A 110,278-nucleotide genomic window follows, 5' to 3' on the forward strand; every position below is an offset into this window, starting at 1 on the left:
AATGATGCACTTCTCAGAACATATCCCATCATTAAGCAACACATGACCATGTGTACACACACACACACACACACACACACACACATACCCCTCACAAAGAATTATCACAGGAGTACTGACTTGGTGAGAATGATAGTGATTCTGGTACTAAAATCTTCAAACAGTGAAGAGTTGAATTATTTCAATCAGGATGTTGAAGGCCATCAGTGGTTTAATCTGATAAATTCTTATAGATATATTTTATTTAAACCTGTATTCTCATGTTTTATATTGCTAACATAGGATTTCTTTTTAAAATTTTTTTTAGTTGTGGAAGGACACAATACCTTTTATTTATTTATTTATTTATTTATTTATTTATTTATTGTGGTGCTAAGGATCCAATCCAGTGCCTCACACATGCTAGCCAAGCAATCTACCACTGAGCCATACCACAGCACTACTTGCTTCTCTCTGACCTCTCAAATTACACATGGTAACTGCTTTCCTTTACGGGAAATGCCCATCTGTCTGTATTATAAATCCAATACATGCCAGGTTTCCTAGTCTGAATGATTGTGCTTTAAAATTTGTCACAGATAGATCACTCTATTTCAAATAGATAAATCTACATTAATGCTACAGTGATGCTTTGCCACATCAATTGATATACTCAAAATGTTCAAAATCTGATGCTTATAGTTTAAGATAACAATAAATAGGGGTTAAGACTGAACAAATTGAAAATAATAAGATTACCTGTAACATATTACATATGTACCAAGTTCCATAACATGAACGCTCTGGAGTCAGGCTACTAGGGGTTGAATCACAGCACTCAACTCATAGAGTTATTATGAGGATAACACATGTACTAAATAAAATACATATAAGCATTTTAAAGACTACCTAGCATATATAAGCACTAGGTTAAAGTTAGATATCGTTATTCTATTATTGTTCTTTATATATAATTCCTATGGAATTACTTTATAACTGTACTTGATTTTTCCTACTTAGAAAATGTTCATTATATCCATGTTAAGATCCAATGGTGGGACTGGGGTTGTAGTTCAGGGGTAGAGCGATTGCTTCACAGGTGTAAGGCACTGGGTTCAATTCTCAGTACCACATATAAATAAATAAAATAAACATTCATCAACAACTAAAAAAAATTTTTTTAAAGGATCCAATGGTAAGGAGACTTCTTGTTAAACACAGAGCTCTGAACACATGTTTTTCTTCACTTACTCTACATGCCTCATTAAAATGTCAGATGAACCCCAATATTATGATGAATAAAATAAATTTTAAAATGATTTTTTTGGGGGGTGCTGGGGATGGAACCCAGGGCCTTGTGCTTACAAGGCAAGCACTCTACCGACTGAGCTATCTCCCCAACCCCTTAAAATGATTCTTAAGGGAAAAAAAGATATAAACCTAAAAAGACAAAGCAAATAGGGAAAGAGATCCCTGATAAAGGAGGACATCAACAAACCTTAAGAATGTAGAAATCAGGGGCTGGGGAGATAAGTCGGTAGAGTGCTTGCCTTGTAAGCACAAGGCCCTGGGTTCCATCCCCAGCACCCAAAAAAAAAAAAAAAATGTAGAAATCATAGGAATGAGTGATAACTGACATATCAAAGTTGACTTACCTAAGCTTTTGGAAGAAGGCACCAGCCAGAAGTAAACCTATTCGTGTCACTGAACCCTGGAAAGGCTCTTAAACTGGAGCTGCCATACCTTTGAAAGCAGAGGGGAAGTGAGACTGAAAATAATTTTTTTGTAAATTTTTTTGAAGAGCAATGAGATTCTTTCTCCTCCATATTCTCTGCTCCATTCCATGCTGCTCAAACTCAGCAGAAAAGAGATGGTTTTCTTTTTGGAGAGGTTGACTCAGAGCTCCTCTAAACACCAGAGCTGAGGGATAGGGATAGGAATGGCCTACTACACTGAAAATAAGAATTAAGTGACATTGCGCATACTGAAGTATGAGACAAACCTTCTCACCTTCATTCCCAAATCCAAATTTTAGAATGCTGGGTTCCTCTCAAGAGATTGGAAACTTCCTCTTAGGGAATGTTATCATTTGGGTAAGTGTTCCCTAAAGGTCTGTATGTTAAAGGCTTAATTACCAAGGTGGTATTCTTGGGAAGCAGTGGAAGTTTTAAGAGGGGGGCCCTAGTAGGAAGTCTTTGGGTCTCTAGGGGCTTACCTTTGAAGAAGATAGTGGAACCTTCCTGACTTTTGCTTCCTGGCTATGAGGTAAGTGATTTTTTTTCTCCACCATGTACTCTCCCGATATACTGCCTCACCATAGACCCAAAAGCAAGGAGGCCAATCAGATTGGAACCACCAAAACTGCAAGCCAAAATAAACTTTTTTCCTCTGTGAGCTGATTATCTCAGGTATTTGTTGTAGTAACAAAAAGCTGAACAGTGGAAAATCAGCCAATCCAAGGTAAAAGGCCTCTAAATATGGATGTTTGGGGTCCTGTCTTAAGAATCTGGCTTGTCAACTACCTGTCTTACAGTAAAGGTCAACAGCTGACAAGCCCTGTTCATACCAAGATAGACTCTAGTCAACTTTTTACCACCTTGTTCTTAAATGTGGGTAAAGAGTCAAGGATCTCTACAAATTGGAGAAACCCCCTTACTTGAAATATCAGCTTAAGATGAACAAACAAAAAGAAGAGGGAGGAGGAGAATAAAGAGAGGAAAAAACCAATTCATCTACTCTTCTCAGGAAACTGCTGGAGGGAAGTACTCCACCCAAGTAAGAGTATAAATCAAGAAACAGAAAACATGATCTGGTAAATAGGTGCTCCAGCAAAGGAGAAAAGATATATTCCCTAGATGAAGGGAGATTTCCAGATTATGTCTTTAGCAGGCTGGAGAGCAACCAATCTATCCAGCACTGGAGGATGGAAGGCTCCAGAGGAGATATCTCCAAGAAAGAAAAATGGAAATGATGGATTGCCTGATCTTTTTGTTTGAAACTTATAAACAAAATTTGCAATTGTGGTGGGACATATAGAGGTGAAATGCTGATAGGCATAAAGAAAACTAAGTAACCTAAGAAAGAAGGAATTATAAACTCCAGGGAAAACAAATATTTCTAGACTATCTGTTTAAGAAGTATTTGATGAACCTCCTTGGAGGATTATACTTCTCGTCCTACTGATGTCAGACTTGGCATTGTGAATTATGTTGTCCCGCAATATCAAGGCAGAATTGATATCACTTACAGGCAGAAAGAAGGTTTAAGAGCCAGTTCATGATTCCCTGGCTCTGCCCCAGCCATAGACTGGCACTGTTCAGATAGGGACTGCTCTGGGGTTTGAGTCCTGAGTGAAGCCATCATAGCACAGAAATGCAGTTGACCAACTGATGAATATGTGACAGGGATGAGAAGGAAATCTTTATTGTTATAAGCCCAAACAAGTGTTTTTGTCAGCTTTTTCACTGCTGTGACCAAAAACCACAGAATGATGTAAAGAAGGAAAAGTTTATTTGGGGCTCACAGTTTCAGAGGTCTCCATCTGTAGACAGCCAACTCCATTGCTCTAGGCCTGAAGTGTGGCAGAACATCATGGTGGAAAGGTGTGGCGGAGGAAAACAGTTCAGGAAGTGACAATCAAGTAGCAGAGAGAGAGAGAGAGAGAGAGAGAGAGAGAGAGAGAGCACTCTTGCTTACCAGGGAAAAAATATAAACCCAAAGGCAAAACCCTAGTGACCCACCTCCTCCATCCACACCTACCTACCTACAGTAACTGCCCAACTGATCCATTCAAGTGGATTAATGCACTGATTAAAGTTCTTATAACTCAATCGCTTCACCTCTAAAATTTTTTTGCATTGTCTCACACATGAGCTTTGGGGGATATCTCATATCTAAACCATAACAACAAGAAAAGAACTTTGGGATTTCTGTAATCATCTGTTAATGTATGATTAACTTCTGACAAAACATGAAATGGTCAATATTTATGTAATAGTCATTAAAATATGTAAGATAGGGCTGGGGATGTAGCTCAGTGGTGGAACGCTTCCCTAGCAGGCATGAGGCCCTGGGCTTAATCCCCAAAACCATAAATAAATAAATAAATAAATAAATAAACAAACTCAAGAGTGTGCTATAAAAATATTGGGAAATTCATAGAGGATGTAAAATGGCTAAAACTATAAAACTAAGACATGGCAGTATTGTGCTATTTAAAAATTTAGAATTAAATAGAATAATTTTCCTTTGGAAAGCAGGAATCAATGAAGACAGGTTATTGTTATGTAGTTTGTATTTATTTGACTCTTAAGCCACATACATAATCACTTTAAAAAAAATAAAAATCGCCATCTCTTTTGAGAAGAAAAACAAGTGTGAGGAGGAGGTTATAGTATTATAGTTTTTAATTTAGCCAATTTAATAGGCTGCTAATCATCCCACATTAAGATTAAAAGTAGGACTAATTCTTGATTACTACTCTAGAAGTATCTTTCACAAGATAATTGAATAAATCAAAGCACTAAAAGCTGTAGTTTTTCATTCTGCTCTCACATACTCTGCTTCTATTTCACAACAGAAATGTGAATATTGCTTTCCTAGTATTTTGACTCAGCTATCTCCCTTCCCTGCCCTCGCTGTGGTATTATTTATAGTGCACTGTTTATATGAAGTTACGTGTCACTTACTTGAATTGAAAAATGAAATGGAGGGAGGAAAGATGGTAGAATGTAACAAACATCATTACCCTATGTACATGTATGATTAAAAAAAGAGAAAAGAAAAATGACCTATGTGAATATGGAGTTATTTAATGAAAGGCTATTTTGTACATTCAAAAATAATTGTTTTTTAAAATACTCTAACACTAGAGAAAAAAAAAGGTATTTTCCTCAGGAACCTGAAAGTGATTAAAATATATTTGTTATGTATAGATATGATATAGATGTCACCTATAATTTATAAATAAAAGTTGTGCTTAATGGGCTTTTATCACTTTCGGTTTTTTTCTTTTTCTTTTTCTTTTTGTCAGGGGAGAGAGTGGTACCAGGGATCTAACCCAGGGGCGCTTTATCACTGAGCTACATCCTTAACCCTTTTTATTTTTTATTTTGAGACAAGGTCTCTAAGTTGCTGAGGGTCTCACTAAGTTGCTGAGGCTAATTTCAAACTTATGAACCTTTCAAATTTCTGGGATTACAGATGTGTGCCACTGTGTCCAACTGGTATTTTTTTATATTACCTATACCATCTCTAAAAAGAAAGATTTGGGCAAGCAAAAGTAAATTAGTCTAACTACTGTATAAAGTGTAAAGAAGAACCATAGCAGGCTCTCCATGCACTTTGGATTTCCTTTTTGCCGAGAATGTTCTGTAGCACAGGCTTTCTATTTGTAAATTCTTTTAACTTTTATCATGGGAGGATTTTATTTTGTCTTCAAATCTGAAGGGTAATTTTGCTGGGTATAAGATTCTTGGTTGGCAACCATGTTCTTTCAGAGTTTCAAATATGTTCTAGGCCCTTCTAGTTTTCAGGGTCTGAACTGAGAAATCTGCTGATATCCATATTGGTTTTCCCCTATATGTAATCTGATGCTTTTCTCTCGGAGCCTTCAAAATTCTATCTTTATTTTGTATGTTAGACATTTTCATTATAATGTGCCTTGGTGTGGATCTGTCGTAATTTTGTGCATTTGGTGTTCTGTAAGCCTCTTGTAGCTGATTTCCCATTTCATTCTTCAGGTTTGGGAAATTTTCTGATATTATTTCACTGAATATGTTGTTCATTCCTTTGGTTTGTATCTCTGTGCTTTCCTCGATCCTGATAATTCTTAAATTTGGTCTTTTCATGATGTCCCATAGTTCTTGGAGGTTCTGTTCATGATTTCTTACCATCTTCTCTGTTTGGTCAACTTTATTTTCAAGATTAAATACTGGCCGCCTTTCTCCGCTGGCACTGGCGCAGCTGCCAGCTCCTCCATGCCGGCCATGGCGTTCACATTCGCGGCCTTCTGCTACATGCTGGCGCTGCTGCTTACCGCCGTGCTCATCTTCTTCGCCATCTGGCACATTATAGCATTTGATGAGCTGAAGACTGATTACAAGAATCCTATAGACCAGTGTAATACCCTGAATCCTCTTGTACTTCCAGAGTACCTCATCCATGCTTTCTTCTGTGTCATGGTTTCTTTGTGCAGCAGAGTGGCTTACACTGGGTCTCAATATGCCCCTCTTGGCATATCCTATTTGGAGGTACATGAGCAGACCAGTGATGAGTGGACTGGGACTCTATGACCCTACAACCATCATGAATGCAGATATTTTAGCATACTGTCAGAAAGAAGGATGGTGCAAGTTAGCTTTTTACCTTCTAGCATTTTTTTACTACCTGTATGGCATAATCTGTGTTTTGGTGAGCTCTTAGAACAACACACAGAAGAATTGGTGCAGTTAAGTGCATGCAACAGCCACCAAATGAGGGGATTCTATCCAGCAAGATCCTGTTTCCAAGAGTAGCCTATGGAATCTGATCAGTTACTTTAAAATAACTCCTTATTTTTTAAATGTTTCCACATTTTTTGCTTATGGAAAGACTGTTTTCATATGTTATACTTGGATAAAGAATTTAAATGGAATTATGTATAAATTAATATAAAATGATTACCTTTGGTGTTGACAGGTTTGAACTTGCACTCCTTAAGGAACAGCCATAATCCTCCAAATGATTGCATTAATTACTGTCCTTAGTCCATTGGAAGCTTTTGTTTATAGGAGCTTGTAGGGCCCATTTTGGTTTTATTGAAATGCCATCTAATTATAAATTAGCTATAGATATCAGGTGCTTCTGATGAATTGAAAATATGTATCTAACCTGTGGGAAACTTTATAGGTTTCCTCATTTATCATGTAGATGATTATATATGGATACATTTACAAAAATAAGAAGAGTGGGATTTTTTTTTCCCTTCAACTTATATTATCCCTGTATATTGCAATGAAAGATTTTCCATATCTCCATCAGAGTAATAGACTCGCTTTAATTCTTAAGCATAAGTGAATGTGATATAAAAATATATACTGAATTACTTGTGAAGAATGCATTTAAAACTATTTTAAATGTGTTTTTATTTGTAAGACATTACTTATTAAGAAATTGTTTATATTATGCTCTGCTTTAATCTGGTGGTAAAGGTATTCTTAAGAATTTGCAAGTACTTATAGATTTTCAAAACTGAATGAGAGAGAAAATTGTATAAACATCCTGCTGTTCCTTTAGTGCAATATAATAAAACTCTGAAATTAAGACTCAAAAAAAAAAAAAGATTACTTTGTCTTCATTGTCTGAGGTTCTGTCTTCCAAGTGATTTAGTCTGTTGATGTTGCTTTCCATTGATTATTTTATTTGGTTTATTGTTTCCTTTATTTCAAGGATTTCAAGGATTTTTTTTTTTTTTTTGAGAATCTCTATCTCTTTGTTGAAACGCTCTTTTGCTGCCTGCAGTTGCTCTTTGAACTGCTTATTGGAGTGATCATTCATTGCCTGCATTTGCTCTCATATCTCATCCTTTGCTTCACGAATCATTTTAATTCTGTATATTCTGAACTCCTTTTCTGACATTTCTTCTACCATGCTGTCACTGGATTCTAGTAATATAGGATCTAGGTTTGTTTGGATCCTTTTCTTCCCTTGTTTTTTCATGTTGTTCACATAACTTCCCCTCTTAGCACTGCAGATCTGGGGTATTGCAGTTTCCCCCCTATAGACTTATAGTGACCCTATAGGTTTCTAAAACGTCTTCTTTAGGGGGGAGATCAATATTAGCAGTACCCAGTACAGACAATATGCAGCCCTAAACCAAATAGCCCCTATGAAGATGTTAACAATATTGTCATAATCAACAGAATGAGTTCAATTATTATCTACAGTATAACAAATAAGGTCTGCGGTTTCTACTAGAGGACAAAGAGGATGGGGAGGGGTGTAGGATATAACAATTAATGGGATAAGAAAAGAGTATATAGAAGTTCTAGATTGTAGAAAGAGTGAAAGTGTAATCAAAAGAAGTTGGTTGTTAGCATGAGAAAAGGAGAAAGAGACTCTGAGGAAACAGGTAAACAAAAGGAAAATAGAGCAAGAAAAGTAAAGAAATAAAAACTTAAATTTTTTCAAAAATGAGAAAAAAAACAAGGAAAAAAAAATCTACACTACAACAGTCTTATAGTGTTCAAACCTCCCAGTCTTCAGTAGTCTGATGCATGAGAGGTACCTGACAGTGAACTTCCAGTCTCCAGCAGGGGTCTCAAAATGGGATTTGCCCCACCTAAAGATGGGAGCTACCCCTTCCAGTATAATCCAAGATGGCCATTCTGGCTTCTGAATGTGTTGGCAAATGGGGAGCTGCAGCTCAGGGTGTGGGCGTGGTCAGCCAGGGTCCTGGAGGCAGGGTGTGATCTGTCTGATTCAGAGGTCCTGCAAGTCCTGGCTGTTGTCTCAAAATGGCGGCAGCCCTGTGTAACCAAACCTGCAGATACTGTGACAGTGGACTTCCAGGCAACAGCAGGCAGTTGGCAATCCACTGGTGGTCTGCGGTCAGTCTGCTGGCTACCAGTGGACAACTGGCAGGTGGACCTCGGATGGTGGGTGATGGATAGGTGATGGGCAGGCAAGAGGCAGGCAAATGGAGGATGATAGGCTCCAGTCAGTAAACTTTGGATTTCTTTTATGGTCCTTTGTGACCTAAACTTTCCTATCCTTGTCTCAAACATCCCTCTTATCAGCACTAATTCATTCAGTCATTCAGCAGATACTTATTCTGAGTTTCCAGTGTAGCAGGTCTATTACTAAACTGCTAACTGTTCCCTGAACACATGATGTTGTCTCTCACTTCTTAGACTTTGCAATGGGGTTTTCTGATTGAAATACTGTAATTCTTATTCCTGTACCCTCCCCTAAGGCCAACACAAGGGGGAGAGGAAGCTTTATCATATCCCTAAAAGTTATACCCTACCACAACCTTTGTATTCCTCTTTATGTTAGGAGCCCCATAAGAGTAGAAACCTGGTGGTTTACTTACTGGAATGTCACTACTGTGCCAGATTTATTGTTTGCATTCAAGTGTTTATTAAATGAACAGACCCCAATGTAACTGTCTGTTCATTTGTCTGTCTTTTCTCAACATGATGTATGCCCCTTGATGCATGGGTCTGTGGTTTATTCAACTTTGTTTCTTTTAGCATTTAGCTCTTACATAAAACCTAGCACACAAAAATGTGTTTAATAAATTAATTTTGTCAGTATTACCATTAATCTTTAAGATATGTAACACTGAGAAATACACAGAAAGTATCCCGAAGACAGAGACATGAGGTGCTGAAGGTTGTCGCTGTTTCACTTAAATAGGAAAAATACATATGAAAGACACTATAAGTGTCAAATGACCTACTGAGCTCTATGCTTTCACTACCCTTAACTTAGAAATAAAATGGAAATAATTCTTAAAGAATTAAATAATCAGCTAAAATTTTAACAATAACAATAAAAGGTGAATTTCCTATTCATTAAATTGGTTTGTATAGGTAAGTACTATATAAGTTTCTTGATTCATGACATGTTTCTAACCTGAATTTACTCTCCACTAAAAATAAACCAGGATTGGGGATGGGGTTGTGGTTCAGTGGTAGAGTGCTTGCTTAGCACATGTGAGGCACCAGGAGCAAGCCTCGGCAGCACATAAAATTAATTAATTAATTAAATAAAGGTGTTGTGTCTGTCTACCACTAAAAATATTTTAAGAAAATAAACCAGGATCAACATACAAAAATCAGTTGTATTTCTTAACAGTAATAATGAACAGCCCAAGAGATTAGGAAAACAGTTTCACTTATAATAATGTCAAAAAGAATTAAATATTTATGAGTAAATTTAGCCAAAGAAGTATAAGACATGTACACTTAAAACTACAAAACATGGTTAAAAGAATGTAAAAACACATAACATTCATGGACTGGAAGACATGATATGGTTAAGATGACGATACTTCCAAAATTGATCCATAGAGTCAATGCAAATTCTATCAAAATTCCAATTTTTTTTTTTTACACAATGGATGACTGATTCTAAAATTCATATGGAAAATCAAGGGACCCAAAATAACCAAAATAATATTGAAAAAGAACAAAGTTTATGGATTTGCATTTCCTACTTCAAAATTTACCGCAAAGCTACAGTTATCAAGACAAGGTGGGGGACAGAAAGAGAGAATGAGACAGTATTACCCTATGTATATGTATGTACATGAATGGTGTGAATCTACATTATGCACAACCATAGAAATGAAAAGTTGTACTCCATTTGTATGCAATGAATCAAAATGTTGTCTGTAAAAATAAAAAAGATTTTAATAAAATAAAAAAAGAAAGTGAAACCCAGAGAAAGAAAATATTTGTGAATCATATATCTGTAAAGAGAATTGTATCTAGAATATATAAATAATTATTAAACACAAGGTATGGTGGTGCACACCTATAATCCCAGTGACTTGGGAGGCTGATGCAGGAGGATCACAGGTTGAGATCACAAGATTGAGGCCAGTTTGAGCAACTTAGGGAGACCCTCAGCAACTTAGCAAGACAAGCTCAAACTTAAAAATAAAAAAAACTGAGGACATAGTTCAGAGGTAAAGTGCCCCTGGGATTAATTCCCAGTAACCCCCTAAAACAAACAAACAAAACTTTTAACAGTGCAAAAATGAAAAGACAAATTGCTCAATTTAAAATGAGTAAAGGCACTTCAGCTTTCTTTATGCCCATTTCATATTGTTGCCTGTGTTGTAATTCAACACATGGTGCTGGATATTTACATGCAAAAGCATACCATTTCTGATGTATAAAATTGTAAATATCTTATAAAGAGTTCAATTGTAAACAAACTATTGTGACTGTTTAAAAAATCTATAAAATGAGTAAAGGATTTGAAAAGACATTTCTTCAATGATACACAAATGACCATAATAATAATGTTAGTTATTAGGAAAAAATTAACTTAAAATACAATAATGTGCTCTAGCATCACTATAATTTTAAAAAGACAGGCAATAACAGGTATCGGTAAGGATGTAGAAAAGCTGGAACCCCCTCATACATTGTTGTCAGGAGAGTAAATTAGTGCAGCTGCTATGGAAAAGAGTTTGGTTTGGCAGTCCCCCTAAAAGTTACACATACAGTTACCACATGACTCAGAAATTCCACTCCTACTGTATTACTAAGAGAATTGAAAACTTGTTCACATAAAAGCTTGTACATAAATGTTCATAGCATGCTACATGCTATAGTGTTGTTATTGGTAATAACCGAAAAGTAGAAATAATTCAAATTTTCAGCAGTTCATGAAATGGATAAAATGTGGCTTATACATGGCTTATACATGGAGTATTATTTAACCATAAAAAAGAATGAAATACTGTTACATGAACTTTAAAAACATGCTGAGTGAAGAAGCCAGACACATTTGTTTGAAATGCTAAAAAAGGCAAATCTGTAGAGACAGAAAGTAGATTATCGATTGTTAGGGATGAGAGAAGAGGAAATCAGGAGATTGTTAATAAGCACAGAGTTTCTTTTCAGAGTTATAAAAATGTTCTGATATTAGTATGTATTACACAATATAGTGAATATACTAAAAACTACCTTATTGTACACCTTAAGATGGTAAATTTTGTGCAAGGTCCTAGATTCAGCCCCCAGCATCTCACACATATATACGCACACACACACAGAATGGTAAATTATATATATACACACACACACACACATATATATACACACACACATATATATACACATATATATATAATTGTATATAGGGTTGTTATTTCTGAACTCTATCTGCAAAATAAAAGCAGGAAAATGCCTATAAGTTAAAAAATCTATAGAACTTCCCATCTGTGGTTTATAGATGCCATTTTGTGATGTTTTCAGAAAATAAGTTACTTGAGCTACCTGCTAATCCTTTGGGAAGAGGCCCACATTCTTTCCCATATGAGAACTACAGTCCAGGTTACTAGCCCTGTTCCTGAAGAGTCCAGGTTTGCTCTGGTCTGGTCAATTAAACTCACATAATTGGGTCCTTACATCTAACTTCCTTTCTCATGGGAGATAGACAATTTTCTAATAAATCTTACTAAGAGGATCTCAGTACCACTGAAGTTAACTTTCAGGAAAAGTGTATGCTAGTATTCTTTCTTTCTGATTTATTTGTTCACAATCCACTAGAATACTTCTGATTGTAGGTTCTATTACCCTCATGGTCTCGGCTTTCTCTTAGATTACTTGATCATGGGTGTTTTGATCTAAATACAGGCAAAATATTTCTTAACATTGGAAGATACTTTCAAAATAGGGGGAATGAGCTCCCCTCTGAATACATATGAAGGAGAGGCCACCATGGTAATATCAAATTTAATTCTAATATACTTCTTATATATAGTAGCTAAGAATAGCAAATGCCAAATGAAGACTGACTTTGCTATTCATCTGATCACATACCTATATTTTTTGGCACATGCCAAAAAAATTATTTATTGTTTTACCATTTCCTGGCTGGGGGTGGGGATAGAGTTTAAAATATTTTTGTGATTACCAAATGGAAACAATTCTCTTTTAAGAAGTTTTCTAGTTACAGTTCAGTAGCTCACAAATGTAACTAGGAAGAAGAAAAGGAACAACCAAAAACTGATGGTCAAAAACCCAGTAAAAAACATATTTTTTCATTTATGAATCAAATTATCATAAAGCAAGACTTAGGCCTATAAAAACAGATTCAGCAAGTTGTTTTTGATGTTTCGTTTTGTTTTGTTTTGTTGGCAGCAGGGATTGAATCCAGGGGTGCTGAACCAGTGAGCCACATCTCCAGCCCTTTTTATATTTTATTTAGAGACAGTTTCTTGGTAAGTTGCTTAGGACCTTGTAAATTACTGAGGCTGGCTTTGAACTTGCAATACTCCCACCTCAGCCTCCCAAGCTGCTAGGATTAGCTACTGTCCCTGGCTAGATTCAAGTCTTTAAAATATTTTAGCAAGAGCAGAATTCACATGAAGTTTCCCTGAGAATACTGTTGTTTCTACTGTTGATAATATATTTGACTAAAACTGTGAAAATCAATTTGTTTAGAAAATGTTTTATGATATAGAGTAAGCAACTACATGTATGCCAAAGCTATCCTATTTTGTGAACCAATTCTATTGAAAACCAACTTGTGATTTCATCTTAAATATATATGATGCTTTGGTTTTATAGTGCTTTCATATTTTTGATAAAACAACAGATCATTTGCCATATAGTAATTAAAAATAACAATTTCCCTCTCAATTTATTAAATAACAATAAGTTGCACTATTTTTTAAATGTAAAAGAGTGATTTGTAGTTTTTGTTGTTGTTTTAAAGAAAGGCTGTTTGGTGTTTTAGGAATCATCATCATTTATTGTACTCTACTAATAAAATTATCACCTGGATCATCCCAGTCATCTAACTTGGCACTTGGAACTAAGAAAATATCCAATGAAACAGATGGACTTAGCCCTGGTCCTGGAATGGAATAATTCCGATGCTGCCCAGCTCCCCAGGTAACAGGAATTTCAAAAGGAGATTGCAACCTTAGTACAGAAATACTTTGCCCTGTTTCCATTTTCCCATCTAGAGAATACAATGCTAGAAAATAATAAAACTAATACTTATAAATAATCAAAATTGTGACTCGGTAAAGTTCAGCTAACTCTTCATTCTTACTGAGTAGGTTAGCAAAATGCCACTGCAGGTCACAAAAATAACATTAATTCAGCTTCTCAAGGCAGGTGGATAAATGTTGGTTTGTAATCATGAATGAAAATCTTTTCTCCACAGGGTTTTCAGCAGAAAAATTCAGGGATATTTTAGTAGAGAGGAAAATTAAGCAAAATGATTAAGGTAGTGTTTTATAAAAATGAATTGTCAGGCTGGGGATATAGCTTATTGGTAGAGAGCTTGCCTTACATGCACAAGGCCCTGGTTTCTATCCCCAGCACCACAAGAAAAAAATATGAATTCTGACAATTTTGACTACAATTAAACATTTATTTTGATACACTATTCATGGCTCTTCACTAGTAAAATCACTTAGGTCCTTATTGCTTTCTTTGGTTTACGCTGGACTATTGGAATTTATCCAGAACTGCTGTTTCTTATAATTCTCTATTGAATGACTTCACAATTTCCATTTAATTTAGGATTGTTTTTCATGTAATCTCAAATTAATTAGTAAGAAAGGAATTAGTATAAAAAGTGGGGTGTATATTTTTGAATGGCAAATTCAGTACTAACTAGATATAACCAAAAGTTGAAGTTAAAATGTATTCAAAGTAAAATGTATTCTCTCCAAATATTTTTGAAAACCTTTTGCTTGTTTATGGAATGCTTTCAAATAAACTTTTCTTTCCTGTTCTGTTCTCTCCTGCCTCCAGTCATCTGTCTTCTGAGAGCTATTTCAATCCTGGATTACTATGGAGAGTAAAGGGTAAGTAAGCACATGATTATACTTTGTTGTTGATAATGGCGGGGCAGGCATAAAAGTGGGTCTTTTAGAAATACAACACCTCAGGCTGGGGCATAAGTCAGTGGTATAGCATTTACCTAGCATGTCCTAGGTCCTGGGTTTGATCCCCAAAACTATCTCCCCCCAATAAATAAAAATAAGATACCTCAGATCAAATAAAGTGAATTCTAACAAAATTTACTTCTTTGAACTTGAAAAATTATACTGTTTTATATATACTATAATAAGCTTGAAATATATGAAGTTTCCAAAAATTTCCTATTTCCAACTTTACTTACACAAGTATTAATTAATAAATGGGAGTTTTAAATGTCTAATAATTCTAATTATATATTTTTATAAAGATTTAGTTATCTACTTTTTTCTGTGGTGAACGGTTTTATCCTTGGCATAAAGGATGTTGCTGCTCATTATAACAAAGTCTGTGAGATTGTTTTTTCTCTTAAACAACTGTAAAGATACTCAATAGAACTGTGTGCTATTGGGTGCTATACTGCTTGCCTGTAATCCCCAGCTACTTGGAAAGTTGAATCAAGAGGATCACAAGTTCAAGGCCAGCCTCGGCAACTTGGAAAGACCCTGTTTCCAAATATAACATAAAAAGGGCTGGGCTGTTGCTCAGTGGTAGGTACAGTGCCCCCTGGGTTAAATTCCCAGTACTGCAAATAAACAAATAAATAACCAGTAGTACATAATACCTAAGACTAATTCTAATTCAGTATCTTTGGGTGCAAGTTATACTACTAGCATTTCAAATAGTGATAATTTGGCTGACTCACAGTGGAACTTCCTAGAAGGAAAAATATGACAAAAACTATGCAAAAACCAACATTGTAATGTCAAGGTTTTCTGAAATTTTTCCTTACAATTTCCCTGTTCTAATTACCTCTATGTTGGGATCATGTTAGGTTCAACATTAAGGTCACTTTAGTAAACATCAGTATTTGGTGCCTTATATGCTGTGAACTCTAAGAGTAAGGAATATAAGCAGTAACCCCTGGTGTAGGTAATACAAGGTGCATTGTTTGTAGAAAATTTAAAAACAATAAAATCCATGTAATCAGTTTTTATTAGCAGTAGCAAGGACAATAATAAAATACTACTCCTTATTGGACAAAGACCTCTACTATCCTATCTTGGTAAACTATTGCCAATTTAGGCTCAAAAATACTACTTGACCTGGGCTGGGGTTGTGGCCTAGCATGTGTGAGCCCTGGGTTCAATCCTCAGCACCATGTACAGATAAATAAAATAAAGGAATTGTGTTCATCTATAACTATAACTATATATATAAATATATACATATATATATAAAACATAACCAATGTATTTAAGATATTTATTGCAGTAGGATCTCATTTTCACCTTTATGTTCAATTTTTTTAAGTGTTCTCCAATGTCTTTTTTTTCTTTTATTTATTTATTTATTTTTTGCGGTGCTGGGGATTAGAACCTTGCAAGCACTCTACCAACTGAGCTATATCCCCAGCCCTTATTTATTTTTTATTGTAAACAAATGGGGTACAATTTCTCTGTTTGTACATGAAGTAGAGGCATACCATTTGTGTAATTATACATTTAGATAGGGTAATGGTGTTTGATTCATTCTGTTATTTTTTATGTTCAATTTTTAAAAATATAAATGTAGGGAGCGTGTAATCAGTATTAATGGAGGCAGCCTACAACCTAACTTGAAATATAAATACATATAATGAATATTTTTTTTAAATTCCAACAAGTCAAGAGAGGAATTATGGACATGAATGACTTTCTAATTGAACCTTCAGTTACTGCCTGAGAAGTAACTGAAAGATCAAGACAAGCCATATTTGCATTTAATGTCTGGAAATTAGTGTTGTCCACAGAACTGAACCCCCACTAAGGATCTGACTCCATTATAATTCATCCTAAGACTTAATATAAGACCTTTATTTTTTCATATAAGGTATCTAATTTCAAACAAGCACCCATAACTTTATAGACCTTAAATAATGTAAATAAGACAATACTAGTGCTAGTATAGGTCATGTGTATTTGTGCTGATTCTTTGGATATTGAAAGTTCATGAAGTTGTGAATAATTGAGGGCAACCCCCCAAAAAAGGACCCCAAAACAGCATTAACAGAAGTAATTAATATTTAAGTACGAAGGCAGGATGGGAGTGTAGTTCAGTGGTAGAATGCTTGCTTAGCCCCATCACTGCAAAACAAAAAAGAAAAGCTCCATGCAGTGGCACATGCCTGTAATCCCAGCAACTGAGGAGGCCGAGGCAGGAGGATTGCAAGTTGAAGGCCAGCTTCAGCAAACTAGCAAAACCCTCAGCAACTTAGCCAGACCCTGCCTCAAAATAAAAAGTAAAAAGGGCTGGGGTATCCTTATGCTAAAATGCCCCTAGGTTCAATACTTAGTACAAAAAAAGAAAAAAAAAATACAAAAGCATTTTCATCAATATTTTCGCCACTTATTGTTTTCATCCTTACAGAATTCTCCAACTCTGTTATCTTTAACTGTCTAGTTAGGGAAGGAACTAATATTTTACAGAGGCAGATATTTTTCCTTTCCAATGCTGTTACAAGTAGAGAATAAAAACATAATGAACCAAAAAAGAAAAGCACAAACATTTTATATACATGCAAAAAGACAAACACAATGACAAAATGTTTAAACTGGGGGCTGAGGAGATAGCTCAGTCAGTAGAGTGCTTTCATTGCAAGAACAAGTCCCTGGGTTCAATCCCCAGCACCGCAAAAAACAAACAAACAAAAAATGTTTAAACTAATGTGAAAAAGTGAATTAAAATCTGTTAGTAGTATACATTTGTGCATACATATTGTTTTATTTATTTTTAAATATTTGCAATAGTGGGAATTGAAACCAGGCACTGTGCCACTGAGCTACACCCCAAAAGCCCTTTTTATTTTGAGACAGGGTCATGCTAAATTGCTGAGACTGTCCTTGAACTTGTGATCCTACTGTCTCTACCTCCTGAGTTGCTGAGATTACTGGTGTGTACCACAGTACCCAGTTATTATTAGTATATTAAAAAAATTTATTTGCCCCAAGGGAGGTACATTATTTTTTGTTTATGTGTATATGAAATCTGTCATAGTATAAAAGAGATATATGTTTAACCAAAAGCAGGGGGGAAAAATCATATCTTTGTTACTTAACAGTCAAATTTACACGTGCATTATCAAGTCACTGGTGGTGTGATATAACTTTTCTTGCTTTGTTAGTGAGAAAAGGTGTTTTTATTTTCATAGTTAAAACAAATATGTGCTAATTTCTTGGGCAAGCAGGATTCTCATATCAAAATATATTCTTATATAATGAATTATTTATTAAGGCATTGTACATTAATCTTACAAGGAATTTATGATTAGAACTTTCATTAATATACATACTAATAAATATATAATTGCTATGCTTTGTTGAAGGTACTGACCTTTTGCCATAAGGCTGAATATATATATATATATATATAATTATTATTATATATATTATACAAAAGGAAGACTAGTTGAAAACCCTGGTAAAAATAAAATTTCCAAGTTAATTGTAAATTAGTTGTTTGAAACTGAGCAGTTTTTCACTGGGCCAGTGTTATAAACTGTTCAGTTTCTAGGTAAGTCCACAGAAATCTACTTAACCCATAATTTAAATGAATTTTAGAGATAAAGAAACTATTCAGAGGTTTGTTTTGTCTCTCTTTTCCTGTAGGAACAGGGATTTAGCAATTGGACAAGGAACTCCAGTCTGTAGAGCTAGCAACTAGAAAAAGGAAGAAAGCCTTAGTGGGTACAGAGTGACAGTTTGTCTTGGAAGAGATGGTCAGGTCACCACAAACGGAGTAAAGTTCAAAAAAGTTTGTAGCAGCATCAGATAAGGAAAAATGGAGAAGTGGGTAGGCACCTGTTAAAGTCAGGATGGTTTTACTGCTGTCCCCAAATATTAATTAATCTAAGAAACTCAACTTTGGTTTACAAGTAAAAATTTGGAAAAGAAACAAAATAATACCTCAGAGGTCACTAGAATGGAATGTTGACTATAATGAAAAAATATGATGAAAAAGAACTGGTGGATAAATTTTTCGTTGACCAAAAAGGCTGCAAGGGAAATTGCAGGAAAAATTTCATTTACATATTTATACTCCCAATGTTGTTTGGATTGACTGTTTGAAAATCCTGATGAGGTAGACTGTAAAGTCTCAGGCTGAAACCCAACAGATAATTAGCTAAAGATCCTTTCACTACATTTCAGGCATTCCAGAACAGCCTCCATGTGACTAGCTATGTCACAATCAGTGTTCTTTTCCTGGGAAGTGTTGAAATAAATGCTTTTATGTTATTCTATCATTGTTTTCTCTCCTCCACGAAACTGCATCTTTTCTCCCAATTTTGGTAGCATAAATGAAAGACATGTTAAATGCACAGGGCAGGAGAATGATGAAAATTTACATTCCATTATATTAGCAAACCAATAATATAACACTATAAACGAACAATTCCAGAAAAAGAACAGACAGCTGTTTAAAAAGTCAAGACCAGTCACTCAACTTCTGTGGGCTCTGAGAACTATAAATCTTCCTTAGTCCATAAACCTGGTAGGATGTCTTCACCCACAGACTGCATTTTGGCATAAATCTTCATCTGTGCCAAAACATATGCAGCAGGTGATGTCCTCTCTAACACAAGAAATATTTATCTGGATCCTTTAAAAACAGCAATATATTTGTATTTTACAACAAAAATAATATATTTAGAATTATTGTATTATAACATGTTTATAATATACTTTTATATTATGTAATAATATACATTTGAAGTATAACTTAGTCTATTATTAATTGTGTTCTTCAAATATGCCTGAAAAATAAAAAACAAAATATGCCTGAAAGTTTAAGCATATTTATAAGTGGTAATATTTAAATGTTATCAAGTATTGTAAAATGTGTTTATTTAATTATTGTGGAAATGTAAATTAAAACTCCCAAATATATACTATAGAAGATATATATCTCTACAGTATACAAAAATATTAAAGATTCAATCCTTCTCTTCTTCCTTTATCTGAAGGGAAGAACTAGTGAGTTTGAGCTTTACTTTTACCAAGTTAAAGAAAGGAATCTTTTTACATATCTACCATATTAAAACGTCTATTGTTAAATGACTAAGTTTTTAAGTCACTAGGTTTCCTAGAAACTTCAATGGAATCAGCAGTCATTGATCCAACTCCAACTCCAAGACTGGAGCGTCGTAAGGATAGTTCCAAGGCAGAAATCTGACGTAATTCCTTGCGACACAATTTTACAGGTGTGACACCATAAAGCTGTCCCACATTTCCAACTGGCTGAATTTGGGATGATGGTCGACTGTGAGACTTTGTAAACTGATTTTCTTCTATTTCTGTTTTATCCTCATTGCTTAACAGTTGCCCACTAGGCGGTGCTAAAGAGCTATAAATTGGAGGTAACTCTGGGGCATCTTCCCAAAGTTTCTGGGAATTTGGTTGTGTTCTTAAACTGCTTGAAGAACAGTCTACTTCTCTTTCTCTTCCACTTAATTTCATACTTTCAGTTCTGGATGCCCATTTTAATTCTTCCGAAATCACACTTGCCTCTTCTGGGTTCAGGACTCCATCTCCAGCATCATGATCTAAAAATAATCCCAAAACCAAAAATTCAGAGATCATTTCTTTCAAATCAGGTATTTAATCATAATATCTTAACCTAACTATATTGCTATCACTTACTACGCATGTAGTTTTTCAACCTTTTTGTATAATAATTTTTTTAGACACACAATGTGTATGAATTAGTCCACTTACAGATATCTTGCATGTGAATATAACTCAGAATTTTAATACATGGACAAAGCAGATAAATTATCTTCTAAGGATTTTGATATTTCCTGGAAACCTTAGAGTACTCTGGGTGTCTCCAGTGTATTTCCATGCCTGCCCTCTGCTTGGTTTGTTACTGGAAAATTTCAAATCCCAATCAAGTGAAATCACTTTGGAGAATGCTGCCTCTGCCCCATATCTCCAGGCACACTTCAGGAACTTGACATTAAATGTATAAAAAGCTGGTTTTGGTTGGTCCTCCCAACACTAGAAGGGTTCTGCTATCCAAATGTACTCTGGGGTGTGTGCCACAACTTCTACCATCGAAATGAAGATTATACCCTCTCAGCGAGGGACACCCCACTGGAATGAGTAATTAGAAGTAAGCGAAGAGACCCAGCTATCCCACTCCTTTGTTTATACCCAAAGGACTTAAAAGTAGCATTACAGTGATGCAGCCACGTCAATGTTCATAGCAGTTCAATTCACAATAGCTAAACTATGGAATCAACCTAAGAGCCCTTCAACAGATGAATGGATAAAGAAAATGTGGTACACATACACAATGGAATATTACTCTTAAAAGAATGAAATTATGGCCTTTGCTGGTAAATGGATGGAAATAGAGACTATCATGTAAGTGAAATAAGCCAATCCCAAAGAACCAAAGGCCAAATGTTCTCTCTGATATGCAGATCCAAATTCACAATAAGGGCTGGAGGTGCTAGGGAAGAATAGAGTTACTTTAAATAGAGGGGAGTGAAGGGAGGGGAAGGGATATAGGGGTAGGGAGGATAGTAGACATTATTGCCCTATGTACATATATACTACATGACCGGTGGGATTTTACATCATGTACAACCAGAAAAAGGAGAAATTATACTCCATTTATGTATGATGTATCATAGTGCATTCTACTGTCAAGCATAACTAATTAAAACCAAAAAAAAGAAGTGAAGAGATCAAAGCTTAGAAATCCTCAAATCATAACGTCTAACATCAAAGACAAAACTTGCTTAAGAGAAATCCATATAGCTACTAAACCTAATATGATGAAAAATGCCAACTTTAACATATAATACATACTAAATATGCTAATAGTACTGTGAAGACAAAGTTGCAACCCCCAAATCAAATCTGATCCCCAGATACATTTTATTTGGTCTCTAATGTTAATAATTCTTGACCCAAAATTTAAAAATTATAGTTTTATGAAAAAATATAGATTTTCAACTTTTCTACAAAAATTAGAAGAGCTAGCAATTTCTGCATAGCAACAGCAGCTGGAGAATTGCCTCTTGCCCATTTAGATGACAACTGTAAACCCTCTAACTCAATTTGACTTCCTGATTCCTATAGGCATTCTAGCTTGTAACCTTGGCCTTAAAACATTATTGATTTTTTAGGTTTTGAAATCCCTCAAAAACAAAAAAAAAACTTGAACTAATAAATGACATAGATCCTCACATGGAACTGGAGCAGATAACAAGTTGATCATTGATAGTGGCTCCCAAACTTTTTTGCACATTAGAGTTATCAGGAAGCTTTTAAAAATTCTGCTGCCCAACTCACAGTGTCTGGTGGAGAGAGGCAGGCATCTTACTTATAAAGATCATATGTGAAAGAGCAGAAATGGGCTCACTGCTGAGGTTCACTCTCATGCTCACTTGGATTCTTCATAATAGGAAGTTTCCCACTTGCAGAATTTTACAATTGAAGAAACAAACTAGGGAAAGATTAATTTGCCCAAGGTCACACAACTAGTAAAACAAGTTAAAATTCCAGGGCCCAGGGGTATAGGTTGAAGGTAGAGCACGCTAGGCAAGTGCTAGCATGCTTTGAGGCTCAGGGTTTGATTCCCAGTACCACCAAAAAAAAAAAAAAAAAAAAGACAAACGACAAAAAAAAAGAAGTTAGGATTTATTATCTTATATATAGTTTGATAGTGATTTAAAAAACAGATATAAGAATGGTTTTAAATACTTAAGTGGAAGTTGAAATATTGAGTGTTCATATAAAATTTTATCCTCAAAGTATGTCAGAACATATTAACACCTTAACAGAGGCATGACCAATAAGTGACTGAGATATTTTACTTAAAACTAATTTTTCTGCTGTTTGAAAAATTCCAAGAAAAATTCAAAGAAGATAAATATAAATCTCATAGGCAGACAACAGAAAGACTACCATTAAAATCAGTGAACTAAAAGCAGGGTACAATAGCGCATGCCTGTAGTTCCAGCTACTCTAGAGACTGAGGCAATTAGAGTAATTACTTAAGCCCACAAGTTTAAGGCCAGGTTGGACAATATAGCAAGAGTATGTCTCAAAAAAAAAAAAAAAAATACAAAAAAGATATTCTAGGAAACTCAGAATTTGAAAAATTTAAACTGCTATATATTACAATTCAAATAAACATTTAATGTTATAATATTAAAAGTAGTATCTTAGGCTATAACAAGCTATATAAAAATAGTTTCAGTTATATTAAGGATATAGCTTATGTTATATCCTATTTTTAAAAACATGATGAAAATAAAATAATTATGCTAAAATGTAGGTAGGTTTATGGATGATTTGTTTTCTGCTTTTTTCCTGTATTTTCAAAAATTCCTATAATGATAGTATATTACTTGTTGTAGCCAAAAATAGTATTTAAAATGTTTCTAGGAAGAATGGCAAATTAACTGAAATAATATGTTCAACATTATTATCAAGACTAGACATCTTGGACAAGTTGGTCATATAGGTGCATCTCCCCAAGATTATTAACTTTATTTTAGCTTTTTGTTTCCTTAAAAAACAGAATGAGAATCAAGGTTTCTCAATCTGTGTACCACCATACCATACTGCCATTTAAATAAAAAACGTCTAGTAGACTCAGTAGTATAAACACAGGCCATTTATAAGCCAGAAGTCTAATTTCAGGTATCTCAAAATTGAAAGTGGGAAGGGGTGGGGGATATAGCTCAGTTGGTAAGGACCTGGGTTCAATCCCCAGCACCAAGGGAAAAAAAAAAAATTGAAAGTGGGGGCTGGTGCTATGGCTCAGTGGTGGAGCACTTACCTAGCAAGCCTGATGCTCTGGGTTTGATCCTCAGCACCACATAAAAATAAATAAATAAAATAAAGGTATTGTGTTCATCCGTAAGTAAAAATATATATATTTTAAAAAAACTGAAAGTGGGCAAGGTGTTTTTTGTTTTGTATTAGTGCTGGGAATTGAACCCAGGGCCTTGTACATGATAAGCACCTTGTATATAACTTACCACTTAGCTATGAAGTGGGTTTTTAAAAAAAAAAGGCTAAAATGGTTTTATGTTCATTGCTTTCTCTTTCTTACTTAATATCTGTTTACTTTATTTTAAAAAGTTTTTTTCAGTACTGGAGACTGAATCCGGGGGTGCTCTACCTCTGAACTACATCCCCAGCCCCTTTTTAAAATTTTATTTTAAGACAGGGTTTTGCTAAATTGCCCAGGTGAGCCTGGAACTTGCAATCCTCCTATCTCAGTCTTCCAGGAACCTGGGATTACAGGCATGTGCACCTAGCACTTTTTCATTTTTTGCAAGTAATCTTTCAAGTAAAAGTTTCAGCTACATATTACAGGCATTGTTTTATGTAATGAGTTGTATAAATAAGCACTTCTGTACTACTACACTAAGAATCAGAAAGTTTAGTCTCCTTGGCAGAATTTGTATATTTTTATCACTTCTCTTTCCCTCTCTCCCTGTCCCTCCCTCTCTCTCTCTGTCTCTCTCTCTCTCTCTCTCTCTAGTACCAGGGACTAAACCCAGGGGTGCTAAACTATTGAAACACATTCCTAGCCCCTTTTATTTTTTATGTTGAGACAAGGTCTTGCCAAGATGCTAAAGCGGGCCTCGAACTTGTGATCCTCCTGCCTCAGCCTCCCAAACTGCTGGGATTACAGGCGTGTGCCACCACATACAGCTTGTGTCACATTTCTATTCTGAGACAAATTTTATCCTAGAATACAGGATCAAGAGTTGGAAGATGAGGGATCTTAGACTATGTTCTAATTACTGTTCTGTTCATGGGTCACTTGGCCTCTCTGTGCTTCAATTTCCTCATCAAAAAATGGGTTAATAGCTGGACTTGGTGCCACATGCCTATAATCTCCAGCAATTCAGGAGGCTGAGGTAGGAGGACCTCAAGTTGAAGCCCAGCCTCAGGAACTTAGTGAGACTCTGTCTCAAAATAAAAAATAAAAAGGGCTGTGAATGTAGCTCAGTGGTAGAGCCCCCTGGATCCCCAATCCCACGTACCACTGGAAAAAAAATTGATTGTTAGCAGATACTGGCATGGCCTAACCTGAGCTGAAGGATTAAATAAAACTATTTGTGAAAATGTCTGTACATGAGAAATATTATAAATAAAAGGTAGAATTAGACCTACCCTTCTAAAATATTACTGATTTTTAACTCTTTAAACTATGTTAATTCTGCTTCTATTACCTATTTAGCATATATCTTTGCACATAATTTTTTCACTGAACCCATCTTGTCTTTAAGCAATTTCATTTAAAGGTACAAATTAGGTATATTACTGAAAGGTTTTGTTTTAGTTTTACTTTTTAATGTTTTTATTAGTGCATTATAATTATACATAATAGTGGGGCTCATTGTGTCATACTCATATATGCCTACAACATAATTTGTCCAATTAATTCCCCAGTATTTCCCTTTCCTCTTCTCCTCTTCCTAAAAGGTTTTAAAGCCAACTTTTCATAAACCATACTTAAATTGTTAGAATACCCTCCAAAGCAAAGAGTATTTCTTTTATAAAATATAGGCATGAGGCCCTGGGTTGATCCCCAGCACTGCAAAGAGAAAAAGAAAAAGAAAAATCCCCATGAAGTGTATTTATATCTAATCCAGTTGAAATTAGAAAATTCACAAATTGTTAACATTTTTACTTACAACTTCGTTATGAAAAACTTGTACAGCTATAGAAATTAATGATTTTTAAAATACCTTATTTTATAAATATTGACTCCTCCTTCATTTTGCCGACTTACAGGTATATTTTAACCATACCAATACATATTACCTTCATTATACTTTTATTTTTGAGGAGTATTTTTGTCATGTTTGATCATTTCATTTATGAAGGTGCTAATTCTACATATCTATATATAGTTATGCAAGGAAACATCTTTGTTTCAACAATGGATTTATTATATTTTTTAATTTTCAGAGGCGAGGATATAAAAGACTTGATTTATCTTAGAAATACACACACACCCTTTCACCTTTACTTTTTGTATTATCCACTGTACACATTTTTTAATGATAATCAGAAGGCTTAATTTACTATAAAATAGGAAAATGACAACCATCTTAAATTACAGGGTTAATTTAAGGATTAAATGAATTAAGAACTACAAATACTGGCACATGACAATAAATGATTGAGGTGGCACATTCCTGTAATCCCAGTGGCTCAGGAGGCTGAGGCAGGAGGATCTCAAGTTCAAAGCCAGCCTCAAGAACTTATCAAGACCCTAAGCAACTTAGTGAGACCTTGTGTCTAAATTAAATATAAAAAGGGCTGGGGATATGGCTCAGTAGTTAAGCACCTTCAGTTCCCAGTACCAAAAAAAAAGAAAGAAAGAAAGAAAATTGCTTCCTACAGTTTTAAAAGGTATCATTTTAGTTTTAGTTTAGTTTACAGGGCCTGTGTTGGATCCCCAGCATTGCAAAGAAAAAAAGCCTATATAGTTTCGTTTATACAGGACTTTGCATTTTACATTTTCAAAATATTTTAGTCAGCTGCACTCCTCAACTATTAAGAAAAATAAGGAGTCTGTAGTGGCAATATTCAAACAGTTCTTGAAGTAAAATGAGTAGTTATTCAGGTAACATTTACTTTGTAATTGATAACTGTATTCAGAGATTCATGAATCCATTAAACTAAAATTAACCCCAGCATTTACACTACACAAGATTATTTGTAGCAACCTTTATTTGGAGTTAATATATCCCTTTGAAATAATACTTCATTTGGCCATATCATACTTCTAATTTTCAAGTGTGATCTAAATATTCTCCATGATGAATAAACCTTTAATTGCTAAAAAAAATAAATTTTAAAAATGACTGTTTCCTTAAAAAATATGTATGTGTTCTTTCATTCAGTCATTCACTTTTCATGGGGGTCTGTCTTACACATAGGTGAAACAATTAGTTTTGTGCAGAGAGACAGAGAAGTTAAATGTTTCATCCTACATAACCCAGTCACTGAAAATCAGGCATTGATTTTTCTCTAGCACTGAAAACCAATGCTAGAGAAATGGTGTTAGCATGACAAGTAACACGTCTTACGTTCTGACAATGCTAGTTGCCACTGAAATGCTTCCCGTGTCAGTTCTTTAAGTTTCTTCTTAAGATCCCTGCTGGTTTTCTTATAGAAATAAAGATCTTTTTCCAATTGCTGGATTTTATCTTCATATGTTTTGAAAGTTTCTATAATGCCTTCTCCATCTTGTTCTATAAAGCAAAAATTTGCAGTTAAACTTGGGTTTTAAATAAACAATTCAAAATTATGTTTTAACATAGCCCCACACTATCTTTGAAGGGTCACAAGTATCTTATACACATGTATCTGTTACTTGAATGGATTTGTTTTCTGCTACAATTTGGATTCTTTAGCACACAATGTTTTTCAAAAGATTGAGTCCTTAATCATTTTCTCCACCCTACAGCCACTACATGTTTATGACTCAGCCTTTTTTTTGCAGTTGCTATTAATAAGACTTATCCCTAGAACAGCAGAAGTAGGTAATTCCTATAAAAAGTTCATTTTTGGAACACTGTCCATCACCTGTATTAATATCTTAAAATTTATATCAGGAACTGTGGTCATTTGGGAAGTCATAAGCCTAGGGTTCAAAGGTCAAAGAAACATAGAGCCAGAAAAACCCACAAAAAAATAAAAAATATTAAAAGGGACTAGAGAAAGATAAAATTACAAAAGAAAACATCACAGGAAAAGAAGAAAGTAAATAGCCAGCATAAATTCTTGTTTATGTCAATATATAATTAAAGCTTCTAATTAATATTGTGAACACCTAACACTGTTCTAGAACAGGAAAATCCAGTATACTGACTTTCAGAAGATAAATACTTTTGGACCTACTCAGGAGACGTATTTATAAAATGGTTCTCCTGGTTTGCCATTATCTTTTGTTATTATCAGCTGTTTTGTAAAATTTTATTTAAGTATATTTGTATAGATCAATCTATCTTATTTTAAAAACTACTTAATGACATCATAAATTGAATCCCCAGAAAGTAGGGCTGGGATGTAGCTCAATGATAGAGCACTTGCCTAGCATGCATGAGGCCCTGGGTTCATCCCCAGCACTGCAAGAGAGAAAAAGAAAAAAAAAAAATCCCCATGAAATATATTTATATCTAATCCAGTTGAAATTAGAAAATTCACAAATTGTTAACATTTTTACTTACAACTTTGTTATGAAAAACTTGTACAGCTATAGAAATGAATGATTTTTAAAATGTTCTCATTTAATTATGGTATGAGCCTTTGGTGTAAGACCCTCATCACTTTAAAATTCTCTAAACATCACTTTTAGAGACGTAACAACAGAACTGAACTAAGGTAAGAACAGCATATTTGAATGCAATCATGGTAGGATCCTGCCTATTAACCAGTTATAGAATTAATTTAGAGGTAAGTTGCCTCAACACTTATTCAAATGTTTTCTGATTTTCTTCTTCCTTAGGTTACTTCTTCCAGATCCCTTCTGACCCATTTTCAGCTGTGGATTTGTGAGACTCAAGATCAAGCAGCCTACACTGAAGCAGTAACATTATCATCTGGCAGTGATTTTGTTGCCCTGGCAGCTGTTTGTGTACTGGCCATATCCCAGGTAACGTGAAGCCCACTTGTTGTGATAGTTTTCTTTTCTTTTTCTTTTTGTTCTTTTTTTTGTACTGGGAATTGAACCCAGAGGCACTTAGTCATTGAGCCACATTCCCTGCCCTTTTTATTTTTTATTTTGAGGTAGGTTCTCACTAAGTTGCTTAAGGCCTTGCTAAGTTGCTGAGGCTGGTCTTGAACTTGTGATCTTCCTGCCTCGGCCTCCTGAGTTGATGAGATTACAGGTGTGCATCACTGTGCCTGGCTATGATAGCTTTCTTTCTGCATCCGAGATACAGATGCTCATTGAATTGTGTCCATCAATGGTAGTCTAGTTTTGACCTAGGATATAACCTTAATACATAAAATTTTACAATCAACTGAAAAGTACAAAAAATATAACTAGGAATGTGACAGAGCCTTATCACTTTATTTGTGAAAATAATTAAAGTATCAGAGTACTATATTCCTAGGAGATAGAAAAATTTCAATTCTACACTTAAAAGCCAGAGAAAATCTCCACATTTCCACATAAAAACTAAACCAACAGCCAACAGGACTGTAGTGGTTCTTTTGTGTGTGCCCTAAAGGGGCAGGCAGAAGGGATAGCATTCAAGCACGAATAACCTCATATCAATATTAGCTATCCAAAAACATGGTAACCAAAACATGAAAAGAGCAAAAATTTGTGTAGGTAGTAACTATTTATACATTTTGGGCTTTGAAGAGAAGTTCTGTCCCATTTTCCTTCTTTCATACTCCCCCATCATCTTTATACAACTGAGAAAAAGAGTAGTTACCTTTGAAATGACGTAATAGCAACTGCACCTTTTGCTCATGTTCCTTTTGTAGGAGGGTCAGTCTCCGGTCACACTGCAATTTCAGATGTTCCAATGCAGATTCCAACTCACGAACCATATTATCCCGTTCCAGAACCTTCATTTTAATTTCTTCATTCTGTAACTGTTGCTTACGTTCAGCTTCTCGCAAATTAACCACCTAACAAAGACATTTTTTTGACTTTTTGTGTTTGAGATAGCCTAACACAATAGATTAATCTACTTTTCTTTGATTACATAAAGATGAGCCTCTTTTTTTAAAACATATTTTTTATTTGTAGGTAGACACAGTACCTTCATTTTATGTGGTGCTGAGGATCAAACCCAGGGCCTCACATGCACTAGGCGAGCATACTACCACTGAGTCACAACCACAGCCCCAAAGATGAGCTTCTTTAATCTCCATAGTGTAAGTGCTTCGTAACATACTGGGTCCCTCAGCAACTACTTTATAACATACCCACAAAATAATCTAATAGTCTTTTAAATTTGTTGAAATTCTGAATTGGTAATACTTTCATTTTCAATATAATGTTACTCACCCCTTCAAAACTTCTTAATTCCCTACTTTAACTCCAAAATGGATGTTATAAGTGACAATTTTTAAACCATAAACACAGACATTCAGTTTCAGGTCTATATTTCATCTGTTATGTTCTTTGTTGATATGAAGTAAAAACACCTAAGACACGATGTGTCACAGAAGTTGTCAATAATCTATTGTTCCTCATCAGAAACAATACTCATTTCTACAAAGGATCAGAAAATCCACTGATCTTGGCTAGAGTATTTTGGGTAAGAACCCTTGCTTCATGGATAGCCTAGGATAGTCCTCCACCATTTTCAGCCCTCCAAACATGCAAAAATAGAATGCACTCTTATCAGTAACAATAGTTTAATATTGATTATCCAAAAAGTGATTTATGTAACATTTTCATTTTTTCATCTTTATTTCATATAATTAGAACTTATAAAAACTTCAATGTTTTATGTTCATCAACTATCTGATATTCCCATAAACTGAACAGACTGTTGAGAGCTGAGTTGTTTAGTTGTTTAACATGTCATACTATTTATTTATTTTTTATTTATTTATTTATTTTATTTATTTATTTATGCAGTTCTGGAGATTTGAACCAAGGGCCTTGTGCGTGATAGGCAAGTGCTCTACCACTGAGCTATATCCCCAGTCCTGTAATATGTATCTTTAAACGGTAAAGATATTAGAGAAATGATGTATATGGTTCTGAATGCTATGAAACATCTCTGGATCAGTAAACTGTTAAATTCATATAAAATATTTTAATTGATTTAAGCACATTCAGGTTAATAAAATCTATTTTTGTCTTTGCCACTGATGCACCACTTCATCTCCATTTCAACTCACACATTATTCGAGAAAGTACAGGTTTACCTTTCCCTATAGCAATGAAGGAATTAAAACTTGGAGAGCCCTTTATTTTTCAGGAATGATGCATAGCAACATCCAAATCTAGAACCAAGAAATAATAAGGAAGTTTGGTTTAAAACTATATCAAAGAGGCCTTCTATTGAAAGGCCCTACAACTATAAGCACCTCACAAAGGTATACTTACAATTTGGATAATCAAAAAGTTTCAGATGACAAAATTCATGACTATAAAGAGAAATCATGCTTAAATTTGTAATTACACCATCAAATCGTTAAGTCTTTCAGTCTCTTTAAAAATTCAACATAAGGGGCTGGGGAGATAGCTCAGTGGGTAGAGTGCTTGCCTTGTAAGCACAAGGCCCTGGGTTCGATCCCCAGCACCCAAAAAAAAAAAAAAAATCAACATAAATCTGAGGAGCATCTTGTCCCCTATTGATAAGATAAATACTGTTCTTCCAAAACAATACCTTATTAAAATATCTGAAAAGAATAGCTCTAATTTCAACAGGATTCAGGCAGGTTAATTTTTCTAAGACATTTGCTTCACTATGAGAGAGATTTTGGAGTGATGCTCTAAGCAAATTCTGGCGACTCTGGATACTTTCATTCTTGTATTCGATTGCAGCTTCCAAAGCTTCAATCCCTTCTTCAAGTTGGAAAAGAACATGTTCTTCCTAGATAAAATATAACAGAAATCACTCATTTAAAATGAAATACTAAAACCTGGACTTTGTCATCTAACTCAGATTTTACTATGCTATTTGAGTTTAATGGACATTACCACTCTTTTACTATATATTTTAATAAAATGTTTTGAGTTTTGTTATGCCATACAATACTATGTGTGTGTGCGTGTGTGTAAAACATATAATCATTGAGTCTTTATAATCAACCTTGCATAATAAAATGGAATTGTTTAGGTGAGTTCTGCAACATTCCAAGGTTATACAACAAATGCAAATCACCTAATCCAAGGAATAAGATGGAAGATCTTAGTCCACAGAATTAGCAGCACTGTCATCTTCCTCCACAATTCCTAAAGTGCATTTTACATGTATTGTCACTAGTGAGATCTAGAGACCCCTGCTGTCTCTCTAGACCTATTAAAATGATCTATTAAAATAATATACTGCTAGGAGAGAAATAAATATATTTAGAATAAAGTATTAAGAACTAGGAATAGTTGGGGATTAGCTCAGCGGTTCAGCACTTGCCTAGCATGTGCAAGGCCCTGAGTTCAATTCCCAGTTCTGAAAAAGAATTAGGAATCAGAGGAAAGTCTCTGGAGGGAGAACAAAAGTATGGCTTAAGAAAAGTACTAAAGATTTAAGGACATGAAACATTTCATAAGATGCCTATGAAATATTAAAAGGAAAAATCCAGGCATTAAAAATGGTGGCAGCATATATTTTTTCACATATCAGAGCTTTTCTTTGTAGGAAAAAAAAAAGATGACTCCCTCTCAAGAAAATTGTTCAGTTCTTTGAATTATCCAAATACAAGTTATTAGGGGTGGAGGGAATCCAAATTTCTGGTAGAAAATTATTTCAGTTTTGTGAGACCCAGATATGTTTCTGTATTCCTATACTTGTTGTAGAGATCAAATTCTATAAACTAAATTTCACGAGGGCAGATTGTCCCATCCATACTCGTATCCTTACTCTGAGCACAGTACCCTACCCTCATAGTTTAAACTCAGGAAGTGTCTACTGAATGACACTTAATGGAGAGGAAAAAATGTATTTTCATATATTTTGGCTTTTTTTTCCTACTCCACCTCTCAGCATCCCAAAAGAAAAAAATGTGTGTATTTCCGGTCTGTATTTTTGGAAATTCAAGAAATAGGTATGTAATAACCTAATATAGTGGGAGGTTGATAATACTTTTTTTTTTTAGTCATCAATGGACCTTTATTTTATTTATTTATATATGGTGCTGAGAATTGAACCCAGTGCCTCACACGTGCTTGGCAAGTGCTCTAATACTGCACTGCAACCCCAGCCCAGATAATACTTATTTATTTATTTATTTTTTAAATCTTCAGTTGTAGATGAACATAATGCCTTTATTTTTTTTACTTATTTTCATGTGGTGCTGAGGATCGAACCCAGTGCCTCACACGTGCTAGGCAAACACTCTACCACTGAGCTACAACCCCAGCCCGATAATACTTATTTTTAAAAGCCATTTTATAAACTCTTCCAGCAAAAAATTTCCAATATCCATTCTCTTTCTCTTGTAATCACTAACCATCAGGAATTTGATGATTTCATAACTGCTCTAAAAGGAACAAAATAATATTCACCTTTTTTAAGATGAAGAAAGAAAACTTTAAATAATGAGACATAACTTATGTACCTTTCAGAAACTATGAACTATGAGTGAATTATCCAAAGGATATATTTGACTTTTAAATTCATACTGTGATTATATTTTACCAAATACAAATGTTAAAAGCCTTTGCCTTTATACAAAGCTGAGGATAAATTAGTGCAAGTTTAGTTTCTAGTTTTGGAACTAAGTTAAGGAAATGCAGAGCTAATATAAAGTAGTATGACTACAGAAATGTGAGAGTACCACACTCCATTAAGACTGTAGCATGTAAGTGTTAATGGTTTTCTCTAACTCAGCAAAGGTGTAGGTTGGTAGGCAAGATAAATGACCATGAGAAACTGTTCTGGGATGAAAATGTACCATAACACAAACCACAAATTACTAAAGAGTTAACTTCACTTTACAAAGTACATTGCTTTTCAAACTTAAAGAACACTGAGGAGCCTGTTACAATACAAAATTCTGATTCAGTAGATCTGGGTGTGGACTGAGGATCTGCACTTCAAAGAGGCTCCCTCAGGTGACGCTGTTGCTGCTAGTCCGGGGACAAGCAACAAGGAGCTAAAGTAGTGGTCTCCAAACATTCTGGATCACACATGCCTATCAGCAGAAAACAAAACAAAAAGCTCACAAAAACTTGATAAGCACTGCATATATGTATCTTTCTCTATAAATTGAATATTCTAAGTGTAAAACATGGAATTAAATGTTTAAAAGATGAAATAAATATAATAGGTTCTTATATTTTTCTTCCCATATTCCATTTCTTAGTAGGTAACAAACAGCTCTTTACTATTAGAAAACCAGAGTTGCCAGGAGTGGTAGTGGTGCATGCCTGTAATCCCAGTTTAGGAGACTGAGGCAGGAGGATCTCAAATTCAAAGCCAGCTTTAGCAATTTAGTAAGGCCCTAAGCAACTCAGCAAGACCCTGTTTCTAAATAAAATTTTTTTTCCTTTTTTTTTTTTTTTTTTTTTTCGGTACTGGGGATTGAACCCAGGGGCCTTGTGCTTGCAAGGCAAGCACTCTACCAACTGAGCTATATCCCCAGCCCCTAAATAAAATATTTTTTATTAAAGGGCTGGGGATATGGCTCCGTGGTTAAGTGCCCCTGGGTTCAATCCCCAGTACCACAAAAAAAAAAAAAAAAAAAAAAAAAAAAAAAGGAAGAAAGAAAAAGAAAACTGGAGTTTATCCTGCCATCTGTGGCAACATGGATGGAACTAGAGGACATTAGGTGAAATAAGCCAAGGACAGAAAGATGAATACTGAATGTTCACATTCATTTGTGGAAACTGAAAAACTGATCATAAGAAATAGAACATTCAGTAACCAGTCACTATATGCTAGGAAGGGTATGTAGGATAGGGTTGATTAACAGATACCCAAATACAGTTAGATGGGGGAATTAGTTCTAATTTTCCTTAATACAGTATGATACCTAGCCTACAACAATTTATTACCCATAATTCGAAGGAAGAGATATGATATTATTTGAGGAGATGTAAATGCTAATTTTATTGATCTGATAATTGCATGGTGGATTTGTGTACTGAATTATAATACCATTCCACATAAATAAGAATAAATATATATCAAATAAAACAGAAAACTAGAGTTCATATATTCTTTTTTAAAATTTTAGTTTCTGGGGGCTGGGGAGATAGCTCAGTCGGTAGAGTGCTTGCCTTGCAAGCACAAAGCCCTGGGTTCGATCCCCAGCACCCAAAAAAAAAAAAAAAAAAAAAAATTTTAGTTTCTGAATTTCATCCAAAAAAAAGGGAAGTGATCTGTCCTTGTAACTTGTTGTTGGGTAATCCTCCATTAATACTGTGATCTATTAGTAAAGTAATACAATTAGAAAAAAAAAATTTAATTTATTGTAGAAAGAGAGAATAATTTTAAGCAAGTAGATAGCAAACCATTCCACCTAGATTTTAATGATGTCTTATGTAACTTTAGAATCTCATGTTTCTAGTTATCTGCTATTGATTATTCTATTTGGGAATATTAATCTTGATTTCAAATAGTGATGAGAGCAGAGTCAACTTCAGAGCTATACTAAGGAGAACAACCATGTGAGGGAAAGGTATACAGGAACTCACAAGACTAAGCGGAACCCCGACAATTGTGAGAGGCTCATTGTTCCCTCAAACTAATCTAGAGTGGCTGCTAATTACTTATAATGAATGGTGTTATATTTTCACCACATAGTAATAAATAGTTTTGTTATAGAGCTTCACAGGAAATAAAAGCCTCAATGTTTCTAGGTAACAGACTTCTATCCTTCTGCAAACATAATTTGCTTATTCTCTTCACTATGTCCTATTTAATAATGTTCTCTCTTATATCTCATAGTATGTGTCATGTTTTTTATAATCCAGCTCAAGATCCACCAAGACTGCCTTGATGCATCTTCTCACAAACCATCACTGCACTACTTTTCATAAATAATGTAATGAGGATAGCTTAACCACATTATCCATAACATGCTTTTTTATGTTCTTCGGAATTTAACATTTTCTTAGATTTCTACCTTGGGAGAGTTTTTCCTGTATTTATTATATTTCTATCTCTTTATGAATTTCTCAAGGGAAGCTGATACTTTTCTTGTTTCCTTCATAGGGCCTACTAGTAGTCATGAACTGGCAAAATTCCTTAAATACTTAATGTTTTGCTGCATACTTTGCTCTCATACTTTCAAATCTATGGCTCCAATTTAACAGCTTAGGAGGACAGCCGGGTTCTGTGAGCCTCTGCATAGCTACCCAAGGTAAGTTATAAAACAGGGCAGTAGAAGTAGATAATGTTCCTTCAGCTGCACTGAGCTCCCAATCAAGTTAGTCTTCAATTCCTTGCATCAATTCAGTGAAAAATAATCTAATTTCATGCTGTCCTTCCTCCTGTTTTCTTCTTCACTAGTCCCCTTAACTTCCTCTCTCTTGCCCCCAATCTAAAAACATGAAAAAAGTCAACAAAGCATGTAATTTCCAGCAACTTATATTCTTCTAATAATTTTCTCTTGCTTTGGTAATGGCAGGACATCAACAATAAATAACTGCAGAGGGCTGGTGTTGTGGCTCAGTGGTAGAGCACATGTGAGGGAACTGGGTTAGATCCTCACCACCACATAAAAATGAATACAGTATTGTGTCCATCTACAACTAAAAATACATTTAAAAAATAATTGCAGAGAAAATCCAGCCTCAAAAATTCACCTCTGTCTAATAAGTAAGGTACAGGGATCATTACCAGCTGAAATAAAGTTTTTAAAAAAGATATTAGTCTAGCCAGGTGTGGTGGCACATGCCTGTAATCCCAGCTATTTGAGAGACTGAGCCTTAGTGAGACCCTGTCTCAAAACAAAAAATTAAAAAAGGGTTGGGGATGGGCTGGGGATATAGCTCAGTTGGTAGAGTGTTTCCCTTGCAAGCACAAGGCCCTGGGTTTAAATCCCCCAGCACTGCTAAAAAAAAAAAAAAAAAAGGATTGGGGATGTAGTTGAGTAATAAAAATGCCCCTGGGTTCAATTCTCACAGTACTATTTAAAAAAAGATAATAAAATAAAATACAGACTGTGACAATTTGATAGCTAATGAATGAATCATCTTTCATATAATGTATTTTAAAAAAGGTGAGAGGAGCCATAATGTTCTCCTAAATGGAAACTACAGCAAAAGATATTTTACTAGGATTTGAATTTTGTGTGTCTATTTGTCTAGACATAGCGTGGAATATGCTCCCAAACATCAGGCCTTTCTCAACCAAGCTTCCATAGAAAAAAATTAACCTTTGTTTTTATTTTTATTTTTTAAAAATTTTTTACTGATGCATTATAATTAGATATATAATAGTGGGATTGATTACTTTTCTAATAGTGAGATTCACTGTTACGTATCTGTAAGAATTAACCCTTAATGTCCTACCATCATTTAGATTCATAGAGAGAAGGTAGGTGCACTTCTTAGAACAACTGAGAAAAGAGTCCCTCAAATTATGTTTTGTGTTCTGTGATTTTGGATGAAAAACCCCAGCTGAGAAGATCACACTCAAGGACAATACTAGTTTCCTAAAGCCTGGCAATGCCAGGAAAGGGCACATGCATGGAACGCTATGTAAGAACATCTGTCTCTTGTCAAGCATGATTTATGGTGCCAAACAGATGCCAGATGAACTTATTACAGCTGACAAAGTCTCAAGGAAGCAAAGTTTACCAGATTTATCATTTTTATGATTGTTTGACAGAGACCAAGGAAATCATCCAAGTCATTCATCATTATACAGCACCTCCAGTTCCAAACAATACTGACTTACTTCCGGTGATAGCACTCTACCATTTTTAACTTTTTCATCCACACTGTTTCTTCGACTCTGGAGCTGATCCTTTTCTTTCTGGAGGGCTTGAACTTGTTCTGAAATCTTTATTTTCTCCTCAGCTGAGCTGCTCTGGAGTTGAACACTCTTTTCACACAACTCTTGGTCCAACAAGTTCAGGCGACTTGATATTTTCAAACTATCTGTGTTTAAGGCCTAAAAGGACACAACCCACCAGATACCCCCCAAAACAGTTACTAGAAATACACACTATGTAGGAAATCCACTAAGTAGGAAAAATAGAGAAATTACTAGATGAATACATTTTTAGTTTTCCCGTTATTTTCTCCCATGGATTTTCTTTTGGAGGGTCATTTTCTAAAATCTTAAATTGAATGCCTTTTAAAAAAATGGATTTACTACCAAAAATACCTTGGCTAGGTTTTAACAGGTAGTATTTTTCTTTTTTTCATTATTTTCTAAATTGAACTTTTCTTCCTTGATCTGTTATATTGCAGAAGTTCTACAATTTCCTAGAGGTTGAGATTTGGTGTGTTTAAACATAAAATTTGTTTTTATTCTTCTTTCATTCTGATCAGAAAATATGGAGAAATCTGGTCAGATTTATGGAGATGTTCATTATAGCTTAATTCAAGAAAACTTGTAAAATATTTTTATTATAGTAATTATATGTATATACATACATATGTAAACATAGACACATATACTGCTGTCATATGGTTTATAATATATTACATAAAATTTATCATTTTAAAAAAGGAGTCCCCTGTCCCAACCTTTCACCTGTGGCCCACACCCCAGAAACAGCCTCCTTCAACCATTTTTAGCAGTTCTTCTGGTATTTATGTCCATATTTCTAAATAACATAAATTTGAGATATTGCCTACTATCTGTATATTATGGGATTTAGCACTCTTACACCTCCTCTTCTCTACTTCTTCTCCACCTTCATTTTCCCAATGTAAATTATATTAAAGCTTTGAGTTAAATCAATATTTAATTACCTCTTTATGATTTTGTGACTATCATTAACTTCATTATGAATTCATGGCTTCACAGTTGAACTAAATATTAAAATGATCATACTTCCATTTGATAAAATTTTTTGTACCTTATAACTAATTCTTCTCCAGTAAAAGCACAAAATTCCTCTCTATACTCTTTATTTGATCAAACTTATCAGGAAATCTTTTCAGACTACTCTTTTCCAGCAGCAATTTTCCTGGGGCCTCTATCCTCCTGATCTCCCCTTGGGAAGTATACTACCAGCATTTGGGGATTCAAGTAGGGATCAGGAAACGCATGTCTCAGAATTCATATGTAGACTTGCATTTATTTCCTGTTTGGAGTATTCTGATTGATTCTGAACCTCTGCTGTGCCTAGGTCAATCTTCAGAAAATAAATCATCTTGTCCTAGGTCAAAAAAGAACACTTTCTTTGACTACACCCTGTTTCTATCCTATGCCTCATTTCTGCCTTATGAAAATCTTAGCCTGTTCATTTGAGTCTTTTTGATGTTATATGTGAATTATATTTCAATATAGTTGTTATTTTTTAAAAAAGCTAAAGCTAAAGGTTTGGCCCTCATTTGTGTTTTTCTCTATGTACTCTGCTCTGCAGCATCTTCTGTTCTACTAAGTCAATAACTACTTATCTATCTGCTTCCCATCACACAGACTTTTTTTTTAATCCTTGTTCTCTGGTACTCATCTACTCTCTTTACAGTTTTTTTCTGAATAACAGTTTTAATGAGATATAATTCACATGTCCTACTGTTCTCATCTATTTAATGTGTATAAATGTGTTTTATTAAATGCACAGTTTTGCAACCATAATCAATTTTAGCACATTTTCATCACCTCCTCCAAAAGAAACTCTATACCCATTAGTAGTCATTCCATTTCCTCCCCAATCCCTTACCTACCTAGGCAACCACTATTCTACTTTCTATCTCTATGAAATAGCCTATTCTGGATAACTGATATAAAATGATATTATGCAATGGTGGTCTATTATGACTGGTTTATTTCATCTACAGTGTGTTTTTAAGGTTCATTCATGTTGTAGCTGGCATTAGTGCTTAACTACTTTAAGTTGCCAAATAATAATCCACTATATGAATAGATCACAGACTGTTTATCCATTCATCAGATAATGAACATCTGTATTGTTTTCATTTTTTGGCCATTATGAATAATGTTGCTATGAACATTCACGTTAGAGCTTCTGTATGAACATAGGCTTTCATTTATCTTGTTTGTACATCTAGGAGTGGAATTTCTGGGTCACATATTACCTCTAATATTTAACCTTTTGAGGAACTACAGATGGTTATCCAAAGTACTTGTATCATTTTACAATCCTACCAGTACTGGATGATCTATTTTGAATTAAATTTGTAGATAATGTGAATATATTTCTCTTTCTGTTCTTTTAGTGGGTTAATGTGTATGTTGAGTTCATCTTGTTCCTTGTCTGAAATGCATATAATTAAGTCTCCTTTAAAAAAATTTTTTAGATGTAGATGGATACAATACCTTTATTTTATTTATTTATTTTTATGTGGTGCATAGGATTGAACCCAGTGCCTTACATGTGCTAGGCAAGCGCTCTACCACTGAGCTACAACCCCAGCCCTTATAATTAAGTCTTATAACTATTTCTAAAGATGTAATCTTTGTATTCCTTTTGTTCAGAAAACAATGCAACAGAGTAACAGTCACAAGTTTCTCTTCTGTTTCATTAAAGAATTTTCAAAAAGTCAATTTTGCTTTGCTTTATTGTGACTTTCATTTATTTATGCTTCCTACTTATCTCATTATGTTCTTGCTTCCTAAATATTACATCTCACTGAAAACAAAAAACAGATGTTTTCATTTATTTTTCTGTGTTACCAGGTAAACTTATGTTAGGGAAAATATTTTCTTTCTCCTTTAAAAATTTTCCTCCTCTTTTCATGCAGAACATATAAAGATTCAGGTAATTTTCTTCCATTACTCACCTGAGATTTAATTTGTTAATCTTTTGCTATTATTTTCATGTTTTGAGGGATAGATTTTACAACTTGACCCTGACAGCCAGGTTTAGCAAGTTACTTGGATATAGTACCAGCAAAGAGGCTGGGTGGAAGAGCCACCCCAATCCTGTGTTGAGTGGCCTGAGGCTAAAAGCTAATTCAACATAGACTGGGAAAGGGAGCACAAAGCAGAGGTAAGTACAGGTCCCCATTACTAACTGTTATATCAATGTGAAGAGGTCAAACACCACCATCAACTCATATCCTACTGGCCTAGATGCTCAAGTTTCATGAGTGTGAAGATTGACCCCAGACCCAAGACTGGCTTCATATATGGACAAGTCACCCTCTTTTATATATATGTATAGATTTTTTTAGTTGTCAATGAACCTTTTTAAAAATTCTTTTAGATGTTGACAGATCTTTATTTTACGCAAATATTTATATGTGGTGCTGAGAATGAGCCCCAGTGCCTCACACATAGTAGGCAAGTGCTCTACCACTGAGCCACAACTCTAGCCCAACACCTTCATTTGTAAATGCTGTGGTTAAAAATAAGTATCAACAGATCAAAAAATAGTTTCTGGTCCTTCTGCTTCCTCCACAATCATTTGAAGTTGAAACTGAGGCAAATTCATTATTAAAACTATTTATTTAAGTAGCTCATAAAATCCAAGTCCTGCAGGAAATATTTTTATAAAGGTTCCCAAATCTTTATAAACTAGAAAATAAATAAATCTTCATTATACAAAATCTTTCTTTTATAGGAACCCTGCAAAACTCTAACTTCGGGTAGTAATAACAACTAGAGATTTCAAGACTATTTTTCCAAATTTTCAAAGTTCGCTATCAAACATCAAATGGTATGATTTATTTAAAACACCCACTAAAATCACCAATAGAGATTACCAGGAACTGGGAGGAAAGGAAGTGGGGAGTTAGTTATTGCTTAATGGTTATAGAATTTCTGTTTGAGGGAATCAAGTTTTGGAAATAGTGGTGATGGTCCTACAACATTGTGGACGTAATTAATGCCACTACTATCAATGGTAAATTTCATGTTCAGTATTATTTTACCACAATAAAAAAGTCAATAATAAGTCACATTTTCAAATAACATTAAACATTTTGCTCCAAAATTGCAGTAGATTCTGGTGAAGGTCATTTGATAAGTAGTAGCAAAGTACACTGAAAATAAGGATAATTTATTTTAGTTTCCAACTTTACAATGGTATGGTTCACCTTTTAGAGAAAAAGAATCCTAGAACCAGAATCAAATAACAAATGAAATAGAATACCTGACTAGATCTCAACTTCTTATTTTCCAGGAGACTCTTCTCCTGTAGTAGGGCCTCCTTCTTAGAAACGATGGCTTCCCGTTTCTTTAAGTCTTCTTCCAGCTCTTCTAATACTTGGCGTTGGTTCAGAACTTTCTCTACTTCTTCATCTAACCATTTCTTTTGTTCATCCAATTTCTAGATTGAAATTACAAAGAAATGTTATCATTTATTTTTTCCTTTTGCCATAAAAATCACATGGTAAAAATGTAATTTCAGATTTGCTGAAACCTCTGAAATGAACATTGAAGACTGTCAGTAAACACATGTTCCTGTCTGAAACCCTAAGAAGTAAGTGGTTCTAGTTAACATGTTGCTGTACTGTTTTATAAGAAATTAAAAATTTATTCTCCAAACATCTTAAAAAGTCTGGGATATTTTAGCCTGACAAAGAAAGGGCTGACAAAATCCTTTACTTTTATTAAGAACACACTGGGAGTTGGGTGTGGTGGTGCACACCTGTAATTCCAGTGACTTGTGAGGCTGAAGCAGGAGGATCACAAGTTCGAGACCAGACTCAGCAACTTAGACCCTGTCTCAAAATAAAAATTTTAAAAAGGGCTGAGAAAAGGGTTAAGTGCCCCTGAGTTCAATCATTCCCAGTAACACGCACCCCACAACCGAAAAAGAAACTGAACTGAAACTAGAAACACTAAATAGAAATGACAAACCTGGAATTGGTCTATACTTCCAAAAGAACCTTTTCTTCTTTTCAAGTGAAATGCATCAAGGTCCTCAATTTTCAGTTTTAGACTTTCTTCCTGTTCTGTTTTTAACTGTAGTTCCTGTAAAGAAAAAATATTTTTTAAAACCTCATCACTTTTACTACCTGACTATCATTAAATATGCAGACAATAATTTTTTTCTTTTGATGCTGGGGCTTGAACCCAGAATCTTGCACATGCTTACGTACACACACTCCCACTGAGATACACCCCAGCCCAAGAATGATATTATTAGGATTTACTTTCCTGGTTGCAAAAGGAGAGAAAATGAGCTCGTGAGGCTATTTGAAAGAAAATAATTTTAACTTTTAAACACACACTAATGTCTGGAGCAACATGTAGGAGAGAGAACTAGACCTACTGCAATATACTTTTAAAGGTTATGTGGATGACTAGGAATAGTATGTGGATGACTAGGAATAATAGAGATTCAACTCCAAGTATAAGGTGCGGTTATTTAAGGTGGCTTTCTTTCAACATCCTGAAGTTGCTGGGACTATGATAGGGGTTAAGTGAACCTAGGGCTAGGGAGGAGGAACTGATGGTTGACAAAGAGGGGAAGGCAAATTCACTCATGGTACAACTCAGATGGGCACAGAAAGTTTCTTTATTTAGTCTCTAGCAGACTTGTCTTCTTTGTGAGCGCCAGCCCCCCCCATTCTTGTCATGATAATTGCTGGAAATGTAGTGGGGACTAACCAAATGTCCTGTTTGTTCAAACCTTTTCCTGAAAATGTAAACATTTCCTTTAAATAATTCTTAGGTCTCTTGAATAAGAATGCCCAGTCCCTTAACTTCTTCCTCCCTGTGCTTCTCTCATCAAGATGGCATCTAGTATATGTGGTAGCTGACTATAGATTTCTTTGATTGCATCCCCTAGAGTTGAGGCATGTGCCTGGCTGGAATCTGCTCTCCTTTGTTCACCTTAACCCTACCTAACCTGCTGGGCCTGATGATTAAACATGGATTTAGAGAGCACTAAGTCTTATTTAAGGCATAACCTATGAGACACAAAGAGCTGAAACCCAAACACCACAAGATTGACAGGAAGGCCTAATCCTCACAATGAACGACTTTGACAAAGAACCTAGGTTGTTGGCAGCAGAAATAGAACCTGGACTGATATTTGGAAGATGCACCACACACACACACACACAAAAGATACATTCTACAGCACGGACTCAAGGATATAAGTCCAATGGATGTGAGTCATAAGGAAAAGGGAAGAGACAATGATCATTCCTAAATTCCTTTTATCCAACTGAATGGATTATATATAACGAAAAGCATATTAAAGAGCTACAGTGTATCCCCATGAAGGGGGCAGGGAAGGGGAACAGTGAGGTGATAAGGAAAATTATTTATTCCTCTATAAAACAACTTAGTGAAGATGCTGATGATTGGATATATGAATCTGGAGCTCAAAGGATAGAGCTGGGATTAAGATTTGAATTGAGAGTTGTCAGAGTTTAACTGTAGCCATGGAAAAAGATGAAGTCAGAGCACAGAAGATAAGAGGACATAGGCATCCTATTGATGGAATAGGATGAGCTAGCCAAGACAAAGAACAAGTAGTAAGTAAGAAGCAAAAATAAGGAGAATAAAATGTCACAAGGGGGAGAAAATATTTTAAGACGGAGGGAGTGGTGAAAACTGTACTGGATGGAACTGAGTGTTAAGATAAGGGATTTATACTTAAATATCACACTGTACCCCATAAATGTGTACAATTATCAAGTATCAATTTTAAAATTTTAATACTTTTTGTGGTACTGGGGACTGAACCCAGGGGCGCTTCCCTCTGAGCTACAACCCTAGTCCTTTTGCTTTTTATTTTGAGACAGGGTCTAAGTTGCTTAAGGCCTCACTAATTTGCTGAAGCTGGCCTTGAACATGTGATCCTCCTGCCTCAGTCACCTGAGCTGCTGAGATTGCAGTCATGTGCCACCACACCCAGAACAATTTTAATGTATTAAAAAAATAAGAATTTTATTAGTGAACTTCTCAAGAGTTTTAAAGTGGATAATAGGGCCAGAACCAGACTGGACAGCATAAGAGAATGGGAATAAAAGAAACAGAAACAAATGCACTCAACTTATCTAAGAAGTTTGGTTATGAATGGTAGATGAGAGAGAAAATACTTGAGGCAAAAACACAAAGAAGGATGATTTTAGGATGACAAAAATCTAAGATGTTAAAGACAAAACAGGAGAAAAGGAAAAGTTGCAAATATAAGACAAAAAAGAATTTTAAAAAAGCACATTTGTATTGTCTGAATATAAATACTCAATAAATATTATCTGTTGTTATAGTTGTTAAAAAGAATGATTAAAGGACATTTAAAACAACTTCATTTTTAATATCATCTAAAAGAATTCAATATCTGGGAAAATTTAGCCAATGAGTTAAAAGATTAGTATATAAAAATTATAAGACATTGCTAAAATTTTTTAAAGACCTAAATAAATGGAAAGACATCCATACTCCTACATAGGAAGACTTGATATTGTCAAGATACCAATACTACTCAGAGCAATCTAGAGATCTAATGCAATTTCTATCAAAATTCCAATAGCCTTTGTTGCAGAAATGGAAAAAACTGACCCTCAAATTCATATGAAATTGAAGAGGACTCAAAATATCTTGAAAAAGAAGAGCAAAGATGGGGGGCTAGGGTAGTAGTAGCTCAGTGATAGAGCGCTTGCCTAGCATGTGCGAGGCACTGGGTTCAATTCTGAGCACCACATAAAGATAAATAAAATAAAGGTATTATGTCTATCTACAACTAAAAAAATAAACATTTAAAAAAGAAGAGCAAAGATTGAGGACTTACTTCTCAATTTCAAAACTTACTATAAAGCTTTAGTAATAAGCAAAATAGTTTGGTACTAGTATGAGCACAGAAATATGGACCAATGGAATACTACTGAGAGTTTAGAAAGCATATATCTATGGCCAATTGATTTTTAAAAAATAAAAATTGAGAGTTTTCAGAGTTTAACTGACAACTGTACACAGGGTATACAACATGATGTACACATATACATAGTGAAATGATTACTGGAGGCAATCTAATTAACAAATCCATCTCCCCACATATTTACAGTTTTGCTTTTTTGTTATGAGAGCACCTGAAATGTACTCTGCAAATTTTCAGTGTAAAATATACATTGGTTAGTATTTTTAACCACAGGCATATCAAGCTAATGTTAAATATCTTGACTTAACCTAGATAACTAGATAACTAGAACTTTGTACTCTACCAACATCTTCCCATTTCCCAAGTAAACTTATTTTTGATGAGTGTGTAGGGACCATTTGAAAGGGAAAATATAGTGTCTTCACCAGATGGTACTGGTACAACTGGAGTTCCACATGCAAAAAAATGAACCCCTACTTCATACCATATACAAAAACTGACCCAAAGTAGATAAACAACCTCATTATCAAGTTAGTCATAAAACTCTTAGAAGAAAATGTAGGAGTAAATCTCCATGATCTTGAATTTGGCAAGGAATTCTTAGATATGACACCAAAAACACAAGCACAGTGAGCTGGGTACAGTGGCACACACCTGTAATCCCGGCAATTTGGGAGACTGAGGCAGGAGAATTGTAAATTCAAGGTCAACTTGGGCAATTTAGTGAGACCCTGTCTCAAAGGAAAAAAGGAAAAAGATAAAAGGGCTGGGGATAGAGCTCAGTAGTGAAGTGCCCCACATTCAAGTAATGCCAAAAAAAAAGTTTAACCCCAACCTATAGAATATAAAAAGAAGATAGTGGACTGAGACAGATATTATTACCCTATGTATATGTATGATTACAGGAATGGTGTGAATCTACATTATGTACACCCATAGAAATTAAAAGTTGTACCCCATTTGTGTACAATGAATCAAAATGCATTCTATAAAAATATAAATAAATAAATAATAAATTAAAATTAAAAAGAATGGGAAAAATATTTGGAAATGATGTATCTAACAGGATTTAATGTCCAGAATATAAGAATTCCTACAACTTAACAACAAAGGCAAACAGCCCAATTAAAAAGTAGACTAAAGATATGAGCAGACATTTCTCTAAAGAAGATAAATAGATGGCCAACAACCAAAGAAAAGATGCTCTACATTACTAGTCATTAGGAAAGTATAAATCAAAATCACAGTAAAATAACTACTTCATTCATAGTTGGATGACTATAGAAAAAAAATGAAAGAAAATAAGTGTTGGTGACAATAGGGAGAATTCAGAACATTCATATATTGCTGGTGGGAATGTAAAATGCTGCTGCTGCTGTGGAAAATCACTGGCAGTTTGCCAAATAGCTAAACACAGGGTTTCCATATGATCCAGAAATTCTACTCCTAGGTATCTATCCAGAAACTGAAAGCAGGTGCTCAGTTATGTGTATAACAATGTTCATAGTAGCATTATTCATAATAGCCAAAAGGTAGAAACAATACAATGTGTCCATTGATGTATTAATGGATGAACAAAATGTGGTATATCCACATAATTAACTTTTAAATTTTTTTATGTTGCCCAGGCTGACTTCAAACTCTTGAGCTCAAGATATCCTCCTGCCTCCTCAGTCTCCTGAGTAGCTGGGACTATAGGCGTGCACCACTGTACCTAGCTTTGCAAAGGAATATTATTTGACCATAAAAAGAAATGAAGTTCTGATACATGCTACAACATGGAATAAAAACACACTAAGTGAAATAAGCCAGATAGAGACGTACATATAGTATATGATTACACTGATCTAGAAAGAGCAAATTCACAGAGACAAAAAGTACAAGTTTTCAGGGGCTGGAGAAAGACAAGTATGGGGGGTTATTGCTAAATGGTTACAGAATCTCTCTTTGAGGTGATGAAAAGTTTTGGAAAAAGGTAAGGTGATGGCTGCACAACATTGTGAATATAATTAATGCCAATGAATTGTACATTTAAAATGATAAATTTATGTTATATATATTTTACCAAAGCTTATAAAAACTAATAATGTATGGCATATGAATTATGTCTCAATAAAGTTGCTTTTTAAAAAGGAATAAGTAAATGTTCTTTAAGTTTCCTTCCATAAGTAGATTTTGTGACTTTTTTTATGGCATGAAAATAGGATATATCCAATCTTAAAAATCTAACAAATATGAGGAGTGTTGCTAATGGGGAAGGTTATACATGTATGGAGTCAGGGGAAATCTTCCTCTCAATTTTACTGAGAATCTAAAACTGCTCTAAAAAAATTAAAGTCTTAATTTTTAAAAAATCTAAGAAATCTCCAATTATATTTTAAGCCTTAGATTCTGTTCACTATTTCAACAGAATAGTGTGTAACACACAGTGCTAGGTAAGTGTTTGTTGTTATGATGATGATGATGATCATTATCTTTTTCAAAAAAGCCCTGTAAGTCAAGCATGATTAAGGCCATTTTAGATAAGATTAAAAGACTCAGAGAGGGTGAGTGATTTTCTCAATAAAGCCCTCAGCCAGGGACTGAGAGAGCTGGGATTTGAACCTGATGCTAATCTGACTCCAGAGCCCAGGTTAACACCCCAAGTTATCCATTCTATGGAACTACTGGGCATACAGGTCTGACCACTCTTTTGCTCACTATGAATGAAATGGTACCATTTTACCTGGTACTTTTTTCCACGTAGCCACATGGACAATGCAAATACATGTCAAAGCACTGAAAATGCGAAATCTTATTCAAATGATATTACTTAGAAAGCTTTATAAATTTATGGTTTTGACAGCCTCAACTAAAGATCCTACTAAGAGAAATTTTGTCACTGTACCTTCTTTTGTGAAGTCAAAGCCTTCAAGACAGTACTCAGAATTCAATAAATAGGTTTTACTATGTAGATGAACAAAGCTTTAAAGTGAATAAGGACAGCAGTGAAGGGCAGGTCAAGGATAGACACTTCACAAGCCAACTGAATCAAGACCTTGGCTTCGTTAGCTCTGAGCCGTTTAACATTTCATATTACACTTAGCAGGAATGTATGACAATATTACTTTGATTTTTTGTTGATCCCGCTTAATTTCTGCATCCAGTTGCTTCTTTTTTTCATTTTCTTCTCGAAGTCTTTTTTGCAGCTGTACCTTTTGATATTTCATGTGATCTACATTCTGTTCTAGTTCATTAGCACGTTTCTCATTTTGGATTGTCAGTGATGCCAATTTCTTACTGTCCTGTTGCTTCTTCTGTAAGATCTGGGATAATACAGAATATTTCAAAATGAAAAAGTACATCTCTCACATTCCTCAACAAAACTTAAATCTTTTCATTCACTAGTAATGGCAGCCATTTTGCCTAGATTTTCATTTATTTTTGGTAGGTTCACAATTGTTTACTCTTCTACAATTCTAAATTTGCAATTGAGGAAATCATCATAATTTTCATAAGATATATTAACAATTAAAGAATGATGAGACTTCCTGATGCTGACCACCAAAGCAAAAGGGACCTTTCTTTTTTATTAACAATAATTTTATTAACCTTATTAATAAGAATTTTAATTTAAAAAATATATGTACATCGTAAAAATTAAAACTGAATTTATATTTTAAAAGATTCTCTCTTGTCTCAGACCCCTCACCTACTTTCCTGCTCCCTGCTACAAAATTACTAGTTAATTTAATATTCTTCCAGAAATAATTTACACATATGTGTACAAATAGTTTTGTGTGTAAACTACATAGACTATTCTCCATCTCCCTTTTTTTCTATTTATCTTTGAGGTCTTTGTTCTTTTTGCATGGTGTTCCACTGTGCTCTTATTTTTATATTCAGCATTAGCCTAAATTATTAATCCCTGAATGAATATTAGAACTGATAACATTTTTCCTACAAATGACCATCACAACGATTTTTAAAAAATTTTTTTAGATGTTGACAGATCTTTATTATATTCATTTATTTATATGTGGTGCTGAGAATTGAACCCAATGCCTCACACAAACTAGGCAAGTGCTCTACCACTGAGCCATAACCCCAGTCCATAACTACTATTTTTAACATCTAACTAAAATTATCTACAGTTAGCATTAAATTTTTGCTAACTTTTTCAAAGTGTTTACACTACTAATATAAAAACACCAGGATTACAATCGGGATTACGATTTAATTCTGATCAAACAAATGAACATATATTACTGTTATGGTTTACATATAAGGTGTCGTCCGTCCCCCAGACCAAAGCTCCTGCATCAATGCAGGAATGTTTAGAGATCAACTGATAAGATAATGAGAATTAATCAGTCCATCCTAATTTGAATGGGCTACCTGGGGGATAACTGTAGGCAGATGGGGTGTCGGCTAGAAGAGGGTATACCCTGAATGTGTTAATCTTCCCTGGTTCTTCCTTCCCCTTTCTCTCTCTGCTTCCTGGTCAGCAGGAGTAGAGCAAAGCCACCCTTCTGCCATCACCTTCGGGCCCAGAGCAATGGAGCCAAAAAACTGAACCTCTGAAGTCATAAGCCAAAATAAATTTTTTCACTTTTTCTGTTATTGTGAGGTATTTTGGTTAGAGCAATGAAAAGACAATTACACTTGTATTATGTGTTTTAGCATTGCACTATTTCCTAAGTGACATAAAAAGTTAAGGGGAGATCATTTGTAAATTATGCAGACCACAATTATTTTCTTTATTTTAGCAATAGTAGTTAACATAAGCAAATTTTGTTTCAATTAAACTAAGTAGTCACAGAGATACTGCAGCTTAGAACAGTACTACTCAAAATGTGGTTGGTGGACAAGTACTAGCTCACAGATTATTGTCTGTACTTCTACTAAGCACACTGTTAAAGACTGAGTTGATGTTTTCATACAAAACATTTTTGAGGAGGAGATGCATCATGAACCTTATGTCATTGCAGACCAAAAACTAACATCTGCAGATACCACTGCTTTGCAGATCACAGGCCGCTGCAATTTCCCATGCTTGGAATTGGACACTGGCTTTGTCACTTACCATCAACAGTAACTGCAATTCTAGTGCATTATAATACCATTTTTGTTTATTTTTTTCATAAGTATTGAAAATAACAGTGGACATCCTGATAAACTTATTTAAAAGTCAGATACAGTTGCCATGTTTTTTGTATAGCTATTCAAAAGGGCACATTTATTAGCATTAAATTATTAATGCTACATATAACTTTACATATATCAGAATACAAAAGAATAAAAATGTAGATATTTATAAATTTAAAATTTTTTAAGTTTTAAAAATGGAAACAACTGCATTATACCAATAAAAATGTTAGTATGTCAATATTTTAAAATGGCACATTAGAGTGCTGAAAATTTGTATTGTTATCACCACTATGTGACTGAGTAAATTATTTAACCTTTCTAAAACTTAATTTCCTCAGTTGTAAAGAAGGTAAAAATATCCACTTAAAAGGATTAAATAATTATTAAACAACACATATAGACATCTGGTACATGTACGACCCTTAGAGACACTCAACAAATAGTAAAGGTCATCTTCCTCATCATTCAGCATCATTTTCATCATCCTTATCCTCATCAGCCCTGCATGCATATGTCAAAGGAACAAAATTTCTAAAACTACATATTTGTTTCAGTCCTTTGCTATATTAGATGTTTCTTCTAAAGTTAAGTTCTGCAACTTTCTCTTCTTTTCGGTATTAGTACCCTTAGCAGAAAAAGATATGCAGAAAGAAAAAGGAGAAATAGATATGATAATTCACAAGCCCTAATAATAATCTTTAGTCTTTTAATCTCAACCATTTTAGTTATGTGAGATTAGAAAATATAAAAATCATCTTTGTTAAATCCACTAGCAATACTTAAACTGCAAATGTGTATGGTAAACATAACTGCTTTAGAAAAATAATAATTCTCGTTATTAGTAATACTAAGAACTGTAATCAGAATGGAAGCTAGGATATAAATCTGTAAAATTATAAATAAAATTTCATAATAAACACAAAGAAAAAATTTTAATTGTTTTTTTTTTCTACTAATGTCTTATTAAAATGAGTACTTTGTTCAATATCATGGCCCTAATTTAAAGGAGCAAGAAATGGAAAAGGCTGGCTGTAGTGGCATATACCTGTAATCCCATCAACTTGGGAGGCTGAGGCCCTAAATAACTTAGTGAGACTTGGTCTCAAAATAAAAAATAAAAAAGGGGCTGGGGATATAGCTCAGTGGTAGGGCACTCCTAGGTTCATTCCCCAGTACCAAAAAGAAAAAGAAAAACAAAAATGAAAAAATTCATTATAAGGCTCTAAATTTCCTTAAGTTGAAATAAATGTTTTGAAGGAAAATGGAAGCTGGTATGCACAACCACTAGCCCTTTTTTAAGAAATTCAAACATTCAAATCATATTATTTTAATGTGATACTAACTTAACAGTCTATATGGGTAGAGATATTCATATGTTTGAGGTTGCATTGGAAACCATAGCAGGAGGGACTCTGGTTCAGTGACCTCTGCATCCCCACCTGAACTTGGTACATTGGAGATGTGTAGTAGACATCTTGTTGAAAAGAAAATAACAGTGGCAGTTCCCCTCCCACAATAATAAAAATGCTCTGACTAGGTTAATTACTCTTCAACTCTACCTACAATGGAAACAATATGCATGTTTCTACAATATGAAGGCAATATATTGTGATATAAAAAGAACTGGAGGTGGAATTTCCTGGTTCATTTCATCGTTATATAATTACGTCATCAGCAAATAGGAATAATTTGAGATCTTCTTTTCCTATTCGTATCCCTTTAATTTCTTTGGTCTGTCTAATTTCTCTGGCTAGAGTTTCAAGGACAATGTTGAATAGAAGTGGTGAAAGAGGGCATCCCTGCCTTGTTCCAATTTTTAGGGGGAATGCTTTCAGTTTTTCACCATTTAGAATGATATTGGCCATGAGCTTAGCATAGATGTCTTTTACAATGTTAAGGAATGTTCCCACTATCCCTATTTTTTCTAGTGTTTTGAGCATGAAGGGATGCTGTATATTATCAAATGCTTTTTCTGCATCTATCGAAATAATCATGTGATTCTTGACTTTAAGTCTATTGATATGGTGAATTACATTTATTGATTACCAGATGTTGAACCAGCCTTGCATCCCTGGGATAAAACCCACTTGATCGTGGTGCACTATCTTTTTAATATATTTTTATATGCGATCTGCTAAGATTTTGTTATTTTTTCATCAATATTCATTAAGAATATTGGTCTGAAATTTTCTTTCCTCGATGTGTCTCTGTCTGGTTTAGGTATCAGGGTGATATTGACTTCATAGAATGAGTTTAGGAGGGTTCCCTCCTCTTCTATTTCATGGAATACTTTGAGAAGTATTGGAATGAGCATTTCTTTAAAGGTTTTGTAGAACTCGGCTGAGAACCCATCTGGTCCTGGACTTTTCTTTATTGGTAGGCTTTTGATGATTTCTTCTATTTCATTACTTGAAATTGATCTATTTAAATTGTGTATGTCCTCCTGGTTCAGTTTAGGTAATTCATATGTCTCTAAAAACTCGACACCAAGAATACAAATAACCCAATCAACAAATGGGCTAAGGAAATGAACAGACACTTCACAGAAGAAGATCTACAAGCAATGAACAGATAAATGAAAAAATGTTCAACATCTCCAGTAATAAGAGAAATGCAAATCAAAACCACCCTAAGATTCCATCTCACCCCAATGAGAATGGTGATTATCAAGAATACAAGCAATAATAGGTGTTGGAGAGGATGTGGGGAAAAAGGTACACTCATACATTGCTGGTGGGGTTGCAAATTAGTGCAGTCACTCTGGAAAGCAGTGTGGAGATTCCTTAGAAAATTTGGAATGGAACCACTATTTGACCCAGCTATCCCACTCCTTAGCCTATACCCAAAGGACTTAAAATCAGCGTACTACAGAGATAAAGCCACATTATGTTCATAGCTGCTCAGTTCACAATAGCCAGATTGTGGAACCAACCTAGATGTCCTTCAATTGATGAATGGATAAAGAAACTATGGTATATATATATATATATATATATATATATATATATATATATATATACACACAATGGAACATTACTCAGCTATAAAGAATAATAAAATTATGGCACTTGCAGGCAAATGGATGAAATTGGAGAATATCATGCTAAGTGAGATAAGCCAATCTCAAAAAACAAAAGGATGAATGATCTCACTGATAAGCAGAACATCCCACATAATGTGGGATGTGAGGGGGGCAAGAATGGAGAAAGGTGGGACTGTATAGAGGGAAAAGAGGGGTGGGAGGGGTGGGGGGAAGGAAAAACATAACAGAATGAATCAAAACTATTACCTGGGCTGGGGATATAGCTCAGTTGGTACAGTGCTTCCTTTGCATGCACAAGGCCCTAGGTTCAATCCCCAGCACCGCAAAAAAACAAAACAAAACAAAACAAAAAAAACTATTACCCTATGTAAATGTATGATTACACAAATGGTATGCCTCGACTTCATGTATAGAGAAACAAGATGTATCCCATTTGTTTACAATAAAAATAAATTAAAAAAAAAAAAAGAACTGGAGGAAGCATTCTATAAAATTCATTTTGACCAGACTAACAAGGACTATCTTCAAAGAACCTGAAATGGCTTCCTTAAACAAAATCTCTCTGTAATAAGGTATTTCTCTCTTTTTTGGGGGTTGGGGGTGCTAGGGTTAGAATCCAGGCCTTACACATATTTGTCAAGTCCTCTACCACTGGGTTACATCTTCAGTCCTAGAATGAAAGGTTTAACTGTAGCCATTTTTAAAGATATAGCTAAATTTCAGACATAAGAAAATTTAAGGTTGAATTGTAGAATCCAAAGTTATTAACCTTTCTTAAACCACTCAATTATAATTTAAATAGTTCCCGTTTGTTGAGTGTCCATGAAGTACCTGATGCCTTTTTAACCATTATTTAATCCTTTGTCCTTCAGAAAAGGATACTATTTCTGTGGTTATCTTTTCTCTCCATGTGGTTTTTTGATACCAAGATCAAAATAGTATAGTTCTTAAGTGAATAAATAAAAAACTACTCAGATTTTCAAATATGGAAATCAACCAGCACCCTGGAAAAGAACATTGTCATCCAGTTTCTCTTACTGGTAAAAACTGAATATCTTACTTCTCTTCTAACATCATAAAAGAATCTCCAAAAGCAGGATCCTTAAATAAGGAAAAATTTCTTATTTAAGCAAAGAAGACTTTAAAAAGTTTCTAAGTTACCTGGACTCTCAGCTTTGCTGCATCCATCTTTTTACGGAACTCTTTCTGTAATTTTACCTTCAAAGCAACATCAGAAAGATCCTTGTTTTCCAGTTCCTGTAGCTGCTTTTGTGTTTCGGTTAGTTCCACTTTTGCCTGTTCTGCTTCATGCTCTAGTTTTGTTACTTTCAGAGAATACTGTTTGCTTACAGACTTGGCATCGTTACCTTCACCATAATAACAGTAATAACAATTATAAATTTCATAAAAAACATAAAAACACAAAAATATCTATTCTAAAACTCCAGCTGGGCAGAGTTACCATTTAAGCATAGCATTAAAAACCCAGCTGTCCCCACCCACTCCTATTAAACACAGTTTGCCATTTGGCCTCTTAAACACTTAGTTCCTTAATGACTGTTCCCATCTGGTGCTATTCAATCTTTTCACTAGTTCTGTGTTTTAGTGTGGCATTTCTGATCCTCTGAATTTGCAGTCTAGTTTTTCTGGCATCAATATCCAGTTAAAAGGATATTTGAAGTGACTCTGTCCTCTTGCTCCATACCCTTTGGCTTCCTAATACCCACAACCTGTCTTCGTTAATTTTTCAAAACATTTAAAAAATTTTTAAACAAATCCAAATAATAAAATGAATCCCCATTGCTCAGATTCAAGAGTCATCAATATTCTGTCACAATTGCTTCAACTAAATGTTCTTTTGTTATACTCTGCTTAATATTATAAAACCCCAGATGTTATATCATCTCACATTTATACTTCAATAAGCATCTATATGAAATATAGATATAACCATAAAGTCATTATCACATCTAACAATATCCACTATTCCATATTTAGACTTCCCTAATTGTCTCAACATGTCTGTTATAAGTGGTGTATTTTAATCAGAATCTAAACAAGGTCCATAATGCAGCTGATTCTTAAGACTCTTAAATAATCTTTTAATCTAGAGCAGACACACTCCTTTTTTATTATATTGACTTGTTAAAGAGGAATTCTTTCAAAATGCTTTCTTTGTGAATATTTAAAACATAAGAGAAAAACAGGATATAGAAAATTCTATATATTTTTTTCATTCTAAGCCCAATTATTGGCTCTAAACATCTGGTTTTGATTTTTCCTGAAATGAAATGAAAACTGTCTCTGAACTAAATTGACAAATTAATGGAAACAGGAAGTAGGAGTCTAGAGTTCAGGGGACAAATAATCACCAGGGATAGTTTATGATACTATTATACAATTTGTTACACTGCTACATGAAAAATCTTACTTTTTTAAAATACTTTTTTAGTTGTTGATGAACCTTTATTTTATTTGTTTATGTGTGTTGCTGATAATCGAACCAAGTGCCTCACACTTGCTAGGCAAGTGCTCTACACTGAGCCATAAAAAAATCTTATAATTTATAAGATTTATATATATAAATTATATATAAATTTATATAAAAAATCTTATAATTCAGTTCATGAAAAATCTTATAATTTTTGATAAAAAGGAATTGTTAGATACACAGTGAACTATCTTCTCACTCTACAACTATGAATATCAGACTGAAATACATACAACTGGGGACTGAGAGTGTAGCTCAGTGGCAAAGTATATGCATACCATGTGTAAGTCCCTGGGTTTAAGACCCGGAACTCTGAAAATAAATACAAAAAACTACAATGCATTTCAACAAATCTTGGATTGTTCATCAATTATTCAACAGATGAATGTTTTACGAACCTTCAAGAAAAAAATACAGTGCCAATTACACAAGAGTAAAATGCTAAAATGTCACTGATTTGATTGTAAGACACATCTTAATTTCAGATATTAAGATATGGAAAAAAGTATATTAGAATTGACGACATACAATATACATGTCCTGTTGTTATTGCTGGCTGTAATAGTTGCTGTTTGAAAAGTAAGCACACTGTGATCCTTTTGCTAGTCACTCCCTCTGAGGATCTTTAAGAAAGCTTAAACAGTTCTTTGGTATTAGAGTTTGAACTCAGGATACCTTAACACTGAGCTACATACCCAGTCCTTTTAAAATTTCTTATTTTGAGAAAGGGTCTCACTAAGTTGCTGAGGCTGGCCTCAAACTTGTGATCCTCCTTCCTTAGCCTCCCCAAGTCACTTAGATTACAGGCGTGTACCACCAGGCCCAGCTTCTCCAAAGTGTTCTTGCTCCTAATGAGTAAAAAAAAGAAGACTCTATGTACGCTTAGGTGTCCTCTGTTTTAAAGCAACAAGAATACATATACAGGCTAGAAAAGCATGCTTGTTCAGTGAGATCCATGGTGAGATAACAACCCTGAAAGAAATAATTTATTCTAGGGGATAAATATTCTCACAGACACTGTCCTGAAATTCTACAGATGGAGAAACCATTCAACCCCTTAATCAACTCCTAGATAGTCCTAAGAGGAGTCAATTGACATTTGATTCTGCCCGTGAGGAAGGACCACTGTCAAAATCAAAACATCTGGATAGGTAGAATTAAAATGATGCCTAACACATGGGTCACTAGGGATGAGGATGGGAAACGCTTTGGCAAAGCAGAAGAGGTTGAGAAAGGAGAATCAACAGTTAAAAACCAAGCTTGAAGGGAAGACAAAACAAGTGGGAAAGCAGATTTTTTTTTTTCTGACAGCAGATTTGGAATTCATCATAATGTATGTAGTTTGAGTGTGATTATAGTTGTGGGCTTGAAGAAAATGAAGATAATGTCTCCTTTAGTTCTCTGAAAGAGGACAGAATTGGGGAAAAGACATGCTAGTGTCTTTTATTCCTCTAATTTTTTACTGAATTTCAAAGCAGTCAAGGTTGAGCCTTTTAGTATTTTGAGAGGAAAAAACAAAAATTCTGAATTGACCTTTATAAGGCAAGCCTAATTTGGTGGAGGATGAGGAGAGGATATGGTACATGTCTCAACCAAGCAGAATGTAGGACAAAGAGCTAAAAGCTTAGCTCACCTAGGAGAACAGCTCCCAAGAACAAATCCTTATTATCTTTAGAGAAATAAGTTATCAGCATCTAAAATATATAATGTTAAAAATTAACATAAACAATGAACTAAGTTGAGCCAGGTATAGAAGTGCAAACCTGTAATCCCAGTGAACTGGGAGGCTGAGGCAGAAGGATCAAAGTTCAAAGTTAGCCGAAGCAACTTGGCAAGAACTCATCTCAAAATAAAAAAAGGGGGGCTGGGGTTGTGACTTGGTGGTAAAGCACTTGCCTAGCATGTGTGAGGCATTGGGTTCGATTCTCAGCACCACATAAATAAAGGTATTTTGTCCATCTACAACTTAAAAAAAAAAAAAAAAAAGGGCTGAGGTCATCCTGGGTTCAATTTCTGGTACAAAACAAAAACAAAAACAAAGTCAATGAAAACTAATAATTTAAAACAAGTCATTATTAAAATTATGCTAGAAAAACATCTCAGATATATTCCTAGATGCTTAGTAATTTTTTAATGGGAAAAATATTAAGAGTCATAGAGTTTCAGCATAACACAAAGTTCATACCAGTTAGAACAATTTATAGATAAAATCCCAACCTAATAAAATTTGTTTAATAACTAACCTCCACATACTGGCTCTAAAACACACCTTGTCATATCTAATCCAGTCTATTGTGCATAGCACTGAGTTTCAAAAACTAAAGTAAATGTTACCACATCAAAACCAATTTTAAAAGTTTTCTCTCTCATATAACCTGATTCATAGGACACTATTACCTGTTTTTATTAATTCTTTAATCAGATCTTCCTTCATCTTGATGTTAATTGTAAGTTCTCTCATTTTTTGCTTAGCTTCATTAAGTATGAGTTCTGAATTCTTTAATTTTTGCAAATTCAATTCTTGACTCTCCCGGAGATATTCGATCTTTAAATCTTTAAAATAAAAGTAACAAAATTGAGAAACAAAAATACCTGCTTCACAAAATATTCAACAGAAGTAGGATTTTAAAGAAAAAAAGAACAACCAGGTGCAGTGGTACACGACTGTAATTCCAGTAACTTGGGAGGCTGAGGCAGGAGGATCTCAGGTTTGAGGCCAGTCTTAGCAACTTAGTGAGGCTCTTGGCAGTTAAGTGAGACCCTGTATCCAAATTAAAAATAAAAAGGGCTGGAGATGTCCAGTACCAAGACAAACTAACTAACTAAAAGAAAAGCAGTATAGAAGTAGCAAAGGGAGGACAATAAGGAAGGGAAAGAGAGGAAGAAAATACATAGGAATTGAGACTTCAGCTTTTAGCTTACAGTAAATTTTCATTTCCTTATAATATTTTAAATTAAAATACATACATATTCATATATCCTTTAGTTATATCCCATAGATTTGGACAGTTAGTCATGCCTTTAACATGAATTATCTGAGTTAGGTATAAAATCTCCAGGTGGGGAGAAGGGTGAATTTTTTTTCTATTAACTGCTAGTTTAATTGTTATCAGAGAATGCACTGAATATCCTGCTTCTGAGAGTATGGTCCAGCAATGTTTGTCAATGTCCTTCACCAGAATGTAAAGCAACTATGTCATTAAGCACCTGTTTTACTTTGGTTTACTTTTTTTTTTTTCTTTCAAAGCAAGGCTTTCTCAATGAATGAACTAATGTATTTATTTATATTCAGGGATAAGTTTCTTTCCTGATTGCAGACAAGTAACAAATGGCTCAAGGACAATAACTCAAATGATACTTATCTTTACTATTTCTACATTCTGAGATTAGTTTTAATTATAATCAATTTTTGGTAAATGTTACTACATAGGTTCTTAAAAAGTTATCTTTTCTATTTTCATACTACAGCACTTATCATGTTTTTTATATTCCCTATAACCTTACTTTTTGTGTATTGACCATTTGTCAGCAAACAGAGATGAGTTAAATTATTCTATTATACTATATAGTTTTTGCAATGTAATTTTTTTTTTTTCAGTACAAGGGATGGAACCTAGGGGTGCTCTACTACTGAGTTATATTCCCAGCCCTTGAGACAGGGTCTGCTGAGGTTGGTCTCAAACTTGCAATCCTCCTGCTTCAGTCAACCCAGTAGCTGGGATTACAGATGTACCTGGCTTCAAGATAAATGTTTTTGATGCTGTTATGTAATACGTAAAAATACTCATCAATTTTGTTCTAAAACATTATAATCACACAGTAGACTAGTTGGGCTCTAAGACCACATAAATCACTAATTGTAGGTGTAAGTGTCAATGCTGAGTAGACACCTGGAAGATTTACTTACAGTGTACTATAAAGTAACCAAGGGTACAAAGCCTTATCAATTCAAGTCTATAAAAATCTCTATTCTGAAAGAGCCTGTATCTCTAGACAGATGGATAGGAAAACTTATTTTTTTTGGGGGTGGCGGTGGTTGAATTCAGGAGCACTTGGCCACTGAGCCACATCCCCAGCCCTATTTTGTATTTTATTTACAGACAGGGTCTCACTGAGATACTTAGTGTCTCCCTTTTTGCTGAGGCTGGCTTTGAATTTATGATCCTCCTACCTCAACTTCTGGAGTCACTGGGATTATAGGCATATGCCACTGTGCCTGGTGGAAACCTTTTTTTAAGGAACAAATATTATGAAAAATATAGGCAGAAAAGAGAATATTAAGGGAAGGTCTATCAACCAGGAAATCTTTCCTATCAAGTTCCAGTTTTGAGAATTCGTAGATACTTCTTAAATTATTGACTAAAAAAAACTCTGTCTCTTACAACCCTTAGTTTTAAAATATTTGAGAAAGTCTGTGTACCTTTACTTTCCAGACTTGACTTTTGTGCTTCATCCTGAGTATCATTCAAGTCGACAAGAGAACAAACAGAGCCTGGCTTTTTAATCCATGAGTGACTTCTACACCTTAAAAATTAAATAAATAAATAAATTGAGATCAAGGTAACTTGTGTTTTATAATCTGTCCTAAAATTAATTTCTCCAAAAAGTAACATTAATGTTAAAAAATTAATTATATAAAACAAACAGGACTTTATTAATATTCTTCAAAATGAAAAGATGTCCCCAAACTGGATCCAATGGGAAGTCCACCATGTTTGCTGATACTCTGGCAGCAGAATTAAAAAATTCAAAACATTCCTCCTGAAAATTAGAATCTAACCAAAGCTCTGGAAGCAAAATTATATTTCAATTCGAAGATGTGTTTTGTTCAAACACTGTTTTCACAACATATTAGATGAAAGTATACTTAGCAAAAAACTATCTGCTCTTTTATTAAGTGGGAAAAACACCCTTTAATTTAAAAAAGTCTATGTTTATTACATCATGTAATTATAATAATGTTTATTAAATGAGCCTATATTTAACATACCTAGTTCTACACTTCTCTTGACCTTCTGATTCTTCATCATCACTGTTATCAGAAAATTGGCTGTGGAGAACTTCATCTTGTTCTTCTATGTGACCCAACAGCATCTCACTTCGTGTTCGAAATCCAGCAAATACTTGATCCAGAGAATATGTAGGAGAGCTTGTATAGACCTTGCAAGTGATTCCCCCACCCAACAATAAAAAATAATTTTTTAAAATGTTTATTTTATCCTATTATTCAAAATGTTTTTAAAGAGGTTATTAGATAGGTACTCTTACAAAATAAACAATCAGTGAAAATACACTTCCCTAAAAAAGGGTAAAAATTAATTTCATAATACTGTTGTGCCTCATGGACACAAATTTCCTTCAGAATCCACACAGCTCCTTCTCTTCTAGAAAGCTCTTTTCTTTCAATGATAGCTTCATAGAAAATAGCATTCAAAAATAAACCAGCCAGGCATGGTGATGCATGCATGCCTGTAATCCCAGAGGCTTGGGAGGCTGAGGCAGGAGGAATGCAGGTTCCGAGGCAGCCACTGCAACTTAGCAAGGCTGTATGCAACCTAGTGAGACCCTGTCTCAAAATAAAAAATAAAAAAGGGCTGGGGATGTGGCTCAGTGATTGAGCGCCCTTGAATTCAATACCTTGTACCCAAACAGAAATAAAATAAAACCAAAGGAATAGATGGAAAATATCCCAATTCAACATAGTACAGGTGCTTCCCAACAAATAGCTCACCCCTCAATCTTCCCAGTTCAGAGAATTATTTAGAGAATTGTGAGATTATTGCTAAATTTCTACATTCCCCTCCAATCCAAATCCCAACATAGGAATAAATCTGGAACTACTGCGACTCCCTCTGCCAGGACAAAACATTACCAATTTGGAAATCAGAATGCATTTACTTATACTTGACATATGATGGTTAAGATATAGCTTAATTAATACTTTAAGTGATATGTTTGATATGTAATATATAAAAATTTTTATGGGCTAGTCTAGGGATTTTCTATATTATAAAGTGTTTCTATCAGAAATGTACTTCAAGAGCTTTAAAAAAATGACCCTTGAAAACAACGATGAATTAGAAATTGTTTTTATACTTTTGTTCTATTACCAAGTATTTTCATTTTATCACTTCTGTAACCAAACATTAGGGTGACTTCTCAGAAAAATACTAAAATTTCAGATGAGCACTCAATTTACTAATGTAAGTCATTATATTAAACTGTTAAAATTATAACATATAGTAGAATATGCATATTGCATGGTGGTTCAAGGTTTGATCACTTGAAAGTAGGTCCCTCACATATCCCTTCCTCAAAAAGTCTGTTACTAAAGATCCTCTTACATCTGATTTTTGTGACCCCACTGTTGGTCACTTAATGGCACCATCTATCACATCAACAGCATGATGGATAAGGGGTAAAGTTTTCCAGGTGGCCTCTCAATTTTTGGGGAAAATGGTATGAGGGAGAGAAATTTCTTACAGAGAGAACCAACTCAAAAATATTTATCTAACAAGTATAATGTGCCCAGCAGGTTGATCTGCTCTGTAACTGACAGGCATCAAGGTTTTCCTTGTCAGGGTCTGGGTGTTATTTCAAGAGCAAATCAAACCTTTTGTTCAGAGTCAAACTTAGTTTTCTGGGATTGTAATTTGCTTCTAACTTTTCTTTTTGCAAAGAAAACCAAACAGCCAAGCTTAATGATGAAGACCAAATAAGATATGCTTATTTAAATTTAAGTTTAAATCAAGATTTGGTTTTGTGTTTAGTGGCAGAATGCTATCCTATGTTTGAGGTCTTGAACTCCACCCCAGTACTGCAAAAAAAATTTAAAAATTTTTAAATCATGATCTTGTGGGAGAATATTTAATGACTATCAAATGTTCATAATATGTTGTTAAATGAGAAAAGCTAGTTATGACTTTTATGACAAGTAAAATACTTTTATAAAAGAAGATCTTTTCACTTTTCCCCTTCAAAATGTATAAATAAGCATATAAGAAATAAAATTCAAATTCTTTATATAATTGATTTTAAATTGATTAAGTCATTTTCCCCCTGAAAGTATTTTAAACTGAGGAAATATTTCACTTGCCATATTATAATTACTTCAAGAAAATATCAGAGGCAGACTGCAGGACAAAAAATATTTGAGATGTAAAATATTAGCTATACATCTGCCAAGGAGAAGAACTCCAGGAGAAAATGAAATGGTATTTTAGATGTCCTATTTGGCTCAATTTAGCTCATTTGGTATTCAAAGTGAAACCATCCCCTCACTTTTAGACATAGGAATAATAGGGCTTGAACATGTGAACCTGGCCATCGCCTGACTTCTCAAGGCTGCTGCAGTGACTAGTACAAGCAAGAGAGGTGGCCAGGGTTTCTGAACACATAATAAGAGCAAGAGAATACCCCAAACTGCTAATTGTACGGCCTTTATATCTCCTTCATTTTTTTCCCTTCTTTTGATGGATGATTCTTTGAGGGTAGAAGGAAAATTTTAAAAACAGACTAAAAATTTGCTTATTTGAAGCAATGACCATGGAAGTTTTTACTTCAGTCATGTCTATTTCAGATCTAATCAAACAACTAGTGGTAAAAAAAATAATGATAATAAAAACAAAAGAAGCACTTAATGAAGCCCTGGGTTCAATCCCCAGTAGTACCACAAAAAGAAGAAGAAAATGATTTAACCCTTCTGGCAGAGCCCATGTAGCCCTAACTCCCCAGAAAGAGAGACAACAACAACAACAAACAAACAAATCTCAGTTGTCATTTATAAGAAATAAAAAAAAATGGATAGAAAAAGAAAAATTTTCAAATTACTAACCAATAATTAAAAGAAGAGGGCTTTTTAAATATAGAAGATGAAAATTATTAAGCAAATTAATAGATAAGAAATTTGAAGCCTACAAAGAATTTATCTTTCTTCTTAGTCTATGAAAATTTGTCATATTCAACCATAAAGACAATGTCAACTGAAATTAATAATAAGAATAGTTAAAATTTAAAATCCAAGCACTTAAAATTGAAAAGCATACAGGCAAAGATAGCACTTTTCTTTGACATTTGGGCCTGGGGCACCATGGATATGCTGAGGATACAGTGTACTAGGCATTGTAGGTACTTCGGAGTCAGCATCTCATGTAAACCCTCTATGGATCCCCACCACGTTATCCCATCCTTACAGATGCTCACTCAGGTTTATCAAACATCAAGACTACACAAGTTGTATTCATACTCATGTTTAAGAGAAAGGGTACACATAAAAGTCCATGAAACCAAACAGAAAAAAACTGCAAAACTGTAGAAATACCCATCATGATATACTACAAATAATTTTTTTAATCTCAAAATAAGAAATAAGACTTTACCTTCCTGGAATCTGGTCTTGATGGAATATAAATATAATGCCCCAAACGTGTGTCAAATGGTACAGTATATGGTCTCTTTTCAGGGATCCTGGCATCAGGCCCATCTCCACAACTTTCTTTAGATGAAGAAGTCATTGACAGGTTAAGTTTTGTTAGTTCTTCACTTAGTTGATCTACAAGAAGCTGTTGTTCTATTATTTTTTCATTCTTTGTGGAAGAGAGATGAGAATTTGAAAAATAAAGAACTTCAGTATATGTGTAAATTATGATTAAAAATCAATTTTTTATTGACCAAAATCACAACTAAACTTAACAGCACAAACTTCATTTATCCAAAGGTTATCTTTCTGGTGCTCATATGCAATTAGTACTATTCTAAGAGGTAAAAATCTTTTGAATAGTAAGCACTAAGCAGCCAAAAAAGTCAATACTCAAAGACAATGCCCTATCAACTGTGATTGGTTATTTTGTCACTGTCATTGGAGTAATTTTATTAGCTATCTTTATAAAAGTATGGACTTTGGGAATAAAATCCAAGAAGCAACAAGAAAAGTTGAAAAGTAGACAAAAAATTAGAGACAGCAAAGATGTCAGCAAAGGAGAAAGAGCAGAGAAGTGGAAGCTTTTCCTCAGCAAAAAAGAAAACCAGGGGCTGGGGTTGTAGCTCAATGGTAGAATGCTTGCCTAGCATGTGTGAGGCATTGGGGTCGATCCTCACCATCACATAAAAATAAATAAATAGGGGCTGGGGGTGTGGCTTAGTGGTAGCGCGCTTGCCTGGCATGTGTGAGGCACTGGGTTCGATTTTCAGTACCACATATAAATAAATAAATTAAATAAAGGTCCATCAACAACTAAAAAAATTTTTTTTAAATAAATAAATAAATAAAATAAAGGTATTGTGACCATCTGCAACTAAAAATAAGAAAAAAATAAAAGAAAACCAGAAGCACAAGGAAACAGAAGAAAGCCAGCTGACAATCCAGGAAGGAAGAGAACTTGAAAAATCAAAGCCAGAACGAATTGTGCATCATGGGAGGTGGTTAGTTTTTATGTATCCTCTATAGAAAATTTTTGAAGTGTTTCTAATCTAGAAAGCTCTATCTTTGTTTTACAAAGATAAAATTATGTAAACAAAAATTGTTCATCTCAGTATTTCACATTACACTACAATGTTTAATAGGGAGAAAGAAAAAACCTAAAATTTCATTGTGTTAATACAGGAAAATAAAAATGCAATCTTATTGAAAATTATAATTGAAATATATAATGCCATGGTATGTAAGTTGAGGGCTGGGGATATAGCTCAGTGGTGAGCACTCACCTAGCATGCATAAGGTCCTGGGTTCAATCCCCAGTACCACAAGATTTAAAAAAAAAACAAAAACAAAAAAAAAACAGTATATAAGTTAGAAGTATTAAGTGGAATCCTTACGTTGCCTGGGAAAAGGGCAAAGTACTAATTAATATTAGAATTTAAGTCAAGAATGAACAATATATTCTAGAATAACCACTAAGAAATAGCATAAAAGTACAACTTATAAGTTAATGGACAAAACAACAAAAAATTTTAAAATAACCAACTGATCCAAAAGTAAGTAAGAAAGGAGAAAAAAGGAACATAGAGCAGGAAGGATAAATGAAAAGTACAATGGCTGATATTAGCCAAAAAATAATTATGCTAAATGAACTAAATAATCCAATTAAAAGATAAAGACTTCAGACTAAAATTAACCATATGCTGCTTATAATAAATACAAACTAAAATAGACAAAAATTAAAAATAAGATTTTTAATCAACCAAAAAAAGCTGGTACAGTTACAGTAATAACAAAAGAGACTTTACTATAAAAACCATTAGAAGCATCAAAAAGAGGTAATGAAATTACCAAAAGTTCAATTCACCAGGGTAAAATAACAATTCCTTGAATTTATATGTACATAATAACACAGTTTTGACACATATAAGCAAAAATTATCAGTACTAAATGAAGACTTAAGAAAATCCAAAATCATAGTGGGAGATTTAAACATCACTCTCTAAAGACATAACAAAAAATGACAAAAGTGAATAAAAATACACTTAAGAATAACAGAATTAACTGTACCCAATTATTGAAGAACAAATGTTCTTTCCAATTGCAACTATAACAACAACAAAATTTGGTCTCATGCTTAGCCAGAAAGCAAGTTTCAATATATTCAAAGTATTGAAATCAGGCATGGTATGTGATCTGACTGCAAGGTAATTAAGCTAAAAGTTAATAATATAAAATACAAAATTCCTCATAGGGAAATAAAATAATTGTTATAATTCATAGGTCAAAGAAAAAAGTCAAAATAAAAATTAAGAAATATTTTGAGCTGAATATAGAATTCAGTTAAAAATAAGCTTAGGGGACTGGGGTTGTGGCTTAGTGGTAGAGTGCTTCCCTAGCATGTGTGAGGCACTGGGTTCGATTCTCAGCACTTCATATAAATAAATGAATAAAAATAAAGGTCTACCAACATCTAAAAAATTATTTTAAAAAAGTAAGCTTAGGAAGACATATATAAGGTTGGTGTGATGGTGCACACCTGTAATCCTAACGGCTCAGGAGACTGAGGCAGGAGGATTACAAGTTCAAAGCCAGCCTCAGTGTTATCATTTGGATGTGAGGTATCCTCCAAAAGTTCATGTATGAGACAATGCAAGAAGGTTAAGAGGAGAAATGATTGGGTAAAGAGAGACTTGGCCCAATCAGTGAATCCCCTGTTGGTATTAACTAAGTGATAACTAAAGATAGGTAAGGTGTGGCTAGAGGAGGTGGGTCATTGGGCGGGGGTTGCCTTTGCGGTATATATTTTGTGTCTGGCAAGTAGAGTCTCTCTCTCTATGCTTCCTGATCATCAAGTGAGCCACTTTCCTCCACTACACTCCTCCACCATGATGTTCTACTTCACCTTGAGCCTCAAGGAATGGATCTAGCTATCTGTGGACTGGGACCTCTGAAACTATAAGCCTGCAAATAAATTTTTCCTCCTTTAAAATTGTTCTTGTCAGGTCTTTTAGTCACAGCAGCAAAAAAAAAAAGTGCTGACTAAAATACTCAGCAACTTAGTAAGACCCTATCTCAAAAAAGAAAAAGGGCTGGGACATGGCTCAGTGGTTAAGTGCCCCTGGGTTCAATCCCTGATACCAAAATTAAGTAAATAAATAAACAAATAAATACAGGCATACATAACTTTTAGTGCATATATTATGAAAAGTTAAAGATCAATGAACTAATTATCCATTTAAATAAGTTAGAAATGCAGCAACCTCCCTCCCTGTGAAGTAGTAGAAAAAATTAAATTATGGGCAGAAAATAATGAAATGATGAACAAATATACAACAGTAAAAATATGAATAATTTTTTTGTGGTGCTAGGGATCAAACCTAGAGCCTAATGCATGGGAGACAAGAGCTCTAACACTATATAGTACATCCTCAGCCTGAAGATTCTAATAAAATTTTTTAAAAAGCAACTTACAAAAATTCTGTCTCAAACTAAAAACAAAAAAGGTCTGGGGATATAGCTCAGTAAAGTGTCTCTGGGTTCAATCCCCAGTATCCAAAAAATAAAAACAAAAAACATTCCCACAATGAAAAATTCTAGTCTGAAAAAACTTTAGATGTCAATTTAACCATTTAAGGAAGACATAAGACCAATTTTTCACATATCCTCCTTCGAAGTATAGAAAAAGAGGGAATACTGCATAACCTATATTATAAGGCCAAATAACTTTTTACTATACTAACAAAAATATTATGAGAAGAAAATATAGGCCAATCTCACATAAGAAAATAGACAATAAAATCCTAAAAAACATATTAGTACACCAAATATAGCACAATAGTGCAGAAAAGAGTTGACATAGTAAACTTGACTGCTATCCTTTCAAAGATCAACTACAAGGTTGTCAGGTGTCTGAGAACTTAGATTTAGGGAGGGTTCCTAACTGATAAAAGTGGTTCATTATGCTCAAACTATACAAGTAATTGTGTTTTATACTGAATACCTGCTTTCCTTCTAGTCGTCTGTTCTAGGTAGAGGGTACCTTTATAACTAGCCCTCAAGAAAAACTAAAGGCAAAGTCTCTACTTATTTTCCCTGAGAGATATTTCACATGTTGTCACAATTCATATCCATGTGATTCCACAACTCTCGGAAGCCTGCACTTGGTTTCCCCTAGACTTTGCTCCATGTACTTTTTCCATTTGCTGATTGCTTTTGATTTCATCAAGACACCAATCCTTTCACAGTAATAAAATCTTAACCACAAGACAACTAATGTCTACAACTACTAGTCCTCCTAGTGCATTATCCAACCTGAGGAAGTGTCTTGGGACCCTCGACACAATAGTATTTCACAACGAAAGAAGGGGGTTATTCCAGGAATATACTGGTTTAAAATTAGGACAACCAATGTCATTCACCACATTAGCAGAATAAATGAGAAATGCTGTATGATTAAAAATCATTTGAGCTTGTCATGGGGGTGCACACGTGTAATTCCAGCAACTCAGGAAGCTGGGGCAGGAGGGTTGCTAGTTTGAGGCCAGCCTCAGCAATTTAGTGAGAACCTAAGCAACTTAGTGAGATCCTCTCTCCAAATAAAAAATAAAAAAAGGGCTGGAGATATAGCTCAGTAGTAAAGCACCCCTAGGTTCAATCTCTAGTACCATATACACACACACAAAAAATCATTTGATAAAATTCAATATCCATTCATAACAAAAATTCACAGATATTTTCCTTATTTGATAAAGGGTGAATAAATAACACCTGTAGTAAACACGGTACTTCACAGTGGACTGTTGAAAGTCTCTTCTCTATGACTGAAAACAATACAAGATCCTTATATTCATTCACTACCTGTACTCAACTCTATACTGGAGATCCCAGCAAATACAGAAAGGTAAGAAGAGAAAAGAAAAGGTTAAAAGACTGTAAAGCAAGAAGTAAAATTCAACATTTGCAGATGATAAAATTATACAATTATAAATAAAAATCTATAAGGATTTATAGATAAAACATCAGAATTAAAGGGGTGGGGATGTAGGTCAGTGGTAAAGTGCCTGTGGGTTCAATTACCAGTACCAAAAAATGAAAAAAAAAAAGGGAGAACAGTGGTGAAACTTCAATCAGTGGATAGCTTTAGGAAAAGAAAAAAATGAAAGCTGACCTTTATCTTATCCCCAAAAATAAGTTCTAGGAGGAAGGTAAAGCCAATGTAAAGGGCAAAATGATAAAACTCCTGGAAGATAATACAGAAAGTATACTCAAAGGAAAAGTGTGTTAAATAAAAAACAAACATTATTAATCTTCTAGAAAAAGACTAATGAATTTGATTACAATACAAAATCTTTTCATCAAAAGATACCACTAAAGCTGGTGCAGTGGCATCTATAATGCCAGCCACCTGGGAGGCTGAGACAGGAAGAGCAATCTCAATGTGGTGACTCCCCAAAGAAAGTCAGCAAGACTTTGTCTCAAAATAAAATCAAAAGGTCTGAGGTTGTAGGTCAGTGGTATAGTGCTTGCTTAACATGCAAAGGGCCCTGTGGTCAATCCCCAGTACCAAGAGGGGAAAAAGAAAGGAAAAAAAAAAAAAAAAAAGAGCCAGGCATGGCAGTACTGTAGTCCCAGCAGCTCAGGAGGCTGAGGCAGGAGGATTGAAAATTCAAGGCCAGGCTCAGCAACTTAGTGAGACCCTGTCTCAAAAAATATAAAGGCCTTGGGATGTGGTTCAAAAGGTTAAGTGCCCCTGGTTCAATCCCTGGTACCAAAAAATAAGAAGAAAAAAAGGACACTACTTAGAGCAAAATGTAAGTCACAGAAAGAGAAATAATATGTGCAAAATCATATTCAGAATATACACCAAAATTCTATAAATTAATTCAAAAGACAGACAATTCAATAGAAAAATAAGCAAAAGACTTGAATTAACACTTCACAAAAGAGGATATCCAGTAGCCAAAAATGTATGAAAAAATGTTCAACCTTACTAGTCATTGGGGAAATGCAGATTAAAAGCACAGTAAAAGCCAGGCAAGGATGCACACGCCTACAATCGCAGTAGTTCAAGAGGCTAAGGCAGGAGGATCATGAGTTCCAAGCCAGCCTTAGCAACTCAGCAAGGCCCTAAACAACTCAGTAAGACCCTGTCTCTAAATAATATATAAAAAAAGGGCTGGGGATGGGGTTCAGTGGTTAAGTGCCCCTATGTTCAGTCGCTGGTACCCCCCCCAAAAAAAATCCATCATCACACCTCAAATGACAAAATTCAATAGTACTGCAGATACCCAAAAAGACAATCAAACCCTATCAATATAAAAACCACCAACCAAAAAAGATGAACAGGATGGGAAAAATGGGATAAAAGACAAACAAAGCAAACAGGAAAAAAATAAACAGAATGATGGGAGTATGTTTTTAATCTATCAATAATAACCTTTAATATAAACAGATAAAATTCCCCAATTAAAAGATAAAGATTGAGTAGATGAAAAACAAAAGCAAAACCTCAACAACAAAACATAGACCCAACCATCTGCTGTCCATAAGAAACTTACTTCACCAATAAAGAAAAATAGGCTGTGGAGGAAGGAAGGACTGTGTAGAAGGAAAAGAGGGGTGGAAGGGGTGGGGGGAAGGGAAAAAATAACAGAATGAATCAAACAACATTACCCTATGTAAATTTATGATTACACAAATGGTATGCCTTTACTCCAAGTACAGAGAAACAACATGCATCCCATTTGTTTACAATAAAAAAATAAAAATAAAAAAATAAATTAAGTGAGCAAGAAAAAAAAAGAAAAGAAAAGAAAAATAGGCTGAAAGTGAAGGGATGAAAATGGAAACCCAAAATAAGCAGGGATTGGACCTTTTTCTCTCACCATATAAAAAAATCAACTGAAAAATGGATCAAAGACTTCAGATCTGAAACTACTAGAAAAATTTCAAGGAAAAGCAAAACTTACAAATGAGATTACAACAAACTAAAATGTTTCTATACAACAAAGGAATCAATCAACAGAGTGAAGAGACAACCTACACAATAGGAGAAAATATTTGCAAATTATTCATCCAATAAGATATTAGATTTTGGAATTTATAAAGAACTTAAATGATGGATTTTTAAATGGACAAATGAAATGAATAGCCATTTCTCAGAAGAATATATACAAAATGGCCAACATGAAAAAATGTTCAGCCAGACTAATTATTAGGGAAATGCAAACCAAAACCATAATGAAGTATCATCTTCTCAGAACAGCTATTATCAAAAAGATGAACACAGCAAAATAAACAAATGCTGGGGAGGATGCAGAGAAAGGGTAATTTTCATATACTGTCAGTAAGAACATAAATTAGTACAGTTACTATGGAAAACAATATGGAGATTCCTCAAAAAGAAAAAAAAAACTAGAAATAGAATTACCAAATGATCCAGCAATCTCACTACTGGGTATGTATCCAAAAGAACTGAAATTAGTATGTCAAAGACTCATCTGCACTGTCATGTTTACTGCAGCACTATTCACAACAGCCAAGATATTCAATTAACCTAAGTATCCATCAATAGATAAATGGATAAAGAAAATGTGGTATATATGCACAATGAAATATTATTTGGACATAAAAAAAGAATGAAATTTTATCATTTGCAGCAACATGGATGGAACTGGAGAGCTGTATGTTTAGTGAAATAATTCAGGTACGGAAAGACATACACTGCATGTGGAAGCTAAAATATTGATCTCAAAGAAGTAGAGAATAGAACAGTTGCCACCAGAGCCTGGGGAAGATTTGGGGAAGACAAACTGGATAGAGGATTAATGTGCACAAGGGTGCAAACTGGACAGGAAGAATAACTTTTAATGTTCTACAGCACAGTATGATAAATATGGCTAATGGTTAAATGAGTATTTCAAAATGTGTAGTATATAGGATTTAGAATGTTCCAAACACAAAGAAATTATGTATATCTAAGGTGATAAATATACCAACTTTCCTCACTTGATAAAGTGTATGCAGTTACTGTGTGCCAATTTTTTTAAACGTTCTAAGCATGGCAGTGGCACATGCCCGTAATCCTTGGGAGGCTGAGGCAGGAGGACGGCAAGTCTGAAGCCAGCTTCAGCAACTTAGCAATATTCAGTTTCAAAATTTAAAAAAAAGAAGGGTTGGGATGTGACTCAGTGGCAGAGCACCCCTAGGTATAACCAGTATCAAGAAAAAAATAATTATTTTTTTTTCTGGCGGTGCTGCGGATGGAACCCAGGGCCTTGTGCATGCAAGGCAAGCACTCTACCGACTGAGCTATCTCCCCAGCCCCTGAAGAAAATAATTCTAATGTTATACAGTACAGTAGGGTAACTATAGTTTACAATATTCTAGTATATGTATACAACAATCTAGTATATGTTCTATGAAGTCTATGATAATTTAGTATATGTTTTATAAAGAACTAGAGGAAAGGGGTTCAAAAGTTCCAAATGCTAGAAATAACAAAAGTATAAAATGAAAATGCTAATTACCCTAATTTAATCATCACACACTACATGCATGAATTATCACACTCTGTACAATAAATACATGCAAACATGTTGATTAAAAAGATAATTACACAATTAGAAGGGTTAAAAAAATAAAATAATGTTAAATCAAAATCTAATTTGTATTGGATCTAATTATTTATTACCACACTTTATTTTACTAATAGGAAACTAAAGACTTTAAATGACATTAACTGTGTGGGGATGGTGAGGGAGTTAGTAACTGCCAAGGTTCATACTCAGTATCAAACTGCATACATATCTATCCTATTATTATAGAAATGCTAAGATACAGAATATGGAAGATTTAACCAAATCACTGCTGATCTTTGTGGTTCATGCCTGGCCAAGGCAGGAAGATCCCAGGTTTGAGGATAACCTTGGCAACTTAGGAAGACCCTGTCTCAAAATTAAAAAAAAAAAAGGAGCTAGGATGTGGCTTCTTAAGTAGAGTACTCCTGGGTTAATTACCCAGTACTAACAAAAAAGAACAAATCATTCATGGGTATAAAAGGATAATCTAAGAAATTAAAAAGTTTAAGTTATACGTTTATCTTCCAGATCTCTTTGTTTTATTTTGTTTGGTGGTACTGAGGATTGAATTCAGAGACTTGCACATTTCAGGCAAGCACTTTACCACTGAGTAACATCCCCAGTCCTACCTTCCAACTCTTAATACTATGTTGTCTAGTACGTTGGAAAACTACTGAAGGAGAAATATGGAGATAAGATAATCATAATATAATTTGATTCTTGAATATTGTCTTTATATTTGTGAAATAGAAGTCAGGCTAACAATTAAAATATTTTCCCCTTAAAGCAAATTGAGGTTTCGAGAAACCTATAATTCTTTCAGTTCAGAACTCAACTGAAATATCCTTTTGGAAATGGACCCACTTATATTTAACATGCTGCTAGTTATGTATTACAGCTACTGAGTTAGATATATTTAAAAACCCTACCTGTAACCTATTCACTTTTTGCGCTTCTTTCAAAGAAACAACATGTCCTTTGTTTTCCTGTACCATCATTTGCACTTGATCCTTTAGTTCCTTCACCTCCAGTTCCTTCTGATTAAATACTACTTCATCGGCAGCTAGAGCACACTGGGAGGGAAAGAAGGCACATGTGATATTCATCACAGAAAATACTCAGGATAACCTATATAATATATCACAAAAATCATGATTTAATGACAGCTTGACAATGTCTCTCAAATTCTTATTCTTTTCATTTTGACTTTTTTCTGGTTTCTTTCTAAGAAAGGCAGAAACACTTGAGGGATGTATCATTGCTATAAAAGTAATTAACTACCATGAAGACAGGAAGACTTTCTTAACTTTAATTTCCTGCATATGAAACTAGTTATCTAGTTTAATGAACTAGGTTATAGAGTACATTTTACAAGTTTGCTAGAATTACCATGAGATTTTAATGTGGGTTGTTAAAAAATCAAAGAGCTCTTAGTTTTCGAAACTGACCTAACGAGTATAAGAATGCATTTGGGCATTTAAATAAAGTATATTTGCAGATTTTTATTCTTTCACTATGAAGAGATATATTTTAAAGCCTGAAAAAAATGGATAAACAGTTTTAGTACTTTGTTTCTGATGAAACTAGTCTATTTTTAAGTAAACTTGGAATATGCAAATAATAATTATTAAATAATCTAAGTTAAACAGAAAATTATTTGACAAGAGCCTACTTCATGCCAGATACTGACTCTAAATGTGTCCGTGTGCATATTTTATATATATAAAAAATATAAATATAAAACATTATATATATTTGAGGGGCATTACTGTGAATCGAACCCAAGTGCACTTTACCACTGAGCTACATCCCCAGTCCTTTTTATTTTTTAAGACAGGGTCTCACTAAATTGCTTACGGTCTTACTAAGTTGCTCAAGCTGGACTCAAATTTACTATCCTCCTGCCTCAACCTCCCAAGTCATTGGGATTACAGGTGTGTACCACCATAGCCAGCTCCCCTGACTTGGTATTTTAAAAATTTCAATGAGTAGACATGATTCCTTTACATTAAAAAACTAAGGTTCAGAGAGATTAAACCTCTTTCCAAGATGATACAGTGTATCCAAACCCGAGATTAAATCCCAGGGACCTATTTCTTTTCTTTTTTTTTCTTTTTTTGTACAAGAGATTGAACCCAGGGGTGCTTAACCACTGAGTCACATCCCCAGCCCTTTTTTAAATATTTTTTTTTTATTTAAAGACAGGGTATTTCTGAGTTGCTTAGGGCCTCACTGAGTCGCTGAGACTAGCTTTAAACTCATGATCCTCCTGCCTCAGTCTCCTGACTCCAGTGGGAGTCAGTCACTCGCCTAAACCTTTCCTTTTTGAGGCACACACACACACATAATAAAGAGGCACTCACTCTTGCTCTAACTTTCCTTCACAGGAGGGTTATTTCTACAAAGCTACAGGTATAGCCAAGAATGAGTAGTTCATTTGCAAAAATATTGCTCACTTTACAAATAAGAATTAGTCCATAAAAAGTAGTATGTTAGTAGAATGTGGGTGACTCATTTGAGTGGCACAGTGGTAGATGAGCCCCTGTACTGGGAACCCTGGCCTAAAGCTAGCTTTCCTTTTTACCACAGCTTTACAGCAGGGTTCTAGGCAAGTCCCTTTTCTGTTTGGGATTCTTTACCAAATTAGGAGGGGATGTGATCCTGATTGTCCTTATCATGCTATATGGCTGTATAACCTATAGTTATATCTATAAGTTAAGATATAATTCTCATTAGTTGATATCTTCTTTCTATGGGCAACTAATTAAAATTTCTAAAATATAACTTTTCTTCCAGTTCTACTTTTACAAATGATTTATAATTTATTTTATTTGTTTCACTATTTATTAAAAAATTTTTAAATATAACTTCTCTTCCAGTTCCAGTACTTTTACAAGTGATTTATAACTTAGTTTTATTTGGTTTATTATTTATTTAAAAATTTTTACCTGTTCAAAATATGTACCTTCACATACTATTCTTATATCCAAAATTTGGAATTAAAAAAATTCTTTAAGAGGTATTTATGAGGGCTGGGATTGTGGCTCAGTGGTAGAGTGCTTGCCTGGCATGTGTGAGGCACTGGGTTTGATCCTCAGCACTATATAGTGTGAATAAATAAAACAAAGGCATTATGTCTGTCTACAACTAAAATAAATATTTTTAAAAAGAGATATTTATGAGGAGGTAGAGTGTTCTAATAATTGACTAAAGGTGAAAAATCAAGACTGCAATACTGTCAGGCAGCTTCTAAAAAGGGTATGATGATCTCAAAATGATGCTTACTTTCCTCTTATAAGTCTAGCTAATACTGCATCTGTGAAGTGGCCTACAATCTTGTCTTGGTCAAGAATTTTTTAAATTAAGTACTTACCTGGGCTGAGAAGAGAGAATATTCTGGCTCCTCCTCATGCAGAGCATGCCTCACCTTGTTACCTTGCCTAGTAATCTCCCTAAGTAGTCCAGTTTACCAAGCTGCCCTCACAAGAGCCCGTGGGAAGTGTTCCTACCTATGTCTACAAATCCCATCCCTTAGCTGACACTTTTATACACCCTAGGCACACAGGAAAAAGAAATGGAAGAGATATTTGTTGAGTCTTACAAAATGGAAGATATGCATAAAATATTTCTGCATTGAAGGGCAACAGCTGTCTATTGTTAAAGCAGTTGAGTTTAAGCAGAACTAACCACTTTCTTATTTTTCCTCTAAAGAACGACAAAAACTATAATCCCAGTGACTTGGGAGGTTGAAACAGGATTCCAAGTCCAAAGTCAGTCTCAGCAACTTAGTAGATCCTAAGCAATTTTGTGAGACCCTGTCTCAAAATAACAAAAAGGGCTGGGGATGTGGCTCAGTGATTAAACACCCCTGGATTGGATCCCCATTATCAAAAAAAAAAAAAAAAAAAAAAAAAGAATGACAAACTAAGGCTATCCAGACATGGATATGTTGGCAGTCATTTTCTTGAAAATAAGAACCTATCATTTTAAGGAATCCATCAATATTTGTTACAAATAAAGCTTGAATTTCAGGAAAAAAATAAGAATTCTGGAAAATGCTTCTGCCACTAAGAGCTTGACAGTTTCCAATACATAACAACTTTGCTAATGAGATCACTGATGATATTAACAAATGTGCTTTATTTTCCAAATAATCAGTGCATGTTGATTCAAAATTATATGTAGATAAAAGATCCAAATGACTAGATACAAGTAGGTTTTAGTGTATATATCTTAATATGACAAAATAGTTTTAAATCACACATTGCAAGTAAATAGAAGAAATTTATATGCTTTGAATTTTGATGCAGTATCAAATAATTTTCAAAATTATCTGAAAAAGTTATTAAAATATTACCCCTTTCAACTACAAATCTATGAGACTGGATTTTCTTCAGAACTTCAACAACATATTACAACAAAATGCTGAGGCACACATGAAAATCCAACTATCTTCTCTTAAGGAAGATGTTAAAGAGATTTGCAAAAATGTTGTACCTGGTATTTCTTAAGCTCTCTCTTCAGCTGGAGAACTGTAATATGCTGTGGTCCTCCTTCCAGGTTTCCAATGCCTTGGTTTGCTCGGAATGAGGTGAGGACAGCCTTCCTGACCTCTTGAGTCATGTTAAACCAGTCCTGCAGTTTGTGTTGCTGTTTTTGGTTTAGTCTGACGGCATCTTTTAAGTCCATCAGGAAGGTAAAGGCTTCCTCTATACAATTTTGGTAACCAAGGCATTCTCCTTTTAACTGAGTAACTTGCTCTTCAAGAGAATGGATCCTATTTTTATCAGGAGTGCACTCTCGAGGGATCTGGCTGGTTTGGCTGATACTACTCTGATGGCTTTGCAATGCTTCTCGAAGCAACTTTATCTCAAATTCCATTTCATCTATACGGTCTGATTCAGGGCTAAAGTTTAAAGTGGGTTTGTTTCTAATGTTCCGTGCTCTGTTGGCATATTTGAGAGAATTTAAGGACTCATCAAAATCCAAGGAGGATGGACTTACACATGTTATCATGACAGTCTTGGCACTTCCTCCTAGGGAATCTTTCAGAAGCCGAGTAATTTTAGCATCCCTGTATGGAATATGTGAACTCTTCCTACGTGGATCCCCAAGGGCACTTATTACATTTCCTAAAGCCAGCAACCCACTGTTGATCTGAATGGATTCTTTGAACCGTTCACCAGTATTTCCTGTTTTGGTTACTCTTTCTGATCCAGCCAAATCTACAAAATGAAACTTTGAGATAATATGCCGATGGGAATACCATGATCCATCTTCTGCTGCCTCCATAGTTTTCTCAACTTGACAAACGCTGATTGTAAAAATTGCATGTGATCTACTGGAGTGCTCATTCATCTGGGTGGTACCTGTATGTCTGGCTGCATTCCCCATCTCTAGAAGACTCATGACTTCATCCACACTCTCCACGTGGCATTCCTTGGCCCCAACAATCACTTGAAATAGCAATAGCAAGTTTTCATCAAAGTCCAGTATAATTAAACCAACCACACAAAACTTATCATTTGCTAAACAGTTCAGCTAAAATACTTCTTTTAAAAAAACATTTCAAATAGCAATATCAATATCATAATTAAATAATTTTAGAAAATTTCCCAAAGGAATCATTTTAGCAGATAGCACTCAGTTTGATGTTTAAACTCTATAAGATGTTACTTTTTAATCTGTTCTTTTGGAGCCAAACATCACACTTAATTCTTTAAAATGACTGACAAACTCTTGGACTGAGGTTATAACTCAGAAGTAGAGCATGTGCTCAGCAGACACAAGGCCCTGGGGTCAATCCCCATCATCAAAAACAAAGAACTCTAGGAAAAAAATCCTCTTAATTTCAATATGTTGATCTGCAAATTAAAAGAAAATAGATTAAATACATAATTTGAAAGAGCTAAATCAATGGTAAATATAAAAAGAAATTAGTTTCAGTTTTTTTAATATATAAGACACCCTTAGCTTTAAGGTTTTTTTGTATTGTGGAGTTATAATCAACTATGAAAATGTCAATACAAATAAAGTATGTTATTCATTTTAAAAACAGGCATGCCCTAAACAATATGTATGCAAGGTAAACAGATGAGATGGCAATTCAAAAAAAGCAAAGAAGTTTCTATTTCAACAACAGGATATAAAATAAAATAACTTAAACTTACTACCTGCATTCATTGTTTATATTAAAATGTTTTGAAAAATGAAAAGGTGCATTTGGGATTTGTATAAGAGGAATCAAGCTCTTGATTCTTTGCTCAAATTATGGTGCTATGCTTCCTCTTTGATCAGATCTTGTCATGTCACTGTTTTTTTTTTAATAATTTCATCTATATTATTTCTATAATGACATTTTTTAACAACCTTATTAATTTTTAAGTTCTAAAGTATATGTACATAAATAGCAGTATAAAAAGTATTAGTTTATTTCATATGGTAGGTAACAGTGAATATCACAGTAAAACTTCTACAAAATTTTTCCAATGTGAGGATATAACTCAGCACTATAGTTCTCAAACCCAGTTGCAAATCACCTGGTTAGTTTTATAAGAAAATAAAATTACAATTCCCAGGATCCATCCTTAGACCAATTAAATCAGAATGTCCGAGAAGTAGAACATAGAAATCAACATTTTTTAAAAAAGCTTCCCAGCTGATACTAATTGTGCAGTATACAGGCAGATATCACTGCTTCAGAAAGGTACTATAAGAGCCAGGTGTGGTGGCACATGCCTATAATCCCAGCAACTCAGGAGGCTGAGGCAGGAAGATCACAAGTTTGAGATCGGTCTCACCAACTTAGTAAGGCCCTAAGCAATTTAGCAAGACCCTATCTCAAAATTTTAAAAAATAATAAAAAGGACTGGGGATACATCTCAGTGGTAAAATGCCTCTGAATTCAATCCCCAGTATCAAAAAAATATAAAAAACAAAAAGGTACTAAAGAAAAATGAACAAAAGAAAAGTTCTATAAAGAAATCTGTCAAACAAAAAGCCAATTAGAGGAGAAACCAAGTCAAGAAAAAAAACAAAAATAACCAAAATGACCAGGAATACAAATCATATCTCAATAATAACCCTGAATGGTTTTGTAGTTGTATGTGAGTGCTAAGGACTGAACCCAGTGCTCCATGCATGCGAGGCAAGTGCTCTACCAACTGAGCCAGAACCCCAGCCCAACCCTGAATGTTAAAAGATTCAACAATATGCTGTCTTCAAGAGACTCACCGCCTAGGAACAGACATCCACAGACTGAAGGTGAAAGGTTGGGGAAAAAAAACATCACTCACATGAACCCTGTAAACAAGCAGGGGTTTTCTATCCTTATATTAGAAAAAGTGAACTTTAAACCAAAGTTAGTCAGAAGGAATAAAGAAGGACATTCCATATGCTTAAGGAAATCATAAACCAACAACATAACAATCATAAATATATATGCCCCAAACAATGGAGCATCTATGTACATCAAAGAAACCTTTCTCAATTTCAAGAATCAAACAGACCACAACACAATAATACTGGGTGACTTTAACATACCTCTCTCACCACTGGATAGATCTTCCAAACAAAAATTAAACAAAGAAACTACAGAATTAAATAATATAATCAACAATTTAGACTTAATGGACAAACATAAGAGTATTTCATTCACCATCAAGTGAATTCACTTTCTTCTCAGCAGCACATAGATCCCTCTTTAAAACAGACCACATGTTATGCCTCAAAGCAACTCTCTGAAATTAAAAAAAAAAATACTACCCTACATTCCATCAGATCATAATGGAATGAAACTAGAAATCAACGATAAAATAAAAAATAGAAACTACTCCAAAACCTGGAGACTAAATTACATGCTATTGAATGATGAATAAATAAAAGAAAAAAAAAAGGAGGAAATAAAAAATACTTAGAGATAAATGAGAACACTGATACAAAATATCAAAATCTCTGGGACACTATGAAGGTAGTGCTAAGAAGAAAGTTCATTGCATTGAGCTCATACACTAAAAGCATAAAAAGTCAATAAATGACCTAACATTACATCTCAAAGCCCTCGAAAAAGAAGAACAAATCAACACCCAAAGCAGCAGAAGACAGGAAATAATAAAAATCAGAGCTGAAATTAATGAAATTGAAACAAAAGAATTGAAAAAACTGAGAAAAGTTGGTTGTTTGAAAAAATAAAATTGATAAGCCCTTAGCTACACTAACAAAGACAAAGAGAGAAAAAACTCAAATTACTGAACTTTGTGATGAAAAAGGAAATAGCATGACAGATACTACTGAAATACAGAATATAATTAGAAACTATTTTGAAAATGTATACTCAAATAAAATAGAAAATCTCAAAGACATCAACAAATTTCTAGAGACATATGATCTACCCAAACTGATGAAGGAGGACATACACAATTTAAACAGATCAATTTCAAGCAATGAAACAGAAGACACCATCAAAAGCCTACCAATCAAGAAAAGCCTGAGACCAGACAGATTCTCAGCTGAGTTCTACAAGGCCTTCAAAGAATTAACGCCAATACACCTCAAATTATTCCAGGAAATAGAAAAGGAGGGAACTCTTCCAAATTCATTCTATGAGGCTAGTATCACCCTTACATCAAAAACAGACAAAGACACATCAAGGAAAGAAAACTTCAGACCAATATCCCTGATGAGCATAGATGCAAAAATGCTCAATAAAATTCTGACAAACTGCATACAAAAACATATTAAAAAGATAGTGCACCACGATCAAGTGGTGTTCATCCCTGGAATGCAAGGTTGTTCAACATATGGAAATCAATAAACATAATTCATCATATCAATAGATTTAATGATAAGAATTATGATTATCTCAATAGGCACAGAAAAAGCATTTGACAAAATACAGCATCTCTTCCATGTTCAAAACACTAGAAAAACTAGGGATACTAGGAACATACCTCAACATTATAGAAGCCATCTATGCTAAGCCCAAGGCCAACATTATTCTAAATGGAGAAAAAAATGAAAGCTTTCCCCCTAAAAACTGGAACAAGACAGAGATGCCCTCTTTGACCAATTCTATTCAACATCGTCCTTGAAACACTAGCCAGAGCAATCAGAGAGAAGAAATACAATTGATCAAGAACTACAAGAAAAAATGTTCATTATCTCTTGCAATTAGAGAAATGCAAATCAAAACTACTCTTAAGATTTCATCTCACTCCAGTCAGATTGGCAATTATAAAAAATACAAGCAATAATAAGTATTGACAAGAATGTGGGGAAAAAGGTACACTAATACACTGTTGGTGGGACTGCAGATTGGTGCAACCACTTTGGAAAGCAGTATGGAGATTCCTCAGAAAACATGGTAAGGAATCACCATTTGACCCAGTTATCCCACTCCTTGGTTTATACCCAAAGGGGAAAATCAACACAGCCACAATGTTTATAGCAGCTCAACTCACACTAGCTAAACTATGGAACCAACCTAGATGCCCTTCAACGGATGAATGGATAAAGAAAATGTGGTACACATACACAATGGAATATTACTCAGCCTTAAAAAAGAATGAAATTATGGCATTTGCATGTAAGTGGTTAGAACTGGAGAAGATCATGCTAAGTGAAATAAGCCAATTCTAAAAAACCAAAGGCCAAATGTTTTCTCTGATAAACAGATGCTTATCCATAGTGGGAGTGGGTAGGGAAGAATGAAGGAACTTTGGATTATGCAGAGGGAAGTATGGGGAGGGGCGGAATGGCAGGAATGGGAAGGATGGTAGAATGAGATAGACATTATTACCCTATATACATGTATGAAAACTTTTTTAATTAAAAAAAGAAATTTGTCAAACAAAGCATTTTGGTTGCGAATGGGTCAGTATACCAGACATACAGCAATCTGTCTTAAGATTATTTGTACATCCTTCCAAACCTTTGCAGGATTGATGTCAGCTGTGAAATATCTTGATCATTAAATTATTACAAGTAGTATAGTATATACTTCTGTGTTGCTTAATGCTAAACGATTAGATTTGTTTTTGTAATTTTTTATAAAAGTTCAGTAATTCTATTCTGTATGATACAGAAGTTCAGAATGTCAGTCTGAATTCTATCCAGAAGAGATAACTTACAACAATTTATCTAATAAGATCATAAACTACCATGCAGATTATTCAATAATAATGCCCATCTTCATTTCCTGAGCCTAGGAAAGTCTCCCCAGAAGTTCACCCTTCTAAATGTGTTATCTACTGAGGAGAAGAGGACAGCCAGGAACAGTCATTGCACCTTCCAACCTCAGAGCCATTGAAGAGCAACAACCGTGGCTCTGAGGTACCCTACTGACAAGGGCCTCAAAAAGGGCCATATGGTAACCAAGAACATGAACAAGTTGAAATGTAACTGCCATCACAGGCACCTCACCAAGCATACCAAGTTCATGTGGGACACACAACACATAAAAGAGAGAGAGAGAGAGAAAGGGAGAGAAAGTTGCTATTTCTGGGACTGAAGACAATTTTTAGTTTTCTTCACTATAGTTTTCTGCTTTGATAATGTTCTACAATGAAAATACTAGTTTTTAAAATCAGAAAAACAAGTTATTACTTTTTAAAATACTTGCATTTTGAACTGCATAGTGGCACACACCTGTAATTCCAGCGACTCAGGAGGCTGAGGCAGGAGGATGGTGAGTTCCATGCCAGCCTCAGCAGCTCAGCAAGGCCCTAAGCAATTCAGTGAGATCCTGTCTCTAAATAAAATATTTTAAAAAGGGCTGGAGATGTGGCTCAGTGGTTAAGCACCCCTAGCTTCAATCCCTGGTATCAAAACAAAAACAAAAATAAAAACAAAAAAACTTGCATTTTGACCCTACCATTACAATCTCCCATTTCCAAACCAAAGGGTATTTTTAAAAATTTTTTTTAGTTGTCAATGGATTTTTAAAAATTATTTTATTTTTATGTGGTGCTGAGTATCAAACCCAAAGCCTCACACATGCCAGGTAAGCACTCTACTACTGAGCCATAACTCCAGCCTACCAATGGGTATTAATTATTGAAGTTAACAGTTGCTAGCACAGAAAGGCAGACCTGGAAAAGCATAACAGAAGATGGTAAAGGTTAACATGAAGAAGCAAAAACATAAAAAAAAAACAAAACTCTATGGGGCTGGGGCATGGCTCAGTGGTAGAGTGCTCATGTAGCACAAGTGAGGCCCTTGGTTCCATCCTCAGCACCACATAAAAATAAAAATAAAAAAAGGTATTGTGTCCACCTATAACTAAAAAATTTAAAAAATAATTAAAAAAAAAACCTCTAAACTTAAAAAAAAGAAGAAGAAATAGGTATCCTGGAAAAAAAGAATTTAAAATTTTAAGACAAAGAAAGGAGTTTTGGGTCAACCTAGATGAATACCTAAAGGAAAAGTCATCCCTAATCTCTGTGGAAAATATACAAAAATAACTACAGCAGATATTACAGTCACACTGGAGTTCAAGCCAGAGGAAGGCAATTATAGGAAATCACTATCTTGAATTACAAATTAATCACTTTACCTTATGAACCAGTCTGAAGAACTACTTTTTCACACGAGTAATTAAGTAAAATTAATATCAGAAGATTGATAATCAATAAGCTATTCGACTTAAAAGTAAACATGGGCCATGAGTATGGCTCAGTGGTACAGCACCTGCCTACTAGATCCTTGGTTTGATCCTGGGCAGCATAAAATTCAATTAATTAATAAAAAGTTAAAAACAAGTTCAGGCTGGCCATGGTAGTACACACCTGTTATCACAGCTACTTAAGAGGCTGAGGCAGGAGGATCCCAAGTTTGAGGCTAGCCTCAGCAACTTAATGAAACCCTGTCTCAAAATTAAAAATAAACAGGGCTGGAGATGTAGCTCAATGGTAAAGAACCCTTTAGTTTAATCGCCAGTACCCAAAACAAAAAAACAAACAAAAAAATTCATTCTTCTCTATATTTGTTTTTAAATTTCTTTGGATATAACCAGAAACTGAATTAAAGCATATCTATTTGCTAATGAAGGCAATCAATTAAGTAGGCTACTTCACCTGTGTTTCCTTTTTCATCTTCTCGGATGTGAAGATCTTTCATGGATGTCTCCAATTCCAGAAGATCTCTTAGGTCTTCCTTGTATACTTCTATGTAGGATACTTTTATATTAAAGTTAATGCTAGGATTTTCAGAGATGCTTTGAAATATTTCTTGGATAGCACGAGGAATGATACCCTTTTGACCCTCCACAACTGAAGCTGAAAATTTAGAAAGGAAAGCACATCTGGACCTTAAAATATAAGAAAAGTTACTATCCAAAAATTTATACTTAATACATTTATTTGCTTATATTTCTATTTAAAAATTTTAAACCACAAAATAAAATTCATAGATTAAAAATTGTATATGCATCCCCTTACTCAGGATTTATTCATATATTCATTCAACAAATATGACTTAGTACCTACTATGTACCATGGACTATTTTAGCACTCTGGGAACCATCAGTGAACAAAACAGGAGAAAAAAAATTCCTGTTCTTGTGTGATTCTACTAGGGAGAAACAGTAATAAAAAAGTAACTGTGGGGCTGGGGATATAGCTCAGTTGGTAGAGTGCCCACCTCGCATGCACAAGGCCCTGGGTTCAATCCCCAGCACACACACACACACACACACACACACACACACACAAAACTGTGCTGGGTGCAAAGGCACATGCCTATAATCCCAGCAGCTCAGGAGGCTGAGGCAGAAGGATTTCAAGTTCAAGGCTAGCCTCAGCAACTTAAGCCCTAACCAACTTTTAGAGAGACCCTGTCTCAAAGGGCTGGGGATGTGCTTTGGTGGGTTCAATCCCTGTTAACAAAACAAAACAAACAAAAAGAGGATAACTATAAGTAAATTTTATGGTACATTAAAAGGGGTGTATCTGGAGAAAAAAACAGGACAGGATAAAGGGACTCTGTCAAGTGGGAGGTGTTTGCAACTTCAAATAGGAAGGTCATGGTAGATATCATTGAGAACCTGACATCTGACTAAACAATTCAAAAAGGTGACAGAGGGACACTGAAGGCATTAAACTGGAATGATTCACAAATGGGGCGTCAGTGTGGCCAGAAAAAAAGGGAGGAAGGGAAGAGGACAGGAAGTGAGACTGGACAGGTGACAGGGCCAGATCATGAAGATCCCTGTAGATCATTATATACTTTAGGTTTTATTCCCAGTGAGGTAGGAACCACTGGAGTAGAGCAGTAACTTACTCTCACCTGAAATTTTAAAAAGATCATCTGGCTGTTGTGTTTGGCAGGGGCAGAAGTGAAGAGACCCCTTAGGAGGCAACTATAGTAATCCAGGAATCAAGGGGGCTACAAGGTAGAAATGATGATGGCTCAGACCAGAATGGTAGCTGGATTTTGGAGTTATACTCAAGGGAAAAGTCATTGAACTATCCTGACAGATTGGCTGCGGAATGTGAGAGAACTTAATGAGTCAAGGACAACGCCAAGGTTTTGTCTTGAGCCCCTGGAATTGCCATCAACTGATATGGGGAAGAATGGGTGTTGAGTTGGTTCATGGAAAAAACAGCACAAGTTCAGTTTTTAACTTATTAAGCTTGCAATGTCTATTATACATTCACTAGGTTGAACAGACAGGAGGATCTATGAGTCCTCAAAGTTCATGACAGCAGACTGAAGGAAGAATAAAGTCAGCTACATATAAATAGTATTTAATGTAAAGAAACTGGAAGCAATCACCAAGGGAAGAAGCAGACAGTCAAAAAAGATCATCAAAAACTGAGCCCTGGGGCACTTCATGTATTAGCTCACTTATAAGAAAGCAGCAAGAGAGCCTGAGGAGGGACCACGCTCTTCAAAAGGAGGAAAACCAAGAATGTGGTGGCCTGGAAACCAAGTGGAGATTATGTATCAAATATGATAATAGGTCCAATAAGATGAAAAATGAAAACTGACCATTGGATTTAGCAAATTGAATATCATTTATGATCATCTTACAAGTACAGTTTCAATAGTAGTGGAGGATAAAGCCCAAATGGAGTGAATTTAAGAAACAGGAAAAGGAGAACTGGACACTGTGGAATCACAGACTATACTTTCAGGTTCTGATGCAAAGATAAGCAATGAAGTTGGATGGTAGACAGCAGGGGAAGTGGAAAAGAAAGGGCTGATATAAGGAACAGTAAAAGCTAACGTATCTAGTATTTTAATTACTGTTCACACTAAAATACTATTACTATTAAAATTACATCACTATAATTGATGATAAATTATGTTCGCAATGATCTATTTATGATTATCTACTATTTGAAATATGTGGGCAAAAATTTAAAACAATAATTCCTAGTTTTCTCAAGAATATAAGCAAACTGTTACTTTAATACACTATGAGAATTTAAAATGGTACAGCCTTTTGGGAGTACCATTAGCATCAAAAGTTTTTAAATGATCATCCTCTAATTCAGAAATACATATGTGCATACGTCCTAAAGAAACACATATGTACAACAGGAGTGGTGACTCATGCCTGTACTTGGGAGGCCGAGGCAGGAGAATCCCAAGTTCAAGGCCAACCTCAGCAACTTAAAAAGACCCTCAGCAACTCAGTGAGACCCTGTATCAAAATAAAAAAATAAAAGGGACTGAGAATGTAGCTTACGGATAAAATGCCTCAGGGTTCAATCCCCAGTGTCAAAAAAAGAAAAAGAATACATATTTACACACCCCAAGATGTTATGTACAAATTAATAACTTAAATTGCTTAAATTGCTTATATGAAAAAAATCAAAATAACCTAATAATCTAATAAAAGCATAACTAGCTAACAATGGTATACCATGCACCTAGGGTAATAACAGATGTCTAAGATCTATGAATAAAAGAAAAGCAATTGTACAGTAAATCTTATCTGATAAAAGGAAAATATACATATCTATACAAAAAATACTTTTGAAAACATACACACAAAAAATTTAAAATTGGTTACCTTTGGGAGTTAGAATAGGAAGTGAAAACAAAGGAACATCTTAATTTTTTATCTTATATTTGTCATATTTGAATTTTTTCCATTAGAAGTCATTTAAGGGTTGGGTTTGTGGCTCATAGTAGAGTGCTTGCATAGCATATGTGAGGCCTTGGATTCGATCCTCAGCACCACATATAAATAGATAAATAAAATAAATGTCCACTGACAACTAAAAAAAATTAAAAAGAAATCATTTAAATATATAAATTATAATTTAAAGGGTTTCTTGTTGTTTTAATTTTTTTCTATTACTAGGGATTGAACCCAGGGTGCTTTACCACTGAGCTACATCCCTAGCCCAGCTTTTTTTTTTTTTTTTTTTTTTTCCCCATTTTGTGACAGGGTCTTACCAAGTTGCAGAAGCTGGCCTCAAACCTGTAATCCTCCTGCCTCAGTCTCCCTAGCAGCTTGGATTACAGGCATGCATCACCATACCCAGCAATATAAAGTTTTAAAATAAGCTAAATAAATATATTTCAGAGAAATGGAAAAAGCATAGAATAAGGAAGCTTATAACCAAATGACAAGCCAAACCAATAAACTAAATATATAATTTTAAGACAAAAACAAAAGATGTGCTAAAATATATTATTGAAAGTCCCATTGAATGCAATAGGCACAAGTGGCATTAGTGAAGCTCAAAGCAAGTAGGTATAGCAGAAATGTCCACTTTTATATAAATGGTTGAATTACGTAAAAATATATAAAAAGTATGTTATATATTCCATAAATATGCCATGTCATTTTATAAACACATTATCTTTCTAATTCACCAATTCACTGTTCCTTAAATACTAGATTCAAGGATGCAGACCTTGGCTTATTAAAAATCCTTCTATATAAAGGGCTATCCTTACCCAAATTGACCCCATCCCTGGGGTATTCACCAGTGTCCCCACTGGGAGTCATGGTGATAAAAATTCTGAAGTTTTTAGACAATGTAATTTTTGAAGCAGAAGATGATGTAGGGGAACCAAAAAATACTGGCAACTGACCCCACAGAAGACAAACCTATTTCATAGTTCTTTGTACTAAAATGTCTCTCTATTTAGATCATTTGTTACAGTCTGGGTAGAATCCCAATTACTAGAGTTATTTATATTAGCAAGAATAGTTTTTTTTTTTTTTAAAGCACTTATATCAGTCGTTTTTCTTCACTCAAGAGAATCTACTGAGATTGGGTGGGGTAGAAGGGTGAAGGCAGCTTGAGTAGAAAGGGACAGAAATGGCGGGGAATCAAGGCAGAGAGTCTGATGGTGACAGGGTATGTGTGCAGGAGAGCTGCAGAAAGGTCAGTTCTGCCCAGGCCTGGAAAAAGAATCCAGGAATGAGAAAGAGAACACATGTATATGACTATTTGAATCCACAACTTCCACAACCTGGAACACAGATTAGTACCACAACATTTGAATGAACATTTATTTATGGCCCATTTTGTTTCAAAAAAGAAGTTAAAGCAGCTTTACAAAAACACCTATGACAGACTCAAACAAACATCTGTATACCAGTGTTTACAGTGGCATTATTCACAAAAGCCAAAAAGGAGAATATAAACCAAGTGTCCACTGACAGAGAAATACATAAATAACACACAGTATATACATACAATGGGATATTATTCAGTCAAAAAGAAATGAAGTTCTGATACACCATAATATACTGAAAGAAGCCTAAAGCAGAAGGACAAACATTATATGATTCTATTTCTATAAAATATCTAGAATAGTCAAATATTTACAGAGATAGAAAGTAAATTAGAACTAGCTGGCAAAGGTTGAGGTATTCGTTGCTTAATGGATACAGAGACTAAAATTTTTGGAGACAGTGGTGACAACTGTATTAACACTGTGACTATATTTGACACCAAAGACCTATATACTCATACTTACAAGTTAAAATGGTAAATTTAATATTATGCATGCTTATGTATATTTTACACAATTTTAAAAATAGTTTTAAAAAGTGTACAAGATAAAATTGAAAATAAATGGAGGTATAAATTGAAACTTAAGGTTAAATATGTTTTTGTGAACAAGCTTTTGCATTTTCAGCGTTGCTTCAGAGAAAATATATTCTAAACAATAAAAGTCTGCCCTCAAATGAAACTTTAAAAAATAACTTGCTTTTGCTTTCTAAGTTGGATATAGTGGGACACACGTGTTTGTTTTTTTGTTTGTTTGTTTGGTTTTTTTGGCAGGGTTCTCTCTCTTTTTTTTTTTTTGTCTTTTTCTTTTTTGGAACTGGGGATCAAACCCAGGGCTTCGAGGGCTGGGATGTAGCTCAGTGGCAGAGTGTCTGCCTCTCATTCCCAAAGTCCTGAGTTCAACCCCCCAGTTCCAAAAAAACACAGGAAAAAAAAAAAAACCCAGAAAATGTGAGGCAAGGTACTTTGCACTGAGCTATGTCCCAGCCCAGTGGCACAGACTTATAATTCTAGCAATTTGAGAGGCTGAGATAGGAGGATAGTAAATTTGAGGCTAGCTCAGCAACTTATTGAGGCCCTAAGGAACTTAAAAAGACCCTGTCTCAAAAATTAAATAAAATAACAACAACAACTTGCTTTCAAGTAGATCACCAAAGTAGATTTGAGGCAAAACTCATCTTAAAAATCTGAACCTTTATTAACTCATTAAGTCCCATTTTTCCAGATTTGGGATGCTTACAACAATTCAAATTGAGAAACAAATATACCAGTATAGTAACTTTTAAAATAAATAATGTTTTTAGAGTTCTCTTTTTGAGAAAAATTAACAGGTGCATGACAGACCATTTAAAAATATATGTATTTACATATACATTTGAAAAATATACAGCAGATATATAAGTGCTGCATTATTATTTCCAGCCTATTTTAATGCACCCATATCAATTTCATTGAAATATTTGCAGAATTAAAAATTTGGAATTTAGTGGGTAACTTGGATAGCTGCCTTTCTCCTAATTCAAGATGTAAGACTGCCATCATGTGGCAAGTAAAGGAAGTTGTAGTTTTTTACAAATATAAGAAAATGAAAATTCCTTTTCAAAAACTTCTAGGAATTAGCCGAAAATATCTAAATTCTTTCCAACTGTAATATAAATAAGCAATCTAGAGGAGCCAAAATATTCGACTGACCATCAATAGCTCATTTATTCCCCATATCAGTAGATAATAAGGCACAATTTAAGAAGTTGAATGTAAAATATTTAAAATAAAGCTTAAATATGTATTTTGGTAACCTAAGAAACATTTGAGGGATGGGATTATAGCTCAGGGGTAGAGTACTTTCCTTGCATATGTGAAGCCCTGGGTTCAATCCCCAGCACCATAAGGAATAATAAAACAAAACCACCACATTTGCAATGTTGGTCTTATATTCCTGAAAGACTAGATCAAAGAGAGAACCTGTCAAGTTTGATACTTCAACAGTCATCATTTAGACACTACATACTGTTTAAAGGGTATACAAGAGTTTATATCATGACCTCTTAATAAAAATCAATATACACTTGAATGGATTAACTGGGTGGCAACTATAAGGCAGGTAGAGAGTGGCCGGAGGTTGTACGTCACTGGGGGCTTGCCTTTGGAGTATATATTTTGTCCCCAGTGAGCAGGGGTCTCTGCTTCCTGTTGCAATATCCTGGGCTGCTTTCCTCTGCCATAGTGTTCTGCCTCACCTCCGATCCAGGGCAGTAGGGTTGGCCCATCTATGGACTGAGAATTCTGAAACCATGAGTCTCAAACTTTTTCTCTTCTACATTATTCTTGTCAGGTCTTTTAGTTACAGTGGCAAAAAAGTTGACTAAAAGAGCAAGAATCCTCCACCCTCAATATCTGATAAGGTTCCTCATCCTCTACAATCTCCCAGGGGATGTCTGATTACCCTGGCCTGTCTTGGGCAAGAATCCTATTAGTTCAGTTTAGCCAGAATTTCTCTTACCCTTGATATTACCTCTTAGTAATTTTCTATCAGACCCACCCTGTTCCTTGGCTATAAATTCCCACTTGCCCATACTGTATTTGGAATCAAACCCAATCTTTGTCCCTTACTGCAAAAATCTCACTGCAGTGGTCTCTACACTCATCACAACAATCCTGAATATAAAGACTCTTTTATTTTTTCTTTCTTTTCAGTACTGGGGATTAAACTCTAGAGCACTTTACCACTGAGCTATATTACCAGCCCTTTTTATTTTTAATTTTGAGACAGGGTCTCACTGAGTTCCTTAGGATATCTCATTCAATTGCTTAGGATCTCGATAAGTTGCTGAGGCTAACCTTGAACTTTCAATAGCCTGTCTCAGCCTCCAAAGTCACTGGGATTAGAAGTATATATCACCATGCCCAGCCTGAAGACTTTCTTACCACAAAAGGAAAAAAAAAAGAAAAGAAAAGAAAAGAAAAAGGTTATGAACAATCTCAGCAGAGGAGTTGGCTTTCAATCCCCACTCCATCACAATCACCTAAATGAATGATTCATTTCCTTAGCTGGAGCTCCTCATGTTTCAATGAAGAGAAATGATTTGCAGGGTCCCACCAAGTCTATAACAAATCCCATGATTCTACCTTTTCTACTCTATTATTACAATTAGGAGAAATTATATTCTGAAAGATTCTTGAAACTACATAATAAATTTCTCTTCCTGCCCCTAACTCCTAGTTGCAGGTCTATTAATATTTACAAATGTGTTAAAGAATGCAAAATCTGATCATATCAACTTATCTCTTTTTTTAAATTCTGTTCAAAATAACAAAGGTTTAACACTGAACGTTGTCTTAAATATCTTTCCTCAAGAAAATACCATGTTAGATTATTTAATGGAATTTCGATATTTAAAAACTAATCTGTCAAATATAATGATCTTAAGATCACATTTGATTATCCTATTTATTCTTAGTCTATCAATATGCTAAACATCAACTGTGTCAGGTATTGTCATATTTTCACTTTTTTCTATTTTCTCAAATAAAAGTCAAAGAGTATGAAAATCTTACCAACATGGCCTCCTCCAATGGTGTATGTCTTCCCAGATCCAGTTTGTCCATAGGCAAAAACAGTTGCGTTATACCCCTCAATGAGTGATAACACTAGGGGCTTTATACAAGTATTATAAACTTCATCTTGAGTGGAATTTTTGCCAAAAACAAAATCAAAAGTAAAGACTCTATCTCTCCCAATGATAATTTGCTGGGTGTTTGGAATAACTCTCACACAAACTTGATGATTATGAAGAACTTCTTTGCAAAGTAGAGGTCTAATTCTTACAGCGACTTTTACTGGTATTTCTTCCATGGCAGCTTAGATTTTACTAAATAGGTTATCTATTTAATGTTCAGTATCTAGTGTGAGAAACATCCATTTTATGTAAGATCTGGACTCCTGTGTATCAAAACAAAAGACAAATTATTGATTCTGCTTACCTTAATAAAACTACCCACAATTTAAAGCAAAGTCAATTAAAGCAGAATTCTTTTTTTTAGTCAAAAATAGTTAAAAATAGTAAATCTGTCTTGGAAAGTACATCATCATGGGCTAGGGCTATAGCTTAATGGCAGAGCACTTGCCTAATATGTGTGAGGACCTGGGTTCAATCCTTAGTACCACATTAAAAATAAACAAAGGTATTCTGTCCATCTACAACTACAAAAAAAAATTTTTTTAAAGAAAATACATCATTAATTTATGGATAAAATGATATGATGTCTGAATTTGCTTCAAGTGGGCAGAGGCCATGAGTTGGTAAATTATGAAGCTAACCATTAAGTACATGGAATTCCATTGTGCCTTTATTTCTACAATGATAATTTTCACACATTAATCTAAATATTGAATAGTCAGAGAGTTAGAAAATTCAGGCAAGAAAAATAATAAGTAAAAATACATGTGAGAAAGCAAACATTTGTATTAGATTTTGTAGCTGTCTATTGAAAAATAGTGTCTCCTCTTTGCCAGAAATATCAGAAGTAAATCCATTAAAACAGTTTTAAGAACTCCTATTTAAAGTTTAAAATTTTTTAAATGAAATTTTTTATTCCCAGCTACTCAGGAGGCTGAGGCTGAAGGATCACAAGTTCAAGGCCAGCCAGGGCAACTAAGTGAGACCCTGTGTTTCAAAAAAAAAATTAAGGGACTGGGGTTGTGACTCAGTGGTAGAGTGCTTGCCTAGCATGTGTGAGGCACTGGGTTCAATTCTCAGCACCGCATATAAATAAATGAATAAAATAAAGGTCTATCAACATTTAAAAATTAAAAAAAAAATTAAAAAGGACTGTGGATATAGCTCAGGAATACAGCATCTCTGGGTTCAATCCCCAGTATCAAAACAACAAAAATTTAAACTGGTGCCAGGAACAGTGGCATATGCCTGTAATCCCAGACGCTCAAGAGGCTGAGGCAAGGGGATCACAAGTTCAAAGCCAGCCTCAGCAACTCAGCAAGATCCTAAGCAACTTAATGAGACCCTATCTCAAAATAAAAAAAAAAGAACTGCAGATAGGCTTCAGTAGTTAAGGGTTCCTGAGTTCAATCCTTGGTACCAAAAATAAATAAATAAATAAACAAACTGGCAACTAAACAATGAATGCCCTGAAAATTAAATTAAGAAAATAATTCCACTTATAATTAGTATCAAAAAGAACAAAATACTTAGGAACAAATTAAATAAAAGATATATAAAAGATATACCTGAAAGCTACAAAGTATTGCTAAAAGAATATAAAAGAAGATCTAAACAAATGAAAAAAGACTTATGTTCATGGACTGGAAGGCTTAATAGTGTTAAGACGTCAACATTCCCCAGATCAATCAATCAAAATGCCAATTGACTTCTTTAGAGAAATTGATAAGCTAATCCTGAAATTTACAGAAACTCATGGAACACAGCCAAACCAATCTTGAAAAAGAACAATAAAGTAGGACTCACACTTCCCTAATTTCAAAACAAAGCAACAATAACCAAAACAATGTGATGCTGGCATAGGACATATAAATCGACACAAATGAACTAAGAATCCAGAAATAAACCCTAATGTTTATAGGCAATTGATTTTCAATAAGGGTGCCAAGATAATTCAATGGAGGAAGCACAGTCTTTTCAACAAATAAAGGTGACATGAATATCCTCAAATATAAAATGAAATTGGGGGGCTGCGGTTGTAGCTCAGTGGTAGAGTACTTGCCTAGTCTATATGAGGCACTGGGTTTGATCCTCAGCACCACATAAGAATAAATAAATAAAATAAAGGTACTGTGTACATCTACAACTAAAAAAATTTTTTTTAAAGAATGAAATTGGACTTCATTCATATATATATATATATATATATATATATATATATATATGATAACCAAAATGAACCACAGACCTTTAGGTTTTTATTTAAGAGCTACAACTTATCCTAAAGGAATAGGCCAAATAAAGGAATAGGAATTCCAAATAGGAATAGGAATTCCAAATAGGAACAGCCAAATAAAGGAGAAACCAAGTCATGTCAAGATCTGCAACTTTAAAATTTTTAAAAGAAGACACAGAGGTAACTTTTCGTGACCTGGAATTTGGCAATGGTTTCTCAGATATAGCACCAAAAGCAAAAAACAATTAAAAAAAAAGACAAACTTTAAATGAAAAAATACTTAAAACTATGTGCCTCAAAGGACACTATCAAGAAATAAAAAACACGGGGCCCAGAGGCACATACCTGTAATTCCAGCTACTCAGGAGACTGAGGTAGAAGGATCACAAATTCAAGGTCAGCCTCAGCAACTTAGTGAGACAGTGTCTCTAAATAAAAAATAAAAAGGGCTGGAGGTATAGCTGAGTGGTAGAGCATTCCAGGGTTGGATTCCCACTAATGGTAAGAAGGAAGGAAGGAAAAAAAGAAGGAAAGAAGGTAAGCAGGCAGGAGGCAGGCTGCTGGTTTGGGAAGAGAAGAAAATATTTGCAAGTCATAATTTAATAAGAGACTTGCATCTAGACTATATAAAGAATTATTACACAGTGAATCTCCACATCATGCACAACCACAAGACTGGGATCCTAATTATAATAAGATATACTCCATGTTCATATACATGTGTCAAAAAATACTATACTGTCATGTATAACTGAAAAGAACAAATAAAATAAAATAAATGAATAAGAACTATTACAACTCAAGAGACTTTAAAAAGCGATTTTAAAATGGGCAAAAGATCTGAAAAGGCAGTTCATCAAAGAAGATATACAAATGTCCAAAAGCACATAAAAAGTTGCTCAACATCAACTCCACACCCACTAGTGAGACTATTAATGAAAGAGATAGATCATAACAAGCATTGGTGAGGATGTAGAGAAACTGGAACTGTCACACACTCCTTGTGGGAAATGTAAAATGGTATAGACTGGCAGTTCCTCAAAAAGTTAAACACAGACTCAGCAATTCTATCGTCAAGAGAAATGAACACGTTTGCAGAAAAACTTACACATCCATTTCCACAATCTTGGTAGGATGAAGTTTATACTACATAAAAGTTTTAAAAATGTAACAAACAAGTAATTTATGACAATTTTTAAGTACAGATAATGAAAAGTAATCATTTTGGGATCAGGCTAGTTTCTTTGGAAAGTTATGTCTTGAACACTGTCATTAATCTAGCAGCCTACTGGACAGAAAATAACATTTTACACACTGCATGCTATGAAGATGTTAATGACAACACATTTAATATTAAATAGCCTATTTAAAAACTCTACATGCATTTATAATTCTAAATGGACAATCTGAAAAGGATCACAACAAAAACCATTTACATCATGTTACTAGGATCCCATTGAGAGTATAAAAATATTAGATCCCTTGGGCTGTAAAATCCCAAAACAGAGCCAACAAGCTATCTTTTACAGTCAAAATAAAGAGATACACCTAACCTTGGCAGTTTTACTCATTCTAAAGAAATTCTGCACGAGAAAAATAAAGACTCCTATGTATGGTAAATTCCTTCTTGGATCCTAAAGGACTTTCACAATCGTTTGGTATTGGAAATTTTTACAGACTTCAGGGATGCTGAGTTGATTCTTCCAAATGTCTGAATACCTACAATTAAAGTCTGTATCATACATATCATTTTATTTTTTTATGCCATCACATTAAAACAAAAATTATGGTCTATGTTAAGCCAAACCCATCTGCTTTCAATGGAATTAATAATAATTTAAAAAATCAAATGTAACTAGGATATTTTCACTTTTTTGCTTTCTATGATGGGAAAATCTATAAACAAATTCGGCCATAGGGGCAATTCACCCCTAGGGGCAACTGAAATTCACCTAATCATTGAAAAAAATAATAATCGTCATAAGTATAAGGTTTGTAAATTCTCAAGAAATCCAATTTTTTTTTAAGTCAATAACACTTCAGATTCTAATTATAGTCATCAGATGCATATGTATTATTGGTTATAGATGTTTAAAAAATCAATCTGATGATGGAGGAAGGAGGGACTGTATAGAGGGAAAAGAGGGGTGGGAGGGGTGGGGGGGAAGGAAAAAATAACAGAATGAATCAAACATCATTACCCTATGTAAATGTATGATTATGCAAATAGTATGCTGTTACTCCATGTACAATCAGAAACAACATGTATCCCATTTGTTTACAATAAAAATAAATTTAAAAAATAAAAAATAAAAAATCAATCTGATGGACTAGTAATATTTAGACATCTCAATGGGTATTTTATGTGTGATCAAAAGTGAGCGCAATACTTGATCCCTGATGCCATGTCACTGATCAGGGTGTCTCCAACTACCTTTGCCATCTTAATGCTCTTGGTTTCTCAGAAAGTAGTGGTTGTCCTAAAACTTGTGGTTTATTAATTATTAATATTTTAATAAGAAACTTAACAGCAGATGGATAGTGAATCGTATAAGAATCCCATAAAAGGCCCCACATGCATAAATGAGATAAATCAGTAGGTGAAGAGGGGAAAATAAAAAAAGATTTTTAAAAATTATAGAGGACAGTGTTATTTAAGAGGTATTTCAAATAAAGAATCTGGGCACCCTTTCTCTTTTTTTTTCACTATCACCTGTTACTGAGGGATGCTTCTGGATTTCCACAGCGCTTGAATACCTAAGATTCAATCTATAGGACAGAAAGGGAAGGGGGAAAAAAAAAAGGGCCTTCAACAAAACAGAAAGTTTCAATCTCTACGACCAGAAAAGGAGGCCTGCAACAAAACAAAACCCTCCATGACTGTGGGTCTTCCCGTCCCTCCTCACATCCCGCAGAGAGAAATACAAATCCGAGACGTACACGGGATGCGATGCGCCGGCCTTTCCACCTCTGGGGGACCCAACTTCCCTCCGGAACCGCCGCTCTGTCTCCGGCCGCTCACCGGGCTCCCAGTAACGACCCCCGTCCTCTCCGGCACCCCAACCGTCCCCTGCCCAGCCCGCGGCGGCCCCGACTCCCGGCCAGCGCCCCCTCTTCCCAACGGCGGGCCCGGGCGCCCCGCGGGCTGGAGGGCGGACGCAGGGGTGCCGAGGGCGGGGTGGCGCCCCGCTTCCTCGCCCCGCCCGGTCGGCCCGGCCCACAGCACACTGACCGGCTCGGGAAAACCCGGGTCTGCGGCGGCGAGCGCAGGACTCCTCGGCTTAGCTGGCCGGGTCGCCGCCGCCTGCGCCTTTGTTGTCACGGGTTCTCACGGCAACAGGCGCAGACTGCCGCGGACGCACCTCCTCGAGGCTGCCGCGCCCCGCCCCGGACCCCGCCCTGCCCCGGACCTCGCCCCGAGCCCCGCCCCAAGCCCCGCCCCTCCGTGGCGTAAGGCACACCCCCTTCCTTCCCCAAGGGACCCGCCTCTGGGAGTCGCTACCAACCCTAGCTGTATGGGTCAAGGCTTGGGACGTTCCCCGAACTGGTGAGTGCAAATTGCTCTTCAGGGGTCTGTGAAATTAATGTGAGAACTAATTTCTTTTTTTTTAAGTGAAATTTACAAAACATAAAATAAGCCATTTTAAAGTTTACAGTTCTGTGGTGTTTACTACTTAGGGGCGAAAGGAAGACTCTCCTAGCCCTCTGCAGGTTCGATGGAATGAACTGGCAAAAGAAAAAGCATATACATTTATTAACATGCAAAGGAGAAAAAAATCACAAAGACGTAGAGGAAAATCACAGGAGTATAATTACTCATTAGCTCAACATGATTCAGAAACTTACATGCTCTTTTGCCAAGAGGTGGCTCTTCTCCGAGAACTACACTTACATACTGAGGTTGCAAGGTGGCTGGCGAATTTGTTGAGAGCCAATTGCGGGAGGGTCAGGAGACAGGGTGAGTTTGCTTTGGGTTCAACGGGAGGAGCTATTCCTGTGAGTAAAGGGAGAGACATCCCAGTAACTGCTGAAGTTCCTTTTGTTTGGGGGGAACTCCTGCATTCTCTCCCTGAATGCTACAGCTTGCTCCATCCTGGTCCACTCTGAGAAAAAGGAAATTGAACTCAGTAAAGTCAAGATGCCCTTGGCCATCTGGTAAGCACCTCCACCTCCCCTGGTGTGCATGCAGAGACTCTTGAACCTACACATCTGGTTCCTCTTCGTGGGAGCATCTGTCCCTCTTTGTAGAGACATCTGTGGCACCACTGGTGTAGGAGTCATGGTTAAGCAGGACGTGAGAACCTAGGAATATTTACTCCCTTCTGGTCTGTTCTAGGTTCTCATCTGTTTGTTGTCCTTGTTTTTGGGAATTCCCTCTTGTTGTCTGGTTTTTGTTTTGTTTGTATCTGTTACTGTCCCTTTTAAGACCTGACCAATACTGCATTGACCCTATAGGTAGTCTCTTGGGGAAAGATCTTGGCTGGTCAGTTTAAAGGTTCCCGTGTGCTGGCCATGGTTTTGGGATGCTTCTGGTTGTCTCTCTCTGTGTGTTTCTTTTTTGTACAATCTTATAATTGGAGTTGGCCAGTCAGAGGTAAAGAAAGGTGCAGGGCCACCTATAGGTAGAAGCCTGTCTCAGATAATGTTTTATTGTAACAATCTGGCCTTTGAATAGCTTTTTGGATTATTATGCCCTCTTGGAGTTGGTCTGTCAAAGGTAAAGTAAGTGGACGAAATATGTATGTGCAGGTCTGTTTTAAAGTTTCCTGTCAGCCTTGTCAGTACTCCTCCCTTGTCTGCTTTTTTGTATTTGTAACTGGCCCTTTAAGATATGGGCCATGCTGGGGCTGGGGTTGTGGCTTAGTGGTAGAGTGCTTGCCTAGTATGCATGAGGCACTGGGTACGATTCTCAGCACCACATATAAATAAATGAATAAAATAAAGGTCTGTCAACATCTACAATAATATTTTTAAAAAAAAGATATGGGCCATGCTGTGTTGATCTTACTGGTAGTCTCTTGAGCAGAGAGATCTTGGATGAATAGACCACCTACAGGTATAAGCCTAAGAAAAAGATGATTTACTATACACAATATGGCTTTTGAATTTTTTTTCTGGATTATTATAGAATCTTGAAGTTGAAATTGGTTTGTCAGGGGTAAAATATGTGACAGAGGTTCTGTATGCACAGGCATTTATACAGTTGTATGATAAGGGGTCTGAACAGTCAGGAACCAAGTTGAAGGTGCCAAAAGGCACTGTCTCTGGTGTGCAAGGATAGCAGGACTCCAGAAGAAAAGGTTAAAAAAAAAAATGATTTAGTCTTTTAAACCCAGTGCTAGAACTCTCAGCCCTTTTTCTCAACCTGGCCTAAGGCAGCCACAGATCTCACTGTGAGTCAAGGACACCAGCCCTGAGCTGGGGGGGGGGGGGATCCTAGAAAAGCTTCCTAGACTATAGAAAAATGGGCAGAGAACCTGACCTCTGCCCTGCCTTCCAGCCCCTTTTGCTCATAGTCCAGCTCCTTTTACTCATGGTTGGGTGGAGGCTGCTGGTCAAAAATGATGTGGCAGTAGGTTCCAGCACTGTCCATTTATTACCTGGGACCAGGAATAGTTTCCTCTTTTAAGATCTGACTTGACACCCCATTTGATGAGGGCATATTCCTCACTGGGGCAAAACCTGGGAAGACTGGCAGAGTCTACACTCCCACCGCCCAAAAAACCAGAAACTAAGGCCAACCCATGTTTTGTAGGCCACCTCTGCAAAGGGATCTTCAAGGAAACCTAAAGAAAAGGACGGAAAGGGTCTCCTTATTGAATAGCAATATGCCTAGTACAAGAAAAAGGCCCAAAAGTAGCTTCTGGGTACAGTTGGCAGTGTTGATGGCATTGTGATAATGATAAGGGAGATAGGTCAGGCTCAAAAATATCCTGTGCTCCAACCCCTTAAATGCTACCTAGGAGAAAGAAAGATTAAGGCATAGTTTTTATATATGCTGGATTGTCCAACCATCTCTTGGGATGAAACTTGTTGTGTAGATTAAATGTACAGATAACATTCATAAGGATTGTTTTGGAAGATGAATTTAAGAAAGGGTCCAAAACTGGAAAAGAAACAAGAAAAGAAAAAAAAAGTTTATAGGTATGGAAATATTTTAGTATGGAAAATTAGAAGGTAAAAGAAATGTTTCTTGATGAGAAAGTATTTTCTCTGGTAAAGCAATATTCTTGTGCTAAAGTCTAAGATGAAAGAGAGGACAAAACTAAGGATGTAAACAAGTTGTGAATATCTAAGTAAGTTGCAGAAGGTAAATTCCAAAAAGTTTGTATTTGTGATTAACTGGCTATAATTAGCACAAAGTTATTTGAACTTTAATATACTGATATGAAGCAAAGTCTGAAACATTGATCTGCTCTTATCCATCAAGATAATTTTCTTGTATCTGTTAGGTTTTATCACCTAGGGAAACTAAGTCTTAAAGGAATTAGGGTTTGTACCTCTTTAAAAGTCTTAAATGATTATTTTGTAATTGGTTAAACAAACAACAGTTATTTTATGTTATGACAATAATAGTTGACACCCTAAATATATGTGACTAGATATATGTATACATCTGAGAACTATCTATCTGAACCTTGTCTGTTATGTAAAAGTTTATAAAATTAAAGTTTATCTAGGTTTACTGGCAAGGTAACCAATAAGTCCTCCTTTTATACATTATATCTGATATAGAAGGCTACACTGTCATTTGAAAACCTGTCTTATATCTGTTTGCTTTGTATTTCTGATCATTAACACTGTTTCCTAAATCAATTAGAGATTTAAGGCTATGCTTTTATTTTTGCTAGTACTGCTAACCCATGCAGACCTGTGATTATTGTTACCATACAATATGGATTCTAAGTTGTACTTTAAAATTAAACTTAGTTAAATGTAAAACTTAGTTAAATGTAAAGCACTTTACCAAGTTGATGTTCTCAAAAGTAAAATTATCTGTAGCAGTAGTTTTGGATTTGTATAGAAATAACAAATTTGGTTGGTGTTTATTCATGTCACTTGATATTTTATAGCTGAATAAAATAAACCTGTTGTCAATAAGTTATATATATATAATTTTGTGTTACTCTTCACACTGGAATAGGAATTTAAATGTATTTTTGGAAGGTAATAAGGAGAACCTGATCTGTTTAGAGGTGACATTGTAAAACATGAAAGCATTTTGCCACTTTTTCCACAAAAAGAAAGTTATAAGCTCTCTTAGCTTTTGTTGATTCATGTTTCAGATGCAATGTTGTGTTGTGTTATCTGTCAAGAGCCCCACCTTATCTGAGATAAGACTCTGCCTCCCACCTTACTCCATGTCAGAATGGCTCTAAAATAGTCTAGACTTGCTCATTTAGAGTTGTGTTTAAAAGATCAAATTTTGTTGTAAAGATTACTATGATCTCAAAATAAACGGTAATTCTATACATAACTAAGGTTTAAGATTATAAAAATCATTTTACTTGATTCATAGCTATTACACAAACTGAATATGTTTTTGTTCTGTTAATTTCATTTTGTATTTTCCTTGTAAGCTTTATAATTGTTCCCCAATTAGTGTTTTGCAGAGGTACTACTTCCAATAAAACAACCTGAGTTAGTTTGAGATAATAAACCATCACCTATAGGACAGATAGGATATAATGCTGACTTACAGTACTAATACTGATCCCAATTAAATGAAAGGGGTAACTGTAAAATTATAGATATTTAAGTTATAGCCTTTTACTCCTCTTTAAGACTAATGAAACTGGCCTGCTGGATATTTAGAACCAAAAACTTGGAGACCAAAGTCAAGGAAAGAGTAGCCAACATTTTAGCCATTGCCCTCCAAGGTCATTATGACCCAGAGAATGATGGGACCCCTCTCTGGGCCCTGCAACTCTGGTGAGTCACCTGATCTGCTGATCAGGGAGATCAAGAGGAGCCTAGAGAACAGGAAGCACATTCTGCAAAGAGGAGAGTCATTGGAGATGGAAATATCCCTGATACGTCTAAGTGAAGCCATGTATGTTCAGCAAGACCCTGACCCATCCTGGCAGATGGCACCATTGTTAGAGGAAAGCTAAAGGAGTCAAAAGGCTTTGCATATGTCCCCAAGAGTCATCTCTGAGGAATCTTAACTGACTCTTAAGAATAGATAGAGACAAGGTCAATTTTGACCAACTTGGTCTTAAACACCTGGCAGGATAGTAGAGCCTAAGCACAGCCCTACATGGACATTTAAAAGTAAAAACAATTTTTTTTTTTTAATGTAACTTAAGATGTACACTTGTGTTAGCCCTATCAAAAGTAAGTAAAGCAAAAAAAAAAAAAAAAAAAAAAAAAAAGTAAGTAAAGCTAGAGGCTATAAAGGAAGGGTTCTTGTTTGGGAATGACTAATAATAATGATCACAAAGGACTGTAGAGTTGAAAGTTTGTCCTGAGTTAATTTGAGCCTGATCTCATAGACTTACAAATCTTCCTAACCTCGTACACTGATAAACTCAAAACTGATATGATTATGAGTTATGATCTTCATGGTTTTCAGAGACTAAAATACTAATTATTTACAAAAAAAAAAAACAAAAAAAACAATGCTTTGCCATCTTATTGTCATAGTATGATCCCTGCCCTATGTATCACCTTGTCCAGTCACATGCCTCTGCCACTGTGGACCTCTGGACTGCCCGGATGCTGAATACCCTAATTGTCCGTGCCCCACCTGATAGAGAACAGGACTTTGGATTATTTCCCCCAACTTCACCCTCTTTCAGCAGGAAGCAGCTTGGAGATGTCAGTGCCCATTTTTCCATAGAAATGGAATGTAGAAATGGACAATGGGGAAATGTAGCACTTGCTGCTCTGCCACTGCAACTTATTTTTAAAATGGACATGTTTCTTTCTCTTCCTCTCTCCCTGCTCCTTCCTATCTCTCTCCCTTCCTCATTTCAGGAGAAACAGGATTACTTTTCTTTCCCATTTTAGGCAGATTTATCTGTCCTTGAGTACACACCAACCACAGGAATGAAGTAAACCAGACTTTGGGAATGGTACCAGAAAATCTCAGAAAGGACTGTCTCCCAAATTAAGAAGTGAATTACAACTCCAATAGAGAACATGTGGAATGTAGCCTTTGAATCACCTCTTTAAATGCCTCCTGTTCCTGCCTTGCAAGCTCAAGGCCCTGGGTTCAATCCCCAGCACCGCAAAAAAAAAAAAGCCTCCTGTTCCTTCTGATGGGCAGAATCACAGCCTTTAGGACAGGAGTCCCCTGTGTTTCATCCTTGCTAGAAAAGCAATAAAACTTTTTTTTTTTTTTTTTTTCCTTTTTCTTCAAACTCTGTCCTTGCTACTGGATTGGCATTGGGGACAAGGACCAAGCTTTCAGTAACACTTCCATTATGAAATTTAGGTGTGTAGATGAGAAAAAAGATGATTCATTAACTGAATTTACTTTGAATTTTAAAAATTCGAAGAAGTGAATTCATATGTTGCATTTTTAGAACTCATTTAAGAATGAAAAAAATGAGCAAGCAGCAAGTATGTTGTACATGGTGACTATGAATTGGTAGGGTAGACAACTGGCTTGCTGACAAAGTCTCAATAAATAAGAGTAACAATTTAGGTTTGAGAATACCCAGAAGGCTCAGTGGAAGTTATCAAGAAGTCACGAGTTGAAGAGAGGGTCAACAAATAACTATCAGCATGTGAATGAAACATTTTCCCCATCCCCAAAGTTGGTATTTTGAATCCAAAGATGAAAAGAAGGAATTACTTAAGTATTCCACATTGTAAAGTGAATGCCAGTCACTTTTAAAATTTACAGCAGAACAGGGTCTTGGGCTTTGTGGATGGAGAGTCAGAGGCACCATTTCTATGTCAAAGTAGTGTCAGAGTGACCTGCAGAGCCATGGTGGCAGCACATGGCTGTAATCCCAGTGACTCAAGAGGCTGAGACAGGAGGATCACAAGTTCAAAGCCAATCTCAGGAACTTAGTGAGGCCCTAAGCAACTTAGCAAGACCCTGTCTCAAAATGAAAAATAAAAAGGCCCAGGGATGTGGTGTGGTTAAATGCCCCTGGGTCAAATCCCTGGTACCACCCTCCTCTTCCCAGAGTGGGGGGGAGGTGACCTGCAGAACCTACAAGAGCTTCAAGAGGGGGCAACTGGTCTAACAGAGTAACCTGCAGGGCCTGCAAGAGCTTCAAGAAGGGGCAGCTGGCTTTCTGGCAAGGTATGACTATAGGGGAAGAGGAAGGGTTTATCTGCTGCTATTCCTCTTGAGACAGGAGCCAAGCAATTGAATGGCAGAGTAGGAAGAGGGCCCTGGAATGGAGTAGCCTGAGCTTTCACTGCTTAACAGGGTGAAGAACCTGAAGATTATCCTGAGGACTGACCTCTGGGGTAGGGTTCCCAGCTGCAAGAGGTAGTGGGAGGAGCTGGGCTTGGTGGTAAACGAAGAAATCAAGCCCACGCTGAGCTCCCATTCCAGAGATTCTGTCTTATAGGTTCTTGGAAGAATTCCATCTATGCACTGTGGGAGACGAGCTTTGGGATTTCTGCCTTACCGAGAACATCCATGATGAGCCCATTTTAGCAAAGAAGCAACAACAAACAGAAGATTATAGCTGGCCTAATTTTTTTTAAAAATTTGCTCTTTCCCCCTAAAACTTCTTTCTTACCTAAATTCTCGGAAAAGACAGCTCCAGAAAAGGTAGTGTGTATTAAGGAATCAATAGTTCACAGCTTTTCTTCCACTTTAAGTATCCTTTAATGTTGATTTAGTGTTTATTGGTTTTTCCCTTCATTTCTTAGCAGACAGAAGTCTCGTTATATTTACAAAGGTGGGGTTTCTGTGCCATCATTTTTCTTTCGCTCCTTAATTTCGTATACAGAAGGTTAGCTTTCCTAATGAAACATGGAGCATGGATCCTGTCAACCTGTGCTGAGTGAATTTGCTAGGCTTTATGAACAGGGCAACTACAATCTCCACCCATCATGAGCGGAACCTTGCAAAACAAAAAGAGAGTTGTCATTGCAATCTAAGACAGTGGCTGGGACAGTGGCTTTCAAATTTGATTGATGGACTGGGGTTATAGTTCAACAGTAGAGTTTGCCTAACATGTGTGAGGCATTGGGTTCTATCCTTAGCACCACATAAAAATAAATAAATAAAATAAAGGTATTGTGTCCATCTACAAAATCTAAAAAACTATTTCACTGACCATGAGCCACTATCAGAAATACATTTGACTCCATGACTCAACACACACATATGTGTCTAAATGAAAAGTTTCTTTAAACAATACTTCCATCCTGTTCTGTTTTTTCTAAGTGTGGATTACAACCCTCTAAATTGATTTAATTGGGGACTGGGGTAAAGCTCAGGGGTAGAGCATGTGCTTAGCATGCACAAGACCCTGTATTCAATCCTCCAGCACCAAGAAAAAAAAATGATTTCATAGACTGCTAATGGATTGCAGTTTGAAATATTCTGGCCTTAAGTGACAATCTAGCTGATGATGGCTCAGAAATGACATTTTCATTTACTAAACAGCATTTGCAGCTGGGCAAGGTGGCACAAACCTATAATCCCAGTAACTCCAGAGGCTAAGGCAGGATGATTACAAGTTCAAAGCCAACCTTAGGAACTTAGTGAGACCCTGTCTCAAAATAAAAAATGAAAAGGACAGGGGATGGGACTCAGCAGTTAATTGCCCCTCAATCCCCAGTACCAAAAATGAACAATAAACAAGCAGCATTTGCTATAGTTTGGGTCTTAAATGTCCCACAGGCCCATGTGTTGAATTTTTAATCTCTAGGTTGGTGTTATTGGGAGATGGTAGAAACTTTAAAGAAGCAGAGCCTAGTGGAAGGTCTTTCAATCATTGGAAGTGTATCCTGAAGGGATAGTGGGACCCTGAACTTTCTTCTTTCTTTTACCTTCTGTCCATGAGGTAAACAGTTTTCTCCTCCATGAACTATCTGCCATGATATGACCTTGCCACAGACCCAAAGCATGAACTGAAAACTCCCAAACTGTGAGCCAACAAAAACCTTTTCTCTTTATAAGCTAATTATCTCAGAAATTTTGTCATAGTGATAGAAAGATGACCAACACATATGGCAACTTTCTCTTTCTCTTTTTTTAAGTGCCGGGAATTGAACCCAGGGCCTTGTACATGCTAAGGGTACACTCTACCCCTGAGCTACACCCCCAGGTCCTGGTAATTTAATTTTTAATTTTTGGGGGGAGCCACCATAGGGTTTTTTATACAATTTATATACCTACTAACACTACACCAGGAATCCAATTTCTTCACATCCTTGTGAATTCCTGCCTTTTTTAAAAAAAATCATTTGTTTGTTAAAGAACTTATGTCATTTGTCCTATAGAATTTCTCCTACTAGATTCGACTGAACATATCTTTGTGTTTTCATTTAAGTCATTCCAATATTTCCTATTTCTTGCAAACTAGTAGTTAGATCTAGATTCTTGATTAGATTCATCTTCAAAATTCTGGCAAGAATAATCATAGATGGGGCTGTGTACTTCCTATTGCAACAGACCAGAAGGTAGGTAATGTTTACATAACCTCTTTTAGTGATGTTCAGATTGTTAGTGAGTTCAGGACTTTTTCAGTCTAATTCATCTATTTAAAAGTTATTAATCAACATTTTTTCCCCCTTCTTTAACTGGGGATTGAATCCAGGGGCACTTTACTACTGAACTACATATCTACCCCTTTTTATTTATTTATTTTTTTATTTTGAGATAGAACCTTACTAAGTTGCTTATGGCCTCGCTCCTCATCAACATTTTACCTAATGGCTGTAACAGCAATTGATGATCATTTTCCAGATCAATAATTCATTAGAGTTATAAAATGGTAATATTCTAATTCTAGTAGTCTTTCTGCATTCATTAGCTCCAATTGTTCTATAAAGTAGAGCTTTCCCTCTGAGTGTGGTGTGGCACACACCTGTAATCCCAGCTACTTAGGTGGCAGAGGCAGGAGGATCACAAGTTTAAGGCCAGCCTGGGTAATTAGCAAGACCCTGTCACAAAATAAAAAATCAACAATAAACAGGGTTGGGGATGTAGCTCAGTAGTATTGCACCCCTGAGTTCAATCCCCAGTAATGGAGTGGGGGGATGGGAGAAGAGTTTTCCCTTTCCCATTATCCTGAAATGCAATTAGTGCAGGAACAGTAGAGAATAAATGCTTAATATCTTCCCATTTATCAATTTTGATAATAATGAATTGGTCCCTACCAACACTCAAAATCAAACAATAAAGTTTCTTGTTTTCACTTGGGTATGTATGATAATGAAATCACAGATTTTTATATTTTTTGCTTGTTTTCCAAATACTATTTTCTGTTCTTTAAGATTTTCTTGGCTTCTCAAATACCATTATTACCTGCTATTTCTTTTCACTTTGAGGCTTCATCAAATGATTGAACTTTAATAATTGAATTCTACTTGAAGAACCCCCTGCTTTGGACTAGATGGAAAGGGAGAGGCTGCAGTAGGTGCTGGCCACTCACCTCCTGTGTCAATACATTTAATTCCCTGAAGGATACAGATAACAACAGTGATGTGGCCCTGTGAGGGCTTTAAAAGTTCAGTATTTTCATTCCAAGGTTAATATTTCAACCTGAGTTCCAAAGTTGATTCTATGTGAATACATTGCTCCTTAATGGTGACTTGACAATGAAGAGCATCTCACGTGGTGATGGACTCTGATAAACCGTATTCAGTGGAGTTAAATAAACCAATACGCATGCTAGGCAAGCGCTCTATCACTGAGCCACAACCCCAGCCCTAGGAAAAAAGTTTGTACAACATATTATTTACACGGTATTTATACTATATTAGGTATTATAAGTAATCTAGAGATAATTTTAAATATACAGGAGGATGTGCATAGGCTATATGCAAACATTATGTTATATAAAGGACTTGAGCATTTTTTGGTTTTGGTATCTGTATGGGGAGGCTGGGGGTTCCTGAAACCAATCCTTCTCTGATACTGAGGAACCATTGTATTACTCCAAACTAATTTTATACCTGAAAGGAGTATTATGTTATTCAATTCTACCATACATTTATTTATATTTTATTTTATATTCAATAACCCTGAGTTAAGAAAAGTTATCTTGATATTTCATTTATACCTATTTGAAAGAACCAATGGAGAGAGAGAAATATATATAGACTTATAAACCAGGCATGGTGGCACACACCTGTAGTCCCAGCTTCTCAGGAGGCTAAGATAGGAGAATCTCTTGAGCAAGGGGTAATTTTTATAAGTCTAAAATTGTAAGGCAGGCTGGCAGGCTAGAAATTCAGATAAGAACTGAGGTTGTAATTTGTGTGTGTGTGTTACTGAGATTGGGCCCAGAGGAGTGCTTTACCACTGAGCTACAATTCCAGCACCACCCCTGCTTCTTTTTTTTTTTTTTTTTTTTTTTAAATTTTGAGACAGGTAACTTGCTATGGCTGACCTTGAACTGGAGCTCCTCTGGCCTCAGCTTCCTGAGTCACTGGGATTACAGGGCGTGTGCCAAGGTGGCCACCTAAACAGGATAGAGTTTGATAGGATGATGCAGAAGCAGGGCTGTGAGCATGTCGAGATTCTACTTAGGGAAGCCCAGATCCTTGGATCTTGACTCGGCTTCTTACACTTTGGAGAATTTGGAGAACCCACAACTCCAGACTTTCTTGAGATTGTCTCCCATGATTTAGAAGCAAATAAAACAAATGAACAACGAAAGATCATGTTACTTAGGCCAGGAAAACCTACTTTGTTCCCAACCAATATACAAACACAAGAAAGATTGTAGGTGACATTGTGAAACTTTACCTGAATTCTGTACTCTGGAAAAACAGTGTCATGAAGAAACCCTGCCTGTATTGTTAAAAAATAATAAGTAAATAAATACATAAATGAAGGAGACAGAGAAAATCTG

At 35.1% G+C, this 110,278-nt stretch overlaps 2 protein-coding genes across 7 annotated transcripts; one reads left to right on the top strand and one right to left on the bottom strand.

The window, feature by feature from the left end:
* The first annotated feature begins 5,966 nt into the window (after positions 1 to 5,966).
* LOC124964931 (protein cornichon homolog 1-like) lies at positions 5,967 to 6,515 on the top strand. Its single transcript, XM_047525706.1, is given in 2 exon segments — positions 5,967 to 6,161; positions 6,163 to 6,515. Coding segments are annotated over 2 exon segments (435 nt in total). The 3' UTR covers positions 6,403 to 6,515.
* A 10,533-nt stretch (positions 6,516 to 17,048) lies between these two features.
* Positions 17,049 to 98,615, bottom strand: Kif27 (kinesin family member 27). 6 transcript variants are annotated; one of them, XM_047525701.1, is made up of 19 exons: positions 98,217 to 98,615; positions 95,622 to 95,771; positions 92,919 to 93,303; positions 84,957 to 85,157; positions 77,383 to 78,341; positions 73,815 to 73,958; positions 64,266 to 64,472; positions 60,878 to 61,047; positions 60,308 to 60,411; positions 58,285 to 58,440; positions 54,558 to 54,763; positions 48,331 to 48,528; positions 42,250 to 42,363; positions 41,540 to 41,716; positions 37,204 to 37,419; positions 31,024 to 31,230; positions 29,107 to 29,305; positions 26,749 to 26,913; positions 17,049 to 20,217 (listed from the first exon to the last, which is right to left on the bottom strand). In XM_047525701.1, the coding sequence occupies exons 3-19, from the start codon at positions 93,214 to 93,216 to the stop codon at positions 19,733 to 19,735; spliced, it is 4,206 nt and encodes a 1,401-aa protein (XP_047381657.1). In that variant the 5' UTR covers positions 93,217 to 93,303; positions 95,622 to 95,771; positions 98,217 to 98,615; the 3' UTR covers positions 17,049 to 19,732. The 6 variants fall into 6 exon arrangements, with proteins under 6 accessions (XP_047381657.1, XP_047381655.1, XP_047381658.1 ...); XM_047525699.1 differs by lacking the exon at positions 95,622 to 95,771; XM_047525702.1 differs by lacking the exon at positions 95,622 to 95,771 and having other exon boundaries at positions 98,509 to 98,594.
* Positions 98,616 to 110,278: the final 11,663 nt, after the last annotated feature.

Source organism: Sciurus carolinensis, chromosome 14 (assembly GCF_902686445.1).
Source record: "Sciurus carolinensis chromosome 14, mSciCar1.2, whole genome shotgun sequence".
Classification (NCBI taxonomy): Eukaryota; Metazoa; Chordata; class Mammalia; order Rodentia; family Sciuridae; genus Sciurus; species Sciurus carolinensis.

Bases quoted from the DNA above. Each gene is read 5' to 3' on its own strand.
- Kif27 (XM_047525699.1), bottom strand. From the start codon at position 93,216: ATGGAAGAAATACCAGTAAAAGTCGCTGTAAGAATTAGACCTCTACTT. The intron at 61,048-64,265 runs GTAAAGTCTTAT...ATCACTTGCAAG, and splicing joins CAAGACCAGATTCCAGGAAG to GTCTATACAAGCTCTCCTAC. The intron at 58,441-60,307 runs GTACACAGACTT...TTTATTTTAAAG, and splicing joins GTCAAGTCTGGAAAGTAAAG to ATTTAAAGATCGAATATCTC.